At 37.1% G+C, this 144,179-nt stretch overlaps 1 protein-coding gene across 1 annotated transcript; it reads left to right on the top strand.

The window, feature by feature from the left end:
* The first annotated feature begins 6,213 nt into the window (after positions 1–6,213).
* Positions 6,214–69,551, top strand: PDGFC (platelet derived growth factor C). The gene is made up of 7 exons (XM_081813104.1): positions 6,214–6,231; positions 9,532–9,592; positions 14,880–14,934; positions 16,204–16,384; positions 54,894–55,101; positions 59,883–60,100; positions 66,761–69,551. Exons 1-7 carry the CDS (start codon positions 6,214–6,216, stop codon positions 66,875–66,877), a joined length of 858 nt encoding a protein of 285 aa, XP_081669230.1. The 3' UTR covers positions 66,878–69,551.
* Positions 69,552–144,179: the final 74,628 nt, after the last annotated feature.

Raw genomic sequence — 144,179 nt, forward strand, 5'->3', positions numbered from 1 at the left:
TCCTCAGTTACCTGAGCTTCCCATGGGATCTGAAAATGTCCCTAATTGGAGACAGATTTGAAAAAGGAACAGTAAGGGGCACCTGGGTGGCTCAGTTGGTTAAGTGGCCGACGCTGGATTTCGGCTCAGGTCATGATCTCAGGGTCCTTGGAGCCAGCCGTGCATCTGGGCTCCATGCTCAGTGGGGAGTCTGCGAGTCTGCTTGGGATTCTCTCTCCTCTGCCTCTTCCCCTACCCCCCTGCACCTGCGCGCACACTCTCTCTCTCTCTCAAATAAATAAATCTTACCAAAAAAAGGAACAGTAAGTTACATAACCCATAGAGTTAAAACACAGCACGTTGCATAACCAGTATTAAGCGAGTGTGCCAGGTATACACAGCAAATCAGAGTGTTCACCATGTAATGGTTGGCATGTGAGAATATGAAGGATAATTAACATTATAATGAATTTCTAAAAAATAGTGTCTAATTTATTACCCTGAATAAAGTCTAGTGTCTTCATTTTTTAAAAAGCCACTTGCAATTATTTTTGAGAAAACTAGTGATGCTGATTTGTGAATAGCCAGAATTTGAGAAAAAAAGGACAAAAATGTTCAAGAGTATAAAATATTAGTTATGTAGGAATATTTCAATACCACATGTGTAATCATGACTATTTGGTAGCCTACTCTGTCTGCATATATTTGTATATAAATAGGTATGTTAGGAAATTATGTATCTACAAACTCCATCCATCCATTCATCCCTCAAGAGTCATTTAGTGCCTCCTATGCATGGACCAAATACTGTGCTAAATATTATGAATAGAGAGATTATTAGATGGGCCCCTGGCTTTCAGAAAGCATTGACAAACAAGGGGGCAAGCATGTAAAAAATATAATTCAGAATAGTAATGGGTGTGGTGGTGTGGACCATGCCATGAAAACATTGCAGGACTCACAGAAAGCTTCTCTGAGGAGGTCATCCTTAGCTGAAATCTGAAGGATTAGTGAAAATTTGCCAACTGAAGTGGTGGAGATAATGTTATTGGTAGTAACAGGCGTAATCAATCAGCTTTCGAAATATTGAGCATTTTAAAACAAAGGATCGCATGCTCAGTATTTGAAAAATTGCCATTAGGCAATTTCTAAGTATATCCAATGAAATGTCCTGCCGTATGTGCTTGGAACCCATTAGTCATAACTTGGTGATATAAAGTACGTTCTTGACCTATGACAGGAATATTATTGCTGGAGTTGCTGTACTAAGAAATGTGATCACATTTACCATCTGGTGAAATAGCTGTCTCGCCCAGGTTGAGGTTCACAAATGACTAAAGCCCTGAGTAGCCCACAATTACTCAGTTGCCCAAAGGCCTACAAGTAGACTGGAAAGTTGTCTGTGTTTCATCAGATCCCTGAAGTTTGGAGTGAGGGCAGGGAGAAGAGGCATTTATTGCTTTCTCTTTTATTTTCCTTGTAGTTTGAAGTACTTCAGTTATCGTGTCAACCAAATTTAGTGGGTCAGGGTTCATGTCATAGTGTCATGACACTATGTTGGTAGACTCTGGGGACATGATGACTGGAAAGAAAGAAAGAGAGAGAGAGAGAGAGAGAGAGAGAGAGAGAGAGAGAGAAAGAAAGAAAGAAAGAAAGAAAGAAAGAAAGAAAGAAAGAAAGAAAGAAAAGAAAAGAAAAGAAAAGAAAAGAAAAAGAGGAAAAGGAAAAGGAAAGAAAAATGCAATCCCCGCCTTCAAAGGGCTTATATTCTATCTTTAGAATTGTTCTATGCTGTACAGTATTTTTAAAGGCATTTAAATGTGTATTTTCACATTTAAGTGAAAATATAAGCAGCTTTGTAATGTGAAGCCAGAGTACATAAATTGCTCTAAGTGGCTACTTGTTGGACCTCAGTTTTGCCTTGTATGTGTGATAATTAACACAGTTTTTCAGGTACATTTCTGAACGAATAAGGTTTAATTTCTCTTTGGTTCTGTTAAATTACTGAAGTGATATTAATGGGAAATTTCTCACTCTGCCAGATGATTTGGCACTTGAACTTTATTTTTACTACTTGTTTATTTGTCTATAAAATTAATAAAATTAAGAAGTGAAATGTATGATTGATTCTTGGCATTTTCAGGGAGGGAAATTGAAGTTCAGTGGAATAAATAGGTAGATAAAAATGTCTGAACATATGAATAGAAGTGATGAGATAATACCAAAAGAGAAAAGAAAAATTAAAAAAAGCAGCTATCCTACCTCTTCTGTCAAGAGTGAGAACTCTAAGAGAAAACATCTGGAGCAAAAGAGGAAATGAAGGAGTGATACGTTTGAAACTGTTAAAAACTGCTGAATTTTCTGGTAGCAAGGGAACCTATTAAAAGCTACCATAGGAATCCTGGATATTCAAGCACCTTGAAGGGGTAATTTTAACAGGATAAGGAAAGAATTAAATACAGAGCACAAGGAAAAATTTTAAAAGCGAGAAGAGGAAAATAAAACAAATCTAAGTCCAAAAAAACCCTGCCTAGGGATATTGCCCAGGAAGGTGGATTTAGCCAAGTAGGCACTAAGCCTAGTATTTCTTATTTCCCTTTTCATGCCACAAAATATGAAGTAATCGCCTTCGTAGGACTTATTACAGTGATCAAATCACCTAACAATCTGAAATGTTTCCTTTCATATGAAGATCCTGTTTTGTTTTGTTTCTTGAGTAAGGACAGTCTTTTTTTTTTTTTTCCAGTTTTTTGTTTTGTTTCGTTTTTTGCCTCAATCTATAATCAGATTCTGTGGAAAATATAATTCCAAATATCCATAAATCTTTTGTCATTGGAAATGAACGTGATGACCCTAGAAAAACATGAAAGTCAAAGAGTTTTCATACTTTTAACATGTAGTATGAATAGCATGACTTGTTTCTCTAATTCTGAAATTCTAAATTCCCCATGAAAGAGGTTAAATTATTTTTCTTTTGTCAAGATTTGAAGTCTCAGAAAATGTAATTAATATATACACGTCACTAAATTTTCATTAGTTTATTTTAGCCTCCACAGAATCTTGTTCTCTAGTGAAGATTGATTGTTTCAAAACTGCTAAGTGAATTTTCTACCAAAAAAATATTTATACCAACTATATCTAATTCTGTCTCTGGAGCCTACATATATTTTCATGTTTTAAAAGTATTTCAAGAGATTAATTGCATGTATTGATAATAAACATTGTTAAAATAAATATATACTTACTTGTGGATAGTATAAAAATGAAAGTGATATAAGTAGAATTTTACCTTTTCTAACCTTACTGTAAGTATTTATACCTTAGACACACACACGTCTGTGTGCATATGTATGTGTGTGTGCATAACCTCCATACGTGTAAATATATACACACACATATGTACATATAGTCTGTATGATGGGGAATAGATTGAAAAAGCAAACAAAATAGCAGTAAACATTCTGTTAGTTGTTTGAAACATTGTTGTAACTTAAATTAGCTCAGGTGCATAAAAAACTAGGAAGTTTAGAAATTTTAATAGAATTGATGTTAGATAACGAAAATGTATTCCATTTATTAAGCATTTTCTTTATGCCATACTCCATTCTATTGTTCCTTCTTGGCACCACTCCAACTGGTATTCTATCTGATAAGGGATAAGGGATATATTTCTTATCAGAAGAGTCAGATGGAGCCTCTGTCAAATGAATTCTGAAATGTACTTTTATGTTCTAAAGGCTGACCTTTTGAGGTGTGATTTGTGCTGTGCAGTAAATAAGAAAAAGGATTTGCCCTGTGGGACAGCAATCCTCCCTTATTTACCAGTGGGCACTTTGGAAGAGTTTTATAAAAGTGACATAATTAGGAAAAGGTATTATAACATTTCCATTGGAGGCAGTCACTTTCCTTGACGGGATTAGAGCTTCCCATGGTCATCAGAGGGCAGACCCTTGCCCAATACAGGATTCCCCTGGGTAGTGCATACCTTGCAACACTTCTATTAGTAAATGTTTTTTTCTCGTTTCATAATACGTTGGTATTTATAAGTTGGTTTCCATGGATATTGCTTGTAGACAGTTACAATATTTGGTGATAACGGTTCTGTATAGACCTTGGAAAAAAATAAAATTTTCCGGAAAATGTTGTAGTGGGTAATGTTCTATTAACATGTTCTATGTATAATTGCATATTTTTTTGAGATACTACACACACGAAAGGAAATGTGATTAGGTTCTTAAATGGGGCGGAGAAAAAGCCAAGATTTTTTTAAAATGACCTCCTATACTACCTGGTTTATTCCTTTATTTTGCTGAAGAGGAACCTGAAGTCTAGAGCCATTATATTGAACACCTATTTCCTTAAAATCATCAGTACATCAATCTGGATTGAAATGCTCTGCTCTTCTATTTGCATTTATTAATGTACAAGTCTATGGGGCGCCTGGGTGGCTCAGTCATTAAGTAACTGCCTTCGGCTCAGGTCATGATCCCGGGGTCCTGGGATCGGGCTCGCGTCAGGCTCCCTGCTCAGCGGGAAGCCTGCTTCTCCCTCTCCCACTCCCCCTGCTTGTGTTCCCTCTCTCACTGTCTCTCTCTGTCAAAAAAAAAAAAAAAAGTACAAGTCTGTGGATCTATTCTTAGATGTCAAATGTTGAATAATGAATTTTGCTGGAATGCCTAAAATTTCTTTTAAATTCTGAGAACATTTTTTCACATGCTTTGATGATAAATCATCTCATTAAAAATAAATATTCAAGGGGCATCTGGGTGGCTCAGTTGGTTGGGCATCTGTCTTCATCTCGGGTCATGATCCCAGGGTCCTGGGATCGAGCCCTGCATCGGGCTCCCTGCTTAGTGTGGAGCCTGCTTCTCCCTCTTGTTCTCGCTCTGTCTGTCTCTCTCTCTGTCAAATAAATAAAAATAAATAAAATCTTTAAAAAATAAATAAACAAATATTCAATAAGTATAAATGCTCAAAATAAATACTTGGAAGTTTTTTGTTTTTTTTAAACACTCATATTCAGGCACTGTACCTGAAATTCTCTGATACTCTAAAATTACAGATTATTTTCATCTCACTATGATATATTCTAAAACAAACTCATTTTATCACTTTCATAGACATCATCACCAAAAATTTACGGTATCTGAACATATGAGCCTAAATGCCTTATGCTGCTGATCAGCCATTTAAATATTGTCTTTTAAAATCAGGCTTGAAGTCACGATAATGCTTTGATAAGCATAACATGAATGCTGTCCAAATTTTATTATCACACTACTTAAATATTTCTCTTAGCCTTAGATAAATCCATATCTAGAGTACCTCAGTATTTGCAAGTGTAGCAATGATACAGTTTAGATAAAAACTGAAAGAACCAAGCCTATCGCAAAATCCTTTAAAGATGTCTTGATTAATGATGTCATGACCTTTTATAAATACATTTAGGCAATGAAATTCATCTATTCAAAGAACATGCAGAAGGAGCAGCCTGTAGGTGCCTTTTGGTAGTGGTTACTTGTGGAAAAAATGCCCGGAACTGTCTAGGTGTTAGGTAGATGAGAGATTATATTCATAGCCCTTCCTTCCTTCTTAAATTTTGATGCCCTTAAAGTAATTCTTTAAATGTACATTCTCATTTCAATATTCCTAAATATCTTAAGCTCAGCTGGGATGCTTTGGAGGAGGTCCTACTTTTTTTTTTTCTTCCTATTTCTACCTACCTCTAACCAGCACTCTCTCCCTTTATTCTTACCCTATTTATTGAAAGTAGAAGCGAAAATGACAAGATGAAACGCATCATAGAAAAATTTTGCTTTAGTCTAAGTACAATATTAATTTCGTTTCTTAAATTTAGTTTCTCACATTTCTTTCAATACTACAGTGGTTCAGTTGTTGACACATGGAATAAAGGTATATTGTTGATCATTCGTATGAACTGTTATTGAATTATTACTAATTTAGTAGTGACTTACTCAGTGTGTGTTTAGTAAACAGCCACACACACATTAGAGCATCACACTAGGCAGGCCTACGTGTTAATGAGATTTCTTTTTTTTTAAACTAATTACAAGATAGTAATAAAGAGTACTAGAAGTAGTCTTTAGGGTAGAGAAGAACATGAATATTATACTTTGCCTTGGGAGCAGTCTCTGAATTAACATGGATTAGCGACCTAAATCTTGGCGTTATTTCAGTAGTAGTACAAGGATATGAGGTGATGTTTCTGTAAAAATGCATAACTACCTGCAGGTAATAATCGACTGAGGGTAAGTAACCATATATTTCAATGGCTGATCAGTCTTGAAAAAAAATCTGAGCAAATAGGTGAGGGTTTGATATATTATGTCACTTAATCCCCCCAATAGTCATAACACTGATACTATTATTATGCTTTTTTGGTAGAGTATAAAATGCTAATACAAAAGTTAAGTGTTCAGTATTTTCACAATCTATTGATGAATCTGTCTCCTCTACTACAATGAAAAAAGCAACTGTTAATAATGATAGCAAATATCTAATGCTTATATCGTTTTGGCAGATTAAGTCAGGAATGTTACTTGAGTAACATGAGTCACAGTAGGGATCCATGCAACTTAGCCCTGTATGAGGAGCTGTGGGTTCTGTTCTTCCACAGGGTAGAGTCTTCCATTGTTTGCCTATATGGCTGCAATGATAGTAATTATTGAACACACACACACACACACACACTCACACACACACACTGACCACTTTTTGAGCAGCTGACTTGTTAGGCACTTTTGTGAACACTTTATATACATTCTCTCATTTGATTCTCACAACAGTCTTGAGAGTTAATGAATAGTTTCCGCATTTTAAGGAAGAGGATCTGTAGAGTTTAAATCAGAGTTCTTAACAGTGGATTCTGAATACTGACACTGAGCTGATGGTAAGTTTCTGTTGTGTCGTTTAACTGGGTAGGGACAGTAGGGTATAATGGTTAAAAATACAGGCTCTGAAGTCTAGAGCAAAGGTCCTGTTCCAATTCCATTACTCTTAGCTGTAATGGCTTTTGCTCTGTTGTATTACCTCTCTGTACCTGAGTTTCCCCATTGATAATAATGGGTATAATAATAGTAGCTATGGATAGGGTTGTGTTGGAAGATTGAATGAGTTAATATTTATAAAATATCTGGTACATAGCATGTACCACATAAAGTTTGCTTTATTGTGGTGATTTTGTTTTATACAAATATTGTAGAAGTATTGTTTCTTAAACATTAAAGTCCCGCCTTTTTGTTATTTCATATATTATGTACATTTCCTCAATTGGTGTTTATAAGTTATTATTAAATTTATTATGCGTTGTTATAATTCTGTGAAAGACATTTTCCCCTATGCAGTTTCTGGTATTTGCTGTTATAAAGAAAAATTATTGATATTTGCATATTGATCCTATATTTAGTCACTTTACTAAAGTCTCTTCTTGTTCTGAATGGTTTTTAAAAGCCAGAAACTTTGGAATCATCTTGGACACCTGTTTTTCTCATACCCTACACCAAATCATATCAAATTTACCTTCAAAGTATATACAGCACGTAACCATTCTTTACCTCTCCCTCTCCTACCATACTCTAAGCCACTCCATCCCGTACCTGATTATTTCCAAGCTTTTCCAGTATCAGTGCTTTACCCTACTGTAGTCTGTTCTCAAGGGAGTCTAGTATCAACTAAGGATCATTTTTCTCTTCTCTTTCTTTACAACATTTCTTTTCTTTTCTTTCTTAGCTAAATAGCTACACCCTCCCCTCAAAAAAAAAGAAAAAAATCTTGAAAATAGTGGTGAGAATGGCCAACCCTGTCTTTATTCTAGCTTTAATGAGAATGATTTTAATTTTATTTAATGTAAAACTTTCAGTTAGTTTCTGTTAAATAACTTTTACCATGATTTGAAAGTTTCTTGCTATTTACATTTTACTCATTTTTTTAACCTAAGTAGTTGATTTTATCATGCTGTTTCAGCATTTATTAATATGATCCTGCAGTTTTTCTCCTTTTAATATTCTAAAAGGTCAATTTTACATTCACCTTCATGTTCATGAACTAAGTCCACATTCTGTCATGAAGTATTCCATCTTTCAATCCACTGTTGGATGATATATGATGAAATTTTACTTGGTATTTTTGCATTTCCCTCGATTTTTAAGTAAAATTGGTCAAGATTTTTAATATTTGATTTTGCCATTTAAAAGAACTTTGATATAAGAGTTTTTCATTTATTAGAGATTTTTAATTTTTATTTGATTTTCCAGCTTTATTGAGATATAATTGGCATATAATACTGTGTAAGTTTAAGGTATACAATGTATTGATTTGATACACCTATATATTGCAATGTAATTACCACCACAGAGTTAGCTAACATCTTCCTCATGACACATAATTCCATTTCTTTTGTGTTGAGAACATTTAAGATCTAATCCCTTAGCAACTTTGAAGTATATAATATAGCATTGTAAATTATATCCACAAAATTTAGGCTAGTTTATTTTTTTATTAATTTAGGTAGATATCTGCCATTTTCATTTTTTAACAAGTGCTCATATAACATTGGAATTGTATGTTTTCTTTCTTTTTTTTTTTTTTAAAGATTTTATTTATTTATTTGAGAGAGAGAGCACATGAGAGCGGGGAGGGTCAGAGGGAGAAGCAGACTCCCTGCCGAGCAGGGAGCCCGATGCGGGACTCGATCCAGGGACTCCAGGATCATGACCTGAGCCGAAGGCAATTGCTTAACCAACTGAGCCACCTAGGCTCCCCGGAATTGTATGTTTTCTTAAAGTCAAATAGAACTCTCCTATAAACCCCATGCCTTTTCATCTTTTATTGACAAGTGTTTGATCATCTTTTCAGTTTCTTCTAGAGCTATTAGTTCACTTTTTCTACTTCAGTCAATTTTGATAATTTACATTTTCCTGGTAAGTCATTCATTTCATTTAGCTTTTCAGGTTTCATTGGCATAAAGTTACATAAAACATATTTACAAATTTTAAATACATTTTTATCTGTGAATGTATCTTCTTTCTCACTCCTAATTATGTAAATTCTTGATTGTATTCTCTCTGTCTCTTTCTCTCTCTCTCCCCTTCCCCTTCTCCTCACTCCCCATGTCAGTGTCTCTCCTTTTTGAGAACCAGCTTTTGGTTTTAATTCTAAATTCTAATTTTGGTTTTGAATATATCTCTTATAGTTTCTATCTTCATTAGTTTTCACCTTACACTTTGTTTCGCTTAATTTTTCTACCTTTATAGATTGAATTCATGAGTTCTATATTGAGTGTTTTTATTAATAATATAAATTTAATCATTTAATTTCCTACCATATACAATTCCACCATGTACGAATAACCACTTCTCATAAGTAGAACTATCATATTTTCATGAAAATTACTCCATTAATGTGTTGTCGGCCCTCTGAAGCATGGTTGGTGGTTTGACTTACACATTTTCTATGTAGGTTTAAAACTATCAGTAAAGAATTTAGAGCAGCTAAAAATAAATACACTAGTACCCCCCTTATCTGCTGTTTCAGTTACCTGTGGTAATTGGAGGTCTGGAAGCAGATGGTCCTCCTTCTGCTGTATCATCAGAAGGTCAGTAGTACAAGTAGTCAATAGTACAAGTCCTACCACTACTTCACAACGCCTGGGTCACTCCCCTCACTTCATTTCATCACGTAGGCGTTTTATCATCATACGTCATCACAAGACTGGTGAGTACAGTACAGTGAGGGATTTTGAGAGAGAGAGAGACAGAAGGCCCGCATTCCACATAGCTTTTACCACAGTATATTATTACAGTTGTTCTGTTTTATTATTATTTACAGTTGTGAATCTCTTACTGTGCCTAATTTATAATTAAACTTTGTCATAGGTACATATGTGTAGGGAAAAACAGTATATATGGGGTCTGGTACTGTTTGAGGTTTCAGGCATCCACTGGTGATCTTGGAACATATCCCTTGCAGATAAGGGGCACTACTGTATTACCAAATTAATTTAAACAAATATCTGTAAAATGGATATTCCCAAATTACCAAGTTGACTGATCAGTTTTAGTTGAATGGCCCTTAATGTTTCTCTAGCCGTTGAATAAAACCATTTAGCCGATTTGAACAAAGACACAGATTCTCTGCAGTTAGGCCTCAAAATAAGGCAAACATAATTATGTATGCATATTTAAAATATTTTACACAGGGCAGCTTCGAACTTAAGGGTTCTGGAGTTAGCCTGTATTCTAGAGTTCAACTGCCAATGTGGAAGACTTGGCTCTATATTTAGCTGCTATGTGACCTTGGCCAGGAACTTAGCCTTTCTGTATTTTATAATCTATAAAATGGGCACAGTAACAATATCAACTTTTTGTGATTTTTTTTTAAGGCTTAAATGAGTTAAGGTATAAAAAGCAATTGGTAAATGTAATTATTATTTTTATTACTATTAAATTATTATTATTTTCAATATGTTAAAGTATATATAAACATTTTGGTGTCCAAAATAGGAATCTAAAACTTCTGTATATGAGTGGTTTTGTGCTAAACTGAAGTATAATTCAATAAGCACTCTAGAATAATTGGCATCTTACTAATTTTATTACCTTTCCCAACAAACTTAGGCTCCAGGTGACACTTGCAGAGGTAGGTCTCATAAGAGCCACATTTATTTGTTGGCAGGATTTCACACCACCGTCAGGTTGGATAATTCATGAGGTAGATTTAATTGACAGGGTTTTCGTTAGTTTTAACTAGAAACAACCTATTTTGCAGGGTTGGTTTATTTTTGTTGAAGGAAGCTGGGTGTCTGACAATCATGTTTACCAGTGAATTTATTTCTTTGGTGTACTCCTTACAATTCTGGGGAGTAAGAAAGCAGTCCTCATGCCCTCGCAGTTTTTAAATTCCCACATGAGAATGAAAATTTTGTCTACAATACCAGACGTGTTTGTTAAACATAAAAGAACATAAATCCTCCATGGGTCCCCAGGGGTATGTTAGAGAAAGGGAGCGATCGTTATAAACCACTTAGCACTGTGTGCTCTGTATCATGTTGCCGTGAGAAAGTGATGTTTGATTGGCTCATAAAATAGGTTTAGTAAATCCTTTAAATACTGATGTGAGCAGTTGTGCATGTTGGAAATTAATACCTGAGAGTGTATTATAAGGATTACCATGTCTCCAGAACAGTCACCTGGAAATGCCTAGATTTCTGCGTGTAAGGAAGATTATGTTTTGTGATTTCACTTTTATGTGTCAAATGTTGCTTGGTTTTATCATCTCCCTTTCATTTGACTGAGGCCTGCAGACATCTTTCGTCATTGTTTTCTCTCTCTCTTTGATGTTCTGAGCAGTGCTATGGTGTATAAACCAACCAACTTCCACAACGAATTCCTTCTGCAAACATTTTATCAGAAAAAAGAAAAACTTCAGATTATTAGAGAAGGCAACTGGATTTAATGCATTCGTCTTTTTCCAACCACATTCTATATATTCTCAAACAATTTAAAGGAAACATGGAATTAAGTGTCAGTGATTTTTGTTTTTGGTTTTTCTGTTTTGAAGATTAGATAGCAATAACGAGGCATGGGAATACTTTACAGGTAGACCTTCACTGGGTCTATTTTACATGATCTTGAATATAATTTAAGTTTAAAAAATGCTATTTTTATAAACATATCCTTTAGCAAGGGGATTTACTGGTTTGAGGAAGAAGGAGAACTAAGCCTCAGTACATAATGGTGTTATTGATACTTTTCAGTTCCATAGACATCTAAACAGTTGTTGAGTATGACCATTAAAATTTGATGGTGGAATAATAGAGTGAAATTTAGAATTATATTGTTATAGGACACCACTTCTGAAAAAAAATCTTAAAAGTTTACTGTGAAAGAATTAGTAGCATATGTTAGATTCTGCTGTTTCTATGGTGAAAAACAGTACTTTTTTAGATGTCCATTTCATTTTACCTTCATGGAATGCGAAACTATGTAGATTTGCAAAGCACTGTGGTGTGTGTGCGTGCGTCAGGCTTGTATGAGGATGTAAGAATTAATTGCCGGCTGTCTAACTGCAAATCCAGAAATTGTTATAAAGATTAGTGGATTTTTGTTTAATGACATCAAGTTCAGTAGAAAATCTTCATGAAAAAAGTACTAATGTGCTTCTAACTCTTATTTGCAGGACAGTGATTTTTGTATCAGGATGTAAATAAAGCCAAGGTTAGGACTTATTTGTTCCTTAAAAAATTCTTAACGTTTATAACCCAGATATTTTGGGGTGGTTAAAAACTCCTTCTAAATACTTCCAAAGAGCTTCCGAATCAGATAAATACATAACACTGTTTATTTGTTAACAAATAAAAAGAAAAGTCTATAATAGTAAAAACACTTAATGTGAATTTTTGTAGTTCTCTTGCATATGATCTTTTCTCTTAAGATGCTTCTATTAGAAAGAGAATAGTTATTTTGAAAATGGACTGAGGTAAATTTTTGACGCTTTGTGTTCTGTCCAACCAGTTTGTTGAAATGACTTCATAATTGCCAAACCGGAGCGATGCCTTTTGGGTTTCATTGTCTTTGAGCTTTCTCTGGTATTTGGCACTGTGGGCGCTGTCGCCCACTTCTCCTTCTGGTGAGGTTTCCTTCCCTCTTTGCTCTGTTCTGTCGCATCACTCACAGTGGCTTTCCTCACATTCCCCCAACTGCTCCTTTTCAGGATGTTTTTGTTCCCGGCTCTTTTCTTTCTTCCTACACTTGTAAGGTTCTTGTTTCCCGGCATCCCTCAGATATCGATGATTCTGTTTCCTACCAGCGTTACTCCCTCACTGACACCTCCATGGCTGTCCCTCATCTGCTCTAAGGGTGGCAAACTCAGGGGACCTCTGTGGGCAGGTACTGTAAACAGATGATGATCTGAGTATTAAAACAGAAACAACAGCAACAGCATAGAAAGTCGATGAGGATCTTTAAAAACTTAGAACATGTCCCATCTCAAGCTCTTTCCACTTGGTCCCTGCCTCAGTTGTTATGAAGGAATGAAGGTCCAGTGTTCATTCCTTCAGTCACCAAATACTGATACGGCGCTTACTGTATTCCTGGCATGTAGGTGTCAGGGATAAGGCAGGAGATTGAAGATACCACCCCTCCTGGAGCTGACATCAATTCCGGAGATCTGAGGAGTCATACCAGGGCTAATGATATTTAGTATTACCAGATCTTCAAATCTAATTTTAAAAAAAAAGCCAGAAATCCAGACTTTTCTGTGAAATTCCACTTTTTAGAATGTTGACTTAAATTTTGAAAAGAAACATGGAGCCTATTAAAACTGCACCGACCTGTTTGCAACATTGGCCTACAAAAAAACATCTGACTCTGAAGTACCAAGGCCTTTCTACCTACATCTGTTTTTCCAGCTTGATCTTCATCTACTTCTTTGTTTCCCACCCTCTATTCACAGCGCACCATGCCTGGCCCCCTCTTTCTGCTGTTGCATCTTATGTATTGTACTTCTCACCACAATGCGTTTTCATTTCCCCTCTTTTTACCCCTGGTCAATCAGTACTCACTGACAGCCCAAATGTTCCTTTGTAATCTGACCCTAATCTCACTGTATAAAATTACTCCTACTCTGCCAGTATTCCACAGTATTTCCTACATACTCTCATTAGAGCACTCACCAAAGTGCTTTATGGGCCCTGAGCCCAAAGAAGCTATCGTTTCATCTTTGTATCCTAAGAACCTAGCAAAACACATTGCACCAAGTCAGCGCTTCTTAAATGTTTGCAGGATGATTGAGCAGGTCTGAAATCTGGCTCTCTTCAAACTCAGGGTGGTGGTAACCTACATTATATAGGTTTAGGAACAGACAGACACTCTGAATAAAAGCTTTGTTTCACATGCAAACAATCTTGATGTAAAAATTACCCTTTCATATAAAATGGTAGTTACCCACTTTTGTATCAAGTATATCTGAAATAACTACTTGGGTCTGTTCTGCCCAACTCCTTTGACCCCTGAGCGCACCCCTTTTCGGTCCCACCACACACATACACCGAACTCCTAAAATGGCGATACTGGAGGACTTACACATTGGTCATTGATGACCCCAGACTCGTCACATGGTATAGCAGATATTGTCTTCTTTGTATTTGAGTTTTCTTATTTATTGTTTTCAAACTCCAAAGGTTATATTAAAAGTTCATGTGGAGGTGGAGCAAGGGATGCAGGATGGAGATGAAGGACAGCTTTATTGAATGGCAGCCATGTGCCATGTTTTAGGTACTACACAGGTATCCTGTCTTGAAACATCCCCGTGAGCTAAGTAGTGTTGTCGTCAACGTAAGGCCAAGAAAATGAGGCTGAAACAGGTTAAGTTACATGTCATAAGAGAGTTCTGGATACTTCTTCAGGATGAAGATGAGTAGGTAGAATTGGCCTGTTACATACTTTGTATATAATTTTCACCAATTTTTTTCTGTAAATTCAATACTGCACAAAATGTATTATTTTTAGTTGTCTAGCATCTACTGAATTTAGATTTTTGAAAAAATCTACCAGTGATTTCTAACCACGTCAGACATACCTTTTAAGAAAAATTTTGCAGTATCCTCTTTAGTATTCTGAAGTGAGTTTATGGAAGTGATCATCTATTTATGTGCACAGTTGTTTAAAATATAAATACAATGGCATGTGTGCTACAGAAACCAGAAATAGCAAAGTAAGTTCTATGAAAGTAATGGATTTAAATACATAAGGACACATGCACAGTTACATTAGGAAAATAAAAGTGGTCAGATGCTTGCATCTTTTAAGTAGACTCATTGTGAATCTGACCGTTATAGATACAGATGAATATGTATACTTTTAATTGTTTTAATCGTGATGCAGATAGTATAAGCAGTGTTCCTGTTTGTGATATGTTTTTCCAAAATGGTAATTCTTGGTAAAGTTCCAAAACATGGAAACTTTCTTCAACTTATTTAATAGCTGAATTTCTGGAAAATTCGGTTTTAACTAAAACCGCAAAACATATTTATGTTTATAGTGAGATAATTGTTAGTTTCCAGACTCGATGTGCTATATCAGAAATGTCGCCCATATGAATGTCCAGTGAACTGTTTGAAAGGCTCGGAGAACATGGGACAAATACTAACTTCCAGGACTTTCCATTGTTGAACATCACTGGACCTTGCCCACTACATGTCATAGTGCCCTCCTCACCCCTGGCCTCAACAGAGCCGAAAATGTCCCTACAGGTCATTTCTGAAACATTTTCTTAAGAGACAGTACTGCTCTTGATGAGTACCACTGATCTAAGCTTCCCAAAACCAAAGTATATAAAAATCAATTCCTTTCTTCAAGGATTTAAGAGGCTAAGAAAATGGATCACTTGTTGGGGCTCCTGAGTGGCTCAGTTGGTTAAGCGTCTGCCTTCGGCTCAGGTCATGATCTCATGGTCCTTGGATCAAGTCCCACATCCCGCTCCCTGCTCAGTGGGGAGTCTGCTTCTCCCTCTCCCTCTGCCTCTCCTCCAGCTGGCATGCACTCTCTCTCCCTCTCTCATGCTCACTCTCTCTCTCTCTCTCAAAAGAAAAGAAAAGAAAATGGATCACTTGCATATAGAGTGAATATTGAAAATATGTGTTTATCAAAAAGAGAAAGATGGTGAGCTAAGAACACCCAGAAAGGTCTCACAGAGGCAGACTAGTACAAAGTGGGATTTGAAGGATGTGCATGTAATGATGTGGCTCTAGAAAAGCTTGCATCAGATGAAGAAAGAGAGCCAGGGAGTCTGACTAGGGCGAAAGCGTTACTGTCAGACAGTAATGGGCAATGATAATAGTGATTAAGATTAGAGTAAAACTGTCATGTCCAAATGGAAATTAAATTGAATAATTCACAAATTGAATGTCAGATATGGTTGCTGCATACAAAATACTTAAGTGTTCAAATGGCTGTTCAGTGAATTTGAAGTTCATTAACAGTTTTATGGAAGGCTTAGAATAGAAGACTTATTTCCCTTTAATGGAGAATGCATTTTCAGTTGTATCTCTTCTTTGGAATATTTTACTATATTTACCCAGTTAAATTTGGAATGGACTCCTGGCGATGGTCCCTAGATAGATTCACTGTATCCATGATCATGGAATTTGAATTGCTAAAATAGCAGATCATATGACTTTATGTCTTTTTTTGTCTTTGTGTCTTGCAGGTATGACTTTGTAGAAGTTGAGGAACCCAGTGATGGAACTATATTAGGGCGCTGGTGTGGTTCTGGTACTGTGCCAGGAAAGCAGATTTCTAAGGGAAATCAAATCAGGATAAGATTTGTATCTGATGAATATTTTCCTTCTGAACCGGGGTTCTGCATCCACTACAACATTGTCGCGCCAGTAAGTACCACTTAGAGATCCCCTTATTTAATTGGGTTAGTTATTTGTTTACTTATTTAAAAAAGGATCGGGAAAAACAAAAAACAAAAACCTTTCCCTAGCTTGATTTTTTTTTATCCATAAACATCAATGTGGTATCACAAATAACTTAAATTTCATCACTGTAGATCATTAGCCATGTTAAACACCTTCTCAGTGCAATGAGATAACTTGTTTTTTACAACATTTAGGAGATTGCGTCATACCCATTCTCCTGTAACTCACTGTCTGATATTTCAGTGTTTATGTGAAGTTACATATGTAGATAGCATTTTTTTCTTGGAAAAAAATAGGAAAAATGGTGTATTTATTACTCTTACCATTTAGATCACCATCAAAATTTGGACTGTATAATGTCTTCCTGAATTTCAAGTTTGAATTATATTAAATAATAAAATACTATTTTAGTTTTCTAGCCTTTCTGGAGACCTTTCTGATATGATACCCTTTTGCATTTTGCTAACTGTTACTCTCACTTTAAAGATGTAAATTTTGAAGCTTGACATGGGATTGTAATGGTTCTAATATTCAAATTCATTTATATATTTGGAATAAATACATTGCAGAACTAGAAAGCCAACACTATTTGACATTAACGCCATTTTAGCTAGATTCATGTCTGTAATTGCCCTAGAAGTCCATGTTCTTAATTTGATGTTTTACTGTTCCCCCCCCCAATTAAGGTGGCATCATTCCTTTGTTGTACCCACCAAAAATTTATTTTTTAAATGTGTTGTTTATGAATCCGCACATAACATTTTTCTTTTTATTGAGAAAGGTAAACTTACTATTCTTTTTAAAATCAATGTTTTAGTAAAATATATTTTAAAAAGTAGTTATCTCCATTTTCTGACTTATCCTAATACTTATCCTGCTTAAATAACATTTCTGGCTCTTTTGTTTCAAAAAAGAAGTTTTGAAATTCTCACTGGAATTTAAGAAATCTACTTCTCCTAGTTATAATTGTTACTATAATTTTAGTTATATCCTGATTGCTTGTACCCTTTATTTTATGCCAGCAGGCACACTGAGCAACCAAAAAAGGAAATTTCACCTTAACATTACAATATGAATATAATATACAAAGTTTAATATTGATTCCATATTTCCTAATTGGCTTCATGAATTGCTAGCTTGCTGTGTGCATTGTTCTTATACCCAGAAAGAGCACAGGTGTTGATATGTGTAACCCACACTATGTTATGTTCCCAGTGTGCCTGCTGGTTTGCTAAGTCTTCTGTCAAAATCATTGAAGATACCATTTTCTATGTAATTTTAAATGGTGATATTATTGATCATACTTAAAATGCGTAATAGGTGACACCTTCATATTTGTATGAGTACTTCAGAATTACTACAAGCAATGTGAGAAATATAGTAAGAGGGTTTTCAGTATTTTTGGTGTCATGCAACAAATAGATACAAAAGTTTAAAATAATACATAAATAAAGTGTATTTATCCCAAATCTGTGAGAAAAATAAACTTGGAACTGAGAAGATATTTATATTTTAAATAAACTGTTCTTTTCATGTTATATATTGATTTAAATATGTATAACTAGCAATCTACTATCATGCTACAGAATAAGACATGAAAGGTAAAATATATGTATATATGCCGAGACCGAGGGTTGTCTTTTCCTAATTTTGTGACTGCATGGGTTAGTTAGTTGTATAACCCAGGGGTCGTATGGATTAAATAAAATATGTAAAGATAAAAACACAGGAAATTTATAGTGTTGTACTCAGTTCTGGGTACATTATAGGTTCTTAATAAATAACTTGAATGCTGAGTTGATCATACCACTCACTCACTCCAGCTTAACTAACAGAAGATTCACTGACACCTGTATTTTTATCGGTGAGAGTATAGCAGGTTCCTGAGCGTTGAAATGAGATAAAACATCATAAGGGTCTGCAGTAAGTACCTCCCATCCTCTTGACTCAGAAGGGCTCTGCCACCTGGGTTTGACCTGCTTCTAGAGATTTACTGTGATTAAGATCAGAAACTGCATCTGAAAGACTTTAGAAGAAAGGTGTATCACCAGTTACATCATTAAAATTAAATTCAGTGTATTTTTCAATAGTTGCTGAAATCCTTTGATAAATTGCAAATGTGGGCTTTGGTGGGCTGTGAATTGACCTTCTCCCAGCATCTACGGAGCCACAGTTTGCATGGCACCCAAGTTGACCTGTGCTGGGCTGCAGAAAATGGAAATACGTAGAGATGCGACGTAGGAGATCTTATATTAATTTGCCTCCTGCTTAGGAAAACAGCAACCATTGGACGGCAAGAAAAAAAAAAATGTGATGACATGGTCCTACATTGCCTAAGAAGTGTTATTTGGTGATCTTAATTTTGCCAGATTGTTCTCCGGGGAGATTATTGATACATGATTTTTATAATCTCACAAGCTTCAGTTCTGTTAAATTTATTTTGGCAATTTATCTGCCTTTTCTTCACCTATCCTTTGGCTTGGGTCCATGTTTCCATCTCTTCTCCCACACAGCCACACTCCTATTCTCTCATTCCTGCGGAAAGCTGAGATTTGGTTAGTGAAAATTTGACAAGTGATTTTGCTGTTAAGCCTTCCAGAATGTTTTGAATTATCATTGTTTATTGCTAAATGACATCCCTCCCTCCATGCCTCTCCTCCCCACAATTATTACTAGCAGGGCAACAATCCATCAGTCTTATCTGTGTATCAATGAATGAAAGCCTAAGGGAAGAAAGTTTGCCTTTTCAAGAAGAGACTTAAAAGTTCTTGTGGCATTTGCTCAAGGGCACGTGCGCCTCCAACCCCTGGATCATCTCTGATGCTTTTTTTTTTTTTTGCCAAGGATGAACTTCATAATTAGCACGGCCAGCTTCCCAGAAGCATTGGTCTTATTGACTGCAAACCCACCATGGCAAAATAGAACCTTAGGGACCACTGGCCACAGTGGTTTCTTAATTTTGTCATGATAACAGTGATGCGAACCACAGGTCCTTAATGGATTATTAACTTCCTGAATTGAGGTTTCTACTGAGTGCCTAGCACAATGCCAGACACATGGCAGCTGCTCACTAGTACCTCATGGAAATGTAGCCAGTTCCCCTCAGAGTTGTCTAAACCCATGTAGAGCTACACTGACTTCTCATTCACTATTTGGTACCCTTGTTACTGTTGTATAATATTGCTGACTCATACACTAGAGCACTGACAAATCACAATAATGACACCAGCTAGTCTCCTGGTCATGATATAGTAAAACTGGTTCCTGTCTCTCCCTCTCTCTCTTCCTCTCATTTTGGTGGGGAGTGGAACATCAGGAGTAAAGACATTGGTACGTCCTTAGGACATCGTAACCATTAATGTGTTTAATCATACTTACCTGCGCTTTTATAATTAACTTAATAGTTTGCGTCTGTTCACACACCAACAGAAACTTGGAGGTTAATCAATTTTTTTCCAGAACAGTTGTGGAGAAAGTTTATTTTAATATTCTTTATAGTTTACAAGTAAGGGAGATCGCTCTGCAGCCTTCTTTGGGAGCATGAATGGATATGTTTGATTCTAGCCAACCTTTAAGGTTGATTGATTCTATACCAACCTTAGACAGTATATATCTTAGCAGTAGTAGTTTTAATACATTAGTTATAATTTTCGGAAATGGTGTTGCCATACATGTTGCCATTAAAAACCAAGTTCACCTTTATCAGATGATTTATCCACTCTTTTCCCTCTACTAATGAATGAGAGTGCACATAGGTAAAACAAGGATTACTTATTACTTTGAATAAAGTGATGTGATTTAATATTTAAAGATTTTATTTTATTTTATTTTTGAAATGTGTGCAAATATAATTTATTCAACTAAGAAAGCAAAAATGATTGCTTCCATTAGCATATATTCCACACTTCTCAAATCCTAGGAGTATGTTAGATGCATAAGAGTCCTCTTAAATTCTTTCTAATGATGTGACACATAACCATTACTCATATGAGTAAATATATGTCACATTATAAGATTTATTTATTTATTTATTTATTACAAATTCTTTTATATGTAGTTATACTGTTCCTTGTAATATTAAGATTTTAGTTTCATTTTCTTGATTCTCAGATATCTTAGAGTAAAACAAATAAAATTTATCTTTCCATTTTACTGTTTGAAGTTGATATTATAGGCTGAGTTTTACTTTAGAAAAAACTTCAGCATGAGATGTTTACCTGAAATTAAAGCTTGTTGTTTATAGCTTTAAAAAAAAGTATACTGGATTTACTATATAAATTTAAAATGTAACATTTCAATGTTATTTTCAAGAATTATTTATGGAAATAATATACTCCCCCACTATGCCCCATTAATAAATAATGAAAAATAAATCCATGCAAATCGATGCCAAACAATATATACTCAGCTTTTATGATTGTGCATAAGGAGTTAATAATGTCTTTGATTTTTTTTTTTTTCTTCATGCTTAAAAAAAAGGGCCTGGTAGATTAGCAGTGAGAGATTGTTTGGGAAGAAATGAAGCAAAACTGAAATAAAACAGTGCAAGCTTGTTTCTGTTTGGAGGCCACACACATTGAGAGCCCAGCACACATTTCAGATCTCTTACAAAGAAAAGAAAATTTCTTGTTTAATTTTGGAGTAATTTATAATAGATTATGTATGTTTTACTCTGTACTGTAGCATAAGCACCATTATTTAAAAATGTGAAAAAACCTACAAAGGCTGAAAAGCATCTTTTCTTCTATCATCACAAGACCTTATTAAAAGATTATTTGTAAAAAAAATAAGTCTTTAATATAAAAATATTGCATATTTTTATCAATTACTTCAAAAAATTTCTTCAAAAATTACTTATTTTTAAGTAAAATATACAAATCCAAATATGAATTTTTCAGTGGTTTTACTCTTTACATATAGAACTATTTCCTCTTGAATATATATTGTTTGTAATATGTATGTTTTAAAAGGTTATGAGGTTTGAGGATTTTTTTTCTCTCCAATCTGGTTAAAATTTTGAAGGATAATTAAAATACCATTGATTTCTTTTAAACGGTGTTGTTGAATATTATATTTTTTCAGGAGTTTTAATCTCAGCTTTTGATCAGAAGTAATAACATAATATTTTCAGCAATTCATTTACTCTCATTTTTCGTTTAATAAATGGATCGGTTTAGATTAAGAGAAATAGACATTATAGCTACCGTACTAATTGACTCCATATATTTTTATCTTCTTGCCTTTATTGTCTGAAAAGAGGAGTGTGGGGTGATGTATGAACTGAAGGCTCTTTTACCTCACAACAACTCATCTTTCATGTTGCTTCTGAATTTTTCCTATTATTTCTTACTGTTTTCTTTTTTTCACTGATTAGCAACAGTTGTTTGGATCTCACATTTTTTTAAATTTCTTCTTAGTAAAATCATACCGAGAGATTAAATAATGCTAGAGAATGGCATGCAAGTATTGTAACCACTTTATAATCCCAACTATGGGTTTTCCTTAATAGTGATTTTGTAAATTACTTGTCCAGAGTTAAGTCAGTGCCTGGCTAGTGTGCACTATAGAAGGGTGTATGGTTTCTGTGGGGAAGGCTTAGAAGGACACTTGATGCCTGAGGTGCCATTAAGGAATGCATGACTGATTGCCAAAGTAGTTATTAATTATGCGGGATACAGAGAACAAAGCAGCTCAGTGAATATTGAGGTTGGAGGGAGAAAGGAGGAGGGGAATATTTTTCTCGTCCCTTCTGGCATGTGCCAGTAGGTTATTTCACTGTTAATATCATGTAAAGAAAAGTCTTAACTGAAGGCCAAATTTGCTTTTATGTTCAGGTTAAGAAAAATTCCAAGTAACTCTCAAACAAGGTATCGAATTCATTTTCTTATGGAAAAAAAAAAAAAACAGCATACCTGGAATAAAAATCCTTAGAGCAATATAGTAACCCTGACCCCATAGGAAACAAATTCAGTGTTAGAATGTCAAGATTTTAAAAATTGCAAATCTTCATAACAAATTGCACTGTATTCCTATATTACTGTATTAAACCGATTTTAGTGAATGAAAAATTTAGGTTGTAAACCTTTAAAATACATTTTTATTTACCTTAAGAGAGAATTAAGAGAAAAAAATTGTTCTTTGATTTTTTTGTAGTATTTAGAGAATGAAAGAAGTTATTTCAAGTACTTCATGTCTGTACTGTAGTCTGAAACACTTTTTGAATGATTAGGTTTTTATTAAAATATACAATGTAATTGTATATTTATGCAGGGAGTCTAGAGATGACAGTATTTTATTACATCAAAGAAATTACACAATTGCTACAGAGACTAAGCTTTTACTTGGCTAAGAGCTGTTTAATGTATTTTTCTACCAAGTTCTACCTCATGGACACAGTGATCTCTTTCATGTGAAGATCATGGCTTCTCTTCCATTTCTACTGACTCTTTTTGTTCCAGTTAACTCCTAGCTATCTAAGAAAGAATTTCACAGATGGTATGATTTGTAGTGAGAAAGAAAAAGGCAGTTGGTGCGACTGCAGGAATGGTAAATGGCAGACAAACCACTTTAAGTTGAAATATAAGGGGTTATAAATAAGAATTTAGGAAAGCTTGAAGTTTGATTGACTTATATTTTATATCTAAAGCCACAAAGATTTAAAAGCTTAGAGTTAATATGGCCCTAAACCTGATGGAATTATTCTCTAGAAGTTTGTTGCAATTGAAAATGATAAAATAAATACTTGGTCTTCAGTATCCCCATCCATTTTCCTGTTAGGTCTTTCAACAGGCATTGAAGAATATTTGAGGAAATATTTTGTTGTGAGAAAATTAAAAAATGTATATGGCATTGCCCTGGGTGTCTGAGAACTTACCTTGTTTTGAGGGGAAAAAAATGTGTGCGCACACACACACACACACACACACCCCTATACACCTATATAAATACACTACATGAATAAGTGTAATATAAGTGTTCTGGAAAGATTTGAAGAAAGAGGGGCAATTGGTGAGAGCAGAGGGATATTATAACTGTTAGATTAAATGAAAAAACAATCAAACAAAAACCCTGGAAGTGACTTAGTATAGGTTTGATATCAAATATATTATTAAAAATCCCCAAAGAGTTTATTAAAAACCGTATCATCAGATGTCAGAGATTATGATTCTCTTTATCTGGAATGGTGCCCAGTTATCTGCATTTTCATCAAACATGCTTGGAGATTCTGATATAAGATGTTCTCACGTTGAATTTGTGGGTGAGAAGTTGCTCTAAACTATAAACTGAGCAGATGCAGAGACTTTTACTACAAGATGTTGGGGAATTACTTTTCATTTTCAAACAAACATGAATATTTTTTGGGAACAGATTGGAAATTCTGCATGAATATTTTCTTGCTAACATACCCACGTGTTCTGTTTTTTTTCAGGATTGCAAAAAAGTAGGCCTTTCTCATAGAATTAGATGGATAGATTTCAATTTGTTAATACTTGCATTTATTGTCCCGGTTTTTCTAAGTTATGAATTGAAGCTTATCAGTTCTGTCAACTGTCAGTATCTCTTACCCATGCAACTAGAACAGATGACACTCTGCCTTCTTTTCTAGCTCCACACTAAGCTTCTCTGATAATTCACATATGGCATAGCTCCAGCACTGAGCACAGTTCTAGACTAGATATTCATTTGTTCTGTGGTGTAAGGCACTATTATTAATAAAATAAGACAGTCCCAACCATCAGTCCCCTCATAAACTTTTTCACATGTCATTTTAATTTTTGTCTGAGTTACAGTTGCACATAGTTTTAAAAGGCAAATATTTCTCTTAGCCTTGTTACAAAAATAACAGTTGCGGGGCACCTGGCTGGCTCAGACGTTAAGCGTCTGCCTTCAGCTCAGGTCATGATCCGAGTCCTGGGATCAAGCCCCGCGTCAGGCTCCCTGCTCAGCGGGAAGCCTGCTTCTCCCTCTCCCACTCCCCCTGCTTGTATTCCCTCTCTCACTGTGTCTCTCTCTGTCAAATAAATAAATAAAATCTTAAAAAACAACAACAACAGAAATAGCAGTTGCCCCCACTTTCCTCTGTGCACACTATTTTCCTGGACCTTGGAGGCAAGCGCTTCCAGTTCTTTTAATGGATTCTTTTAGACTTGACCTCTCTACCTTCCTGTAACATGCTTTTTTTTTTTTTTTAAGGTTTTTTTATTTATCTATTTGACACAGAGAGAGATAGCGAGAGCAGGAACACAAGCAGGGGGGTGGGAGAGGGAGAAGCAGGCTTTCCGCCAAGCAGGGAGCCCGATTCAAGATTCGATCCCAGGACCCTGGGATCATGACCTGAGCCGAAGGCATACACTTAACGACTGAGCTACCCAGGCGCCTCACCTGTAACATGCTTTTGTTGCCGCTTCTTGATTCTTTGGTTTTAAGAATAATCTATGATCTTCATTTGACTTCACTCTCTGGAAGGTGAGGTGTTTACTTTCTTCCACCCTCCTGCGTTTACCACACATGCAGACAAATCCCATCACTGCCTCCTCTAGTAAATCCTGATTCTATCAAGATCCAGATCCACTGTGTACATTATGGTGACTATGGAATCATGGTTCACAGCTGAGCCATGAAGTATATACTATGACTGCATTTCCTTTCCTGCCTTGTTTTGTTTTGTTTTCCCTAAAATTGTGTTATATTTTGGTTTGTTTAGCTTTCAATTTATTTATCACTGATTCAACCCCAAACTGTGCCTCAAATTGTGTGAATCTCTTCTCAAATACAGTCAGACACATTAGTGTTTTCTAATAATTTCACCAACCAGAAGAAATCTCTGCTGAAACAATCTGGTCTACTTCAATTTAGACTGATTACAGACCTACCACCCAGCTGTCATCCTCGGGGTACCCCTCCTACCCCCACCCCATCATTACCCTGAATATTCCCTTTGCCGTTTTCTTGCATTAGATCCCTTGTTTGCAGGATCTTTTGTCTTCTCTCTTGTTTACTTCCTGTTTTGGAAGAGAGTAAACCCTCCATGAATTTACCGAGAAAAAGGAGCATCAGAGATAAAATTCTGTTGGCTCGAATAACTGAAAATTTCTTTATTTAACCCTCAACCTTAAATGAATACTTGGCTAAGTCTAGAATTCTAGTTGGCTACTTAAAAACTAACTGGACATTCTGTGCCTGTGGATGGGCTTGCTGACTATGGTCTTCACTGTATTGTGATCTGGCCGGGTCAATTCCTTGAAAGCCCCCTGATTCCCCTAATCTCTTTTCTAAGGGTATAATCCTGGTCGCCAGCTCTCTGAAATGAGAGCTGAGTGGATTAAGATGGAGAGTCTCAGCATTAAGTGTAAACACATTTCCCCAACCCCCTCTATACCCCCATATTCAGAATAATATCACTGCTCCCAACTCTGCTTGGGTTCCCCAGTCCATAAATCCTCAATTTTATTCTGTTAAGGGAACAAATTTGAGCAGGGAATAAATCCGTCTTCTGCCACTCTGGGGAAACAGATTTGGAGTGTTGAACAGCTTCATGATTTTCAACCAGTCTTCCTGTTTTTAGCTCCACTGTCCTTCCCAGTTCCATACATACGTACCTAATGCCACCAGATCCCAGAGCTTTTTGGTTGCTCTTTCATGCAAGTCAGGTTGCTTCCTGATTTTCCCCTTGCTAAATATTGGTCCACCGATTCAATGACTGCACCTCTACCTACCTTCCAGTTTCCAAAATTTTATCACTGTTGACTCCTTTCTGATTTTCTTTGGCCTCAAAGAATTATGCATTTAAAGAAATACTTTCAGAATCAATCATTTTAGGAGAGAACAGAGCTAAAATCACCATCTTATTTCCCTCTGTTCATATAGCAATGTCCTTATCAAACACTAAGTTTATATTTGATCAACAAAATACTCGGAAACTCTGTACAATATATTGGGGGCATAGTTGACTTTAAGGAACAATGCCATTATCTTTCCACGCCAGATAAAATATGTCCTCGCAGCAGTTGCTTTGCATGATTATGCTAATATCACATTTCCTTTTTTAATGTTAGGGAGGCATAGATAAGACTTGATACTGATTAACTATTTAACATATCCTGAACTCTGTTTTAATATTAGTATTATGTCCAGGAGTATCCACTAGCATACCAGTCATGGTTCATACATTTTACATGTTAGCTATAACCAAACAGTTTATCATATGATTCTTACCTTTAAGAAAAGACTATCCTCGTAAATAGTCTTCAAATATTTATGTTTGAGTAATGCTATTAATGTATTTGAATGCTTTGAACATTAAAACTAGAGCTTTAAAAATTTTACTTATCTCCTTAAGATGACATAATTGTTATTTATTTAAGATTATTTTGAAATCACATGAATATGATTTTATATACAATATAACTATCAATTTTTACATCCTGTTAGGACAAAACTAAAAGGTAAATGAGTATACTTTTGAAGAGGTTGATTTTTGAAAATGAAGTATATTGTAAGCATTTTTTGGAAAGGAAGTACTTGATGATACCAACTTGGAAATAGTTGAATTAGGCAGAAGAGAATGATGAACAAATATTGAAAGAAGTACTAGGCTTGATGGGTACTTTTATATCATCTAATCCCCATAATGGGATGTTATCGCCATTTTACAGATTAAAACTCAGAGAATGTCACATACACAGAAGTGAGGATATTAAATAGGGCTTTTCCAATTCTATATAAAGCCAGGCTGCCTATGCACTGGTTTGGGAAATACAGTAGGAAGATGACTGATGAAGGGAAAGCAAATGTAAGATTTTCTCTCACCATCTTTGCTTTCTTATTAAAACACCTAGGTAGGGGCGCCTGGGTAGCTCACTTGGTTAAGCATCCAACTCTTGGTTTTGGCTCAGGTCATGATCTCAGGGCCATGAGCTCGAGCTCTGCGTCAGGCATAGCTTTGGGCATGGAGCCTGCTTAAGATTCTCTCTCTCCCTCTGCCCCTCCCCCAACTCCCTGTGGTACGTGCTCTTTCTCTCCCTCTCTCTAAAAATTAAATAAATAAATAAATAAAATTTAAAATAATAAAATAAAAGACTTAAGTATTGTTTCTGTTGATTATGATGTCCTGGTTACTTTAGAACCTTGAGAAGTTGGTGAACTATAATAGAATTTACCTTTTTTTTTTTTTGTAAACAATAGTGGTAATGAATATTAAGTATTAAATTTTACTTTCTGCACACAGTTACCTTTAAAATGCAAACAAGACATAGCTCCCTTAAAAGTTACTTTCAAAGTAAAAACATTTTTTTTTAAAAAGGTAAAAATGCACATGCAGTCAGTATTTCGCTCATTATATTTCACTTATCAGTCAAATTTCTTCACTGTTGAAAAATGACACACTTTTGTGAGTATCCTCACAGTCTTTTAGCTCCAAAGAATTTTTCAGAATTGTGTCATTAAGGAAACTTTGAAGGCTAATATTTATACAGAGAAATAAGAAAGTAAAATTGGAAAATAAGCATAACAAGGAGAACGAGACCTAATTGGAAGCCTTCTATCAAGCACGTCCTACACGTAGTGCAGTGGAATATAGAAGACCCGGGGCATTCTGAGCTCGAAATTAGGCAGTTTGTGCAAAGTGACTGAAATACAGTAGGCATTTGATAATCTTTAAAATGAATGGAAAAGGAAATCACAGATCTTAAGGGCTAACATAGGAGGGGGATGCCCTGTGCAGCTGTTAGCAGGGGGACGCCTGTAGAGCGCCCGGAGGCCCCAGTGAACTGAGGGAGGAAATTCCTCCGGAACCAGGATGTCTTCGTGTCAGTGCCCCAGGGCAGAGGTCTTGTATCTGCCTAGGTGTTTCCAGTCTAGTGAAGTCAAGTCAGCTTTTGTTTAAGTGTGAATAAGAGCTGGTGTAGAAATACCCGCCTGGTACCTTTCCTTGTGTTTCTCCACTCCAAGTAGTTGTTCAGAAGAAGGATTAAGGCTGTCATCTGTTGCCTTAAAGGACTATATGAATTATCTTAAGTACCTCCAAAGCAGGTTTGCTTAAGAAAGCCAAGGTTTATGTTAAAAACTCCTCCCCACTTTGGAGGAATAATAGGAAAAGGCATTGATGGGACAATTATCTAAGACTCTAAAATAAAATCTGAGAAAGGAATTGGAAATAGGTGTGGAGAGCTCCAAGTCAGCCTAGGCAGTGTCTAATGCCTCCTCTGAAATTGTGCTTTTAAATTTTATAGCCCTGCTAAAGAGGAAATGCCTTTTTTCCCAGAGGAATAACATTCTGATAGGGTTAAAAAAAAAAAAACTTTCCTGCCGGGTGTAAGTTAATGAAATAGCATTAAGTGTAATTAGTTGTTTTAGGAAAAGACATGTGAAAGACGTTGAATTGTTAGAGAGACACTGCATGCCAAAACTTGACTTCTAATACCTGAGAGAGCTGGTATTAAAATATATGACACATCCTTTGGATCGGATTCTTCAGAAGTCTTCTCAGCATTCTGACACAAATATTTTCCTTTCTTTTTGGAATATGATGAGTGATGCTTTGTGGCATTCTTGACCTATTACTGATAAAAATGATAAAAAAGAACTCGCAAATCCACCCAGGCATACGGTGTTTTGTTTTAAAGACAGGGGATCCTTTTTAGACTTGGTCTTCTGCAGGGTCCTGAGTTCTCTTCTGAATTTCATGTTAACAGGCTGCTTAGTCATCTTTTGGAACTCGCAAAAGGTTTAATATTTTATGACTACATGGTGAGAGGGGTACGTTGGACTGAAGTTTGTCATTGTAGTAACACTGAATGGGAAGGTGTTTATTCCTACTGCATATTTAAATGGCTTTCCCGAATGTGGGAATCATGCTTTTCATTTATCCACAGTTTACGTTTTCTCTTCCAGTAGGATTTCTGATTACATGAAAGGGATTCACTGTTTCCTGTGGTTTGCCACAGTCTTTCTTTGGCATGAATGACAGGGCATAATTCCTTGTCACTGAGTAATTTAAGGATCTTAACTCTTGAAAAGGACATAGTCTTTTGGTAAGATCTTGGACTTTCTTCCGTGATGCCTTTGCATTTGGTTTTTACTCCTTTATGTTGCAAAGTTGGGGCAAGATGCAATTTAGCTTACATAAGGATTCAGTCATTTGACTTGGCAATTTTGTATTTTAACTGTAAGTTGTATTAAGCTGGAAAATGAAAAGCAACCTACCTAAATAAATAATAATAGAACACACCATTTCTTGAACATCTACTGTTGTATTGGGTTCTTAATATATGTCGTCTCATTTATTCAGTACGATAACTGAGAAATTATTTGCATCTTACCTAGAGGACGTATGCTCAGAGAAGGAATGCAACTTGCCTACGGTTCAGAACAAACAATTGTACAAATAATTATAGCCAAATCAAGAATTTCAAACATAGCATAGAATATCTCCTAGTCAACTTTTGTTCAGTAAGAACTTTTTTAGCATTTTATTTTGAGATCATTGTAAATTGATGTTCATTTGTAAGAAAGATCATGTATACCCTTTGCCTCATTTCCTCAATGGTAATAACATCTTGTATGACTATATGTAGTACAATATCACAACCTAGAAAGTGACATTGATACAATCCACCAACTTCAAAAAGAAATTTTGGAATAAATAAAAATACACAAGGCTGTAGGACGTGTTAAATGAAAGTTTTGTATGAAAAGATTTCATAAATAAAAATTGGAAGGATATTTGATCAGTACATAGCTTTTTTTTTTTTTTTAAGATTTTATTTTTATTTTTTGACAGAGAGGGACACAGCGAGAAAGGGAACACAAGCAGGGCGAGTGGGAGAGGGAGAAGCAGGCTCCCCGCCAAGCAGGGAGCCCGATGCGGGGCTCAATCCCAGGACCCAGGGATCATGACCTGAGCCAAAGGCAGACGCTTGACAACTGAGCCACCCACACGCCTCAGGACATAGCTTTTTAAAATGGCTTAATCAAGAATACTAAGAACATACATTTTTGTTTCATACAATGGCTTCAGCATACCAATTTGGGTCAGAAGGGAAACTTTTATTCTAAACTGGGTAATCTCATAATCTTCATTTAAAATTCTGTGTAGTGCAGAACCATTTTTGCAGCTTAGAGTAGAACATCTATCATAGATTAAAGATTACAAAATCAAAAATAATTCCACAAATCACTCTTCTTGATGTGGGATTCAAAGTGAATGTATGAAACATAAATAGTCACTATAAATAAATCCATGAATAAGGCTTTGCTGCCTCTGAGACAGAGATTAATGAAGTTTTAGGATGCTAAGAGCTCAAGATAGAATCTATAGCTTTAAACTGATGTCAAGATTGAGAATTGATTACTTAAAAGCCCTTCATTTCTCCAGAATAGATTGATGACTTTAGTGCTACTAAATCTCCTCTCATGCAAAATTTATATAATTTGGTTTCAACAGGTATGGTATGTGTGTGTAGGGGCGGATTTACATATTAAATGTAACTGTAAAAGTTAAGCTATTTCAAAAGCAAAAGATAGTAATGTGTGTGATATTTTCAAGACATTTTTAAATTTTGGAATTCAATGGAAGCCAGCTCATGGACCCATGGGAGGTGATAGCCAGCCTATTGGCTGACTAGAATGGTTCAGATGGAGAACCATGAAAATGATACACATATTCTGTAAGCATTTAATTTTAATTTCACTACTCTTCCTTTAGGGCCAAGACCTTTGCTTTATGTAAGAATATGCTGATTGGAGTCCTGTTGTATTTCTTCCCCAAATCATGGCCATCATGCCTTGATCATGACTTTCAGTTTGGGTTTCTTTAAGTAAAAATGAGAACTCAGAAATACCTTTTAAAGCAATCTAAGTGCAGAATTCCTTTAGGATTTTATGAAGTTTTCCTCTCCTATATTTTACATTTGTCTCTCTCTTACTCCTTGAACAACAACTTTTTTTCATAGTAACTCATTTCATATGCGGTCCTTCCATAGCATTCATTTACGTCTTCAAAGAAGCAACAACTCATATTTGATTGGATTCATAATATTTGAATAGGGATAATTACAAAAACAAGTACTACTGATATAAATGGCTTGGGGAACAAATACAACTGTCTCTTGGCAAGTGTAAAATTCGCCTGGGGGAAGCAGAAAGGTTGCTGATAGCATTCGGTGATCTATAGTTATCATCAATCAGCTAAACTAGGGCAGCTCAGTGACGCTCAATTAAGATAATGACTGTTATCCTTTGTTCAGTTACACTATGGATACTGCCTGATAGTGTATCACTGGAATATTGTAAATAAAAAATACGTAAGTATATAAATAATAAATATATATACATAAATATGTAATACAATTTAAAATATGCGTGGCCCTATTTGGTAACTGGTAATTGTGCCTTGGTATGGATATCAAAATGGCTAATAACATGCCGTGACCCAGTGTAGACATTTAATGCATTTTTATCCTCGTCTATAATTCTTCCTGAGGAGATTTAGCTTCATTATTTTTCAAGCTGTAGAGAATAGCGTGGCAACCTGGGGAAGTCACTTATTTGAAAGAGTGTTTTCTAGTAGTGAGATATCCTTTACATGGAATCCAGATGAAGATGTATGAAGAGATACTTTTATCTTATTGAAAAAGCAAAATGGCCTGTAGAAAATATTAGAGATTCACCAAAGTAATGGAGGAGCAATTTTCTTTTTCTGCCTTTTCTCCCTCCCTTCCTTCCTTTCTCTCCTCCTTCCTTCCTTTCTTCATTTCCTCTCTTTCTTTCTCTTTTCCTAAGTGCTCCCTTATCCTGACCTACTTCTTGACTTCTGTTGTTTTCAATGTGAGTTTCCCAGAATTTTGTCTCTACTTGACCACACTGTGTTTACTTAGGAAGATGCCATGCTTGTTTTTTGGTTTGTTTGGTTTTTTTTTTAATTTTTCTCTAAGTTAAATTGATTTCTCAGTTCAGATCGGGTATTCTACTTTCTACTAGATGGCATGTGTTTCTAATGTCGGGTACACTCGGCTTTGACCATCTCCTTATCCTAAGGAACAAGGCTGGTGGAATCTGAGCTCTAAGCAGCTATGCCGCTTCAGTTTCTCCAGCAGGTCAGCCTCCCCATGACTGTCAACAGATCAAGCTGAACAAACACAGTTTAAAGTGAGCTCTGGTTTATTTTCCTTAAAAGCCATCCTAATCCATATAAACACATGGTCAGGAATGCTTGGATATAACAATGTTTTGTGATATGAATTATATCATCAATATTAGCGGTAGTGTTTACCCCTCTGAGTTCTCGGGCATTACTTAGCACCTTGGTTACTGACCTTGACCAAGATTCTTAACTGAGGCCTTACTGCAGAGGAGTTGCATTCTTGTGACCTTGAGTGCCACAGATTTGGCTCGAATTCTCACTCTTCAACTAATCTACCTTTTTTACCTTGGGAAAGTTTTCCTACCCACAGAATGTGAATGACAGAAGTTTCTGCCTTATAGCACTGTTGTGAGGATTATTAGCTCAGTGTTTGGCATGCAGTAGTCAACAAATATGTGTTACCTTTATTTTAAAGGTCATATGTTATGACTTTAAGCCACTGTCTCCCTAAATCAGTATTTTTTAAACTTTCTGGCCAAGACCACACCATAAGAAAACATTTTAAAGTATGATCATGCATGCATGAGTGCACACACACACACATTTTAAAATATTTGTAGGGATATGTACATATTATGAAACACTTAACTTTAATACATGAAATTAGTGTTATATTTTCTTTTCCATTTTTATTTTTTTTTAAGAATCCTACTCACCATGTACTAAATTGATTTCACAACTCACTAAATATGTTACAGCTTAAATTTGAAAAATCTGATCTAGGTTGTAAAAGATGTATCTTTTATTTATAAATGATATAAATGTATCATTTGTAAATAAAAGAATATACCTTTTGGGCATTTTACTTGCCTTTTTGGAAAAATACCATATTCTACTAACATGTAAGGATTCATTCTTACAGTCCCCAAGATTGATACCAAAAAACATTTTCCAGTGTAACCTGTAAAACCTAAAATAGATTTAGAAAATCGAGATTCAGGGTCTCCCATCTATGTTGACCTATTCAAAACTTACTCCTTTTTAGGAACTTGTCCTTGATGATCACTTTTCAGAATGGTACTGATACCTTAATGATGATAGGAACTATTTATTGAAGGCCGGCTTGCATTCTCTGAAACTCAATGGACAACTGTGTTTGCAATAATACACTGTTGGTTAAATTTGTTTTCACACTTAGTTTTGAAAAACTCATCAGTCTTTTAGTGTGAGGATCAACTAATGGTTTTTGAACCAACAATCCAGAGTCTACTTGTCTACAGGAACTGTTCGCCAATGGCCATGGGCACAGGCGAAAGTGATTGCTTGCTTCATGCCCTCTGACTATCTTTCTGTTTTCAGTGAAACCAAAGAAGAGGCCGGAGCTACTATGTATGGATAGCTGTCCCGTGGTAGTACTTATGAAATGTAGGAGTGTGAAATTCGTTCTCTGTGCTCTCCATGGTATAATTGGAAACACAGATAAAAGGTTTTGGAAAGCACAGTTTTTCATAGTTTAGACAGGTCTCTAGGCTTCCTGAACTATGCACACTACATGAAATGGGGCCCTTAGTGGTATTTACTCTTTATGTATGAATGGCATTTCTGCCTGAAGATAAAGCATTTTTGGTAAAAATAACCTGTCACTCAAATTGAGACGTTTTGCTTGGGAGATACCATAGTTTCAAAACATTTGTCTGCTCATGCATGCTCCCCTGTTTCCCTGCTCTTCTTAAGCTTTCTGATCTTGACATATTTGCTTTTGTGTTTAAAAATCTGCTCTGTGATTTTTACCTTTGTATTGCATCTATGTAAAGTTACCACTACTAACATGTTTTATTACTTTAAGAACAATTTCTTAAGGATATTTGTAATGCTAATAATTGAAGCAAAATATTTCTCATGGAGTGTGACTTTTAGGTTTTAATTCAATTCCTAATTGGCTCAAGTATCCCACAAATACACTATCATTTTATTCATATTATCAATTAGTGGTATTAATACAATTATATTTTCCTTCATATATTCGGATTGTGGCTCCAATAAAATCTGTATTTTTAAAATTTTTTATCCTTTTATAAATCATACAGGTATTAATACCTGTTTAATCATTTTCCTACTCACCATCCCCAGTGCTATACTTTTGAGAACATTAAGAATTTCAGTCTGTTGTTACATTTGTTTTAAGCAGAGACAAAGACACTAGGCTTTTTCTTGACCCTTGGGATTGAGAGAAAATATTTACAGATGTTAACCGTGGTGAAACTACTTTTCATATATCCCTTTTGATCTCTATGAATAATAAACGGGAGGGTTTCATTAGCCATATCAAAGTTTCCAGGCCTTCCTAGAATAGATTTGAAAGTTGATGGCCAAATGGAGATTAGGTTTTTAAGCCCATCATAGACAGGGTGTTACATTGTTGCTACCATAGCTACATGTATTAGGCAGTGAGTCCATGTTTTTAATTTATTTTGAGACTTGCCTTTGTATTGCATTTTTGTAAGGTTACCGCTACTAACATATTTTATTACTTTTAGAACAATTTTGTTGGGGTATACATAATGCTAAATAAAGCTAAATAATTAATATGTAGAACTTTGTTTTTAAGACTTATTTAACTTCTATAAAATCTTTGTTTGCACTACTTTATGTTTAACAGATTTTTCTTCTGTTAACATGTGAATCAATTCTTTAGAATTCAAGCCTTATTTTAAATAACGCTTTTCACACTATTTTCTCTATTTTGCTTCTTGATTTCATAAAGCTGTTCCTATTATACTCTGATTAAAAAAGAAAATTGGGGGCGCCTGAGTGGCTCAGTTGGTTGAGCATCTGCCTTTGGCTCAGGTCATGATCCCAGGGTCCTGGGATTGAGCCCCCACATCAGGCTCCCTGCTCAACGAGGAGCCTGCTTCTCCCTCTCCCTCTGCCTGCCGTCCCCCCTGCTTGTGCTCTCGCTCTCTCTCTTTCTGTGTCAAATAAATAAATAAAATCTTAAAAAAACAAAAAAAGAACAGAAAATTCACAGGGGTGCCTGGCTGGCTCAGTTGGTGGAGCATGCAACTCTTGATCTCGGGGTTGTGAGTTCGAGCCCCACGTTGGCGGTAGAGATTACTTAAAAAAGGAAATTTATGTTTGAAGTCTCTTAGCTTGGATGTATTAAAGGCATGTCACACTTAATGTGATCATTTTTAAAATTTTTGGGTTCCAAAAAAATCTGCCATAAGTTGAATATAAACATTAATAATTACACTTTTTTTTTACAGGGGTGCCTGCAGTTAATGCCATTCTTTCCATGCCAGACTTTTATTGACTCTTGTATTCTCCCTTCTTAGCGGAGCACCTGGCACATAGTAAGCACTCCAAAATTTTAATGAAGTTAAAGTGAGTGAATGAGTGGTAAATAGTATCTTTTATGAGTGCTCTGGTGGCAAATGTTTCTGTGATAGCCAATAGCACAGCCATGAGTAGCACTGGCTGGAAAAATGCCTGCCTCTGGATTCTTTTGTGGTAAACCAGAGCCCCAGAGCCTGAAGCTGGGGAGCGCAGCCCCGTGCCCAATACGGATGTTAATCCTGGGAAAAGCCTTAGTGGTTTGCCTGAGAAATCATTGCCACCATCAAGATGGGAAATTGATGCCTACGTGGGAACTAAAATTTAAAAGTGAGACAGGAAAAAAGATTCAGCTTATATAAAGTAATAAGAAATGTCCCAGTTCCCACCATTAACACTGTTAATTAATTGCATTGCCCATTTCTTAGTGTAGCAGCATGATATCTATACTTAAGTTTATATCATGCCTTTCAAATCACACAGTACTTTCACATGCATTGACATGTTTATTTTAATAGGTAATTGTGATTTTTAAAAATCTCAATAAACAATTGGTGCAAATTCCTGTGTTTACTTCTTGAAGTTAATATTTTTATTTAGAAAATTTGGGGCGGGTAGGATTTGCGAAAGCACAAAGCAACAGATCCTGGTGGCCAGTGCAGGGTGAAGATTCTCTTTGTATTATTAATATTTGACTATTTGGACTCTATCCTACCAAATTCGTAGAGTTTCAAGATTGGAAGAAACCTTTAAATTAGTTTTGCTTATCTTCCATCTGATTCACAATCCCTTTGCTTCCCAAACAAAATGACTCTGTGACTTTGGCCTAAAACTCATGAATTCATCTTTTAGCTGTTGAGGCTACTCCATTTTTAACTGATACTGTTTTCAGAAATTTCTTTCTTGTATTGAGCAAAAATATTCCTTCTCTTAACTCCCTCTTACTGGTCCTTATCTTTCCTTTGAAACTGCATACAGTGATTTTAATGACTTTCTTCATTACTGGTAATGCATGACCACTTATTACCTTATAAAATATATTTATGCACATCATCTTATTAGAGCTTCAGAACAACCCAGTAAATTAGGTAGCTTATTTATTATTATCTTTGTCTTACAAGTATTCTAAAACATAGAGAAAATAAGTGATTTGCTAGTGATCAAAGCCACAAATAATAAATAATGGATCTGGGTCCATACCCAGATCTTCTGATTCAAAATTCCATGTTTTTTCCATGATACAGTGTTGTCTCAAAATATCCCTTCCAGTTTTAAGTGATGTCCCATAATTTTTTGACTACCTCAGACTATACTCCTCAGCTTCTTCAGTTTCTCAGCTTTGTCAGCCATCCCGCAAGTGGCCTAATTTTCAGTAAGAACAACATTAGTGGTTCACGACCCAGCGTGTGCCTGCACGCACGTACAGAGATGCCCATGCGGGGCTTGGAGAACATTTGTAGCCTTCTGCTGGTTATATACATAAAGTATTTTGCCATTATAGCCAGTCATTGTTCCAGCATTCCACATAGATACTTTTGGTTTATCTGAGTCTCTTGTCTTATGTAAAATTTTATAGAAATATTTTCAAAACCAAATGTGTACACCATTTAGCATTTCAGAGTGTATAGTGGTCAAGTGAAGAATTATGGGCCTCATCCTCATTTTGTACATGGCTGTTTAGTGAAATCAGAAAAATGATTCTCGGGCACTGGGGGACTCAGTCGGTTAAGCGGCTGCCTCTGACTCAGGTCATGACCCCGGGGTCCTGGGACCAAGTCCCGCATCGGGCTCCCTGCTCAGCAGGGAGCCTGCTTCTCCCTCTCCCTCTGCCCCCATCCCCGCTCTCTCTCTCTCTGTCAAATAAATAAATAAAATCTTAAAGAAAAAAGAAAAACGATTCTCTGGGCAGCTGTTAAAGATTCATAAGTTCTCCTGTCTGCACTCTGTGTTTGGTTAAAGGGAAAACCTCACATCTTCCCAGCTTCATTCACTTTGGTTAGCACAGGAAATAAATGCTTTCAGGTTGGAGCGGTGGACTCAGAAAAACACGCGTATTTCCAAAGTTCACTGAGAAGCTGCTTTACGCAGTTGGTACAGGATTATACCATGCTCTGAATATCAAAGAAAGAGGTTAGCTCAGTGTCAACAATTATATAATTCTGTACTTTAAACCCCCAAACAAAACTAACCACTTCCTAGATTGTGAACAGCAGTAGCACAAGCTGAAACCACAGTTGATCCGAGCATCTAAAAACCACAGTTTTGCTGGTACTAGTATATAATTATTTCCATATATTCTGCATAAAATCATCAGAAGCCAGAAACTATTTCCACATCAGTGAATAGGAAGGACATTTAGAAAGCTGAAATATTTTAAAGTAACCATTTGTGAGAAACAGAAAAGTGTCATCAGATTCACTGCATGAATATTCATACTCTCAGACTTAAATAAGTGTCTTTAAAACTGATTTGTCTGAAGCTACACTGCTTACGCTTAACATTGCAAGTTCCTCATGAAGTTAATACTTTTAACCAAATACTCTTCTAGGCTAATCGGTTAGAAAGATGATTAAAATTAGAATTTTAATTTTAGCATTTTTTTTCACATTGCATAAGAAATAACATATTGAATTCACTGAGATGACTAAATTACCCAAGTGCTTGATTCAAGTAGGGATTGGGGGCCTGGCTGGGTTTCTGATTAGTGTAGACTCTTGTTGAATCTCCCATAGTCAGGTTTTTACAGGGCCTCAGCAACAACATTCTGGAAGTCCTCATTAATCTCAGGACTCGTCGGAGGTTCTAGTGATTCTCTGTGGACTTTCTTCCCCAAGCTCACCATTTGTTTGTCTTCCTTTGTGTTCAGTGTTTGCTCTGGCCTTTTCTCTGCCCCCATCACCACAGTGTTTGCCTACTGTGACTCCTTCTTCGTGGGTCTCCTCACCTGAGATTTTTGGCAAGTGCACCTGATTTAAGAAACTTCTGGAAATATCCAACCACAAAGTTACACCCCCACACCATAAACGGTGTCCACGAATGAAATCCTGTTGTCATTCTAACTGAAATTACTTTTAATTTATATTCAGATGTTCAGTAGTGCTGATGGACAATCATCCTACAGTATCTCTGCCCATCTTTTCTCCCACTCTCCACAACTGCCATTTTAGAGTGTATTCTCTCTTCAGATCTCTAGCATCATCTCTCCCACTCTCCACAACTGCCATTTTAGAGTGTATTCTCTTCAGATCTCTAGCATCATCTCTCCGATCCTCACCCTCAGATGATAATTTTGCTTCCTGTTTCATAAGAATACGGGCAATCAGAAGAGGACTTTCACCAGCTCTCCCCATGCTCTTTACCCATCTCTCTCATCTGTACCTTGACACCTGGCTTTCCTGTGACCTTGGGTGAACCTTGGAGAACTGGGGTGTCTGCCTGATTGCATCCCTTCCATATCCTGTCTCCTTCTCTGCAAGGGGTGCACCTGCATGCTTCTCTCTCTCTCCCTCTCACCCTCTCTCCCTCCCCCTTTCTTTCTTTTCCGCTTGCATGCACATACGCACCAACCGTCTTATTTTTTTGATTTCCTATTGGTTCATTCCCCTCAGCATACAAACATGCTGGTCTTTATCTGGCAACTCTCCCTTCAGCTCTCCCAGAGAAAATTCTTAATCCTTACAGTGACCTACAAGGCCCTTTATTATCTGCCCCCCTGCTATCTCTAACCTCTAATCTAGCCACAGCGTCCCTTGCCTGCTGATCCTTGAATAGACCTGAGGTACTTCCTGCCTCGGATTATTTGCCCTGCTGCTCTGCATACTAGGATGATCTTCCTCAGATAGCCACGTGACTTATACTCTATCCTCCTAAGTCTCTCTTATCCCCTCCCAACTTTACTTTTTTTCTACTGTACATCTCACCATCCAATGTTCTGTTTGTTTCATATACTATATTCATGGTCTGTTTCTCTCCAGTAGAATATATGCTCCCTAAAGGCATATATATTTATTTATTTTGTTCGTTGCTGTATCCTCAGCATCTGGCATAGTGTCTGACCCATATTAGATGCTCAGTATGTCAAATAATTGAATGAATTTATATATCATGTGAATGACCCTTGGATAATTAAGAACCTATTAGTAATGGATGTACCTGTTTATCTATAGGGTAGCAGTTACAGTTTCACATGTTTTGTGAACATATCCTATATAAACCAGCTGTAACAATATCCTATATAATATCCTATATAAACCAGCTGTAACAATGAGGATTTTTAGAAAGCAAGACAGGGGTGAGGAGAATAAAGATGACTCTAGAACATCAGGCATTTAGGGCAAAGGGTGACAGAGTAGAGGGATAGGGTAAAAAGCAAGACAAAAATATATGGAAAGATACCTACAAACTGACCTTGAACTTTGTATCTCCTGAGTATTCTAGCCCTCCCAATACATGTATTAGATTCCTCATACAGAAAATGGTTATTATTTTAATAATCCATTTAGTTGATTCTGGTTGATAGAATTTTACCTTCTTTAAATATGAGCATGTTACGCTTTTTAGAATCACAGCTCAATTTCCCTTGTCCTGACAAAGCTGTCCAATAATCTCTTTACTTAATGCTGACTGCTCCCTTTCAAGACTTAGGCAGCCAGTAGGTGCCTTGCATATCAAAGTGACATCTGAAGAGTCTATTTTTAGATGTTTTTTAACCTTAAATTAGGGAACAATGAACAAGATGTTAAGCTAGTTGTTCTTCAGTCTCTTTGCACAAGGCAAATGCAAGAATGTAAATCGTTTTGTTTGCTTTATAGTTTAGCTCACAGGTAATTGTATCACTAAGCTCTTAGGGCTCATTTCTACATTGTTTCGGGGTACACTAAAACTATTAATATAATAATCATCATTGTATATACATACATACATGATAATCATTTATTTAACGATCTTCCTATTACGAACATTTAAGTTTTTACTTTATTTTTACTCTTCTCTATTAATAATGTACAATGAATATTCCTAGATTGTACCTCTGATTATTTTCTTAGGGTAAAATTCTAAATAAGAAATTATAAGATCTTAGGGCGCCTGGGTGGCTCAGTTGGTTAAGCGACTGCCTTCGGCTCAGGTCATGATCCTGGAGTCCTGGGATCGAGTCCCACATTGGGCTCCCTGCTCAGCGGGGAGCCTGCTTCTCCCTCTGACCCTCTCCCCTCTCATGCTGTTTCTCGCTCGCTCGCTTGCTCTCTAATAAATAAATTTAAAAAATCTTAAAAAAAAAAAATTATAAGATCTTAGAAAAAGGGCATTTTTAAAGCTTGTGGAAAATACTGTCAGATTATCTTTCACAAATTCTGTGACATTTTACTCTTCCACGCAGTTTATGAGGATGGTAGTCTTGCCCTATCTTTACCTGCAGTGGATATTAACCCTCCTCTGTCTTCAAATTTCTTTTCTTGTTTTCTTCATTAGGCCCCTTCTTTACTGATTTCAAATGTACACAGATTTCTCCCTTTATTATATTAAGCCTTTTTGGAATCTTCTTTCCCATAAACCTATTAATCTGTCTCCTTTCTTCTCACTGCCACGTTTAATGAAGTTAGTGTTCTGTTCGCTTTCTCCATTAATGGTCCTTTTTCCTAATTGCTCTCTTTCTTCCTTACCTACTTCAGTGAAACTTCTCTCTACCTGCAGGTATAGAAGACCACCCATTTAATAATTACCGTGGCTTATTTGTATCCCTCTTCCTTCTTGACCTTTCCATCACTTTGATGTTGCTATCCATCTGCACTTCTCAAAACTGTCCTCACCTTTGGCTGCAGAATGGCTAATGCCTCCAGGGGCTGCAGGGCCTCTCCTAGCCCCTTTGGCTGCTCTATTTCAGGCACCGGTGTCAGCTCCTGTGCCTTAGCCTGGCATCTGAATAGTGGGAATCCCAATTTCCTCTCTTTGATTATCTTCTCTTCTCATTCTGTTTGTTCTCTTATTCCGTGGCTCGAACTAACATTAAATGGGTCAATGACTGTAAATCCCTATCCCTAGCCAGTCATTAGTATTTAATGCCATGGAAGTATTTGCAGTTGTCCATCGGACATCCCCATGCCAATACTCCACAGCTCCTCTACTTAAAATAATTCAGTGGGAGCACCTGGGTGGCTCAGTTGTTAAGCATCTGCCTTCGGCTCAGGTCATGATCCCGGGGTCCTGGGATTGAGCCCCGCGTCGGGCTCCCCACTCAGAGGGAAGCCTGCTTCTCCCTCTCCCACTCCCCCTGCTTGTGTTCCCTCTCTCGCTGTGTCTCTCTCTGTCAAATAAATAAATAAAGTCTTTTTTAAAAAATGATCCAATGCAAACCTTTTCTTTCTTTCATCCTTCTCTCTTTTGTCCATGCTGGATAATTATATCACTCAGCTCGTTCTCTCAAGCTAGAAATATATAATAGCTTACCGGATTCTTCTTTACCTTACTCCCTATTCCATCAGCTAACAGTTTCTGTTGATTCTACCATAGTCACAGACTTTGACACCCTTCCCTTCATTTCTTTTCCTCAACAGTGCTCATCAGATTATAAAGCATACTTTTTAAAAAAATATATTTCATTCATATTTTTTTTCTGCCAGTTTTAAAAGCTCCTAGGGATCAGAGTTATCCAGGAGAGGTAAGAAAGTTATCATCTGCTCTGAAATACATTCTGGGCAAGCGGGAGAGAGATGTGCAATAATTTCAGTTCAGTATCCTGGGAAATGTGGAAGAGGATGAGGAAAAAAGCAACCAGCTTAGCAACAGTGGTATGGAGAGAGAAAAGCGTGGCTAGTGAAAGCCTCCTGGAGGAGTTGAATCTTTACTTATCAGTCACCATTAGCTAAATGAAGAAGGGAGAAAGGTAATTCCTGACAAAGGGAAACAGCACGGACAGAGGTTCCAATTTCCAAGCGTTGTTTATGGCTTCCATCAGAGTCTTCACACCCTTTTCCCCCAGTCTAGGACACCTCCTCACAGGGAAGAGAAGTAGAAAGCCAAAAATATAAACTTGATTGTATCCCACCTTCCTTAAAATTGCTTTGGATTCTCCAGCTGCTTGGTGATTAGATCCAAATTCCATAGCTTGGCACACACAGAGGCCTCCTAATCAATCATAGATCCTCTCTTGCCTCCGCAGCCTCCCCTCCTGACATCTGCTCGCCCCCCACCCGCTCCCAAGTGACAGTGCTTCAACCCGGCTCTTCCTCTGCCTTTTAACCCAGCACCATTCTTTCTCCCAGCTCAGGTTCTTTGTAAGTACTGGAAGTGCTTCCTTCTAAGCTGTGTGAGTCCTTTCTTATTCTCTGAGCTCTAGATTAACTTTAACCTCTTCTTTATAGCCTCCCCTAATTTTTCCAGGTGGAATGAAGTGCCCTCACGGCACTTAATCTTGAAGACCTGTGGTAGTCCTTACCCAAGGGACACTGGTTTATCCATCAAGGGATAAGAATAGCACAATGGCGATTTATCTTCATCCCTCAGTGCCAGCCAGAATACTCATAAAAGTTTGTGAGACAATTTCACTTTTATCTGCCCCCAATTTCAAAGTCATATCTTGCTTATATCAACAGAATATATCAACTTTTCTGGTGTGGTTGGGGATAACGGCAGCAACTCTTCACAAGAATATTCTATGCTCTTTTTGGCCTTGAGTGATTTCTTTTTTTTTTTTTTTTTTTGAGTGATTTCTTTAGATGTGCCCAGAATTCTGACCATGTAACACAGTTTCATTTTGGTGTAGTGACCAATGTGAAATGGCATCAAGAAAGAACATAAAACTGTTTACACTTTCCTTTTTTGGAGGTGTTCAGATTTGGGGATGAGCATTGAAGACTTTATGGCATAGTAGGAATATCACAGAGTGATTAAAAATATAAAAGCAAGTGACCTAGCATTTGATAATTGTCATCCATATTCTCCTCCATCATTGAAGTGAGCACTTTTTGCTGAATAGTCACTTTAAAGGAGTTTGTTTTAATACAATCCCACACACTGTAGTTAAGATAACGGTCACACAGTAGGCCTGACTAGTGAAATCCGGCATTTTCAGTGGGGTTTTATTTGTTTAATTTCACATAAACACTTTATAAGCAAGGAAGAAGGATCCAGAAAACTGAAATTAGAGATGTGAGCCAAGGATATTATTATATTTATTTTTTTAAAGTTCCTCAGCATAGAGCTGTTCATGGCCATAAACACACCTAGACTTGCATTTCCTGAATTTGCTGTTGTGAAATGCCTGTTTCTCTCCTGAGAAGAGCTACTGAATATAAATCTGCTTTAACAGAGAAAGAAGTTTGAACAAGGATTTCCCCTCTGGGGCAGGACAAGCTCTGATTTGCCATGTCAGTGTTATGAGAATGTTGGGTGGGGATATCAGTGAACATGGACTAAATAGGTAATGTCACTCCATACAGCACAAACCAACATAAATCATGAACTAAATTTTTAAAAATAATTGTTTATCTTGATTAAAGTTGATATAATGCAATTAATGGAATATACAATAAAAATGTGCATGGTAATTCCTAATATGTATAATGCTCAATTTTTATTAAAATTTTAAATTATACTATTTTACTTAATCCTTAAAGCAATTTTCTAAGGGAGATGATAGTGTCTCTGCTTTGAATGTTTATCCCTACAGACAAACACATAGCTAAGATGTTCACCATGTAATTTACAGAAACACCCAGTTTTCTTTGGCTGGTGGGCATGGCTGTCTTTCTCTGAGGAGAACATAATTTGCATCATCTGCAGTCTGTAGGACAATGACTGAGTGCCTTCTGACCAGATAGAATGTATTCCATGGCAGGATGAATGGCAACTTTCAGAAGGCATGAGTTAAGAGAGGTTTGTAAAATCCACACAAACTTCTTCCATCAGGTTTTACTGTTGAGTAATCAGTAGAATGTTTAAAATAAAAGCCATAATTGAAAGGTGTAAAGTTGAAAAGCAGATACATATTTCTAGAAAAAATAAAATAATAAAAATATAATGTCTCCCATTTGTGGTAGAACGTGTAAAGCTCTATTATGTAATTCAGTGACAAGGCAAAACAGGAAGGCCAGTCAAATTATTGCAGATGGTAGCTTGGATTATAAAATGGTAGCAGTGGAGGTGGCAAAAGGTGGTCAGATTCTACACATAGTCAGAAGGTAGAACCAAGATAATGTGATGTGGGATGTGGGTGTAATCAAAGGAGAGGCACAAAGGATGACTCCAGATGGTGGGGTTGCCATTTGCTGTGATAGCAAAAATGTGCAGGTTAGAAATAGGGATTTGATGATAGTCAGCATGTAAATCACACATAATGCTTTGAAACTATCTGAGATCACTGAAGGAAAGAAAGTACACAAAATAGAAGCGGTCCAAACAACGAGCCTTGGAACACTCCAGCATGTAGAGGCTAAGTGATCGAGAGGAACCAGCAAACAGAGAAGCATCTGTTGGGGGAGGAAGAAAACTTGCAAAGCTACTTATAAATTAGAATGAAGACTGAGAAAATGGACCATTGGATTCAAGCTAGTGTGTGGAGTTGGTGGGGGGCGGGGATCATTGATGACCTTTCTACTTTACATACCTGTGAACTACTTCCATTAGATTATCTTATTCCCCACCCCCCCACCACAGCCATCTCCTGAGGGATCTTTTTTATCACTATCTCCAATTTCAGCTACTTGCTCCCACTCTTCTTATCCTGTCAAGAGATTTTATTTATTTATTTTAAGATTTTATTTATTAGAGAGAACGAGCAGGAAGCGGAGGCGTGGGGAGCCACACAGGGACTGGAAGAGTAGGCAGTAGGCCTCCCCCTGAGCAGGGACCCCAACACGGGGCTCAATCCCAGGACCCTGAGATCATGACCTGAGCCGAAGGTAGACGCTTAACCCACTGAGCCACCCAGGCACCCCTGTCAAGAGATTTTAAAAAGCATAACTCTGTGCCATTGTTTATTTCTCAAGAAAGGTCTTCCACCCATACAAAATTCAAATGAAGTTGAGGGTCTTATCTGACTATGAAATTTATTGAACACATAATTGAAAATATCTACCAATATAAAGCATCATTTCTCAGCTAGATCTTCACAAAGCATCCTCAAAATTTCCCTTACTGGCTTTTGAATGATACACTGAATATTGAACTTCTAAGAGAAATTTCTGTGAGAAAGAGTCTTAAGGATTTGGGGTTGAGGTGGACATTAATTCAAGTGTTTCAGCGAAGGTGTGTTTTTCTTCTAACAGTTCTTAGATTACATTCTCTTTCATTTGGAGTTCCTTACTATTGATCGTTTCTCGAGTACTGTAACAAAGCAAATTTACAAGCATCCAATGTAATAAGATGAGGAAAAAAGTCATGTGATGCTTTGTTGTCAAACACTTGCAGCTGCTAGATGTTGTTCCAGCTTTTTATGGGCCGTCACATTTTTTGAATCAGAGGAATAATTCTTAAACTCTTAGTAGGAAAAAAAAACCCTTAATTTTGGCTTTCCACAGATACCACTGTGGAAGATGTGCTTGGGAGTATGTTATTTAGTTGTCCCATAGGATTCTAGTTTTCAATATAGATTATTACTTCTAATCCACAATTTTGCCTAGGAAGTGGAAAACTGTGTGTTGACTCTGATTCACCAGCCCACAATCAGCCTGCCTCCCGGTAAAGGGTTTGCTCCTGGGAGACCTTCCCCCCTAAGACATTGGCATCAGGGTGAAATTGTTTAATTGGGGTGCCTGCAGGCCACAAATGCTTTTGGTGAGGAGGATTTGAGGGTAAGGGTCATAGTTTGTCAATTTAGTCAGAGGGTGGTAATTCTCAAGTTTCGTGCTGATAGGAATCGGGCCAATGGCAATTATTTCATCCAATCATTTAGTAAGAAGCCATGCTTATGAACATAAACATGACTTTTCTTTAAGGCAACACTTTCGGCAAAGCTAGTCCTCTCTTTTTCTATGTTCAAGCCCTGCTACTGCTCAGGATTTGCCTGCAACCAGGAAGCCCTTGGCATTTGCAGGTCAGTTTCAGGTTTGAGCCTTGCAATCCTGCTTTTAAGTTCTGGACGACAGACATCTCTCGCTTTTCCTACTGGCCCATAACTACGATTGCTTGTATAGATATGTCAAGTTTTATTCAATTACCGTGCTCTTTCAGTTAAGAACCTCTCAATATTAAGACTGGATATGAATACAATCGGCCACCTTCCCTAGGATTTCTCACTTAAATATATAATCTGCATTACCCACAGAGTATTAAAACATCTGTTCTCCAGTAGGAATGCAAGCATTTGCTTTTCTTTGCCGGCTTAAAAATAATTTAAAAATAGCTTTTTGGATGAGTTCAGATAAGAACTAGGGGAAGGACAAAGAAGCATGTTTAAATGAATTGTTCCAAGGCATTCTTGTGTCTTTAGAGAACCTCTCGTCAGGGGTTCCTGGCAAGCACTTTTGTCTGCATGCCCTGTCTGCTTCCTAAGCTCTTTAAAAGTCAGACCTATATACATTATATCAGCTCGACGTTCTATAAATGCGATTGAGGGCACCCTGAAGAAGTGATGTACCAAGACTGAACCTTTTTTTTTTCCTTCTCTTTCAACACCTGGATTATTATTTTGTTATTTGTTTTTCATGACTGCAAGTCATAAAACCTAATCAGCTTTCCTAACCCTTCTGTTAGGTATGAATGAAGTGAAAGGCTCCTTATCAGTTTGAAATGTACTGTATGCAGTTGACTAAGAAAGCTGCAACATAAATCTTTGTAGGCCCTAGAAGTTTTGCCGTAGTTGCTATGCTACTCGAGTAAACATTTGTATGTGTGTATTTGTCCAGGGAAGATTCATTGTAAATGTTGTATTTTTAAAATTGCACTCGCCACAAAAATCCTAATAAAAATACAAGCTATGGTTTTTTAGAGATACGTAACTATTTATTGTGAAATGATAAGCAACTCGGATGGTACTATTCCAAACAGGAAGTCAGCTTTTCTTTCTCTAAAAAAGGAAAAGATGACAATAAATGCATAAAATATTTAAAGTAGCCATAATAAAATACAAAAACACTAAAATGTTGATTTTTCAAAAGTTAACACTGGAGAAGTCAAGAAGAGAACTCATTCTTGCAGCCAAACTTGCTGCGTTGAGCTGGTAACGCTGATTCTCAGATGGCCATTACTTGGTCTGAACACAGGGGCTACCAGTTATTTTTCAACAATAAAAATAGAAATACATTTGTTTTTCAGTTATTCCTTCATATTAAATTCACTTTTCATGGTCCACTGCTCACCAGGATTTGTGTGATGCTGTTTTGTCACTTCTGTGATCCACAGGAGCAAATTCTCAGTGTGGCTTTGTTTTGGCAAGGGAAAAATTACTCTTAAAATAGGGAGGGGAGAATCTCTCCTATAATAGGGAATACTTGGCTTATAAAGGTTAAACTTCACCAGGGCAAGTATTTTGGTCTGTTTTGTTTCCAGTGCCCACCTCAAAAGCTTTTGAATAAATGTGAAGTGATTTAATGGATATAGTATAAAATTAATCTTTGTTGGCTGTTCTAATAGATCAAGAGAAGTTGGTGATGACACCATGCACTAGTTCACTAGGGCTGCTCTTACAAAATACCAGAGTGGTGGCTTACACAACAGAACTTACTTTCTCAGAATTCTTGAGGCTAGAAGTTCCAGATCAAGGTGTCAGCAGGATTCGTTTCCTCTGAGGTCTTTCTCTTTGGCTTGTAGATGGCCATTTTCTCCCTGTGGTCTTCACGTGGTCTTTCTTCTGTGCATGTCTGTAAGCAAATTTCCTCCTCTTCTAAGGACCATGTTGGATTAGGCCCCACCAGTGATCTCATTTTAACTGAATTACCTCTTTAAAGGCCCCATCTCTGAACACAGTCTCGTTCTGAGGTACTAAAGGGTACCTCATTCCATAACAGGACACAATTCAGCTCACAACATGGCATGTATCTATATGTATTTGAAAACATGCCAATATCAATTCTCTAAACATGAACCTGTTTCCTTCTGATTTTTAGAACCACACAGCTTCCATTCATAAGCTAGATATGTATGCCTTTCTAGGGACATTTGGATTCTTAAAAAGCAGGGTAAACTTGTGTGCACTCTCAGGACAGGAAAAAAAAAATCGGTGTCAAATTATCTTAGTTGCAGCATAGGGCAGTGTCTCCCAGAATTTACTGACAATCTAAAGCAACAAGGAAAATTTAAAGAAGAAAAAAAAAAAAAAAAAGAAGTGGAGTTCCACTCCATCACATACTTACTAAGGAGTATGTTTTGTTTCTAAAGCTCTCCAAAATTTTGCTGAAGCCGTATTGGACTCTTTTTTTTTTTTTCTTTTCTTCTTCTTCTTTTTTTAAATCAAGATATAATTGACATATAACGTTGTGTGAATTTAAGTTGTACAATGTGTAAATTTCATACATTTATATACTGTAGTATGACTACCACTATAGCATTAGCTAACACCTCTATCATCATAACCCATGATGATTTTATTTTTGTAGTGAGAACATTTAAGATCTGTTAACATCTTTGAGGTATAGTATACAGCATTGTTGACTATAATCACAATGTTATGTATTCTCCAGCACTTATTTTGAACTGTAAGTTTGTACCCCTTCACCAACATCTTCCCAGCTCACTCATCCCACCCCCCAGCCCCTGGTAACCACCATTCTATTCTCTGTTTCTACAAGTTCAGCTTTTTTAGATTCTGCAAGTAAAATCATACAGGACTTGTCTTTCTCTATCTGACTTAGTTCACATAGTATAACGCCCTCAAGTTTCATCCATGTTGTCACAAATGTCAGAATTTCCTTTCTTTCTCATGGCTGAATATTATACCATTGTGGATATACACCACATTTTCATTTTCCGTTCATCCGTTGATGGATACTTAGGCTGTTGTTTCTATATCTTGGCTATTGTGAATAATGCTTCAGTAAACATAGGGTAAATATATTTTTGATATCCTGTTTTCATTCCTTTGGATATATATCCAGAAATGGGATTGCTGGATGATATGGTAGTTCTCTTTTTAATTTTGTACAGAACCTCCACACTGTCTTCCATAATGGCTGAACAAATTTACATTCCCACAACAGTGCCTAAGGATTTTTTGGAAATAATACCAAAAGCACAAGTAACAAAAGCCAAAATCTTCAAGCGGGACTATATCAAAATAAAAAGCTTCTGCACATCAAAGAAACAGTCAACCAAATGAAAAGGCAACCCATGGAATGGGACAGAACATTTGCAAACCATATATCAGATAAGGGGTTCATATCCACAATATATCAAGAACTCATACAACTCAATAACCAAAACCAAACAATCTGATTTAAAAAAAAAAATGGGCAGAGAATCTGAATAGGCTTTTTTTTTTTTTCCAAAGCAGACCCAAATGGCTAACAGTACATGAAAAGATGCTTAACATTACTAGTCATCAGGGAAATGCAAATCAAAACCACAATGAGATATCACCTCACACCAGTTAGAATGGCTGTCATCAAGAGGACAGGAGACGAGTGTTGGCAAGGATGTGGGGAGAATGAACCCTCTCGTTTCTGACAATTATATAGAATTCTTAAATTTAAAACCTGGAAAGAAACTTAGAGGAAACTGAGTTTAGCGGGTGTTGCTTTACAGAGGAGGAAACTGAAGCTCAGGGGCTTATCGTATCTGCCCAACTGCTCTTCCCTAAATGTGAGCGGCTCCAGGATTAGAGTCTAGACCCACTGACTCTTGGTTAGGGCTCTTCTCTCACATCATGCTGTCATTCAGAATGACTTTCACCAGGAAATTCAAAAGGCCTCATTTTGTTTAGGACCCTTCTTAGTACATGGCACTGACATTTTAGAAATGCACTGTTTGACAGGACACTCCACTGCATAGAGATTTCAGATCTCCTTCTGCCCTTTCGCCATCTATCCCTCCAAGTCACATACCTGAACATCTAGGCTGGGATACACAGTCACCAGGTTGTCACTGCTACCCTGCATGTAATGGCAGAAAAGCTTTTTTCTGGCTCACTAAGGGTGTTGATTTAGTTTACGTGAAAGAACACCAAGAAACTGTGCCTTCCATTACTGACCATTATCATCCACTAAATAGTCTTAGGGCAACCCATAACTTAGTAATAAGTATCTCTTTTCATAGTGAATAGAAGAGGAAGGAAGTGGAGAGTGTGCAGATCCAATTCAACTCAAGGCACTTAGCCCAACATAAGTATTTTTAAATACAAAAGATATTCTTAGAATTCTTTAGACACTAAATCTTGGAGAAAAGGCTATGACTTAGACTAAAAAGAGTAGTTTTTGGTTAGAGGAAAAATTAAAACTTAAAAAATCAGAGGACATTTTTTTTTCCTCTAGCTTCTTTTTTTCCATCGCTCCCCCTTTTCTCTGAGAATCCCTTTAGACAACTTAGAAAAGCAGAACTACAAAAGTGAACAACTTGGTTGTTCCCTGAACCAGTGGGTGCGGTTAAGAGTCATGAGAAAGCCCTTAAATGAAAGCACTACTTCCTCTGTTCTGTCCAAAGATTGATTCTTAGAATCCAGGGGAAGCAAGTTTTGGGGTGGGACTGCTGTGTGGTTGGTTGTGTGTGTGTGTGTGTGTGTGTGTGTGTGCTGTGTGGTTGTGTGTGTGTGTGTGTGTGTGTAAAATAAGTTATCTTAATTTAAATATTTAGAAACTTGGAAATTTATGACGTCAGCCAATATATGTATGCAGTAATGTATGCTAAGTTGTGTTCTCCCAATCTTTGTCATTTCAGGGGATTGATATTCTAATATTTCATTGAACCCAAGGTGTCCGAATTTTGTTTGTTCAATATTACAGGCTTATTTTGTTTTGCTTTCTTTTGTATAAATACTTTGAACTTTTAGCTCAGCGGTGTTGATTTCAGTTGGAACTTTTCATTGCTTCAAAAGTAATGCTCTATGCAGAGACTCTCAAATAAACGTGGAAACAAAATAAGCCAACCCATGCTTGGATTATGGTCTAATGGAAAATAGCTTAAATAACAATTTTATATCATACCTAAAATATACATCTGCACTCTGACATTTTAATGAAGAATATCTTTTTGTTTTAGCTTTCTACATTTACTTTCGGTGTGCAGATCATGACACGTTTGATTTGTTTTATATTGTCATAGTCATGAGTAATAACTCAGTTATTCTTTGAGTATTACCGACCCTTAATTTTCACTTTATATAAACATACATTTTGGCTTATCTTTTAAAAATTTGCAAAACATTTGCATTAACCTTTTCACATTATAAATTTAATCAGTAGTACCAAATTGGTTGAATTAACACTGAAAGCTTTTATTAGATAATTGTTTATTTATATCCATAATATAGTTATCAACTATAATAGTACTCTCTATCAAAGAAATTTTGCATTTCTTAGACAACTAAAAAAATACTGGGAGTAAATAGAAATGTATTACATTTGGTTTCTACTCTAAAAAGTTGGATAGAATAATTGAAAACATCTTAGTGCTAATAATATTTTAGCCAGACTCTTGATATTATTGAAATTAGATCTTTAAGAATGAAATCAGTGTTGACCCAAGACTGCCACATTCATTTCTGCTCACTATGTTGTATAAAAATGCCCCCCTTCCTGTGGGCAGAGAGGGCTCTGCACCCATAAAGCTATGAGCCCCAGCAGGGGGATATGCCTGCCCCAGAGAACAATATTTTGTTTTGTTTTGGTTTGGTTTGGTCCACTTTCTAATTTACAGAGCAGCTTCTGCTTTTCAAACCATGTGCCCAAGGGATAGCCCAGAAAGGGGATCTTTTTCAAATTGACACAATTGAGATATATGGCCAATGATGGCCCTGTTGTTAATGAAATTTTCATGGATGAATCATGTTTCAAGAAAGACCATTATAAATGGTAAAGATTTACTGTGTGGATCACAGGAGGGAGGGTTTTGCATATGGGGAAGGGGAGCAGTATTTAGCACGGGTAGAGGTACAAGGTCTGCGATGAATATGACATGTGCAGTAGTTAGTGAAGAGACTGGATTGATTGGAACAAAATGTGCATGTCTTTGATGAGTAGAGGATTAGATGGGAAAGGTGAGCAGAGGTCAAATTGTGAGGATCCTGAGTGCAGGGTAAGGAATTTGGATTTTCTCCTCTAGATGAGAAATCACTCTAGGCATTTGTCCAAATTCATCACATGATCAGTGATAACTTATTTTAGGTAGATTAACCCAGGGTTATGCAGCAGAGAATAAAGGTAATAAGGAAAGCCTGAAGGCATGTCAACAAAGTTAACCGCTGCTATAAATAGTACATTGTTTCCAGTATCTGGCCCAGGGTCCAAGTAATCAGGATGAAATGGAAGAGTTTATATGATAGTTATTAAAATTATTATAACAAATGTTATAACTTTTACTGGATCTCTAAAAGGAACCTATATTTATTGTAAAAATGTAAAAAATAGGACATGTGTGTTGTATGTATTTATGTATATTGAATCGAGGCATATTTATATAGCTTGGGGATTTTTTTGTCATTTACTACATTGTAGGCATTCCTTTTGTTAATAAAAATTCTTAGAGGGCCTAATTTTTAATGACTGTACACCATTTCAGTTTGAGTACAAGTAACTATTCCAATATTACAAGTTTAGATTTGTTATCAACTTTCTGCTATTGTAAATACTACTGTAATGAACATCAATTGACATAAATGTCTTATTCCACACTCTTCCTCTCCCCTCCTCTGCAAAATTAATAATAATAAATAGAAGTAATAAATAATGAAAAAATAAGTTGAGTACTTGTTCATGTATTTATTTTGCCTATTTTGATTTCAGTTCTGATCTACCACTCCCTGCCTTTAGTCTGCTTTTTAAAAGTCAGTGGTTGTGGGGGCTGGTTTGTCATTGAACTTTTATTGAATTATTGTCTCATTTGTTGCTTACCGTTTAAAATTATGTATTTTAATCCATTGCTCTATACCTGGGCATTTAGATTATTTTGAATTTTCCTCTATTTCAAACAACACTGTGATGTTTCCATGTGCACAAATAAAAGGATGTAAACCTCAAAAGTGAATTACAGAGACATGGATCATATAAATCTTTTATTCTAATATCCTGTGTACATCCATTAAATCAACTGAAGTGGTTGTACCAATTTATGCTCACTTCAGCAGGCAGAACAGAGAAATTCCAAGTTACCCATATCCTTGGCAATCCTTTCTTTTAAATCCTTGCCAAACTCACGTATGTGAAATAGTAGCCCCTTTTTTGTATGTAAAATAATACCTCACTTTGTTTTGCATTTCTCTGATAACTAATGAATTTTAGCATGCTTTTGTATGTCGATTGGCCATTCAAGCCTCTTGTCTGGAATTTGCCCATTCTCTATTGAGTTGTTGGGGTTTTTTGTACATTCTGGACACTCATCCTGTGACATGTCGTTCATCAGGCCGTTCTCCCAGTGTCTTTTAATCCTGTTTATCAAAAAAGGTATGGACAAATGTATCAAAGTTATTTTTTATGGTGTGGGTGTTCTCTGTCTTGACTAGCAAGTTCTTCTCCAATGTGAAAGGCTTTTCACCTATGTTTTGTTCTAATTCTTCATGAGTTAATTACTTTATATTAAGTTCTTAATTTGACACTCATTTGCATAACTACCTGGTGAGTTTCCCGACTGAGGAAAATGAAAAGTGAAAAACAAAAGAAAAATTGGGTAAACAGTATTATAGTTCCATTGTAAGTCCCTAACTGAACCTTAGAGACATTGTCCTTTTTCTTTAAGCAACAGATACCCACATCCGCCATGGTTTGTGATGATGAAGGTTAATGACTTTCTCATTGACTGCACAGAGATCTGTTGGAATTCATCTACATGAAGTCTTTGCAAAGCAATTACTTCTAATTTGGGTTGAATACAATTTCACTTCCCTTGCGTTTTCAGCCTCAGGTTACCTTACTTCATGCGTAAGTCCAGAAGAAATACGTTGTCATTTTTAAACAGTTAACGTAAGGTTCGTTTTACTTTCAGCAATTCACGGAGGCTGTGAGCCCTTCCGTGTCACCCCCTTCGGCTTTGCCACTGGATCTGCTTAATAACGCTGTCACTGCCTTTAGTACCTTGGAAGAGCTCATTCGGTATCTTGAACCAGACAGATGGCAGTTGGACTTGGAAGACCTATATAGGCCAACCTGGCAACTTCTTGGCAAGGCTTTTGTTTTTGGAAGAAAATCCAGAGGTAAGTTCTCTCTTCAGATTAGAACCAACCTCGTTTAATTTTCTTAGCAATTTTAGTGTTCCGGATTCTTCTACCATAGCTTCTAAGGAGTAGAGTTTAAAATTCTTCCGTGATATATGTAAACAACCCATTTTTGTAACATTTGAGCATATTTACACATTAAATAAGAATGCACACAAAAAGAAGCAACTGTAATTCAGGGGGTTTGGAAGATTAAAAAGAATACTTTTGCTGAAAATTCTTGCCATTTCTTCAGTTCAAAAATATCGTTTTGATGAAGTCCGCTGTTACGTTTCATGAGAATCATTGCTCATTCAAATCTAATATTTGGGGTATATTGATTTAGAGATTCAAGAGAGATTACCTCAGTGCTAAACCAGATTTGGGCCTTAGAAAAGGGAAAGAAATAAAAATCATCACCTGCCATGTCCCCGTGGGTCAGGGTTATATCAATTTCCGTCTCCTAAGCCTACAAACTTCTATAAATAATATGGAAAATAACAGGGGTTCATCATAAGATAGAATTAGGAGTTCCCAAGACAGGATTCAGAGCAAGAAAAGAATAACCAAAGGGTACCCATACCATGATAATTTTCCTCCCTATAAATTTGCCTCTGAAATGATCACTTGACCCTATGAGCGTATCTCCCTTCAAGAGTGAAAGTGTTGATAATTAAACTTAATTCCATATGATCAAGAAATTGGAAATAACATTAACCGAGTCTTCCCTAAGGTTAGCTAATTTTCCTAGTAACATTAGAATTGGAAAGTATCCATATCAGACACAAATGAAACAGTAATAGAAATAACTGGCTAACTATAATGCACTCAAAGAATCTGTTTCAGGCTCTCAGAAACAGGGTAGATCTAGAGAATGGAATGACAGTCTGGAGAATTTATATGGAAGGAACAGTATTTCGTTAGTTTGAGCAATTCACAAGGGCAGATTGCACCAGACTTGTCTTCTAAATCTTGTCAGAAAGAAACCCGATTCCTGCCCTTTCCTGAGAAGAGTTGCAACCCTACTGGATCAAGGGCTTTTTAATCTCAGTAGGTCATGTCCAGACTTGCCCAGCCATGGTATTTTGCTATGCCAATAGACGTGGTTTCCTTTCAGCAATATTTGAAATCGGTGTTCAAGTACATGGGCAGCCGAATCCTGTCCAGATGCTGAAAGCTGTTACATATTTATAAGATTTGATCTTGATGAATAACTTATGAACACTTCCCTTCCCTCCCACTTAGGAACAGGAAAATGAAGATCTGCAAGGCTAGCTGAAACACTTGTGAATAGAGCCTTTGTTAGATTTGAAGTAGATTATCATGTTGATCTGGAAAAAGCAAAGGGAGTAAACCAGGTTCTAAAGCTCAGATCTTGCTTTTGACAGCTGATCTCAGGATTCGAGCCTAAAAATCTCCCTTCTAGCCATGCCTTTATGCCTGCACCTCTCCACCTGGTGCTCAGTGAAGATTTGGCCAGAGGCTAGCTTGTATTTAAAAGCATCCAGCACTGAACCAGATCTTTCAAATATTCATTTAGCACTTTCCAAATTGAAGCCCTTTGCAGTTTGCCAAAACTATTAACTTTTTAAGCATACAGTAAGTGTGAGAAAAGCAGTGTATATTTTTGGAACTCTACATAAACTAAAATGCAGGTGTGGGATAACAGCTATGTAGACAAAACCAACTCCCCTCCCAAGAGTCTTTCTACAAAGGAACAAGGAGTAAAACATTTAAAAGCTTCTAATTAGACATCGAAATTGATTTTCCACAGAATAAACATATCACAATGTTATCACATTCATCTTAGAAAGACCACCCTCAGATTGCATTACAGTAATAGAATATCCTTGACCTGAATATCTTAAAAGAATGAGCAATTAATGAAGCAAAGTGTATCCATGATTTTTTTTTCAGTATTAGCTTTTTTAGTAAAACTTGCAATATTGGTGAATCTGAACAAGAAAATCTGCATTAGGAAAAATGACTTTAATTGCTGCCATACTCAAAATCTTCATTTTTTAGAAAGGCAAACTAATGCATGTGTTGTCTTAGGAAGTAGTTTCAGAAAGAAAATAAAGAACCCAAACACTGATTTTTTATTTTTCAAATATTTTACAGAGGGAAACCTCCATAAGACTATAGTTAAGTTATTAAAAAAAAATATATATATATATATATATGTGTGTGTGTGTGTGTGTGTGTATGTGTTGGACATGATCTTTCTCTTTTTTGATATTTTTCTTTTGTTGTTGTTGTTTTTTGTTTTTTCATTTTTCTTGCCCAGAAGTTCTGCACAATGTTTGGAGAATTTGTGACATCAAATTATAGTCACATGACATATTTTAATGAAGCTTAGATGAGCTTGAAGCCTTGGGAGTAGGAAGCTTATATTTCAAATAAGATATGCCAAATTGAAAATCCCTAATTGTATTTGTAGTGTGTACTGCATTAAGGTTTTTCAGTGTTTTTGTTTTGTGTTTTCCTTTTCTTCCTCTGGCTTAGAGTTTTCATTCATACCTTGCTACTGCAGAAAAAGAAAATACCTTATTTTCTAAGTCAAGCTTACCCAGTACTTAAAAAGGACTTTTGACTGTTGTGTCAAACATGATAAATGAGTGGAAGCTAAGTTGCAAGTGTGTTTAAATTTTCACATTGTACCAGGTATCATAACTCAGTTCACTGGGGAAATCTATCTAACCTTTTATTATGGTTAAGTAAACATTTTAAAGTGAACGTATACAGTCTCATTTTCTAGTTCCATGAAATAGTGTGTTTAAAACTGAGGTAGATGAATATCCTTTGAAAGCTGAGAGCTTCATTCACATTCTAAAGAGGTATAAATCTTAAATAAGCATTGAAAATCTTGGCAACTGGCTTTTGTATTGTATGTATGTGCATGTTTTCTACTTTCTTAACCCTTCTTGCCTAGATATTAACTTCTAGAGAAAAGATTCAGATAAACTCATATACAGCTTTAACAGTGAAAGAGCAGTACGTGCATATACTATTAGTTCAGCCGAATGAAATCAGGTGAAATACGTGACATCATTTAACTCAATTATCTCATTACTTTTATTAGAGATAAGTTGGTCTTTTATGGCACTCAAAAGAATGAACTCATTTCCTCTTAAATATTTAAAAGCTTTCCTTTCACGGGATCATTTTTCAGATGAAAGGGAAATCTTTAAATACTCAAAACAGTGATTTTCTATTTAGTTGGAAAAAAGTAATTTTTTAGCTAAATAAGATATTGAAATGAACCTCTGGAATTAGCATTTCCTTGGTGTTTCCCTATACTTGACCAAGGTTTTAGTCAACCGTATAGTTGACATGTGCTTATAATTTACAATTGCATGTGCATGATTTATCCTCTATTTCTTGAAAATACTTACAGTGGCTTCCTTTGACATTTTAGAAAAACTTGATCACATGTACAAGTAAATGAAGAATTGTAAAACAAGCAACAAGAAAACAAGCATTTGATTCTTAATCACCTTGTCATTTTAAAATTATTTTCAAATATTGACACTTAATTTTTAAAACTGGAGTACATAGTGTTTATTGTTACTTGAAACCCTCTTTAACCAGAAAATTTGTTTCTTTTTTTCAATTCTTGTTTATAATGTTTCCAATATTAGTGAAAAGTATTTAACCAGATTTATTCTATTTAGATAATATTCCAAATTTTAATAAAATCTTTCTTTTTGAAGAAAAAGTTCTGATGAATTGTATGCTATCCAAAACTCTTCAAATTTATTGGAATTGCTATTATTTGACTATTTCTAGGAAAAAGGCAAAGTTATAAAGCAGGCATTAAAATTATAGGATATGATACTTAAGTACTATTCATGTTTTATATAAATTCATATTAAGTATGACATGCTGTTTTGATATAAATTAACTGAGGCAAGTATCATTTTGTAGTTAAAAATAAAGATTCTTTGAGAATTTCCTACAACAATCTGATGAAAGGATATTTTTGTTTGGTCTTCACAATTAGGTATTCTTTTAAAGAATAAAACACTACATAGTTAACCACCTTGCTAAAAGAATAGAGATAATCGTTATAAAGTAGACATCTCTTCCCTGCTTTAGAAGGAGAAGAATAGAAATCTGAAGGAGCCTACTTAAACTGAATTTCAAACATTATGAATTACTCAGGGCACTGGAAGCAGGGCTTTCAGCAACCTCAGCCCTTTTAAAATGTATCATTTTTTTCACTCATGGTCTACTCAGCTGTCCTCAAAAATTCATTTCCTTCATGCCCTTTTTGCATTTTCTGAGTCTCATTGCCAGAAAAATTATGTAAAATCCTGGCAGCAAGTTTCTGTTAAGTTGTTCTTCATTAATTGCATGAGCTCCTAATCCCTTTAAAGATTGCATTTGTTTTTTAATCCAAGCATTCATCATTTTACATTCTATTCTTCCCTCCAATGCTCTCCTTGTTTACTTTTTTACGAGGGTTAAAAGGTGTAGCCCTCTTTTTCTCTATAAAGTTTCCTATTTATAGCTCTCAACTGTTTTGTTGGCTCTGTTCTTAATATTGCACAATGGCATCTCTTTAATGGTCAGTAAGTCATAATGAAGCTTTGTTGACTATAAAATGAAAGTCCAAACTGCGAGCTGCAGAGCCCCCCCAAAACCTCGTTAAAGTAAGAAGGGACCTTGCTGGGCATATTGGTGAAATGGATTTCTCTCTGAAAAGATCTTGATGAAATAAATTCAGGCTCAGGGCATGAGCAGGTTATTTTTTCTTTGTTTCCTTTTACGCCATGCAGTGGTGGACCTGAACCTTCTGAAGGAGGAGGTAAGAATGTACAGCTGCACGCCACGTAACTTCTCGGTGTCCATAAGGGAAGAACTAAAGAGAACCGATACCATTTTCTGGCCAGGTTGTCTCCTGGTTAAACGCTGTGGGGGAAACTGTGCCTGTTGTCTCCACAACTGCCATGAGTGTCAATGTGTCCCAAGCAAAGTCACTAAAAAATATCATGAGGTAGGTAGACCTTTTCTTCTCGGGTTCCTCTGTGTCTTAAGAAAAATAACAAAACCATGTATCTGAAATGAATTTTTGTTTGGAAAAGAGATGTAGCCTTCATGGGAAAAGAACAAATAAGGTTGACAAAATAGTTCGTGTTTTCATTTTTTTTTTTTTTTTTAATGAGGACCTTGAACTCAAAAACGCAGGCATTAAAGATTGAGGAAGCTTGTCCTCTGATCGTATGACATGGGTGGTCAGTGATGTCACGTTTTCATCTGTCGTACCAGAAAGCAAATGTGTTCTGCAAGGGGGGGAAGAATGGGTAAAACTTTTCAACTTGACACTTTTCAAAATATGAAGGGAAAATATTTTAAAGTCAGACTTGTCTCTGTTAGAGAAAGGAGATCTTCGATATTTATTTCTCCATTTGGGGCAATACGGAACATAAATCCCAAGAAGACATATTCGTAATTGTACCAATCTTCCTATTATTCCTGTTGCCCCAAATAGCACGTTAAACCTCTTACGGATTCCTTTCATCTCTTTATTTTGTGGAGTTAAGGAAAATATAAATACTAAATGTTAGTAATCACTGTTTTTCAGAAAATATAAATACTAAATGTTAGTAATTATTGACCTTGAGAACCTTAGAACTTACTCCAAATTTTCATTAGTGCTAGAATATCCCCAGTTATGCCCACCCTTTCTCCAGCAGCATCGTGTAGCATTCATACATCAGGAAGCAAAACATTCTTGATGAGGCAACCTTAATTTTTACAGAATGTTTACATTATACCAAGCCGAAATCAGCCCTTCTGACTTCATTTCGGTATAACTTCATCTCATTACTTTGTATTTTTTCCACTACCCCAAAGAATGATACAGAATAAATATCTGCTTCATCAGTAAAATGATTTTTCATGTGCATAAGGACATCAATAAAACTCTTAATCTGTTAGGTAATCTGAAGCTGCCCAGTGCATAAAATGCACTTTATATGACTTGGCTGACCCACCCTTCACTAATATTGTGTTGGCAGCTGATAAAGTGGGACAGAAGCACTGGATTCCAATAGGCAAGGAATCCATCCTAGATCTACTATTAACTTGTAACCATCAACAGGATACTTAAGCTCAGTTAAAATAAATGTAAAATAAGATAACCTCTCAGGTTTTCCCCAGCAGTGTTATTTCCCTGATAATCAGTAGATTGCCATTTTTGGACAGTCACATCCCAAACTGGCAGTCTGTGATTAAAAAAAAAGACTGTTTACCACCATTATTCATGTTCTACTTTCATTTCTGCACCCCATGCTTCTAAAGATCCTTGTGCTGGGAACAGTCTCCACTCCCCTTTCAGGAAGGAGATAATCATGAGCTTGGTGGCTCAGGTTGCTGCAGCCAGGCTGTGCTCAGAGGCTGGTCTTACCTCTACTCTGTGAACCAGGAATCTGAGAGTCAAGAAAAAACCCTTAATATGGCAGTTCCAAAAAGACTCAATAAGATGCCTTAAAATTGAGGCAGGCATTAGAAATGATTGGTGACTGTGAAAGGCTGTGATGAGAACTGGAATTAAATGAGAGTGATCTTTTCTCACCTAAAATCATCTCACTGTGGACTTTCTTTTTTTTTTTTTTTTTTTAAGATTTTATTCATTTATTTGACAGAGACACAGCGAGAGAGGGAACACAAGCAGGGGGAGTGGGAGAGGGAGAAGCAGGCTTCCCGCTGAGCAGGGAGCCCGAAGTGGGACTCTATCCCAGGACCCTGGGATCATGACCTGAGCTGAAGGCAGACGCTTAATGACTGAGCCACCCAGGCGCCCCTCACGGTGGACTTTCTAAAGCACGTCCCTATTAAATACAGTGTATCTGGGGACCTCGATTTAGCCAACAACTCTTGGATTTATAGCCACCATCCTAAGAGCTACAAAACCCAGACTAGTCATAGTAGCTTTTTTAAATAAGCTTGCCAGATGCTGAGGCTACATCTTGCTTTTAGTCAGCTAACTCAGTCCTTAGGTCAAGTGTATCCTCCTCCGTCCTATACCTGCAGATTTCTTTTCAAATAACATTGGCTTTAGGGTTGTTAAGAAAGTTGCCACAGAGTATGCGACATCTGTTTTAGTATCTCAGATAAAACTCTTGTGTGAGCAAAGACCATGGGAAGTGCTTATAAACTCAATGGCCTTCTTCCAGAACGACATCACTCCATTATTCTTTAGTCTTTGGGTGGGGTGGTTATGTGTGCATGACCTGTATGTACACACTTACAAGTAGGGGTGTTTATCTAATTGTGTGACCACCTAGTGCAAGTTTCCCACAAATATCTCTAATGCGTGTGCGTGTGGAAATATAATACTCCACATTTCTCATAAATATCTCCAGTAACAATCATGTCTTCATTTTTTATAATGCTCTGTAAGAATCATTAATTTTTCTGTGATAAGTTTTTGTTAACAAATTACCTTCTGAAAAAAAAGGGCTTACTTCTTTGGTGTCATTGATCATTTCTGAGGCCTAAATTTTTTTCAGTCTTATGTTTTGGAAGTAAGTTCTGAGTTTAGTACTACTCCTCCTAAATAAGTGAAATTATTTTGGAGCACCTGAGTGGCTCAGTCGATTAAGCGTCTGCCTTTGGCTCAGGTCATAATCCCAGGGTCCTGGGATCAAGCCCCACATCGGGCTCCCTGCTCAGCAGGGAATCTGTTTTTCCCTCTCCCTCCACCCCTCCCCGCCTGCTTGTGCTCTCTCTCTCTCTCTGTGTCAAATAAATAAATAAACTCTTAAAAAAAAATAAGTGAAATTACTTTTAAACATAATTTCAAGTAGTTCTAAAATCATTAAGTCACTGAATACCATTAATGTGGATCTAGAGATGTAACTCATTTAAAGTGAAGCCTATTTTGGGCCTTAATTACTTTTGATGACTACTATTCCAGTTTTCAGTTTGAAGATTATTCCACCTCAGGGAGAAGACTGAATTAGACATTCTAATTTTTCTCTCCTTCATCTGTCTCTATTATACCAGCTTCCCTAACTATTAAGCTGAATTATATTCCTTGTGTTACTACAAATATTACAGTTATTCCCTGTTTTGGTTCCTTTGCCATTTTCAAAGTGGGTTCAACTATTGTGCTGAAAATAAGTTTAGAAAATTAAAAGGCTCATAATATATAGGATGATGTTATTGTTACGTGTTTTGATATTATAGCATAATCTTAATACTAATAGATTCTTACTGCTTTTGTATCGATTACCAGATACTGTTTATTGGAAGCCATCTTTGCTGCCCCCCCCCAATTTCTTTAATGATTTTTCTATCTCCCAAATAGGATTTTTCAGAAAGCAAGACAGGAGCTTTACATATGTATGAACTTAGGTGTTGCCCCTTCCTTGAAACACTTCCTACTTTCCTGCCCGTCCTAGCCTAACTAGTCCATCTTCTGTGCATGTGTAGAACTTTAGAGATATCTTGATGAGAGAATTTTGGCTCTTTCATAATTATTATTCATTTCTATTTGTTTTTACCAAATTGAGAATTAAGAACAAAGAGTGCATTACAGTGTAGTACTTAAGAAAACAGACTCCAAAGCCTGGCATCCAGCGTGGACTTTGAGCAAATGACTTCATCTCCTATGCCTCCCATTTCCTCATGTGTAAAGTGAATACCTAATGCTCATACCTTATCGGGAGGATTCAAGGAGCTGACAAAACACTTAGAACCAGGTCTGGTACATTTCAAGTCCTTAGTATATGTTAGCTGTTCTCTTACTCATCTTCATCACACCCCACCCCCCGGGGCTTTGAATATGGCAAATGATCAATAAAGATTTAATGAATTTTTGCCCAGAGGTAGGACGAGTATTTTCTTTCAGGCAAAAAGATCTATAGGATACTCTGACAATAAAATTGTATTTGTTCCTTTTTTCCATCCTTAATTAGCCTAATGATTTTCACCTTGTTTATATATATATTGGTAACATGAAGTATGGTCTTACTCTTCTTGCATAGATCTGTTCTGGGTAAAAAGTATATAATTCAATAGCCTTTCTCTAGTCGTGAGTCCCACCCCCCCAAGCTTCTGTGGCACCCAAAATTTAATGGCACTTTGTTTGCCCAATGTAGGCAGTATTATACGTTCATCTATTTCTTGATGGTTCTTTCTGTACCTGATCTAATCTCTTCCACATTCTCTGATTTTAGCTTTTCCCTGGATTATTTTTTCATGGGTTTGTAATTTTAGGTTGAACCTCTCTCAAAATCGTGTGAAACGTGCTTCTGCCTTCTTTCTTTTACGGTGTCATAAACTCTGTCCTGAAAACTGTCTTCTTTCATGTTATCTGGGACCTGTTGGTCATTTGCTAAGTCTGTTTTTCTCTTCCCAAGTCAAAACAAAACTTTGGCAAGAAATTAAGAAAGAAAGCCCTAATTAAGCCCCCTCCCAGGTATTAGGATGTCTTAACTAAGATTTAGTATCACTAGAATATTATGAGATTCTTCTGCTATTTGTAAATCTCCACAAGTATCAGTGGATGAAGACTGGGGGTGGAAGTGCCATCATGGCTGGGGGTACTTTTACTGGGTGACTGCATCTTGACAGAAGCACTTCTAGAGGAGAGGACGATTGTAAGGATCGTAGCCTGGCATGGCTGCCTATTAGGACTGTATATGGTAGCTTCTCCAACCCTTACCTTTTATAGTCATTTTTTCCCCTACTCACTGGGAAAATGTATACAAGCGGAGATAGGAATTAAAGACGTTGGCTAGGCCATTATTGCAGTTTATCTGGCCTCTCGGCCTCATTCCAGAAACAGTTTTTACCAGAAGTTTGATAAGGGATAGCACCAGTATCTTAAGCGTAGTAAGTTTTGATGCCACCTCAAGTTGTTCAAAACAGCAAGTCAGGTACTGACACTTAAGATAGGATTCAGCAGTTTCATGTTAAAATAATATAGTCTTAGTAATTTTTATTCTAGAGTTGTGTATGTAATAGAAAATCTGCTTTAAAAGTTTCCTGTTTCTCATGGTTATTCCAAGACTTTGTAGTTTATCTCTCTAGGAAGAAAGTTACTAAATAAGTAGAATATATGGCTAATAATATATTCTGAGTCTTTTTTTTTTTTTAAAGATTTTATTTATTTATTTATTTGACAGAGAGAGACACAGCGAGAGAGGGAACACAAGCAGGGGGAGTGGGAGAGGGAGAAGCAGGCTTCCCGCAGAGCAGGGAGCGCGATGCGGGGCTCGATCCCAGGACCCCGGGATCATGACCTGAGCCGAAGGCAGACGCTTAACGACTGAGCCACCCAGGCGCCCCTATTCTGAGTCTTTATAAAATTATTATCTATCACTCTGACTTCAATAATTTATCTTCAGCCAAAGTACAAATACTGGCTATGTCCCTATTCTCTCTAAAGCTTCTGTTCACTCATGTGTAAAATCAGGGTAATAATTGTGAATTACTTCATAGAATTCTGGTGAGTTAAAGTATGTAGAAACATTATTACAGTGCCTGGTACCCAGTAAGCATTCAAAAAATGTTAGCTGATTAGCCTTTGATATGACCCCATACTCCAAATGTGGTATACGTTCTCTCCTTGTCTCTTTTAAATCTGCAAATGGAACAGTCATAAGACTTGACTTGTGCCTTTTTGGATTAAAGAACGTTTCCAGGAAGGGTATCTTTTCGAAGTTGCTCTATGAAGTTATCTTTGTCCTACCCAGCGAGCAGAGAGAAACTAGACGATCTCGTATTATTATGTGCTCTGGTCTTTGTTCATAATCTGAACAAACACAGTTCCTGAAACGTTATTGTTCCTATTAGAAGAGGCACAAATACACATTGGATAGGTAGTTCTTACCAAATACTTCAGATAATCTTTTACAGAATACATAGCTGTGTCCTCCTGTCACAGTGTTAAGAAGAAATATCTTTAGTATGTATTGGTGTCTATTTTGCTATGTTTTTATTAAAAAGCCAGACTGCACATTAACTTCATTTAATAGAGGCATCATCGTTATTATCGCTCAGCCTCCGTATACTGCACAGTAGGATCCAGCTGCACAAAGTTAGCTGTGACGGAGGCTGATGTCTATGAAGTACATCTAATCCAGCTCATCAAGTTTATAGACGATTTGAAGCGTAGCCAAGAAAATTAACGAGTGGCGTAATGGAGCAAACTCAGCTGTAGAGTGATCGTGTTTCCTTCCACGGCATTGCAATACTTGTATCACTTCAAGTGTAAATATTTGTTACTACATGTGTGAAAAAATGAATGAGTGAAAGAAACCAACAAACAGAAAAGAGACTAGGCAGTAGCGGTTTCAGAATACTCAATCAGGGTGAAATTCTCTGCAATATTATCAGGGGCGTAAAAGACAGAGCACGCAGTGAGACTTTCAATGTAAGGACTGTTCTGTGTGCGGAGGCAGCATCCTTCCAAGTGGCTGGTATTAAAACGTCCTTTCTTTCGTGAGAGGATGATGATCATTTAGGATTTCTCTGAGGGGTGGGGGAGTGTGTTCATGATGCCTTCACTAGGAAAAAGTCAAAATTTTGTCAGAGTCTTCGTTGGGCCCCAAGAGTCTTTCCTGAAATTTTTCTTGTCCATGAAATCAGAAGTTAACAGATGTTGGCTGATTTTAAAGATGGCTTATACATTGTTCCTTTTCAGGTCCTTCAGTTGAGACCAAAGAGTGGTGTGCGGGGATTGCATAAATCTCTCACGGACGTGGCCCTGGAGCACCACGAGGAGTGTGACTGTGTGTGCAGAGGGCACACAGGAGGATAACCGCATCCTCACACGCAGCCTCTCCCAGAGCAGTGAGGCTCCGTGGCTGATCTGTTCTAGAACTTGAGCATTATCTCCCATCCCTAATCTCAGTTGTTTGCTTCAGGGACCTTTCATCTTCAGGAGTTACAGAGTGTTCTAAAAGAGGAGACACCAAACGGAATTAGAAGTTGTGCAACAGCTCTTTTGAGAGGAGGCCCAAAAGACGGGAGAAAAGGTCTTTGGTCGTGGAAAAAAAAATGAAATGTTGCCCATCGCTAGCTAGTTACAGAGTTACCATGTCCTTACTCAGCTAGCTGTGTTGTGTATCGGCTGTCTCCATACGGCTTAGGCTAATGTCAGTACAGGAGAAAAACTGTGTGCAGATGAGCAGCTGGTTCTGTTGCCTTGCTTAACTCAAGCTCCATGTCCTGGGCCTAAAATCACAGAAATATGGAACTGTTTCCTTAGATTCACATATATAAACCAGAGTGTCCTATGTTCTACAAATTTGGTTCTTAAAAAGGAACTATGTTGCTATGAATCAAACTTGTGTCATGCTGATAGGAAAGACTGGATTTTCCATATTTCTTACTAAAATTTCTACCATTTAGAAGAAGAGAACTACATTCATGGTTTGGAAGACACAGACCTGAAAAGAAGAGTGGCCTTATCTTCACTTTACCTATAAGTTGGTTTATTTGTTTTATTGTGTACATTTTTATATTCTCCTTTTGACATTATAACTGTTTGCTTTTCTAATCTTGTTAAATATATCTATTTTTACCAAAGGTATTTAATATTCTTTTTTATGACAACCTAGATCAACTATTTTTAGCGTGGTAAATTTTTCTAAACAGAATTGTTATAGCCAGAGGAACAAAGATGATATAAAATATTGTTGCTCTGACAAAAATACATGTATTTCGTTCTCATACGGTGCTAGAGCTTAGATTAATCTGCATTTTAAAATACCGAAGTGGGAAATCAATAGAATTTGATAAGTTGCAAAGACTTTTTGAAAATAAATGATCGTATCTTCTACCCCTGTTACTGGAGATGCAAATAAAAAGCAACATATGAACGTAGGCATTCAGATCCAGTCGTGACTAAACCCTAGCCCTTTTTTGGGGAGTGTGAGCCTAGCTCAGAAGAAAAAAGCACCTTGAAAAGAGACTGGATAGCTTACTGACAAAGCGTGCTCTGCTGTCCTGTAGGAAGACATCCTATTTATTGTGATGTTCTGGTTTTATTATCTTTAAACTCTGTTCCATACCCTTGTATAAATACATGGATATTTTTATGTACAGAAGTATATCCTTTAACCAATTCACTTATTGTACTTTCCAGGCAATTGAAATGAAAATCAGTAAAATACTTTGCTTGTACAATGCTTAATGTTGTGCCTAGGTTTATGTGGTGACTATTTGAATTAAAAATGTATTGAATCACCAAATAAAAAAAAATGTGGCTATTTTCGGGAGAAACGGAGTGTGTGTGTGTGTGTGTGTGTGTGCACGCATGCATGTGCACACAAGATTTGTCTCTTGAACTCCAAGACAGTGAAAGAGATCAAGTTTCGTGTAAACCATGATTTCCATTATGCAAAGGTCTGTGTCAATTCAAAAGACAGGTAGTAAAGCACTGAGGCTTCCCTGTCTCTTGTCTCCGGTGTTTTGGAGTGGTTTTATTTTTCTCACTGATTTCTGGTAAATTAAATTGCACCCGACTTGAAAGTTTTATGTGATTTTTGAAATGCTTAGCAATCGATTATATGGCAGTACGAAACTGGAAAAAAAAAAATCTTGTAACTTCCCACTGTCTTCACTTTCAGTGGTAGATATTAAGTGGGATGAGCATAAATTGATCAGGGACACAGACTCAACGTGCCTTAGATAGCACACTTCAAAGGTGTGGCTCCTCACCTTCAGGTGCAGGTTTCCATTCAGGGCTTGTGTGTTGTCTCTGCCTTTCTACCTGGTCCAGAAGGCTAGGGCCCAGGGCCCTGCTGTCTGCAGACTCCTCCTTCTAGGTCTGGGCAGTCCCCTTTCTGGGTACTTTTCCACTCGGCAGTCCTACCCTGCGCCCAACCAAGTGGAGAATAAATAAATAAAAGGAACATACACATGCTGTCTTACTGGCTTACCTTTTCATGGTTCTGTCCAGCCCTGGAGAGGCCTGCTAGACGTAGCTTCACTGGGATCCACTGAAAATACAGCGCAGTTTACAACTCGCCTTAGCATAACAGAGACTCTACTAAATCTGACAGTAAATGACCTATGTAACCGTGTATGATCCAGCGCCTCCAACCATGAATGGAACACCTTCTTTCCCTCTTATTTTTGAATATTTATGTTTTGTTTACTTATAAAATATTAAAAGCCAAAACAAATTGCTCTATGAAGGTAGTCCCACATGCTGTTGCCAGTGAGTGGGAAGAGCACGGGAGCTAACTGCTTTATGCTTATTCACTCATAGACCTTACTGTGTATTTGACTAAAAAAAAAAAAATCAGCCCAGGTTTAATGGCACATGTGACCCTAATTTTTCAGAATCCCAGAAAAATATTGTCTGTATTGACCACCACTGTTTTATATGTGATATCTTTGATTTGTGCCCTTTGTCCCTTGAGATGGACTGTTTTGCTACTTTGTGGTTTTTATTAAAATAAAAGAACAATCCTTAATTGGCATGAGGCAGGCTTTCACGTCTACAGTTTTCATTTTCTATATCTCATTCCCTTTCTCAACTAGCAATAGGTGAATATACTTTGGAAAGGTATGAATGACAAAGTAATGAGAATTTACACGGTGAAAACACGTTGGCTTGATTTTGTTATTCTCAGTGCATCCCTCTCTCCAGGGGCATTTGCTTAAGCTTGTGATCGGGTTGAAGGAAAGGCAGAAAATATAAGTCTCACTTAACATCATATATTTAATATAATGAAATACCCTTATCTCTAAAAAGATTCTGACATTTTAATCTATTTTAATTATATATTATAAATGCGTTTAAAGTTATAAATAATCACTATCCTTTACATTCATAAGAAGGAGTAGAAATTTGAAAATACATTCGAGCTCTTGCTTTACATCCTATTTTTCCTTCATGTTTCGTATGTAATCAATCAGCAAGTCCCATTAGCTTTACCTTTCCAAAAATCTGTTGTGTTTGCGTCTCCCTCTCCATTTCTGCAGCTGCTGCCCTGATTTAGAGGCACATGGCTCACCACCATTCGGCTGCCCACTCCCCTTTCCCCAGCTTTCTGGCCCCTGATCTCACTCCCCTCTGATCCACCCTTCACACCACGAAGGTTGGGGGGGGGTCCCTCCAACAAATCTGATTATGTCACTGAGGTGGAAAATTTACAATTGAACTCTGTGAGATTAAATTGTAATTCTTTGTATGGCACTCAGAATTTATTATAATCTCATTGTTTCTGCTCATTTTGCACCATCAAGCCTTACATACAGCTCCAGTGAATGAATACACCTAACAGTTTCATGAAAATATCAGTACTTGCCCACATCTCTGTGCTGGCTCACGCTGTGCTTTCTTTGAAGCATTGTTCCTGTGCTTACCTATCTCATTAGCTTCTTCTCAAATCTCAGTTCAAATGCCACTCCTAAGCAAAGCTTTCCTTCCTTGACTCCCACTAGAATTAAGCCATTGCTCCTATGCTCCCAGGAATATTGCAATTATAAATATTGTCCTATTGATTATAATTACCTGCCCTCCTTTTGATTTCTCAGACTCCTAGTCTAACAAACAAATAATTTTTTAAAATACGGCAATGAATATGACATCAGGACCCCTGAAGATTCTAAATATCTCTTACAGATGAAGGAGTTAATACATAAGATCTGGGTACTTTTTAGTTGTAATCAATCCAGTCTACTGGTTATGTTGGAGCACCTGTCACCATGATTACAGCGTGCAGACAAGAACATTCTTTGTCACTTAAAGTGACATAATGATTTTCTTCTTTAGCAGTGCTCTGAAACTACATGTTTGGTTTTCCAGTTAATGAGTTTTCTACCAACCAGATCTTAGTTATCACTTCTATTCAAGTTAAGGACATTTAATTATTTATTTATGTATTATTCATATTTGGGAGACATTCTATAGTATAATTAATTTTTGTGAGTCAGAATTTAAGAGTCTTTAAGATGTGAAATACAGACATCAGCAATTGATGATTCATAATCTCTACCTCGTTTACCTCCTTTGACTCATTTTGCATCATCAAGCCCCATGTACAATTTTAGTGAATACTCACAGTTTCCTGTAAACACCAATATTCTTGCATATGCTAGCCCAGGCTGTGTTCTCTTTTTGAAACACTGTTCCTGCACTTACCTATTTTAATAACTCCCTCTCCTGTCTGTCAAAATGTTAATTCCATGCTTTTGTACTCTACCTCAGCATTTACACAGCCATCTACACCAAATCCAATTTCTTTCATAACTGCCAAGCCCTTACAGCGAATTTTGCTCAGTATAAGTCTAGGTAAAGCTTAAGGAAGAGATTTAGTATTTTCGCAGGAAGTTTATTTTAAGATTAATAACTATCATTTTTAAAATTTACATATGTAATCCCAATGAGCTTTTTTATAGAAATTGGAAACCTGATCCTAAAATTCATTTGGAAATGCAAGGCACCCAAAGTAGTGAAAAAAAATCTTGAAAAACAACCACATAGTTGGAGGACTCACACTTCCTGATTTTGAAATTTACTACAAAGCTATAGGAATACTGTGGTAAATTTAATAAGTTTAGATTTACAGAGCAATGAAATGGAATTGAGAGTCCAGAAATAACCCTTCACATTTATGGTAAATTGATTCTGACAAGGATGTCAAGATAATTCAGTGGTGAAAGAGTATTCTTTCCAACAAATACTCTAGGACAACTGGATATCCATGCAAAATAATGAATTTGGTCTTTACCTCACACCATATACAAAAAGTTAACTCAATGAATCAAAGATTCAAATGTCAGAGACAAAACTATGAAACTCAGACACACAGGAAAAAATTTTGATGACCTTAGATTAGGCAGTCATTTCTCAGATATGACACCAAAAAAGCACAAGCAACAAAAGAAAAAATAAAGTGAACATCATCAAAATTAAAACTTTTATGCTTCAAAGGACACAATAAAAATAAAAGATAACCTACGTATTAAGAGAAAATATTTGCAATTCATATATTTGACTAGGGCCTTTCTCTAGAATATATAGAGAACTCTTAAAACAACAATAAAAAGATAACTCAATTGAAAATGAGGAAAGGACTTGAATACACATTTCTAAAAAAAAAAGAAAAAGAAAAAGCATACAAATGGCCAATAAGCATATAAAAAGATGGCCAAAAGCCTTAGTCATTAGGGAAATGCAAATCAAAACCACAATGAAATACAGCTACCAGGATGGCTAGAATTAAAAAGATGACAATAATCAGTGTTGGTGAAGATGTGGAGAAATTAGAACATTTATAAGTTGCTGGGGGGATTATAAAATGTGGCCATGCAGGAAAAGTTATGCAGGTCTTTAAAGGGTTAAACATATAATTAACATATGAATCAGTTTATCAGGCATATACTCAAGAGAATTGAAAATCCTACACACAAAAGTACATAGGAGTATTTTTCATAATAGTCAAAAAATAGAAACCACCAACTAATAAATCGATAAACAATGTGTGGTATATTCATACAACTGAATAGTATTAGGCAATAAAATGGAATAAAGTACTGATACCTGTTATAATATGGGTGAACCCCGAAAACAATGCTAAGTAAAGGAAGCCATTCACAAAAGGTCACATAGTATATAATTCCATTTATATGAAATGTTCAGGATCGACAACCCTTAGAGAAGGATAGTATATTCGTATTTGTCAGGGGCTGGAGGAAAGGGATAAATGGGCAGTGACTACAAATGGACTCAGGTTTTCTTTTTGGAGTGATAAAAAGATTCTGAAATTAATGGTGATAGATGTGGGATTATCTAAAAACCACTGAATTATATGCTTTGAAGGGTGGATTTTTTTTGTCATCTGAATTACATCTCAAGAAAGCTGTTTTTTAAAAATTATAGATGCTGGGGCACCTGGGTTGCTCAGTCTGTTAAGCATCAACTCTTGATTTCTGCTCAGGTCATGATCTCAGTGTCATGAGATCAAGCCATGTCAGGCTCTTCACTCATTGGGGAGTTTGCTCAGGATTCTCTCTCCCTCTCCTTCTGCCCCTCCCACTGCTCACTTGTGTTCTCTCTCTCTCTCTCAAATAAATAAATCTTTAAAAAGTATAAATGCATACACTGCAATATTTTAGAAATATCCTCCAAAAAAGATAACAAACAAGGAATAATTAAAAAAAAAAACAGAAAAACAAAAAACAAGTCATCTACAATTCTATCACCGTAGTGCAAACCATTTCTATCTATGCATATAGGTATGTAGATAAATGAATGGGTGGTGTGATACATGGACTCAGTTCCATTGCCTGTAGTCATATTCAACATTGACACCTTCGCCTTGGCTTAATGGTAGTGGGAATATATTTTCCCATTTGAATTTGGTCTTTGCCATATGTCTTGCTCTAACCAACAGGATTAAAGTGCCTGTGACATGTGCTAAGGCTTCAAATGTGCTTGCATGGCTGGGTTTGCTTCTCTCTGACTCCTGCCATCACCACAAGAAGAATATGCTCCAGAGAGGTCACTGGTCCAAAAGATGCCTGGTGCAGATTTAAACCCAACTGGTGCCATGGAGTCAATTCCTGCTGAGTCCAGGCAACCCACAAGTGCCTGGGTGAGACATGAAAGATTCTTGTTGAACGGGGAGGGGGGTGGGAGGATGGTTAAAGAAGGCACGTTCTGCATGGAGCACTGGGTGTTATGCACAAACAAGGAATCATGGAACACTACATCTAAAACTAATGATGTAATGTATGGTGATTAACATAACAATAAAAAATTAAAAAAAAAAGAATATAGCCAGGAGGACCTGTCACTGAAAGCTGGGCAAAAGAGCAATCCAAAAAAGTAGACAGAAAAGAAGCAGCAGCCGGAGGGAACCCTGGGAGAGTGTGGGGTCCCAGAAGAAAAGGAGGAACATCTCACAAAAGAAAGAGAAGTCGGGTAGGGAAGACATATATATGGTTTGGAATTACCAGTTAGATTACTTCACTGTACTGAAAGCCATTCTAGAGCCCAGGAGGAGAATATGTAACCTGCCTGGGTGTTGAGTGAATGAAGTTAAGGATGAGAATCTGAAGTTAGGAAGAAAGCAAAGAAAGGACACGGATTACTTGTATGCAGAGGGGAGGTGGGTCAGAAAGTTTGGGTTTTGTTGTTTAACAAATGACTGTAACTATTTTAAAACCACAGAACAAGAGAATGTTTATGAAATAACAGGAAAAAATACATATTTTTAATCGGTTCTCAAAAAAAAAAGAAAAAAGAAAGATTCTTGTTGTAAGTCACAGTGATTTTGAGGGTGTTTGGTATGCAACATTATTTGGCAATAGTTGACTAATAATAGATATATATTATTTCATTTAAATGAGGTCATACATGCTATGTTTTAGTAAAACTATCATACATACCTTCACTTGAAACCATGGATGAAAAAACGGAAATAGAAAAAAAAATATACTTTAGAAAATGTTCCATCAACACAAAATGTTTCTTTTTTTTAAGGTTTTATTTATTTGAGAGAGAGAGCACAAGCCAGGGGGAGGGGCAGAGGGAGAAGCAGACTTCCCACTGAGCAGGGATCCTGAAGCAGGACTCAATCCCAGGACCCTGGGATCATGACCTGAGCAGAAGGCAGACGCTTAACCGACTGAACCACCCAGGCGCCCCAACACAAAATATTTCTAAACAGTTTAAAGTTGTGAAAAAAAATGTGGTTGAAAACATTAAAAGCTCGAGACCATTTGCTAAGCATTGCTTTTATTTCAATCATTATCTGCTAATATACTGTTAAGAAAGAAGAAGAAATAAGCTGACAGTTTATCCCACCTCTTCAACAATCGTGCTCATTTGTGTTAATTATATTATTTGCTTTATGTTTTAATAAACATTTAATTAATATAAAAACATTTAACAATGATGTATTATATTTATATTTTAATAAACTTTTTATATCATGAAGTACTTTGGGAAATTTTCATCTGTTTTTTAGATTATTATTCTTTCCAAACTTTGTTCCTTCTTTCTTTCTCTTTCCCCCTGCCTTCTTCTCTTACCTCCCTCCCTCCCTTCTCTTCTCCTTTCCTTCCTTCCCTCCTTTCTCTATTTTTTAAACATAAGATTATTTGCATAATTTCCATGCCTTTAACGTTTTTCTGATCATTTACATAATGTATAGCTTGTGTCCAGGCTACTATTTACTCTGATGTAGCAAGAGTAAATTCTTGATTCCGTTTTTACTTTTCTAAACCTTCTTTGCCAAACGGAACCACAGTTTGAGGATTAAATATTACATAATATTTATTTTTGTTTCTTTTGGAGGAAGGAGGTTGCAAGCACTCGGAATGTGCAACCTTTGAAGAAAGAATTCTGCTCAGCTCTCTCTCAAAGTGTCTTTTGCTGAGATTCACTCTGGCGCCAGTCTATATCCATTCTTCTTGGAGTGGGACAAGGGGACAGATAAAATAAGTTTCAGATCTTATTCATCACTCAGTGTGAAGACCTTGAGGCTACACTTTCATCCAAGGGCATCAGTCTCTACTTTTCAATTTCCATGTTTCATCTAAATCTCCCCAGAAATGATTTTCCCTTGCCCTTCTACTCACAGCAGAGAAAAGAGAACACGACCTCTTCTGACTGCTACTCTTCAAAGTTAGATGTATTCCTGATGATGCTCAGATGCAGATTTCAGAAAGAGGCATTAGAATGGGAATTACCCTAAGCCTCACCATAAAGCTGCTCTTTTATTCTTAAACTCTCATCCTCTGAAGTTTATAGCATTAAGTATGTCTCTCACTGGGTGTTGTTAGCAAATGAATTTTTTGTTGGACTTTTGTCTGCAGTCCGACTCTCTTTCACTGTTATTATCCTGACATTAGATAGTATTTCAATATGGCAAATTTGTTACGATTCCAGCAATAATTTAATTTTTCCTTAAATCTTTGCTCTTTGTTACTGAAATAAGCTATTTCCATTTTTCTACTTATTAACTAAATATTGTATGACCCCATGAAAGCTTTTCTATTTTGTATTTAAATCTTGTTACAGGTTTAGGGCACCTGGGTGGCTCAGATGGTTAAGCGTCTGCCTTCGGCTCAGGTCATGATCCCGGGGTCCTGGGATCGAGTCCCACATCGGGCTCCCGGCTCAGCGGGGAGCCTGCTTCTCCCTCTGACCCTCTCCCCTCTCATGCTGTTTCTCTCTCGCTCGCTCTCTAAAAAATAAATAAAATCTTTAAAAAAAACATCTTGTTACAGATTTAATTTAAAAAAGGTATTAACACTACTCAGTACTAGGTGGGTTGTGGATAGTCTGCCCATTTGTAGAGAAAACTGAGATTTCACTCTATTCTCTATTGTTGTGAGATAAGGTCTTCCACAAAACTCAGGGGGAAAAGTATAATTTTCTAAGCTGAATTTAGAACAGTTTTGTAGGAGTACTTCTTAATCTCCCATTTAGGAAAAAAAAATCAAATTATCATAAATTTTGTAATGATCGTAACTCCATTTAATAAGTAAATATTTTATTTTTATTCTTTTAAAGATTTTATTTATTTATTTGACAGAGAGAGACACAGTGAGAGAGGGAACACAAACAGGGGGAGTGGGAGAGGGAGAAGCAGGTTTCCTGCGGAGCAAGGAGCTCGATGCGGGGCTTGATCCCAGGACCCTGGGGGATCATGACTTGAGCCGAAGGCAGACGCTTAATGACTGAGCCACCCAGGCGCCCCAATAAGTAAATGTTTTAGTAAGAAGTACAAAATTTAGTTCTTTTAAAAGAGTTTAGGATTAAGCCCTTAAGTGACACCTCCGATATAAGTCAAATATATGACAGCTCACTAAATACTATCTGAGCTTCCTGTTAACCAAAAGAGATCTTACCCAAAATAATTATCAGTGTTAATACAGTTATTTGAGTAAGTTTCTGCTGTACTTAATGATATACGACAGGCTCCAATGACATCCCCAGATAGAAAGAGATATATAAAATATCTTTTGTACAAAATAACTTAGTTTCTTACAGAACTAAAATGTCTGTATATTTAATAATAATAATAATAAGCAATAGATAAATTTTGAGAAGAAATACCCTCCAAAATCTGTGAAATAAGACATCTTCCTATTCTTCCATATTTAACTCGAACAAGGAAGAACATTAATATCTCCTAATCCAGATGCTAATTTTTTAAAGATAGTACCTATTGGTAGTGATTATCTTCCCAATTTCCAGGCTGGCACTCTTCATTTCAGATAAGCATTCATAGATCAACAGCTACAGGTCACATATATCAGGAAGGAAGTCTATTACAAGGAGAGTAAGAATTACATGAGTAATTCATTGGCTGGAGTTTGATTTGCTTTGTTTTCAGTCCTAAAGCTGTGATCTGAGAACTTGATTTGCTAGCATTGGAACAGAAGTATCAGGGCAGATGCTGAACGTGCATCTTCCAGCTTAGTGTGTCAGTACACTGTTGCCCGGGGGCTACTGTACTTTCCCGGTGTGAGAAGAACCTGACCTTAAGCAAAAAGTAGATAATGAAAAGGCTTAAGTTGACCAATTCTATGTGGACTAGCCTTGGAAGTCTTCTGGAAAACACAATAATGTAATCAATGAATTTTGATCACCATCCTACATTTTGATAGCAGAGTGTGAATGATGTGCTCAGTGAAAATCTTACCGTGTTACAGAAGGCTTATCTAATTTGACAATACATTGTATCATCGTTGTGGACTAACAGCATACAAATTGTTAGGAAGACATAAGTCTTGTAGTCTTGACTGGCACAGTAATAAACCATAGTGATTTGTTTTTAAACTATGTTTTATCCAAAGATACTTAAATACTTTGCAATGATTACTTTTGTGGAAAGTTTTCATCTTAATTCTCGCAGCCGGAGATGGAGTCAGGAAGCGAGAATGTGACAGGATTGAGTAATCGCTCAGCATCACACACGGGCATGTAAAAACATTTGAAGAAAATCCTGAGGTACATATTTGGTTTCCATTCATGGGAAAGGCAAACTATTCTGCATGCACATGCATCTGCTTTTAAAATTAGCCTATGAATAAACAAAGCCTTCATTCTTTCTATATAGCAAGCTCCATTTTTCTTCTGGGACTGTATCAAAGGTGTTACCCAGTATCTATTCAAAAAACCTAAACCATAGGTGCCCAGCAAAATCTTGGAATCAAAGCAGGTCATGAAACCTTCTACCCTCGATCCCCAGACTATTGCTACTTCCATCAGGTCTGATGATGGGTACATAAAATCACTGATATGCCAACTCGTCACCCCACAGTTACGCTGATCAACTTTTAGTCCGAAGATACTTAAATACTTTAACAAGGAATGGCTTGAACCTTTTAGCCCAGCCCTCAAGCTTCATAGGCAGCCATCAGTCCCACACTCATCCCAGAGAAATAAATTCATCGGTAACCTCAATAACCAGCCTAACTCACATCTAGTAATTTCTCAATGAATTTTAAATACATACATGTAGAAGTCAATATCCAAATTACTTTTCTAAGATCTCTGAAGTCTTCATTTGGTCAATGAGATGATTTGTAGCTATTGAAGCATGTGTAAACTATGCTTAGGTTACCAGGACAGTGCCCTGATATTACAGATGCAAATTCTTTCTTTCTTTTTTTTTTTTTTTTTAAGATTTTTATTTATTTATTTGACAGAGAGAGAGATAGCGAGAGCAGGAACACAAGCAGGGGGAGTGGGAGAGGGAGAAGCAGACTTCCCGCCGAGCAGGGAGCCCGATGTGGGACTCGATCCCAGGACCCTGGGACCATGACCTGAGCCGAAGGCAGACGCTTAACGACTGAGCCACCCAGGCACCCTATAGATGCAAATTCTTGATAGGTCTCAGAAACCCCCAAGAAAAAAGCCACTAAATTTCCTTTCTGTTTGCTTAACAAGTTGACTATAAAACTGGTCCCTGGAATTAATAATTATATGTAATTGCTCCAGTTTATGAATGTAAAAAATATTTAGATTAAAAAAATGGCCTTTGAGGTCATCAATTCTTCAGTGCATTGACGGGTTTTACAGCGTAACCTGTGTGTTACATATAAACCTCAACCTCTTTTCTTCATCTCTTAAATCAGTGAGTAGTTTAAACCAGAGGATCTTTGAGATTTCTCCCAGCACTTACATTCAAAGCTTTGTCTGAAAACATTCACAGACAGGGAAGACACGACTCATTGGCTCAGGATTCTGTTGAGCAGTTCAAACAGCAAATCTGCCTCCCTAGAACTCCCATGCATCAGTCCAGGTTCTGACTTGTGAAACAACTAAAATGATATCCTTCAAATATTGGAAAACAACTTACAGATTTCCCTTATGTGTTACCTTCTGCAAGTAAAGCTAACCAGTGCACTTACGAAACTTCATATGACATGGCGTGATCATTGTGTTCACGACTTGTCTTCAAATGACATCGCAAATCACAAAGAGAACTGAGACTAGAAGCGCCTTTCATCTGGATGTGGTGTTCCTATGAAAGCAGCCTGTGTGTGCATTAGCCGGTCTAGCACTTTGCAATAAAGTGGAGTTCCTGGACTGCTAGGATCAGCATCACCCGGAGCTTGTTACAGATGCAGAATTTGTGGGCCCACAACACACCTACTAACTTAGAACTCGTATTTCAGCAAGCCTAACAATGATTTATATCCACCTTAAAGTCTGAGGAGCACTGACATGGTAGAGTTATATACGTGTTGGTGCACGTTGAGCTCATTGTCAGCTGCGAACCACAAGCTATTTTACAAGTCAGGACTCTGAAACCCTGGGCTGATGCAGCTGACTTCTGAAAAAGAAGGGTGTCTTGTACTGTATCGCTGCCGGTGAATCTATTGATGGTACCAGCTACCCTCTATCTTGAAACCCTTCCTTTTCTTGTTTCCCAGGATGTCCTTATTCTTGTCCATGATCTGAGCATTGCACCTCAGCATCTCCTGTGCTGATTTTTGTCTACTCACGCTTCATTCTTTATATGCTTTTCCTGACTCAACCCCCGCATTTCCATGACTTCAGTTGCCATCCATATGCTGGTCATTCTACACTCCATACCTCCAGCCTTGCTTTCCTGAGTTCCAATTCAGTTCAGGTGAACCATCCACCGGAATGTTCTACAGGTACCACTTGAATGGAATTCACCTTAACTACTCTCTCTTCTCACATTGTCTTCTATTCTTTTGTTTCTGCTAGTTAATGTTATCTACCAAGAGAGGAACTTGCAAAGCATCCTAAACCCTTCCCTCTCCAACCACACTGTTCACCTAGCAACCACCTAGCGCTGGCAAGTTCATTGTTGAATTGACCCCCCTGTACCTACTGTCATTGCTTCAGCTCAGACCACTATCATCTTTCAAGCTTTATCATCAATTTCTTAATAGATTTTTTTTCCTCTTGCCCATTGTTGCTCTGTCTGCACTACCTTTACCTCTTTTCCAGTGCCCGCTCCTGCCAAACACACAAAAAACTTTTTATTTCTCTAAAAATGCATCTGAGGGCGCCTGGGTGGCTCAGTTGGTTGAGCGACTGCCTTCGGCTCAGGTCATGATCCTGGAGTCCCTGGATCGAGTCCCGCATCGGGCTCCCTGCTCGGCGGGGAGTCTGCTTCTTCCTCTCCCACTCCCCCTGCTTGTGTTCCCTCTCTCGCTGTGTCTTTCTCTGTCAAATAAATAAATAAAATCTTTAAAAAAAATAAAAATAAAAATAAAAATGCATCTGAAACATAGATCCCTCCTTCCTCAAAAATCTCCTATGTCACATCAGGCAATAAAGTTAATACAGCTTTACGATGATTCCGGTCCTGACACTCCACGAAACCTATTCTTTCCGTTGCTTCTTTTGCCATGCATTGCCTCAGCTCGGTACCTTCATAAATGCCATTTATTCTGACTTAAATGCCTTTCTCCTTTTCTTTTATTGCAAAAACCTATTCATCCTTCTAGACCTCATTGAAATGTCACTTCCCCTGAAATGCCTTCACAGATTTGTGGTGCTTCTATTAAGTGTGTGCTTTATAGATGGCTTTATACAACAGTTCCATTGCGTTGTTTTGCAGGGGCTTTCAAGTTAACCCAGTTCTGGCACCAGCTACATGATCTTTGGCCATTTATTAATTGTTTTGATTTCCCACTTTGCTCAGATGTACCTCAGAGATCAGAGTACCAGTACTGAAAATTAGATTAGGTAAGTAAAGTGTTAAGCAAGGTGGTTGGTACACGATAGGTGTTAAGAATCATTTGTGCCTTATAAATACAATCATTTTATTTGACTTAATCTCCCCTTAGCAGATTTTGGACAACTGCAAGGAGGCACTAGTCTTGCTTGATGTATAAGCTTTGTAGCTAGCTCTGAGCCTACCATAGAATAGGCACTTAGTACATGTTTGTCAAATTAAGATCCTCTTCAAAATATTACATTTTGCCTCAGTGCCCATTTCATAATCTCCATAAGGAAAAAATTCCCAAACCCCTTAGATGACATAGTCATCTATAAGCATCATCTAGCAACATTTTTTAAAGACTTATTTATTTCTTTGAGAAAGAGAGAGAGATAGAGAGAGCATGGGGCTGGGATGGATGGAGGAAGAGGGAGAGAGAATCTCAAGCAGACTCCCCACTGGTCATGGAGCCTGACGCGGGGCTCCATCTCACAACCTTGAGATCATGACTGGAGCCAAAATCAAAAGTTGGATGCTTAACTGACTGAGCCACCCAGGTGCCCCTCCAGTCACATTTTTTAATCTTCCTTTCTTTACCCAAATATTCTCCCTTTTCTTGCTAGTTTAAACAGAGTATATCCTTGAATTTCCATGCTCATCTTATCAATGTCATTTTTGTCAGTCATAAAATCGTGTTTCTCAATTCATTACTATTTCAATCTTCATTTTATTTATTGACCATGCTCTATATTTATGTACAGATATTTTAGTCAAGAAGATATTCTTGGGGTTCCTCAGTGGCTCAGGTGGTTAAGCGTCTGCCTTAGGCTCAGGTCATGGTCCTGGGGTCCTGGGATCAAGCCCCGCATCGGGCTCCCTGCTCGGCGGGAAGCCTTCTTCTCCCTCTCCCACTCCCCCTGCTTGTATTCCCTTTCTTGCTGTCTCTCTCTCTGTCGAATAAATAAATAAATAAATCTTTAAGAAAAATAAAATTCTACTACAGAAATCTGTTTACGTATTTTAGTACTTAGAGTAAGAGCTCTTAGACCTAGGTCCAGCAAGGAACTTGAAATTACTGTGAATTTGGGACGCCTGGGTGGCTCAGTCATTAAGCATCTGCCTTTGGCTCGGGTCATGGTCCCAAGGTCCTGGGATCGAGCCCTGCATCAGGCTCCCTGCTCAGCGGGAAGCCTGCTTCTCCCTCCCCGACTCCCCCTGCTTGTGTCCCTCTCTCGCTGTGTCTCTCTCTGTCAAATAAATAAATAAATAAATCTTAAAAAAAAAAAAAGAAATTACTGTGAATTTCATGACGTTGTACGTAGACATCTTGTAAACCCATGTATTGTCACGTTTCAAACCCTGTCAAAAGAATTGATGCAAAAAAGCTTAAGAATCACTGTCATCACAGAGAGAGCTAGAGGACAAACAACATAGTAACAATTCTTTAAACTAAGAATTTCTGAAGAATAGAGGTGGGAATTAGCCTGAATTTGTGGTTAAAGTATACAGTAGACTTACTTGTTGCAAGAGGCCAGAAAGCAGGAAGTGGGATTTTGTACTTTGAGATCATCTTTTACCAGCACTACAGTTGTTAACTTGTATTTTAGTTCCAGTGAAAGCAGTCCCTACAAATCAGAGCCCGTGGGAATCCGGCTAGCAGCTTAACCACATGTAAAATGTAAAGTTCAAGGGATGCTTCAGTGTAAGGTGAGTTTGACTTACGGAACCACAGGAAGAGTCTCTTGGATTAAGTTGCCAGATGTATGTCAGTGATAATTATTGAGAAAGAAAACAGACCCCTCTTTGGCGATATCCTGGGAGAGATGACAGACAGTGCAACAGAAGCTTAAGCTTAACCTCTGGTCAATTTTGGACTCACCTCCAACATTGGGACCACCTAATTTTCACATGTTAGGACACAGAGGCCCTCTCCTCCCCAGCTGCCCCAAGCTCTAGGAAAGTAACCCTCACCATGTGCTTAGAGGAAAACCCTGTGGCTCAGTCAACATAGTCCAGGTTTAGAATAGAATCAAGCAGGAAAAGAATTCTTGCCTGGAACATGGCCTCATAGGTTTCTGACTTGTTAGTGAATCGTGTCCCCGATACGATGTCTTTAACTTAGAATTTAGTTTCATATTTGTTTCAAAAAATATACACACATCCTTCAAGCCACTCAAACACAAAATGTACATGTGATATTTCATTTTTCAACATATGAAGCATATGTGACAATGGCAAGAATAAGCTGTTGATAAAGCCTACCACGGAAATTTCAGAAGAGTGTTGATTAGATTTCTATTAATAAAATATTTTCCCTAATGTTAACTCTTGGCATCACTCTTTCCCATTTTCTCTTATAAATTTGGTTTCATAATGTTAATCCTTTCCCCCCACCCCTTTGCTGTTAATTGACAAACACCTTCCCCATGTTGTTAAAGTTTTATAATTTAATGGAATGCTTTTGTAATATTCTGGTGTGTGGATATACCGTTATTTGTATGTTCTCCTTCTGTAAAAATTTTATCTCTAACTTTTTGTTATTAGGTGCATACCTTTAAATCTACTGATAAATTGATTCCAATGATAAATATGATGGTGGTTGTCTAATATTCTAAATCCATTATGAATAAATTACAATGGAATATATAGGTGTTATTTACTGGTAGTAATGATATAAATAATGGAGGTTGTTTTTGGAGGGGAAGGTATCTCTTGTTTCATTGAGTGTTTTCTCAGTCCCAGCTATATTTTTCATGGACAGAAACCTTTTTTCAATAGCTTAAATCATGCACAATATCAAGAGAGTACCAAGGAGGCAATAAAATAAAGTTGTTTGATGCCTTTAATGGTCCTTATTGCACCAATATTCAATTTACATTGGAAGTTAATTTTTAAAAATACATTTCTAATAAGTGCATGATCCACATGTTTCTTGTATGCAGAATGTTAGTTCAGTTGAATGATTTCTTTTTTTTCTTTCAGAAATTGCTTCACTTTAAGTATGGAGCCCATTACTCTTCAGGTTTATTTATTTATTTATTTATTTACTTACTTAATTTATTTGTTTTTAAAGATTTTATTTATTTATTTGACAGAGAGAGACACAGCAAGAGAGGGAACATAAGCAGGGGGAGAGGGAGAAGCAGGCTTCCCGCCAAGCAGGGAGCCTGATGCAGCAGGGAGCCTGATGCAGGGCTTGATCCCAGGACCCTGGGATCGTGACCTGAGCCGAAGGCAGATGCCCAACGACTGAGCTACCCAGGCGCCCCCAGGTTTATTTTTTTGTCTGTTTAGCTTGATAATTTTCATTATCATTTTAATAAAATTAGGTTAATTAAATTATCTGACAATATAGATCATCTCTGCCATGTAGTTGTAATTGGATACTTGTCATCAGTACAGGAGCAAAACTATGTGTATTTTCCCTGAAGTTTATTGGTGATTTTTTTTTCCTCCTTATATGTCATGTAAGGAATTGATTCTGTATTTGTGCAGCTTTTGTAACAATGGATAGACTTAATCTAGGCAGTAATGCTAAAGACCCGCAATGTAAACTTAAAAGGGCTATCACAGCTTAACAGAGAACTGTAAAACCTCAAAGAGAATGAGAAAAATGATTGTTTAAACCACAATGAGAAACAGGTGCTGGCTGCGAAAAATTCCCTTAAAAAGTCTTGGCCATTTGGCATTCACGGGTTTTTGTTTTTTTAGTGCCGAGGTAATCTCGGTATTTTGTACAAGCAGCAGTGAGGAATAAAAACTGCTTTACGACCTTGTGGATTTACTAACATTCCATTTATAGAACTGAGCCCATGTGCGCGTGCGCACAAAGACACACACACACACACACACACACACACACACACACACAGCATGCATATCCAAGTGCACCAGATCAAAATGTGCATCATGTGAAGTTTCGAAAGAGGGGATTCCATATAGAATATTGTTTTCCAAAAGTGTTGAATAGGTTTCGGAACTATGTCTGACACTTCATGGGTACTCGATATTTGTTGTTGACTCATTGAATAAATCATTGAATTGAATAAATAAATGAAAATGCTGACATAAAACAAGACTATAACAAGAGTTTAAAATTTTATATGCCCAAAAAGTAAATAAATTCAATGCTTTAAAATATTCACATTTTAAAAAAAGAAGGAGGAAACTTCTGGAGCTGGGGGATGTGTTTATTACCTTAATTGTGGTGATGGTTACAGAGTATATGCATATATTTGAACCCATCAAATTACCATGTACATTACATATGTGTGGTTTTTTGTGTATCAATTATACTTCAAAAAAGCTGTTAAGATAAAATTTTAAATACTCAAAGTAAGTACGTTCAATGCTCTAAGAAATTCATGTTTAATGTTTCTTTGACAAAACCCTCTAGAATCTGTGTTTTATATTAAGTAACTCAGTTTTGCCTTGGATAGAACACACAGATTAGATCAAGTGTTTAAGATATGCTTTCCATAGCAGATTTATTTATCCGCCATTTTTCATGCTGTTGTGTCCCACTATACATAATTTCCTTCCCTGTGATGTGTCTAGATCTTAGCGTCAATAAAACTTGCAGCACGTTCTGATTCTAAGACCTAAAAGAGCAATTTAAACGTTTTGAACTGATTAGCTACTTTTATTTCTGTTTCCCAGTGCTATCGTATAAGGAGGGATACTTTCTAATTAGGAAAAATTGATGTTTTTTTTTTTTTCCATTATAGCAGTTCATTATTGTACATTACCATAGAGAGTTAAATTAGTAATATTGTATTTCTAAGAGAATTTCCTTTTCTCCTTTGTACCTAAATGAGAAGTGGGATTGCTTCATCTCCCCTGACAAAAATTTGGAAACCAGAAAAAGCCTCTGTTAAATAGTTTTCAACTCTGAAATCTGCATTTCATATATTAAGCTACCCTCATAAAGCACTTTCATGAACAAATTGAGTTCTCTGTCTCACTCACTTCTATCCGATGGCTAATGATTTCCGCAAAACTGATTTCTAGCATCTGCCTATACTTTACTACTATCTCATGGCTGTATTTCAGAGAATATGTTTCTTGTAGTAATTTCTGCACCCCAAGAAGATATTTCTTTTTTTAAGACTTATATTTACTTATTTTAGAGAGGAGAGAGAGAGCAAGGGGGAGGGGCAGAGGGAGAGAGAGAGAATCTCCAGCAGGCTCCTCCTCCCTGCTGAGCTCTGAGTGCCACTGAGACCCTGAGATCATGACCTGAGCCAGAACAAAGAGTTGGAGACTCAACTGACTGAGCCACCCAGGCGCCCTCCAAGAAGGTATTTCTGGTAACAGTACTTGGAGCCATTGTGAAAGGCAATAAAGCAGAATGGTTTGTAAGTAGGATTCTAGGGTCAAAGAGAACACAGTTCAAATCCCAGCAACACTAGTTATCACTCATGTTACCTTGGGGAGGTCACTGAACCTCTCTGAGAGTCCTCAACTAAAACAAGGAAAGAGAAGGCAACAATACCTACCTTTTCAGTTGTTTAAGGATTAAATGAGAAAATCCACAAGGGCCACTCAGTTTCGTGCTTAGAATGTTGTATGCACACAGTAAACATGAGCTATTTATGTTTTTATTATTAACTGGATTCAAATTTCTATATCTATTTTTGCTACCTGACTTTGTAATGATCCTTAAAATTCTGGTTTCTTGTGACTGCTTACTTAACGGCTTGCTCTCCTCACCATGAACTGCGAGCATTATTGAGCTCTTGGGTCCTGGTGTATATAATGCTGATGCCTCTTCTCTTCACCTTCTTAGAAGGGATTTCTTCTGATCACAAATGGTGAGCTACCAGCACATGCTATCTGCAATCTCTATCTGCAACTCTCCGTGGTTGATAGGATGGTGTAAGTTCGACGTAACTGAGTCATCATTTTAGGATTTTTTTAGAGGATTTTCTCTAATCTTGATGTATAATCAATTGTGTTCCAAGTAACCAAAGAGCCCTGTGGTCATGTCAGAGGAAGACAAGCCACGGGGGTGATCTGAAGGGAGAAATGAGGCCTGCTGGCTTATGAGATATAGGAATAAGCCTATTGAGAGGGGAGAAGACCATACAGGGAAGATGAGCCTTTAAGAGATCTAGGGAATAGTTTGAAGACCACTGAATGGGTAGAGGAAGTCTGTCTGTGGGCTCACAGAGGGGGAGAGGGAGGTGTGAGAGGCTACAAAACACAGAGATTAGTAATACTACCAGGCACACTAGGCCTGGCTTCCCTGGGAATCTTTATATTCTCAGAACTCATTTGAAAAATCACTGCTTTAAACATTATATCTTACTACTTTTCTGATATTAAAACAAAGAAGGTTCCTGGAACAGAGAAGTTCTTTAACTAGGATACATAAAAGAAAATGTCAAAAAGGCTTATTTCCAAAAAATAAGAAGGAATCAAACAGAAAAAAGCAGTATAAATATTTCTAGGTGATAATTATGTGTTTTAACCTACCTGATCATTCACTCTTCTATGATGCAACAGTATGTGATTTACAGGACCCCATTTTCCCTTTAACACATTCCATGGCAGTCAGTTGTTTTCAGGATGTATCCTTTATTAGATTAAAAGTTTCTTGAAAGGAATTACTAGGTCTTATTCCCAGGGTGAAGTCCCCAGTGCCTGAAACATAATAGTTAGTAAATACTGAAACAAAACAAACCCTGAAATCATACTTTGAGGTTTAGGTGGTTTTTTTTTTTTTCTCTTTTTTCCCAATAATTATATATATTTCTCAGTGCTCATCAAGCTAAGTGTATTCTTAACCCCCTTTATCTATTTCACTCATCCCCCCCAACCTCCCCTCTGGCAACCACCAGTTCTTTCTTTAACAGTCTGGGTTTTTTTGTTTGTTTTGCCTTCCTAATATCTAAAGTATTCTGAATTCAAAAAATATTGGGCTCAGAGTATTTCCAAAATGAGATTGTAGACTCGTGCCATTATAAGCTGCTAAGGTGCTACTATTTGAGCCCCATTATACCCTCAAGGTTCATCCATGTTGTTGCAAATGGCAAGATTTCATTCTTTTTACGGCTGAGTAATATTCCATTGTGTATATATACCACATCTTCTTTATCCATTCATCTGTCAATAGACATAGGTTGACTATTATAAATAATTCTGCAATAAACATAGGGGTGCACATATCTTTTCAAATTAGTGTTTTCATTTTCTTTGAGTAAATACCCAGTGGTGGAATTGCTGAATTTTATGGTATTTCTATTTTTAGTTTTTTGTGAAAACTCCATACTGTTTTCCATGATGGCTACACCAATTTGCATTCCTCCAGTGTACAAGAGTTCCTTTTCCTCCACATCTTCACCAACACTTTTGTTTTTGATTCTAGCCATTTTGGTAGGTCTCAGGTGATATCTCATTGTGGTTTTGATTTGCATTTCCCTGATGATGAGTGTTGTAGAGCATCTTTTTACATGTCTCTTGGCCATCTGTATATCTTCCTTGGGAAAATATCTATTCAAGTCCTCTGCCCATTTTAATTGGATTATTGGGGGGTTTTGGTGTTGAGTTGCATTAAGTTCTTTATATATTTTGTTACTAACCCTTTATTGGATATGTCATTTGCAAATATTTTTTCCCATTAAGTAGGTTTCCTTTTTCTTTTGTTGATAGTTTCCTTTGCTGTGCAAAAGCTTTTTATTTTGATGTAGTCCCAATAGTTTAATTTTGCCTTTGTACCCCTTGCCAGAGGAGACATATCTAGAAACATGTTTCTGTGGCTGACGTCAAAGAAATTACTACTTAATGTTTTTGTCTAGGAGTTTTAGGGTTTCAGGTCTCACATTCAGGTCTTTAATCCATTTTGAGTTCATTTTTGTGTATGGTATAAGAAACTAGCCCAGTTTTATTCTTTTCCATATAGCTCTCCAGTTTTCCCACACCATTTATTGAAGAGACTGTCTTTTCCGCATCATATATTCTCAAATCCTTTGCCATAGATTAGTTGACCATAAATCACATGGGTTTATTTCTGGACTCTCTATTCTGTTCCGTTGATCTATGTGTCTGTTTTTGTGCCAGTACCATACTGTTTTGATGACTACAGCTTTGTAATATCACTTGAAATCCAAGATTCTGATACCTCCAGTATTGTTTTTCCTCTTCAAGTCTGGGGCTCAAATAGTAGCACCTTAGCAGCTTATAATGGCACAAGTCTACAATCTCTTTTTGGAAATACTCTGAGCCCAATATTTTTTGAATTCAGAATATTTTAGATACTAGGAAAGCAAAATAGTAGAACATATTCTGATATTGCATAATATCCTCATTGGCACCTGGGGCAGCACCCCAGAATCAAGCACATTAAGATTTCAGGAGCAAAATGTATGATTAAGTATAAATGCACACATACATACATTCATACATACTACACATAATATGTCAGTTCAGGTTATGTGTGCCTACCCATTAAGCTAAGTTCAAGTCAGGTTTTATGGTCAAGTGAATTTAAAACTCCTTCTGGGTTTCAGACATCTTTGGATTTAGGAATTGGAGATAATGGTTTATAGACTTAGATTAGCTTCTTTGCATCGCTCTTTCTTGTTTTCCAAATTTTTTTTTTTTCACAATTAGTATATCTCAGTTATAGTAGATCCAGTGCTTCCTTTTGAATGTAAATAACTTAAAACATTCTCTTTATACTCCTGAAATAAAGCACAGAGCTAATACAATATATCTAAAGGAATAGGTTTTAAAGAAATTAATATAAAGTCCTAATATACAAAACAGAAAGAAAAGAAATGCGTAATAATTAATATATGTAACAACACGTAAATATGTAGAACCTAACTCACTAAGAATATAATGAAGTTGTCCAATATTTGCATGTGTGGTTAGAATCACTATGATTGTGTCAGCTGCAGAGCGTGATTTATCAACTCTGCCCATATCTAGAGTAGTGTTCCCAAGGGCATGACTTAAATGTTAAACAACCCTTGGAAAATTGTATATATATAATTTATATATTTATATATAAATTTATATTATGTTACTATATATTATATATAAATTTATAAATATGTATCATATATATATATACGCTATATGTATATAGCTATATATATGATATAGATTTATAAATTTGGTGATTACAGTTTTCCTGAAAAATATGGTATTTCATAAATCAGTTAAAAAGAACTTGGCAAGGGGCGCCTGGGTGGCTCAGTCGTTGGGCGTCTGCCTTCGGCTCGGGTCGTGGTCCCGGGGTCCTGGGATCGAGCCCCGCATCGGGCTCCCCGCTCGGCGGGAGGCCTGCTTCTCCCTCTCCCACTCCCCCTGCTTGTGTTCCCTCTCTCGCTGTCTCTCTCTCTGTCAAATAAATAAATAAAATCTTTACAAAAAAAAAAAAAAAGAACTTGGCAATTGTACGTAAAATGTAAAATGTTCTAAGGCCAGATAATTATAAGCCGGCTTTCCCTCTAAAATGAGGGGCAGGATATTGGAAGTTTTGTGGCACGTGAGCAGGGTTGCACCCTGCAGGACCGCTCTATCCTTCACACCACCAGACAGCCCTCACCCCTGGCTCTTTGCACTAATGTCAGCAGCCCTCCACTAATCATGTTGACAACAAAAGCTGCTCCCACACATTTGCCAAATGCCCTCCGCCTCCCATGAGAACCACTGACCCATCTCATCCTCGAGACCACCCAGTCAACTGATCTTATTCTCGCTTTGTAGATAAAGCCATTGAGGAACAGAGAAGCTGATCAGACGGTTATTACTGACTTTCAAAGCAGAACTCTACCTGAGAGACATACTCACTTCTAGCTCAGCTATCTCTCCCTGTACTGGCCAATACTTAGGAGTCTATAATCTTACTTGTTCCTTCTCATTTTCACATGCTTGTGAGCTAACTCTGTTGCCTGGTGCTTTCTCTCCTCTTCCTGCAAGGACTTAAGTTCTCATGTTTTTTAGGTGCAGGAGGAGTTGGTTCCTGACTGTTGGTTACAAGGAGAGAGAGAATTATTTGTATTTTTGAGGTGTCATTCTATTCTTGTAGCTCTGCTGCATTCTGTTTGAAAATAAATGACCTAGCAATTACCTTGCCACCTAAAAATGAAACGAAACGAAACAAAACAAAACAAAACAAAACAAAACAAAACAAAAAGCCAGGTCTAGCAACAGGAGACTGAGTGGTTGTATTAATTATCTATTCCAGTATGACAGATCACCCCTAACACTCAAAATGAACATTTTTTATTTCAATAAGTTTCTGGGGGTCAGGACTCAGCTGGGTAGTTCTGGCTCAGGGTGTCCTCATAAGATTTCAGTCAGGATATATGCTAGGGTTGCATCAACTCCAGTGAGCAGGCCTGGAGGATTCACTTCCAAGTTCATTCCTGTGGTTGTTGGCAAAAGCTCAGGTCCTCACCACATGGGCCTCTCTTGATTATGACATGATAGCTGGCTTCCTCAGAACAAATAATCTGAAGAGAGAGAAAGAACAAGAGAGAGATGGAATACCAGAAGTCATTTTTGCCTCTCATGCCCTCGTCTTCAAGTCACAAACCCTCACTTCTGCCTTATTGTATCTGTTAGAACAGACTCACCAATTCCAGCCCATACTCAGGTGAAAGGAATTAAAATGTATTTCTTAAAAGAAGGATTAGTGGCGATTGTGGACATATTTTTTTTTAAACCAACAGAGTGCTCATTCCAGTTTTGAGAATCTCGTCTGGTATTTTGTTTCAGTAGGGAAACCGTTCCACTCTCGATGCCCCCCCGCCCCAGAATCTCTCAGTCCTTTTCCCTCGTTTTGTGCGCCCATCTTCCAGCTTCCATTTCCCTGCTAAAGGCAAGCACTTGCCATATTTAGAGGTTTACACTTGGCCACTGAAATGCCTCACCCATATGGAAAGGCAGAAGAGCAGGTGAAGTCTCTCCATGTCCCAAGAACGAACACACACACACACACACACATACACACACACACACACAATCTGTAGCCAGTGGCCGACTGGGAAAAAGGTGACAAAGCCCAGCTGCTTTACTGTGAGGCAGAGAATAACCTCTAAGATGTATTTTCCTTTCCACCACACCCCCTGAGATCAGGTTAAATCTGGCACTTCATCTACAATAGCACTTGGCTTGGCTCTTTCCTCTTCCCCATTCTGCTTCCCTCTCTCGTGGACTACTTTCTCCTGAGAGATTGTCTTTCATAAATTACTTGCAAGGATTCAGGGTTTGCTTCTAATTCACAAACAGAGCCTATAATATTTTCTTTGCCTAGAGCTTTGCAAAATTTTTAAACTCTCTATTTGTGTTAGGGATGGTATTTTATTCAAAGCTATATTATTAGCAAAAAAAAAAAAATGGGAAAGAAACAGATTCAAGCTAGCTCAAGTGAAGAGTTATTTAGTTATATGATTTCACAGATATTTGTTGGAAGGATATTTAATATCAGCCTGGAATCACAGGGACTCAACATGGAAAAGAGACTTTCCATGTCTCAGGGGACATATGACATATGACCTCTCCCGTCACTGCCTTTCTTGGTGGAGCTATTCCACTGTTCTCTTTTCTCAAATGACTTTTCAGCTTATTTTTCTGAAATGTGCTGTGATGTAGCTGTTCTGTGCCTCTCTTCATTTTCATGAACTCTGTTCCATTACCCATCATCAGTTCCTATTTCTTGCTTTCAAATTAAGCAAAATTAAAAAAAAAAAAAATCCTGACTGAGGCTAGATACCTCTTCCTTAGCCCAAGCTGAGTGTGCTGGATCCATGGCCGGCCCCCCCTCAGCAGTCAATTGCTCGTGCATTGTCATTTCTGCAGAGGAGAGGTGGACAGGACTGACCTCTTAGAAGATCAGTTCGAGTGAGATCTCCTTGGGTGGGGAAAGAATGAAACTGTGGCCAGTAATGTTAGTAATAGGTCTGATAGAAATTGAGAAAATAGTTTTCAAAATCCAAATTATTTCTGTATTTTATTTTAGAAGTCATCACATGTATACACCAGTTAAGCCTTAAGTGAAGTTCTCTAAATCTAGGGGCTGGAGGTAGTAGTCATGCAAGATGCCCAAAGTCAACTTACACACTCATCATACTATAAGAACACCCTTGAGTTAAAGCCACATAAGTCAAAGCATGTTTTCCTGATCCAAGATGAAAAGGATCTCTAATGTAAAATAGTCTCTTTGGTGCTTTTTCCTTTAAAACACACTAATGCATATGTTTGGCCCCGTGAAAATGGAAAGCAACATGTTTGTTTAAAATACTTCATAATTCCTTTTACCCCCATTTTAAGATGGCACTCCAAGGAGTAAGTGCAGCATTCCTTCTGGTACAAAAGCCATGAACAAGACTCACTATATAAATATTTTGCTCTATGGCACCAACATTAACGTATCACGGCTATAAAAACAACACTCAATCATAGTGCCGGAGTTTGGGTGCTGTCTTGAATGCGGTAGCTGAGGTTTAAATGATTATAAACACAAAAGGATTCCCTTGCATATTGTCTGGAAAGGTAGAGCTTCAATGGATTTGGCTTCTTCATTCTCCTTACTGGGGAGAAAAAAGAGAAGCAAGTAAATGAAACACTTCCATGTGCACATCCAACGTGTTCCACATGCGTTTGGAAAAGCCAGGCCTACATCTACTCTGAGATCTCGTGGAGGCCGGGTGTCAGTCGCGGTTCTTCCTTGCAAACAACAGAATCCTTTCTGACTAGTGTAAAAAAAAAAAGACAAAAAGAATGGAAGGAACGAATATTAGGCTGTTCACTAACCCTCTGCAAGGGTTCATGTTCTATTCTCTGCTTGCTCTCCTTGCCATCTTTTCTCTCTGCGGTTAGTCTGTAGAGGGTGTTACCAATTAACAAGAAAAGTGTATTTGAGTTATTAACTATGATACTTCTTTTAATTGAATTTGAGATATTAGAGCAACTGTTGAATGCAAAATCCAAGGGAAAACTATTCAAAGTATCCTCTCTGCAAACATGAAGCTCTATTTTACTCATTTTTTGCCACATTATTTTTCATATAGTATCCAGATACCTGCTGTCTTAAACATTAAGAATTTAAGAACTGTCTTAAACAGTTAAAAATTAACTGGATTAATTTAAAACAAATATTTCCAACATACTGTAATTCTTGTTACATTTTCTTTTTTCATGAACATTTTAATGTTTCTTTTGTCTTATAAAATGAAACATAAAAATAAAAATGTGGAAAAATAAAAATAGGATTTTATCTACTTCAATCATAAGTCATCGTCAATTTTCAATTTCTTTCTTTAATCCTTTTTTCCTTCTTTCCTTCCTTCTTTCCTTCCTTCTTTCCTTCCTTCCTTCTTTCCACAGCCAATTAGTTCTGATTTAGCTTATCTTGTCTACCTTTGCATGTAAAAACACTTTTTATTTTGAAATAATTATACATTCGCAGGAAGTAGCAAAAATAGTAGAGACAAGTCCCTTATACACTTCACCCAGTTTCTCTCAATGGTTGATCTTATATCATTGTAGTTTGATATGAAACCAGAAAATTGGCATTGGCACAATGTGTGCAAGTGGTTGGATGTGATTTTATCACATGTGGAGATTTATATAACACTATTGCAGTCAAGATAGAGAACTATTCCATCACCTAATATCTCCCTCATGCTACCCTTTTACAGTAACCCTAGTACCTCCTCTCCATCATCTCTCTCACCCCTGGCAACAACAATCTGTTCTCCATCTTTGTAATTTTGACATTTGGAAGTTTATAGTATCTCAGAGTGGATTTCTTTGTATAGCTTTTTTTAGTGGTTGCTGTAGGGTTTTTTTGGCTCAACTTATCAGCAACTATTGGTATCAACATTTTACCAGTTCAAGTTAAAGGTAGAAACTTACCTGTCTTTATATCACTTTACTTCCCCCTTTTATAATAAATTTTCTTAAGTATTCCATCTACATACATTGAGAACCACATTAGATAGTGTGATAATTTTTGTTCCAGCCATGAAATATAATTTAGAAAATTCAAGAGAAGAGAAACTTCTGGTAGGTACCCATATTTTCACTTTTTCCATTGTTCTTTTTTCCTGCTGTTCCAAGATTCTTTCTTCCATCATTTTATTTCTGGTTAGAGAATTTCCTTAAGGCATTCTTTTCAGGTAGGTGTGTTGGTAATGGTTTTAGTTTTAGTCCTTAGCTTTCCTTTAACTGAGGAAGGAGCCTTCCTTCAGTGCTTAAGGATATTTTCACTGAATATAGAATTCTGCATGAATAGCTCTTTTCTTTCAGCTCTTGAAAAATACTGGGCCACTTTTCTTCTGGTTTCCATGCACTCACATGAGAAATCTGCTATCATTCAATTGTTTCTGCCCTATATGTAATGTGCCATTTCTCTCTGACCACTTTTAAGATTTTTTTCTTTGTTTTTTTTTAAAGATTTATTTATTTATTTGAGAGAGTGAGAATGAGAGAGAGTACATGAGAGGGGGGAGGGTCAGAGGGAGAAGCAGGCTCCTCGCTGAGCAGGGAGCCCAATGCGGGACTCGATCCCGGGACTCCAGGATCATGACCTGAGCCGAAGGCAGTTGCTTAACCAACTGAGCCACCCAGGCACCCTTTTTCTTTGTTTTTAAGTTTTCAGCATTTTGACTATGATGTTTCTTGACATGGATTTCTTTAAATTTATCTTGCTTAGTGTTTGCTCAGTTTCTTGAATCTGTAGGTTTACGTCTTTTGCCAAATTTGGAAAATTTTCAGCCATTTTTAATTTGAGTAACTTATAGCTCCATCCTCTTTCTCTTCTGCTTCTGGGACTCAGATGACATAAAAGATAGTTGCTTTGTTATATTCTCCCATGTCCCTGTTTGTTTGTTTATTTTCTCAATCCATTTGATTTCTTAGTTGCTCAGATTGGGTAATTTCTATTGTTTTATTGAGGGTTTTTTATTTGAGGTTTTTTATTTTTCAATTCTAAAATTTCAATCTGGTTCTTCCTTATAACTTTTATTTCTTTGTTAAAATATGCTATTTTAAAAAATCATTTTAAGTATGTTCATAATTGCTTGTGGACGTGTTTTTTAATGAAGGCTCCTGGAAATCCTTTTCTGTGCTATCTGGATATTAGTGTCTATTGATTGTTTTTTCTCATTCAGTTGAGATCTTCTTGGTTCTTGGTAAGATGAGTGGTTTTTTAGTTAAATATGGACCATTTTGGCATAATGGCATGAGACTCTGGATCTTATTTAAATCATATATTTTTGCAGACCTCTCTTGATACCTCTTTGGCAAAGGAAGCGAGCACTGCTTCATTACTGTTGGGTGGGATTGGAAGTCTAGCTTCACTACCTGGCCACCATTGACAAGGGAAGCAGGGGTTCCTTGCTACTCCTTGGTGGAGGTAGACTTCAGGCTTCCTAAAAGGCCTCCATTTATAACACTCTGGCAAGGAGAGAGAGTGCCTCATTATTGCCCTTCATATGGTCTCTTTAACACTGTGGGGGATGGTTCTATTACTTCTGAATTGTGGTGTAAGGCCCGACTTTCCACTAAGCCTCCTGTCCATTACCCTAGCAAGGATGAAGAAACGTGTGCTTTCTTCATTACTACTGCGTGGAGTGGAAGTCCGGGCGTAGACTTCTTATTTTTCTTTGGTTACAATCAACTGTGCTTATTTAGTACCCTAATTCTGTCTAAATTAGCCTTACAAATGGAGCATGCAAAATGTAGTCTTTCAAAAACTAAGCCAAGAATAAGTTGGCACTGATATGATGAGTGTGATGTTAACACTTGGACAACCAGGGTCATGAGAATTATAGAAGAAACAAACGGAAAGACTTGTAACAGTATTAACCTGTGTTTGGAGAAACTGACTTCATGATTCATTTTCAGACCATTGTTTCTAGTATTCATCTAAGCTTTTATGGAACAGATTTATACATTTGCATTTTATTTTTCCTACCAGAGTAGAGTTGTCTTTGAGGTAAGTTAGATTTTTAATTTTCTAGCAAACAGAATCTGTTTCCTTTTATTAATGTTACAGTAAGCTGTTTAACAGAGACTAAGCTCCCAGAAGATCTTCTGATAAAATGCACACATGGAAAAAGAAAGAAATATATCATATTTGGTGAGGGTAATAAAAGTGGGAGAAAATCCAGTAATTTGTTATTTTTAAGAATTTATTTATTTATTTGAGAGAGAGAGCACGAGGGAGAACAGATAGCACAAGCAGGGAGTGGGGGAGAAGGGCAGAGGGAGAGGGAGAAGTAGACTCCCCGCTGAGCAGAGAGCCCAACGGAAGGCTCAATCCCAGGACCCCGAGATCATGACCTGAGCTGAAGGCAGATGCTTAACTGACTGAGCCACCCAGGTGTCCTCCAATAATTTGTTTTTCAAAACATATTTTAATAAGAAATTTATTTTACTTGTTACAGGATTCCATTAAAATATAGTTGCCAATTCTTTAGTGAATTAGTATGAAATCCTAACTAAATATTACCGACCACTTATTTAATTAATGTATAGTGATGTCCTATATGGACAAAGTGTTATGTTATATACAGTATGGGGTAGGGACAGAGACATACAGAAAATGACCCACATTTCCTACACTGCTCTCAAAAAAAAAAAAAATGCTAAATCTGGTTCAAGGGGCAAGATATACATTCTTGAAAATATGATAAAAGAAAAATTTTAAAATGTCAAATGAATTGTAGTAGCCAAATGCTAGAACATCTACTGGATAAAATAGAAAATTCAGAGGAAACTGAATTGATTGGGAGGTCAGGGTAGCAGCGTAAATGGAAAACAACAGAAACAGTGTGAGCAACATTGAAGAAGTGGTAAAGCATAAGGCACTATGGATCCAAACACTGGGCCATGAAGAATGAAGAGTACTATTGGACAGATAATGGAAATCAAGAAGGAAGGAGTGCTTTAAACAGAGATGTTCTGTAGAGCGAGGGAAGGGAGGGAAAAGTGACTTGCTGTCAGACTTCATACTTTGAAAGCTTTGGAAATTTGCTGGAGGAGTTTCTACATTATCTTGAGGCCACAAGAAAGCCTGACAGGCTCTGATAAAAAACAAATTTTTATGATCCATGTGTTATTTTAGGAGGTTACATTCTGCAGGAGTGTTATTCTATCTACTGGGAAAGTGGAAGATGCACCAATTAAAGATTAAGATGGCAGAATCAGTTTTGAACCCAACAAGCCTAGTGATCCCAGTAGAAATAAAAGGGAAATGTGATTATGAAGGAACTCACAAAGATCTTGGTTCCTGACTGTATGCAGGCGGGAAAGGTAAAAAGGAGTAGAGGGATGGAAGGGCCAGAGATCAGGAAGAATCAAGAAGGACTCTAAGCATCATTTGTTGTTATTGTGGGACACCAATTTGTAAATTGTTTAAAATGTTTGAAGAAAAAATGGAGGTCACATTTTTAGAATACTTATCCAACATATTGTCAGAGGAAAGACGTAGAGAAATAAGGTGATCATAAGAGACAGTAAAGGTCAGTAAATCTGTTTGTTGGTCAAGTGAAGGGGGTCAAATAAAGCAGAGAATAGGAAGTTATTTAATGGGGATAATTGAACACAAGGGATAGACACTGTGGAATGAGGAGAAAATCGAGTGATATAGGAGCAACATACTCCCTGGATGGATAGGATGGGGAGCAGAGGTGGCCACTGGAAAGGAAACATGTAAACTTTCCCTCCAAGGTAGGAAAGAACAAAGAGAAGATGGGTGTGGAGACGTGTTTTGAGAAGCAGTTTGTGTAATGGTCAGTGTCACAGATTTGGGACTTGAGTTCACTCTCCTTCTGACTAGTTCTATAATGTTAGGAAACTACTTCTCTTTCTGAATTTCAGAGCTTCCCCAGATTGGAGATCCTGGTGCTACCTCTCTGGTAGGGATCTTGTAAGGAATAAGTAAGATAAGTTGTATAAAACATTAGCACAATACCTGGCACATTGCAATCTAATAAATGATAATATTGCTGTTATTTCAGATGGTGCATTTTGAGGTGGAGCTGGGCTCTTGAAACTCTTTGCTTGAAATAGTATATAGATAATTTGGCTATTTCAGCCAACTTGTTTTCCTTCGCCCTCGGGGCTCTACTCAGAAAGTTAATCCACCCAGAGAACATTTGCATTTTAATAAGGGTCTTCAGCCTAGGGGAAGAGGATGGAAGGGAAAAGGAGCTTTTCTGCTTCTCAAGTAACAGCACATAAATGAGCATATTTTTATGCCTGTCTTTGTGTAAGCTGATCCTGCTCTGAACCACGTTTGTAATAGGATTTTTGAAAAATTTTCTGGTTAGTTTCACCGAGTTAAAGACATATTTAATAATATGTTTAGCTTTAAATCATTTATAAATTCCCTTAAAGTCACATAGCGCTTGTCGGGTTGGATTTCATTACAGCATAGGATTAAACTCCTGTAATACTGGGCCACTGAACAAAGCACCTGTCACTTCTTCTGTCATCCCTGGTTTGCATTTCTGGAAGAGCGCGCTCTCAGAAGCCTGCACCTGGGGATGCACCTACGCTAAGGTGGTATAATTCTCCAGAAGATTATATCTTTTAAAGGGGGAAGATAAATCAGAGAATGATTTGTGCATTTGATTGGTGTTCTCTTGGTTTTGAATTATAAATATATAAATCGACACCAAAGATTATTTATGAGAAATAAATATTTACCAAAATTGGTAAATATGTTTGGAGCCTAAGCTTTTTTTTACAATATCCATTCATTGGCATAAGCATATATTTTATTTTATAATCATATAGGTATTTGTGTTAAGATGGCAAATACTGGAGAACATTCATGTTATACTTGGGGACTTCAAAATGTGTTTCTGATCTGTAAAATAAAGGTTTTGGATTGGATTTAGAAAACAAATTAACTTAAGTGGAAGTTGTGCTCTCCTCAGACCGGAGTGACTTAAAAGAGTTTATTTATGTCAGTACTGAGGGCATGGACGCTGAAGACAATTACTCAGAAATCTCAAGGAAAACAGTAAATATTCTGCTCTATATTGAATCAGAATTAAAAAATCTGAATTATATACATTTGTGGTTAATTTCTTTTGTGGGAGTTAAAGTTAGGAAATGGAAAATTCTATGAATTATGATATTGCATAAAAACATATTAATTTACTTCTCTGCTTCGTAGGGCAGTGTTGTGCAATTAAGGCAAGTGAAAACACAGAGAATTTGGCACAGTCACTACCAAGAACCAGGTAATGATGGTGTACTTGATGAATGAGCTCACACCTGGTTCATATCCATAGAGAGACTCACCAGTCATGACTGCTTCTGTGATCCTGCAAATGCAACAGCTTTCATATGAAACATGGGGCACATCTTAGTCCTCAGTGATAACAGATCAATTACCATCAGAGACAAGATTGGCATTTTGATGGCAATATTTCATATTCTGCTTCTCCCCGAAGTACAGAAATCCAAGTGTAGATTTAAAAAAAAAAAAAGAAAAAAAAACTGATTTGGCACCTTCCTCTTTTTTTCCTGCAATCCAATTTTTAAAGAATTCATTAATATCAAAGTTTTGTTTCCAAAAATAAAAAATCAAGCTAGATTATTCTTTTCTAAAAGAAATGTTAGCTATAACAAGATATTTCTGTATGCATTTTTCATTTTGGCTCTTATAAACTAAATTCTCTTTCCAATCAGCGGTTTCTTAAACTTGCCAAACCTATGGCTCTTTATTGATTACATAAGTTAAAATAAATAAGTCCGATTTTCTCGTTAAACTACTTCCTTTTTTGTGACTGGTTTTGAGACCAACACGAACTTTTCCAGCCGGGGTAATATTACCAGCCAATTTCTTCATTTACTAGATATTTTGGACTGGAAGAATCTTGTAGATCCGGTTCCCTGAAGTGCAGACTAAGGGATATAGATGAGCATGTAGACAGTTCATTAGGGAAACGGTTTTTGGGTTCAACCCCTATGTGGGAAGGAAAAGAAGCGTGACTGGGCTAAGGGAGATGGTGGGCTGTAGGGCAGTCTTAACTAAGGCCTCATCTCACTCTGGAAGTTAGGATGGCCCTTTAGAGTGATAGAGTAGGCAGTTAGCTAGATATGAGCAGGGAACAGGTGCTTTCCCCTGATAAAAGGGTGAAGGCCAAGTTCCAAACAGCCGGAACAGATCCCAGGGGATACCACATGTTCCCTATGACCACTGCCCAACAGTAACCTATAACTACATTATGATAGATTTACACTGTGATCTTTCCCCCCAACCCCCAGTAGAGAATGGCTGCCATGACATTTCCCACAGGGGTCATATAGAGCCAAGCCCCCTCCCCCTAATTCCTGAGATGATTGGCTGCAACCTTAGTCAGAAACTGCCCTAGCTATGACCATAACCTATCCAAACATAAAAAGAAAAGACAACTCTGACCCCGGATTCAGCTGCCACTTCTGGGCCTGCCCACTCTCCCATCTCGAGAGTGTACTTTCGCTTAAACTGCTATTAAACCTTTGCTTGCTTAAGAGTTTGGCTCTGGATTCTTTCTTGGCTGAACTCAAGAACCAAGGCTGGGGAACAGGACATGACGTTGAGAGGAGTAGTCCTAAACTGGGACACTGTAGGTACTAGGCTGATAGTCTCTTGCACTGAAAAGACATTGGATGTAGTTTGCCCCCAGAAAGTAGGCATGGCCTACCTCATCATGGGGCAATTTCTGGAGAGGGCTGACAGCTATGGGCCAGAACCTGGCTTTACTCGTAGAACTGAAGGGATAGCCCTTCACACCTGGGGGAGAGGGGGCTGCATAGGGTATCCTGGTATCCACTGTACAGAACTAGTGCCATTAAAAAATGTGTAGCCTAGAGGATTCCAGACTGTCATCATCTTAGAAAAATGAATTTAGTAAAGTTTGTGTTAAAAAAGTATAAATTGTTAAAAAACTGATAATCACTTAAATTATAATAATTGTTGAGATGATCATAAATTCTACCTCTCACACAAATTTATTGTATTAGTTGTATTCTCTACCCACCTTCCTCTAGCCTTCTTTTTTCAAAACAGTTTTTGGAAGCAAAGTTATAGAGAGAAGCAACATGGACTTTGGAGTTAGATTTGACAGTGTACACACTTAGGTTTAACTACTTACTAGATGTTCAGTCTTGGACAATAACATCTTGGAAGCTCTGTTTTCTTATTTTTACAAATGAGTACAATCATGGGATGAAAATTAAGTGAGATGACATTTTTAATAGAGTCCACCTTAATGCTTTTGACTTAGAAATAGCTTATAAAAAGAAAGAAAGAAAGGAAGGAAGAAAGAAAGAAAAAGAAAGGAAGGAAGGAAGGAAGAAAGAAAGAAAGAAATAAAGAAAGAAAGAAAGAAAGAAAGAAAAAGAAAGGAAGGAAGGAAGGAAGAAAGAAAGAAAGAAAGAAAAAGAAAAAGAAGAAAGAAAGAAAGAAAGAAAGAAAGAAAGAAAGAAAGAAAGAAAGAAAAAGGTAGCTAAGAGTTTGGTTCTTTCCCCAACTCTTACAAATCTAAACCCAATGCATTAAAAATTAATATCAATATTAGGAATTTTGTATTCTGTTGTTAACTTAGAAATCATTATTCTGTTTCTGGTAACGACATTCTTCTTCTTTGGTGAAGTTAGTGTAAACAAAAAGAAACCGCAGTCTATAGGAAGGGAGTTTAATTAATGGTGCCAAGTGTGCTGGAGACTTTCACCACATTGAAGAATTAACTTTCAAAATAGTTGGTTAGAGAACAACATTCACAGCAAAAAAAAATATGGCTGGCTCTTTTATCGATCTTTTTTATGGTCATTAACTTTTTACCTCTTCCAATTAATATGTAAATTTTCAAAGACTTCACAAAACTAAAGTGAATTTATTTCAAAATTATTTACCAAACTTAAAGTTCTCTCAGAAGAAAGATTGTTGACATTCAATTTTTAATTAGTCACACCATCCGCAAGAAGGGGTGAGATAGCTAGAAATAGTGTCACCTGAAGGAAGAATGATGGCAGTGGTGGCTTGTCTTTAGCTAGTAGATCTCCACATTTTCTTTTTCTCTTTTTTAGTTCTGAATTTAATTCCCTCTTGCTGTTCGGCAGCTTGGCAATATGATCTATCTTCCCGTTCCTCATTTGCAAAAATGTACCTTTCTTCTCTCCCTCATTCCTTCAAATTCTTTTTTGTTCAGTATGTTTTGAGATTGAATCTAACCAAACCATTGAGTTGGAAAGTGAAGAACCTATAACCAATTTAATGGGTTAATCCTTTGTAGAGAGGATATGTGCACGCTAACTCAGCATCCCTTAGAGGGAATTTGTGGGAGAATAAATCAGACCAGTGATGGAGGTTCATGAAAAGTCTTGTAGGAAGTGCTAAGGAGTTTAAGACTTTTTTCTGGTGATGGAGCCAGTAAAAAATTTTTGAGCGGAGAAATGGAATGATTAAATTATATTAAGGATAATTAAAGATATAATCACAATAGGCTTGTTTTGTTCAAAGTTCTGATATCTAAAAATTAATAAGATACAAAGATTTTCTGATCCTCAATATTGTTAGTGGACTCCCTACTCTATAAATGACCCTGATATGATCACATTGAGTTCTCCTTAATATTAGGATACACCCTTGGAAGCTAAAAGTATTTTATTTAGTTTAATACATATCGAAGATGGACTAGTCTTACTAAAATACCAACAATTTACTCTCCACTGAAGATGACAATGCTACTTCACTGAAAAAAACTTCAATGTCTTCTCATGCATTTCAGTTTCTCTTTATTTTTAACTAGTTCGACATTTTCAATATATTGCTGACCATTTCTGTATATGGTGCTGCTCATTCTCCTCTCTCAATATGATGCAAGGCAGCTCATTTCTCTGACCCCTAGCTTCACCACTTACTAACTTCTGCTGCTGCATTTCACTTCCAATCAATCAGAGAGCCCTTGATTGTCTACTTCAAAATGAATCTCAAATATTTGCCCTCCCCCCCCAATATTCGTTGTTATTACATTGGTTCAGACCCTTATCATTTTAATTCTGAACTGTTGAAATAGTCCCTTGACCCTGACTCTGTCTCTAATTTCTCATCTCTCCAATGGTCTCAGCATGCTGCTATCATAATTATCTCTCTGAAGTACAGCGTTGGTAATGTCACTTCCCTGGAGGACCTTCTGTGGTCTCACAGGAATCAAGTCTAAACTTTTTAGCATTTAAAGTCAGTCACAGTCTACCCATATTCTTTCTTCAGCAAGGGCTACCAAAAGAAACTCTGATGCATTTGGAGTGAATTTGCCGATGAAAATAAAAATTAAAAAAAAAAATTGAATGGAGGATGAAAGGATAAACTGCCCCATGGTAACGTTTTTTGACCCTTGGGCAGAAAGAAGGGATTGGTTATCTGAGTGGGGTACAAACTGGTGCTGGACAAAGGGGTCTGTTAAGATACACCAAGTTTAAGATTTAGGGAACAGTCACTCTGACATCTGAAAAATTCAGTCAAACAGAAAAGCAGGTGCTTGAAATGGTCGATGGCAAATCTATGACAGGGACATCCTTTGGGAGGTAACAGTGATGGTCAAGTGAAATAGAAAAGAAAGACTGGGGTGACTTTCCAGTGGCCAGACTCGTAGGAAAAAATAATTCTTTTGGAGACACACCTATGAATTCCCTGTCCACCAAAAAAGGGAGTGAATATTTTTTACAAATTGAAAAGAACTGAATTAGTGGGTATGCTGCAAACTAGAATTTCAGCTTATCATGGTCTGAGAGAAATATCCTTCAACATTCTGGCCTTGTCTCCCAATCACATGCTCTCCCCTCCTATAGACACACAACCTTTCCTGAGTCACGCTGGCTCACTCCTTGTTGACTTTGTATAAATCTAGACTCCTGAGTGATCGGTTTCCTCGTTGTGAAATTCCTATTCTTTCCCTGCGGATCAAAATTCCAAAGATCTGTATTGATGAATCAGTTTAAGCCACTCTGTTCTTTTTGGTAGACAGCAGTAGCCATGGGAAACTTTGAGGTGAGAGAGGGTCTAATACTCTCCCCACCTTCCACGTTCGACTTAATGAACACAAATCTCAGACCAAATGCTGTCTCTCTCTCTCTATCACACACACACACACACACAATCAGCTGTTATAAAACAGTATATATATATCATATTTTCCCAGTTCAGTGCTCCATGAATTCCTGGATAGAAGAAATCCTTGGAAATCATATAACTCTGATAAATCTTTGCTCTACCACTTAGCTCTTGAATGACCTCAGACAAGTCACTTAGCTCTTCTGATCCTCTCTTTCTTCATCTATAAATTAGGGTAATGATCCAGGCATGTGGATCTTCTATAAACAAAATATCCACTAGTGTGCTGGAGTTGTCAGGGAGCTGGAGTGGAGTGCTAGTGTGGTGGAGTCAAGTGGTAAATTTTCAGGAATTTTATAAGACAGTTGTTAACAAAGCCATATAAAAAAAATCAAATTATATAAACTTGCAGTTAAATAAGTTATATAGAAAACTAAGGCATGCAATGTTTAAAAATTATGACGTCCTAATTGTTTTACTACATCTTACTATTTTCCTATGTTCTTATGCTACTTATGTCTACAGTATAATGTGCCACTGCTTATCTCCTCTCAGTTTTGTTTTCACTGACATCGTGTAGCTTGGGAGCTGGAAATCACACATGGTGGGAGTATCATACCATGGAAATCAGCAAGCACTGAAAATCAGAGTTGGATTTATCATTTTGTTGATTGTCTCTAGACTTAAAAAGTCAGGAGAAAAACGTCAATAATGTGGATTAAACTCGAAGGTATGTCATGCTTGTGGTTTTTACGTAGCAAATAGCACAAAAAACGAAGAAATGTGTCTTTAGTTTTCACAAACTATTATCAATTCTGTAAAGTTTTTCATATCATTGACAAACTATTGAAGTTCCAACATAGGATATTTGCAATTGTGTTCATTCATTAATTGCAAACATAGGCTGTCTATAGACACAGAGGCTAGCAAAAATCAGTGAATGAATTCTGTGAGAGTCTGTCTGTACGGAAATTACAATAAAGAGTATAGTATATTTTAGGGCGCCTGGGTGGCTCAGTTGGTTAAGCGACTGCCTTCGGCTCGGGTCATGATCCTGGAGTCCCAGGATTGAGTCCCGCATTGGGCTCCCTGCTGTCAGCAGGGAGTCTGCTTCTCCCTCTGACCCTCCCCCGTCTCATGCTCTCTCTCTCTATCTCATTCTCTCTCTCAGATAAATAAATAAAATCTTAAAAAAAAAAAAGAGTATAGTATATTTTGTTATTCGTAAATTGTGTGCTACATATGTTTATATCATTACTTTTTATAATAAAATTAGGCATATATAGACCTATATACACATATATATTTTTTCAGATTGTTGTTAAGAAGTTACCAGCACTCTTTTGCATATATCCTTCTCTTGAGTTTCTGCTCAAATGTCACATTCTCCATGAAGTTTTTTTGGAACTTGCCTGAATCAGTATTAAATGTACCATCTGCTTTCTATAGAAACTTGGGACCTAATTAAAGTGCTTTTTATCCTAAAGAGTAATTAGTTGTGCGTATATCTGTTCACCTCTCTATATTTTAACCCCCTAGAAAATAAAAGAAAAAGCATTATATATCTTAATCTAGGTATGCAGTGTAGCATCTAGCATAAAACTATATAGTTAAGACTCTCAGGAAATATTTGTCAAAAATTAAGATTTTACCAGGTTTAATTTAGAAAGCATAAAATACAGTTTCCTTTTTCCAGTGGATTCTAGAATGTCTTTTCATTGTCTGCTAGGAGATTAACTGCCAATAGAGTGGATTTGAATTAAAAAAAATGAATTAATATTTTTCTTTCACCACATTAGTGACATGTACTACATTGGTAAATCTCTTAGAATTAATTAATTAATTAATTAATTTTAAGAAAACCTTCTTATTCACAAAATATTCTTACTAAATAAGAAAAATTTGGGCCAGGATAAAACTGCTAGGTGCTCAGCCAGCTTTTTCTTTCCTGTATTTTTCTTGGTCTGATGGGGAAACTGAGTACCAGAGCATTTAAATAACTGTAAAGCTAGTGAGTGACAGAGCTGGAATTTGAACTCTGGCAGTCTAGCTTCAGAGTTAAATTTGCCAAAGCAGTTTTCATATCCCAGAAAGAGACTATCTTTTGAAAAAATAATGACCTTTTTGTGTTCTAAGAAATTAAGAGCCTGAAAGAATCAGAGGATATAGTTTATCCATAAACCATAATTTTGGGAAGAATTCATGGTACTATAAGAGGCAGATTTCCCCCCATAAGGAGATAACATTTCACGGTCTGAGAGAGGAAAGGAATAAAAGAGGAAAGCTAACCACTGCAGGGTTAGATATTGGTGTGGTCTCAGAAAAGATGGTGCTGTACTGGTCAGCTCTGCCAGGTTAGTAAGGGAGAGGAGCAATATCCCCCAGATAGATTTGGGGGTGGGGTCCAAGAACAGAGAGGATCCAGGTCTTAATCCCAGGCTATAGCCTGGGGAGAAATCATCCTCCCCAGGAAGCCCATACCTGAGCTATTCCCAGCTGGGCAGAGAAATGGCAGCCAGGATGGTCTAAGGCAGAGGAGACCTAGGAGAGCTCCGTGAGACTCTGGGGTCCCTGGGATGATAGAAGAGCAATTCAACAGTTTCCCATAGCTAGAGGGGTGTGAAAGGATTGTAAGGGTCCTACTGGTCATGACGAAGCCATGCTGTTGGCAGACCTACCTCGTGTACAGGAACTGATGTTCAAACACCAGCCAGAAGGAATGATAGTCCACAGAAGCAATATGATATGGAGCACTCTCCAGATTTAAATTCAGAGCTAACTGATTTTTAACCAGGAGTTACGGAGTAATTTCTAATTTCACTGAGTTTACCTGAGGGATGATTAAATGAAGTTTTATGCATTAGAGAGAATAGGGATTTAGAGAAGGTATTAAATTGAATTACAGAAACTAAATTTAGAATTCTTGCTAACTAGAGTTAGAAACTATGAAATTCAAACTGGTTGTATACTCTCCTGAAAAGTGTATATGTCCATTTAAGAGACAATAACTGAAATATAATAGAGACTTAATGGATGTGTATTCATTTAATATATATGGGTATGTATCTGTGGATGTGTTTGTGTATAAGAAATGCATACACACACACATACACCCTTTGACAGACTGTGACTGATTTATAGATTATTTTTCCATCTGTCTGCTTATAGAACGCCATACTTCCCTGGGATGTATAGTTAACTTTTTGAAGATGTCACAGTAGTTAAGAGTGCAGGTCTGGAGGGGCTTCTGGGTGCCTCAGTCCTTTAAGCGTCTGCCTTCAACCCCCACCTCAGGCTCCCTGCTCAGTGGGGAGTCTCCTCTCCCTCTCCCTCGGCACCCCCGTCCCCACTCATGTGCGTGCTCTCGCTTTCTCAATTAAATAAACAAAATCTTTAAAAAAATAAAAAGGGTGCAGGTCTGGGGTCCAGACTCCTGGAGTTTAAGTCCTGACTGCTTCATACTATGCGTGGGACCTTGGATAAGTTATTTGACCTCTTGCAAATAGAGTTTCCTCACCTGTAAGTCTTTACAGGGTTGTTGGGAAATCAAATGTGTTAATATTCTTCACGTATAGAGAGGTGGCATGTGCCTTTTAAGTCCTCCGAAATGTTAGCCATGGTCATTCTGTGTGGCCTTCAGTCAGCATGACTGGATGTCATTATCAAACTTCTTTCCTTGTCTTCATGTTGGTGAACCAGGACGTGAGTCAGTGGTGGTGGCATGAACTCCATGCTCTTCAGGCGCCTCCGGAATCTGGAGTATCACTTGGAGAAGTTTGGACTCATCCCAGGAGCAGTTCTTCTCAGTGTGCTACAACCTACCACATCTAATTCCAACCCCTTCACTCTCTTATCTACCTTTGTATTTTTCAGTCTTTATGGGAAAAGAAAGTTGTCTTTGAAAACAGTAGAAGAGCAATTATCTCATGAATAATGGAGATCACCTTTTAAAAAGTTACTTTTAAAAAAGTGAATGTTGAAGGAAGTTATAGAATGCTTTTAGTTATAAAAACTCATGTTTCCTTTGCGTTCATTTAAACTGATACCATAAATGGGATTGTGTTTTCTGTCTTTCATCATATTCTTCAGTTTCCGTATCACAGATTGTTGCTTCTAAGGAATGATTTTGCTGCTAATGCTTTGAAGTCATGAATCCATTTTCTGATCTATTGGTTTTAGTTTTTTTTTTCTAAGAAACAGCTTTGCCCTTTTTAATTTAGATTCCTGCATGAATTTGTTGGCATTTAGTGAATATTTACTTTTACATTAAAAAACATGAGTTAGGGGCGCCTGGGTGGCTAAGTTGGTTGGGTGACTGCCTTTGGCTCAGGTCGTGATCCCAGGGTCCTGGGATCCAGTCCCACATGGGACCCCTTGCTCAGCGAGGAGCCTGCTTCTCCCTCCGCCTGCCGCTCCCCCTGCTTGTGCGTGCTTTCTCTCTCTCTGACAAATAAGTAAATAAAATCTTTAAAAAAAAACATGAGTTATCAGTACTTGGATGATTTTTTCTGCTTATCAACATGTCACTGCCTAAAGCCTCCAGTTCAGGAGTGACTTCAATAGAGAGGGCATCAAAAACATGCAATGAACTATGATTTTAAGAGAACGGGCTTACATGGTCTACTAATACTACCACCTTGAGGAGTAGCAGCAAGTAGCTCGTTTCTCTGCTTAGGTCCCATAGTTACTGAGTTATCAAAAGAATACTGATCAAAATTTGAATTTAAATTAAAGTCAAACTATGAAATAAAGAATACCAATCTGATAAGTCCCTTGAGGATGGCATACGGAGGTTGAGTTTCTGTTCTTTCAGTTGATGGAGGTTCAGAATAGTTTTGAAAGTAACTTACAGAATAATTCTAAATCTGAAGGGAAGAGTACATGAAATTAGTTTAGTGGTTTTTTTTATAATCTTGAGAAACTTTAAAAGCCAACTCAAAGACTATACACTCTGAAATATTCCAGAGAAATAAATTTTGAGGTAAACTGACATAAAATATGTTTTAAAAGAAAATTTCAGAATATAGGCTAATATTACACATTAATTTTTTCAAAGCCAAAAGAATTTCTTTGCCTTTTTTCCTTTGCAACTTTAAAGTTATTCACAGTGTTAAGGACAGAAGACTGAAACGTAGCTGAGGTTGTATATTTAATGGCATAGACTCTAATATTTTGTCCTTTAACATTTGTTTTATGTTTTTTGTCAGTGAACCATTAGGTGAAAAAAAAATGATTTCTAGGAAATAAGGCATTATTTTCCTTACTCTTTACTAAGAGTAAGTACTCCTTAGGCTGAAACTGAGTAAAATTCTGAAAATTTAAGAAAATGTGACATGGTTCCTTGGGAAGTCTGAGAAATCATTGAAAACATGATATTGTATAATTAAGTCATTTACCTTCTTGTCAAAATGTCCATTCTACGTGTTCAAAAAAGAAACCTTGAAATTGCGTATCTCACTGAGAATTATGAACCTTTTGCATAAGGCACATCTGACTTAAGACAGATCTTGGGGTCCAGCTTCTTCTTGTGTAAGAGGAAGTTTATTAGATTATTCACCTAGGTCTAATATTCTTAATTTTCATAAAACTCTAAGTGAAAAAGAAGCAAACATAATTCTAAAAGAAAATATTTATCAAAGACACTTCTAATGATTTTTCTACCTGCATTTCCATCTGAGTAATTATAGAATTAACATAAAGGAAGTCTGTAATAGCAGCTACTTAGCTTGTTGTTACCTGATTAATTTCAGGCCACTGCATTCCATGATGAAACTTCAGAGTTCTATGGCCTTTATTATACAATCCACCATCGTGCTGGTGGTGTGCACTTGAAATTTGGGAAAACACTAGGGACGAAAGTCTACCTGGAATAATCTACTAGTAGTTTCCGTGGTTTAAAAAAACAAAAAACAAAAAACAAAAAACAAAACAACCTAAATGACTTTATCAGTTTCTAATTTCCATGATGCCCTAATTGCCCTGTGTAAGAAAAATGCCACATTTTATTTCATCCACAATCTGTGGTACTTGATATCATTATTGTTTTTTGCATATGTATATTCATTTCAGGAATATCTCAGCTCTTGACATAAAGTCACATTTCTTTCCTTAATGCAGATTCTGTCAGGTTTTACTAACTCTCTAGTGCCTCTGCAAACCTGAAAAAAGTTCAGTGGGAGGAGATGATTCTCCATAAAATTCTGTAGCTGTTTCAGCAATGAAAAACATAATGCACTTCAAATAATTAAAATTGGAAGACAATGTATTTGTGAGTTCTCAGTTGTTCAGTCTCTTAGTTCCCAGCAATATATATATATTTTTTCTCCAAATGGTATTATTCTGCTTTAAACTAGAAATCTCAATGGAATTGGCTTTCTTGGATAAACTTTGTAACAATTAAATCTTCCGCAGAGTGACGTCAGCATCATTGAGAAGTTCAGTAACGTCTGTCCTTATCTAGACCAGGGCTGATGGTGGGATGTGCTGTCACAGAACTGGGCTCCTTTCCAGCAATGCTGATAATAGGATTCCTAAGTAATAAAGGCCAGGTGGCGGTGCAAGGTGTGTGTAATTATTACAATCAGTGGCAAATTTGGAGTGGCAGCCAAGAAAGCTCAACCTTCAGAGAGGTATAGAGGTGGTATTCCTATAGGCAAGAGTGAAGGGCAGTCAATAAGGGTACTTAATTTAATTTATACAACCAAGAAAAATCAAGGATGGATAAGCAGGAGATTGAAGATGGCTACCCCAATCAAAAGTCATGATTCCTTACTCAGTTTCTGTACCTGAGCCAGTTCTCAGAGCTGGAACCCATTAACTGAAGGAGAAGCCACATTCCTATGAGGAAGGATCCTGCAACAATGCAGCAAGTGTATTCAGTCGCAATTCCCTAATTTTGTTTCTAAAGTTCATTATAAACATGAACTCTTATAAGTGTGCATGGTGGGAGAGGGAATTACCCAGATCTTTAGAAGATTATTGGATGGTGAGTCCAATTGGTAGGGACCCAAAGTGCCAACATGATCCTCCTGTTAGCATGGGGATGTGTCACCACAGGTAATAAGTGGAATCCTTGCTGGGGTCCTGCCTGTAATTTGACCATTATGCCCAGAAACCTACCCTGTGGTCATTTCTCAGATGCATAATTGTAATACACATACTTGGTAGTTGACAGAACCCTCAAATGGGGGACGCCTGGGTGGCTCAGTTGGTTGAGCATCTGCCTTTGGTCATGATCCCGGAGTCCTGGGATCGAGTCCTGCGTCGGCCTCCTTGCTCCGCAGGGAGCCTGCTTCTCCCTCTGCCTGCCACCCACCCTGCTTATGCTCTCTCTCTCTCTCTCTGTCTATCTGACAAATAAATAAATAAATCTTAAAAAAAGAAGAACCCTCAAATGGTTCTTGATCTTTGGGGTATCAGCTATTGTACTGGGGAAGGCCAGCTAGAAGCCTCTGAAACTTTCTCTTTCCAAGATACCAAATCAATACTGCATCCTGGGAGTGAATGAAAGAGATTAGTGTCATGCTAACAGAATACAGGGTGGTCTCTATTATATTCCCATTAAATTTACCAATCTGGTCTTTACAGAAATATGATGGATCATTATGGATGACAGTGAAATTCCATAAAGTTAATCAATTAGTAGCCTTAATTGCAGCTGTTATGCTGGTATTTTTGCTAGTACAGATTAACAAAAATTCTGATATACACTATACTGTCATTGAGCTGATAAATGCCTTCCATCCCATCCATGCCAGGAAAGAGGATCAGAAATTGTTTGCATTTACTTAGCACAGACAGTATTATACATTTACTGTGTTGTCCCAGGTCTATGTTAAAATTTCCTACTATCTGCCATAATATAGTTAAAAAGGGGCCTGGACTGCTACTGTGTATCAGTGTATCACATCGATCTAATATAGTAAAGACATCATGCTAATAGGACCAGATGAGCATAAAGTGTGTGTGTTGTGTTGTTAAGACACATGCATTCCTAGGGTAGGAGACAAACCCTATGAAGATTCAGGAGCCTACCATATCTGGGGAATTCTAGGACATCCCTTCTGAAGTAAAGGGCAAATTCTAGCATATCTCACCTTGCACCACTAAGAAAGAAACACGATTCTTGGTATTTTTTTGTTTTGCTTTTAGATCTGGAGACAGCATATTATACATTTGGAAGTACTCTTTTAACTCATATACTGGTTATGTGAAAGGCTGCCAGCTTTGAGTGGGGCCCTAAGCAAGGAAGACGTCTGTAGCAGATCCAGGCAGCAGCAGAAAACTATGTATCATTCAGAAAGTAGCAACTAGAAGGTTATTGGTCCTTTGTAGGGACCTGACCATGGAATGTCAAGTTACCAGCCCACTGAGGTCAGAGAGGCCTTCTTTAGCAAGATTGTGCTGATCCACCAAGTCGTAAGCTCAGGCAAGCTGAGCAGTAATCCAGTATGAATGGAAGTGATTCCACAAGTTCCAGGCACAAACAGGACCAGATGGCACAAGTAAGTTATACAAGTGGGTGGTGCAAACCCTCTTACCATCTTACCTACCGCTTCTCACCCCTGGCTTTACGTGAGTGTGGAGCTGCTCCCTTACGACCATCTTATAGAGGAGGAAAAGCTTAGCTTGGTTCATTACTGAGTTTGCTTAGTGTATTGGTGACAGCCGGAGATGAACTGCTATGCTCTATCCCACTTTTTCAGGACAGCCCTGAAGAAAGTGAAATCCTTCCACTGGGCAGAGTTCTGGGTGGTGCGCTCAGTCATCTACTTTGTGTGAATAAACAAATGAAACAAAGTAAGAATATACAGGGGCTCATGGGTGTTGGTGCTGATCGAACATGGATGCAAAAAGAGAAAACTTGGAAGATCTGGCTAAGGAGGTCTTGGGAAGAGGCATGGGGATGGATCTGTAGGGATTGCTATGCAATAAGATGTTCTTGTTCTGGTACTTGTGCTGGTATCAGATGTAAACACCCACTGGAAACATGCACTTTTGAAAAGACATTAAACAAACAAGTAGACAGAATGACTTGGCCAGTAGATCTCAGTTAGGCTCTGTCATTAACTAGCTAAAGGCCGGCATACTGGTTGACCATATGGAGAGTAGTTATAGAAGTGGAGGTGGAGCCTATGAATGGGCCTGATAGCATACTCCAATATCATAGTCTGATTTAGATATCACTACTGCTGAAGGTTTAACTTGCCGGCAATAGAGACCAATACTGAGACCAACAAACCACTGGGAACGAACTGACTGTATTGGACCCTTTCTCACTGAGAGGACAGTAAGCATCTTGATTGGGATTGGCACCTGTTCTGAGTATGAGTTTGCGTCTTTTGCACTCAGCCATTGGAGAGCTTGTAGCTTCTTTGATCCACCAAGAGAAGATCCCAGATAGCACTGCATTATACTAAGGAACCTACTTTAGAGCAAAAAAAGTACACAGTGGGCATATGAACCTATCACATATTGTGCCACCTGTAAGCTACTGGCCTGACATAGATATAGAATGGTCTGCTAAAGACGCACCTGTTACCAGGTCTGGGAGAACACCTTGAGAGGATGAACATTTATATGATGCTGTGCCCCCAGAACTAGAATATATGGACCTAGGAAACAAAAGTGGAAGTAGAGGGGTGCCTGGGTGGCTCAGTCGGTTAAGCATCTGACTTCAGCTCAGGTTGTGATCCCAGAGTCCTGGGATCAAGTCCTGCATCGGGTTCCCTGCTCAGTGGGGAATCTGCTTCTTCTTCTCCCTCTGTGGCAACCCTGCTTGAGCTCTCTCTCTCTGTCAAATAAATAAATAAAATCTTTTTTAAAAAGTAGAAGTATAAATGATAACATTACTTTTAGTAACCCATTTTGTGCTTCCCATGTTCCTGATGCCCTGTGGTTATAGAGGTCCTAGTTCTCAAAAGGGGAACACTTTTACCAGGGGACACAATAAGATTCTCATTAACCTTTAAGCAAAATACGTTGACTGATCACTTAGGCTTTTCATACTAAGAGACCAGCAGGCAAGGAGATGAATTATCTTACTGGCATTGGTAATTGAACTTGATTATCAGGAGAAAATAGGGTCACTGTAGTACATTGGGGTACGGGAGACAGTTTGGTGTCAGGTAATCCATTGGAGCATCTGTTGTTTATCGTGTTCACTTTGATGGTAAATGGATAATAGAACAACCATGGCCTGAGAAGGGGCTAAGATTCCCTGGGAATGAAGGTCTGGGTCAACCTTATGGGCAAGACGACCTGAAATGCCGGTCCAGCAATGCGGGAAATTCAGAATGTGTGCTGAAATAGAGGGCTGAGGAGTAACAGCCATGACCTTGAAATCAACTGAGGATCAGGGCTACAGTTTGCTCTACTAGCCTTTTCTTCCAAGGGCCTCAGGGAGCTCTTCCCTGGTAGGACAAACTTATTCCAAGAAGCATGTAGGTCTGAGTAGTATAAGAGTGGATTGTAGGGAATACAATAGTGCTCTACTCAATCCATTATTATTATTATTATTATTATTATTATTATCATCAGCTCCACTGAAGTATCATCAACTCAGACCCATTCTTTAGGGCTAATGTACTTATTAGTACATCAGCTGCTGGTTTCTTACAACTGAGTCTCTCCTTTGAACTGCCCTAGCTCCAAACAACTGCCTCACTTCCAGTTGACTGGCTGGATGGCTGATGTGGGAGGACCTACAAAGCCTCACCCTCTTTCTTGTATTTGGGACAATTCAGAAGGACCTTTACAGTGCCACAGCTCCTAGTAGAATTATTAGAGGTCTCAATTAAAACCACTGTGTACTCAGTTTTTCCCTCTGCTAATCCTGCCCTCCTCACTTTTTTATAGGTATTTTCTCAGAGCTGTCTCTAGTAAAATTTCTATATGCCTCTCGCCAGCTCACAGTCTGTTTCCACGGAACCCAATCTAAGACAGATGGAGATAATATTCAGGTCATTCAAAAACCCAAGTAACTTGGGGAATGTTTTCAGTATTAAATTAAGAGCCACATATTTTGAATAGTGGAAAGAGCATGCTCCCCCATCTATTCTTTAACAAGTTTCTGGATAATTTGAACAAGGTATATTCTGTGTTCTGTGCTAAAGGGAATTATTGTGACTTACAAAATAGATGCTATTTCAGCAATTTCAGAGATCACTTTCTCTATTTCTAAATTTCTTCTGCTCTTAGAGGTTGGTGTAAACATTTAACATGTAAAATCATATTCTATTGTCATCTCAATTATGTAAAATTAAAGAGTGAATTTTCTTTTTTTGATATATTTTTCTCTTATTTAACCCAAACACTAAAACTTTTTTTGAAACAAATTCAAGTTAATTCAACTTCTCTAAAATGCATAGCATAATCCATATATTCTTTTTTTTTTTTTTTTTAGAGAGAGAGAATGAGAGAGAGAGAACACATGAGAGGGGATAGGGTCAGAGGACGAAGCAGACTCCCTGCCGAGCAGGGAGCCCGACGCGGGACTCGATCCAGGGACTCCAGGATCATGACCTGAGCCGAAGGCAGTTGCCTAACCGACTGAGCCACCCAGGCGCCCTCCATATATTCTTTTAACAGCCCCCCACACAAAAGAAAATATTATTATCAAGCACATATTTGTGACTTAAATTTCTGATGTAGAATTTTAGTAAATTCTTTCTGGTAATACCATATGTGTCACAAAGTAATACAGTGTTGTAATGATAATTATGTGCTATAAACGTGCTTTTGCATGGGGATCCCGAATGAGTGTGTGAGGCCATATCCTCTTTGCTACTCACATAACATCAATAGTTCCTGTTTTGTCTGACTAAATCGACTTAATGTCTTACTGTTCTTTTTTTTTAATTTGATGGTGAAAGGGAAGTCTTAGTTTTAAATTCTGAGTATCCCCTACTCAAATTGAAATAAAAGGCATTCTTTTACATTGACCAACATTTTCTATGTCTTAAAACACCAAAATGTTTGACATTCAATTTTCAAGACACTATATATCAAAGTGTAACTGAAAAAAAAATTGAAATGGAGTTTTGCTTATTTTCTAAAAAAAATTAAATAAAATCCAAATTAAAACTAAAACACACATTTCTCCCCTATACCCTCTACACATTCACACCCACCCCCTTCACACACACACACGGGACACCATCTTAGTCAGTACTTTGCACAATTGTTGTGGTTCCAAAACCTTAGATAGCTTCAGAATTGCTTGGAGAACTTAGAAAAATTACTTATGTTCCTGGAGATTCTGATTCAGTAGGGTTGACATAAGGCTTTGGCATATGAATTGTCCTCCAAAACTCTCAGTGACTCTAAGTTACACCAAGTTTGGGTCCAGTTGAAATAAAAAGAAAGCTAAATGACATACTCTAGCTGTTAATAGTTTATACACAAATCTCATATACAAATCATATATGAGAAATTTAATGTCTACTTCTGGTATTGTCAATACTCTTTATCTATTTAAAAACATTTGCTTTGATGATAAAGCCAAGGCTCTGAGATGACCTGTATGAGAATATTGTTCACTTTGATCACGATGAAATGTCACTATGAATAATTTGGTATAATATTTGGGATTTCCCAGACTATGTCTGTGTAAGAGTTTTTTTACAATAGTGAAAATACCAGCAACAGCTAATTGTGTGACCCCGCACATTCACAGATGGATTTTTTCTTATTATGTAGGTCAACTTTGAACCAGGTAATCAAGAGATACTTCCTCATACTCCTACTGGCATTCTGATTTCAAGAGTTTCTTCCTTCCAGGGAATTTTAGAACAAATTTAAAAGTTTAGCTGCCATTCTTCACTACTGAGCTGGACAATTTAAACAAAATCACTCCACTTCCTTATTTATAATTTCCTCATTTGATGAATAAAGGATGAGACTGAGGGACACTTCCTCAACTTTATGTCTATGTTATATAGTTTGGGAAAAGTGAAAGACAGGTCTTTCCCAGCAGCAACAGAAAGAAAATTATAAAAATTAGAGCTAAACTTGCTGGGGGAACGGAGGTTGGGGAGGGGGAAATCAATTATGTTTTACCTTTGGAGGCTCAACTTTTCAGGTTATTTATTATCTGCATCTGTCCTATCTGGAAACTCATCGCCTTCCTGGAACAGAGAAAATTGAGGTGGTAAATGTATTTTGCTTCCTATTCCTTAAATTTTACACAATGGATTATTTGGGAAAAATTAAAAATTCAATTGAGTTTTATAAAAACAAATGAAGATCTAAATTTATAATTTCCTCCTAATTTATTGCAGAAGGAAGGCCATTCTTTGGGCTAAAATGTTATTGCCTTGGTGTTCTTTTCTTAGTATGTATAAAGAGAGTATCTTGCCTAAGAAGACTATGAACTAAAAAAAAAATTTACCTTCAATTTTACTCCTACAAAAATCTGACATCAATAATGAAGTCCTATTCAAAAAGACTCTAATTTTATAATAGATGAGATCACCTGGAACATTCCACTTTGGTTTTCAGTATTGTATTTAAGCACTGCCTTCAGGACATTTTCTGCAGGCTGTCTATAATGGGATTCTCATTTTTCCTTAGTAGATGAATAATAATTTTTACTAGCCCATTGGCAAATTAAAGATTGATAATTTGAGCAAGTCAATAAGGACACTTTTCTTTCTTGATATAGTGTCATTCAAAAAATTTAGTGTAGGTGAAAATTTTTGAAATAGAAAAAATTAATTTAATAATATTAAAGGATAATTGCATCAGTGGAAGTGTAAACATTAAACAGATTTAGGTTTGAGGGAGAGAATCAGAGATAGCCATTTTTCCCTTTCTTTGTGGTTCAGCATTAGTTATCTGTAGCCATAGAAATGAAGAAATATAATTGCCTTATAATTCATTTTGCATTTTCTGCCCTACATAATTTTCCTAAAATGAGTGTATATCTATCTTGTCTTTGTTTTGTTTCTTCCATAATAGGATGTGAGGTCTTTCTGCATGGTTTTTAAATACATGTGCACTTTTTGGGTACTTGTAGAAACAAATAACATTTTGAATGCCCCTTTTAAAGATTTTATTGATACAGTTGATTTCTGCTTTTTTTTTTAAAGAAACTTTTTTTTTTTTTTTAAAGATTTTATTTATTCATTTGAGAGAGAGAATGGGAGAGAGAGCACGAGAGGGGTGAGGGTCGGAGGGAGAAACAGACTCCCTGCTGAGCAGGGAGCCCAATGAGGGACTCGATCCTGGGACCCCAGGATCATGACCTGAGCCGAAGGCAGTCGCTTAACCAACTGAGCCACCCAGGTGCCCGATTTCTGCTTTTTTTTGAAAGATTTTTTTTAAGACAGAAAACTTAAGAAAAATCTATAAAGACTCTTAATATAATTCTTACCACAGAGGATACCTGGCAACTTACAATGTCTAAAACTGTCATATGAAAATCAGCCCAGGTTGTGTTTTCACTAAATATGAAATGCACATTTGATATAACCTACTCCAGCAAAACTTGGTGATTTATGAAGCTGTAGTAGGAATCAGTGTCTTTGATGGGAGAAAAGAAGACTATGCTTCTCTCCTGGGTACACATTATCAGAGCTTTGGACTTACTTTCTGGCTGTCCACTGAGGCTGGAAAATTTACTCTGGCCATATAAGATAGTTGGAGCAGAATGTAAAATTCTCTTGTAGAACTTGTTAAATTACCAAAATTCAAAGCTCAAAGTTAGTAGAATGTTGCTCATCCCATAAATTTAAGCTAGGTTTATGACCTTGAAGTTTGAAGCCAGAATTTTTATCAAAAGGAACTTCATGTACATACTTTCTCTATAAGGAATATACGATACTTAAAATGAATTTTCAGACATTTAATGAAAGGTATTCATAGAATGAAGGGCAGTGTCTTTAAAACACAATGCATTGGTTCAATCAGAAAAAAGAATACATCAAGGATTTAGAAAATGACAGAGTTCAAATTGTTGGCTCATACAGTTAATAGTTTTTGAGCACTGATGGAAGTTAAGGCTCAGTACTATCTGCTCTGAGGGATTTAAAATTCATGTAAGGCATGGTCTTTAACCAATTAATTAAACAAACAAATGAAACTTCACACACACACACACACACACACATGCACAAACAAAAACTGTGGTCTAGGAATGGACTTGTCTACTATTCAAGGCATAATGTGATAAACATCCCAAATCATATAGGAGTAGTATTCTAGAACTAAAATTAAAAGATTTTGCTCTCACTGTTGATTATAGAGTTCCCAACTTTGGGTCTTGAAAAATGTGAAGGATTTAAATAAAAACCTCAGAAAGGGAATTTCAGTCACAACCAAGGGGACATGGGATTGGAAAACTGGTGGTATTTGTGTCAGAGAATAGAGAGGATGCGGCCTGATGTTGGTTCCTCTGGAATGTCACAAGCAGGTGGGGCCTATATCAATTCTAGGAATATGGGACACTCCGTATTGACATGTTGCTTTAGGAAAGGCTCCAAACACAGGTGGATAAAGAAAAATTGAAATGAGCCCTTTCTTCCAGACACTTCTGTCAAGGAAAAAAGTAAAGCAGAAATAATGGTAATAAAGTCACATGGAGGAAAGGGCACAAGGTTGTGTTGGTAAGATTAATGATCTTAGTTGGCAATGACCCATCTAACTTTTTTCTATCCCACTGAAGATCACTTATTTGTCCAAACACTATCCACAATATTTTTCTCACACTTTCTTTCAGTCTTAAACAAGTTTCATTTACTTCTGTTGAAAAAAAAACCCCTAATATTCCTGTCCAGTGCCTCATATAAATATTTTTCACTCTTACCTATTGCATGTAAGATATAAAGTTGGTGGTTTCAGGCCAGGGATCCAGGTGAAAAGTAAATTTGGTGTCATTCTGTGGATGATTGAAGAGGACTGATTTATAGAATGCATTCAATTAGGCCAGTTGACTATAAAACTGTAAAGAAGCCAACAGAACAGTGGCCCAAGATTAGTGAAGAAGTTAAGGATCTTTTTCCTAATACAACCTTTCCCCTAAAGTTTGCTTCTCAAGCTTTCATGTGCATAGGTGGATCTTGTTAAAAATGGAACTCCTGATTGAGCATCTAGGGTGGGGCCTGTGATTCTTCTTGTCTAAGAAGCTCCTGCTACTGGTTCATGAACAACACTTTGAGCAGTAAGGCTGTCCAAAAGCTTATGAAGACTGACTAGATTGAGGAGGGACAGAAGTGTCGTCTCCTTATAGGGTTATCGGATATAAATACAAATTGGGGCTTTAAAAAATCTTTCCTTGCTTTCCCACAGAAGAGTCTTAAAGTCAGTTTAAAGATGTTTGATCTGTGTTTTGAGGGCAATAGTACTCACTAAATGAAACTATCTGAACTGTGGAGCGGCACAAGAATCCTTCTTTACAATATGGCATGTGGGTTGGAAGAAGGAAAGAATGAAGGCAAGTAAGTTGGTCAGATACCACCCATATCATCTAGTTTTGAGGCCCTACAAGCCTGAACAGAAGGAATGGCAGTAGAGACATAAAGGATGAAACTGGTCTACTTTGAAGATGGAAGACAGTGAAGGAGGAATAGCAAGTAGAGGGTAAAAGGGAATTTACTAGAAAGTGCACCATAGAACCAGAAGACACTGGTCTTATGGGACATCTCTTGTACCGTCCATGGATACATTCATTCCCTTTCTATTTTACTGTCCTGTCTTTTTATCTCTGTTCTGTCACGTGGGGATGGACATAGAGTGCTTGGGGCATAGTTCACCTTCCACTTCATGCGTCATTAATTGTGAACAGTAAACAACTATGAACTACAGCTACTGGGGCAAAGACAAAAAGGCCAAAAATATGAAGGTCAAGATTTATTAGCAACAGTTAATTCTCTTTACCAAAGAGAAACAAGAAAATTGTTTTTGTTGTTGTTCCAATGGCACCTGATGGTCACAGTTTTATGCAACTACCTTTGGTATATTACCTTGAAATGTAAGAAATTCAGAAGTATAAAAAATGGGAAATGTAGTGCAGATAAACCCTGATTTCAGCTGGAAAATAAAGGGAAATTCAATACCCTGATAGGATCAGCATTGTATTTACAGCTGTTGCTGCTGCCCACATGAATAAATGCTCCCCATGGGCCCAGATCAAAGGTAGTCACGGTGTGACAGAGCATGAGTCCATACTATAATAATTTTACAGATTTAGCAGAATGTTTCAAATAAAAGTGCATATGATATAAGTTGCAGGTGTTCATAAACATGATGCAGGGTTCAAGCTGCTGTTGGCTTGGCCCTGGTCTGCTCTACTTACCACTTTATCCTGAAATTATGCCTGAGTGGATCAATCAGAACCGTGGGTGACTCCCTTTTGGAAGTGATATTTCATCTCTGTGCGTATGTATGTGTACGTGTGTATGTGTGTCTAGGTGTATGTTTGGTACATTTAAGTTATGGTATCCATTCTGGTACTGACGCTCCATTTCTAGTTGAAATTTTATCATATAGACTTCCAAATCTCAAATTGTATATCCTCTGATCTTTGTGTGTCTATTCAATTTAAATGTATAATGAACATATAATGAATGTGTGTGTGTGTGTGTGAGTGTTGTCTGAAAAGCTAGAGGGGTACATTTCTGAAATTTTGTACACTCCCAGGACTTTTAAGGCTGAGATTTTGATGGGAGTTAAGACATTAATGTTCCCCATACCGGGGTGATTGAGGGAACCAGTTTATCTTGTACTTTCCTACTTTACAAATACTTAACCACTCTGTTAATTCTCAGTCTCCTTTAATGTTGGAAAACTCTCAGTTATTTTCAATTAGATAAATAATAGTTAAACTCTAACAAATAACTGTGGCCACATAATTACTGGCTCCATCTCAAATTTAAAACTATGAATCAAGGGGGCGCCTGGGTGGCTCAGTCGGTTAAGCGACTGCCTTCGGCTCAGGTCATGATCCTGGAGTCCCGGGATCGAGTCCCGCGTCGGGCTCCCTGCTCAGCGGGGAGTCTGCTTCTCCCCCTCCCACTCCCCCCTCTTGTGCTCTCTCTCTCTCATTCTCTCTCTCAAATAAATAAATAAAATCTTTAAAGAAAAAACAAAAACAAAAACAAAAAAACCTGTGAATCAAGAAAATAACAAGTAGCCTAGAAAACAATTTGTTTCTTGTTGTCTGGTTCCAAGAAAGTCCCATTAGGAGAGTTGAGAATATTGTGGAAGACAGCTGTGTAGCACTTACGCCGTAACTTTGTTTAGAATTTTCTCTGGAAAGAATGGCAAATTTGACCATGATTGATTTAAAGTTTGACAAAGCAGATAATTTCATATTTAACAATGTTATAAATACATGTAAATAATACATGAGGAGTTTGAAGTGGCATATAAACATAATTATATGGCCATTATTAGTAGTATTTAAAGAACTGCCGTAGTCAAATATAATTTAATTTGAATATATGTGCTTATTTTAGAACAAACTACATACCATAGTCATGTTTGACATGTTTCATTGATATACATTTTCTGAAGTTAGAAACAACTAGCAATGGGAGATTTTATTCCTATAAGTATTACTAATACAATTCTTATCATTCTTACTTAAAAAAAATATTTAGAAGTAAATTACTGAAATTAATGTGCCATGTATTTTACTGGGGAATCTATCTCTGAAAGACTTAACAGAGATGTTTAAAAAAAAATAAAATATGTGCCTGGGTGACTCAGTTGGTTAAGCATCCAACTCTTGGTTTGGGCTCAGGTCATCATCTCAGGATCAAGCCCCACGTGGGCAGTCTGTTTGAGATTCCCTCTCTCCCATTGCTCCTCCCTCTGCTCATGTGCGCTCTCTCTCTCTCTTCCTCAAATAAATAAATAAATCTTTGAAAAATAAAATAATGAAAGCATATGCTATCTGGAGCATTTCTTCAGCTCCAATCAGCAGTGTGTACACATGGGATTCTGTGAGGTCCTACACAGGGGAAGTATTGTTTATCTCATTCTAGTTGCTACATTTCTGCCTGGGTCTTGAACCATGAAGTGTTCTCAGGTTTGAGACTATCCCTGGCCTATTACGTGATGCTTTTTACCATGTAGAGGATGATGCCTAGTTGTAAATATTGTGAATCTATAGACCTTTTTGCTTATATTTTTCCCAGGTGAGAAATTATTTTTGGTTCTGTAAGTCCTCTTTTTTTGGTGTGACTTATCCCAAGGTCATCTCAAGAGTGTGTGTTTTTCTGTTAATTTTTTGTTTTTGTTTTTTGGAAATCTCCATGAAACATCAGTAGTTTCTTTGAAGCAAAATTCACACTTTTCCTTTTATAACTTGATGAGGTTTCAAGTGTATGCTTCCTGAGAGCAGCTAAGAATATTTAAAATTGTAGAAATTATTGGGGCGCCTGGGTGGCTCAGTCGTTAAGCATCTGCCTTCGGCTCGGGTCATGATCCCAGGGTCCTGGGATCGAGCCCTGCATCGGGCTCCCTGCTCAGCGGAAAGCCTGTTTCTCCCTCTCCCACTCCCCCTGCTTGTGTTCCCTCTCTCGCTGTATCTGTCTCTGTCAAATAAATAAATAAAATCTTTAAAAAAAAATTGTAGAAATTAGCTTACTATGATAAAATCTGACATTCTAGGTTGTGATGGAAGAATTCTGATCTACTTAAATGGCAAAAGAAACAATAATTATATTTACTTGCTTCTATAATGAGTTATTGCACAAATGACTGCTTTCATCTAATGTGATAAAGTGAAAACCATTTCTTAATTCCAGAGCTGATAGAGTACATTTTTTTTTTTTAAATCTGGCCTAGGAAATCATTCCTACTCTGTATTTTCTACTGCATTATTAGTTAATTTAAAATGACCTAAAATGTGGGGTTTTCATTGATTCTTGGAGAAAACATTTCAAAACCTCTGAGAATTAAGAAGATGGATGTTTATTTTTTTTCCCTAATTATATCTTTTTTTAAAAAAAACTACTTAATAAAAATTTAAAAATAATCTGCATCTACCGTCTGTCATTATTGTATGTAGCCTTTTTAATTTTTTAATTCTTAATTCTTTTAAAATTTAAATTCAGTTAATTAATATATAATGTATTATAATATATATAATAATATAATTATATTACTATATTGTAAATATAGTATCTCTACAAATTATGAAGTTATTTTAAAAAACAAAACCAAAAAATCTGAAGCTACGATAAAACCTTATTCTGGCCAGTCACAATCTCTTTGAAATCACCAAAATTAATTTTGAATATCTTTTCCTTTTAAAATGTCATATGCATTCAAAGCAAACTTATTTTTTTTTAAAGATTTTATTTATTTATTTGACAGAGAGAGAGACAGCGAGAGAGGGAACACAAGCAGGGGGAGCGGGAGAGGAAGAAGCAGGCCTTCTGCGGAGCAGGGAGCCCTATTCGGGGCTTGATCCCAGGACCCTGGGATCATGACCCGAGCTGAAGGCAGATGCTTAATGACTGAGTCACCCAGGTGCCCCCTAAACTTTTATTTACTTTCACAAAAAATCTTGAAAGACACTTAAAATTTCTACTTTCTGTGATCAAACAGAATTTTACCCAAAAAGAACTACAAAGAAATTTTAACCTTTACTTTCTGACATAAATGTGTCTCAGGACTTCAAATTAAAAATGTTAATCGAATAAACTATGATACTTTCCCAAAAATACTGGCCTGAAAGCACTCTTAACAAATTCTCTGAAGATAATGGTTCTCTTTTACAAATATTTTACCTTTAGTATTTCCCTACTGCTCATTGACTAGATGTGAACTTTTCCTTGGGATATGCAAGGTCATTGCTCTTCACACCGCCCAGGCCTGATTTCACCTCTCCTGGAGACCACAGCCAGGGAAGCCATTTCTGTACTCAAAACCCTTCAAAGCCTTCCAAAACTCTGAAGAAACCCCAAAGCCCTTAGTTCCTTGTTTCCAATATATTTTTTGACCAAGCTGGCCATTAGAAAATAATTAAATGTTTTCTTAATGTATCAGAAAAAAAAGAAGAGCTACAAGAAGAGCTAATGAGTTAGGTTTGGAAACAGTCTAGGTTTGCCCTAGGGACAGAATAGCTTGGGTGTCTGAAACAAAGATCTTTCAGGCTGCTTAATTTCTGGATGATAAGCAAGTTACCGCAACACTAGGGGAGGCAAACTCAATGTGCAAAGACACTATTTTTTTCCCTGCTAGTTATATATTTTTGACCCAGGAGAGATTTGGAATTAAGTATAGAGACGTAATAAAGCCACACTCATATTTATCCTTTAGTGCTTTAGCAAAGATCTGTGTATTTTGAGTATTATAAATATCAAAGATATTTAGATATCTTATAACCAATTTTCAAATATGTACTTGAAAAATGAATTTATATTTGTGATTTCAAGTTAAAAGTAAATTAACAACTAATATGAAAAACATTTGAAAGAACTTAAGAATTACCTCATTTACAAATGCATTTATTAGATTTATAAAACTTTTTAAGTGTGTGGGAAGGTTTTGTTTATTATGACAGATCACTGCAGTATTTGTAAGGAAATGGAATATGTTAATTTTAAAAGCACATATTGAATACCTGAGAGCAGTTAATTAAGGGTTAGAAGTCTTTGTAAAATGTAATAATATTTGCAAGCTGAATTTAAAATTTCCAGGGGAACTTCACTCTTTGTAATTCTCATAAATTAAATATTAATTACTAGTACAAAATTGTCTCTGCACATCATTTGTACATATCAAAGCTAACCTCAGGGCCACCAAAAATGCTCGGCTTTTTAAGCTTAAAAAGTGGTGTGAGGATTTCAGCTGAGGGCTAATGCAATGTGACGCTAGCAGGGATGGGGAAATAGCACAGAATGGTTAAAGGGAGACTTGTCAGTGCTCTGAAATGTGAATAGTTTGATTCCAATTCAAATGATATTCTCTGAGTATGTACTCAATAGTTAGTGGAATTGGGAAGAAATCAATTTTCCATTCAAAGACATTGTTCGCACGAACAGATCCACATAGCAACCCATTTCTGCTAGAGAAGGCAGAATCCATGTTAGAAAATTTTTTTTTCAAAACATTTTCTCTTTCTCTGTAAGTGAACATCAGTTTTGTTTGTTTATTAGTTGGTGGGTATTTTTGTGCATGTGTGTGCTATTTAGCAGGGTCAACTTCTTGGGAAGCATTAAAAGGTTTAAAGTTTAGATTAAACATTTAAATCACCAGCTTCGTGTACACTACAAAATACATTATTGGCTTCCAGAATGTCACAAGACTGTCAACTGCAATTGCACATGCATACCACAAAAACACTCTGTGAAGATTGGTTGGCATTTTAATTTTCTCTCCGCGTTGTTAGCTACTCGAGAGAGCAGGATAAATTCACACTCAAGTTACATAAAGGATTATCTAACTTCCCAACCCTTAAAAAGGGCTCTGGTACAGATTTATCAATTGTTAGATACAGAAGTTACAAGACGGAAGTCAAAGAGTTCCCATTGTTTTCCATGATGTGGAAAGAGATGTGGGCAGTAACGTTGCCCTGCATGGAGACAGGGGACACTGAGGAGTATGGGAGATAATTAGTTCATTTGGGGTTGGAAATTCCAACTGGCTAGTGGCTGGAAATGTAGGACTGGAGCATAGGCCAAAAGCCAGGGTAAAAGAACATTTAAAAGTTAATTTTTTAGAGCTGATATTGAGGCCTGAGATTGCCAAGGAGAAGAGATCCCAGGAACATCTCCATTTGGTGCACCGCAGCCTGAGGAGAAGCTTGAGGCAGAAATGTGCACGTGGGACTGGGAATTGCAGAACTATGGACTAGAATCTGCCAACTTATATAGCGGTAAACACAGTGTGGGATATGTGTGTGTGTGTGTGTAATATGGGTTCAGTATGAACCTATGTTTAGTATAGGTCATTACACATAAACATATGAGTTCCCAAAAAGTCTTGAAGAATTCTCTTTATGGCATCAGTTGGTTAGCCCTGAGAAGTCACTCCCTCCGAGGTTGGGGTGTGCATGTCCCTGCTTCACCGCCATCCACACAACTCACACAATCCTGGTTTATTCACTTGCACGCCACAGCTCCATGCCTATCATTATCCACCTGTATGGTTTTGAGTTTGCAATCCGTGGTCTGCTGAATTAAAACAGAGGAAAGATTCATGTCAGTTAAGCATCTGACTCTCAGTTTCAGCTCAGGTCATGATCTCAGGGTCGTGGGATTGAGCCCCTGTCAGGCTCCGCGCTCAGCGGGGAGTCTGCTTGTCTCCCTCTCTGTCTGCCCCAGCCCCCGATCGCTTTCTCTCTCTTTCTCCATAAAGTAAATAAATAAATCTTTTAACAAAACAGAGAAAAGTTTCATGATGAGCAGTGAGTAGTGCGGTGTGAAATTTTAGATGGAACTGTTTCTATTAGATTTAATTTTTGTGAACAGTTACTTGATTTTGGATACTGTTGTGGGTTGAAATGCATCCTCCCCAAATTCTCATCTTGAAGGACCAACCCCTAGTACCTCAGAAGAGGACCATATTTGGAAATATGGTCATTACAGATGTATTTAGTAAAGATAAGGTCATACTAGAGTAGGATGGGCCCCTAATCCACCATGATTGTATCCTTATAAAAAAGGAAATTTGCACAGAGACATGTATACAGGGAGAATGCTTTGTGAAGAGGAAGACAGAGATCTAAAAGTGAAGGAACACCGAAAATTGCCAGTGAACCACCAGAAGCTGGGAGAAAGGCATAGAACAGATTTTCCCTTATGCCCCGCCAAAAGGAACCGACCCTTTCAGCACTTGGAGCTGAGACTTCCAACCTCCAGAACAGTGAGATAGTAAGTTTCTGTTATTTAAGCCCCCGAGTCTGTGGTACTTTGTGAAGGTATCCTTAACAAACTAATGCACAGGGAAAGAGTATTCTTTCTGAAGACAACTTTTTGCCACTTTTAAAGATCACAGGAAAACATCTTTTTTTTTTCCCCCCAGAGTCTATGAATTATAAAATTTGAAAAAGAAAACATGCCTAAGAATGACATTTGGCACATTTAAAAAAAGATACCCATTTAGTTAACTATGTGAACAAATCACACAGCTAAGAGACAATCAAGCCTAGGTTTGAATACTACTCCTCCCAGGACTGATGTAGATTTGGGGACATTAACTATTTTTTTTTTTTAGCCTAGGTGTCATCTTTAAATATGAATCCCAGCTGTATCTGTCTTCTAGCAGTGTTTTAAGGCATAAATGAAAAAAAAAACAATAAAAGGACTAACTTATTGTTTACACTCAACAAACTGTAGCTTATATTATAAGCACTCATCACTCTTACTATTTCATTTGAAGAATCACACATCAAAGCATCAAAGTTGTGCCCAAACTCCTGGGACTGTAAGGACCTTGACTTCATTTTTTGGAGTCCTTACTGAGTTATTATGATCTGTTTCTTTTTTTTTTTTTATTTTAAAGATTTTATTTATTTATTTGAGAGAACGAGAATGAGAGAGAGTACATGAGAGGGGGGAGGGTCAGAGGGAGAAGCAGGCTCCTCGCTGAGCAGGGAGCCCGATGCGGGACTCGATCCCGGGACTCCAGGATCATGACCTGAGCTGAAGGCAGTTGCTTAACCAACTGAGCCACCCAGGCGCCCCCTATGATCTGTTTCTTAAAAAAAGCTGTGACTTTCTTTCCTCCCCCCCAAAGCTTTTATTTATTTGAGAGAGAGAGAGAGAGCGAAAGAGAGAGAACATGAGCAGCGGGAGAGGCAGGAGAGGGACAAGCAGACTCCCTGCTGAGCAGGGAGCCTGAAGCAGGACTGGATCCCAGGACTCCAAAATCATGATCTGAGCTGAAGGCATTTGCATAACTGACTGAGCCACCCAGGCGCCCCCAGAACTGTGGCTTTCTGGTATACAAGTGTGGAGTATAAGGAAAAATGTAGACTAACCCGATTTAATTGTAGTGGAATACTCAAAGGAAGTGAGTGTGTCATCCAAAGGTGCTTGCTTTAGAGCTAGTGTGGAGTTCAAGGCCTCAGAGCCTGTGCCCACAGTGGTTGCCAACTGCACCTTACAGGGGTCTTGCCACATTCAATGTCATAACTGGTTTTTGAGTTCCTTTCTACATTGGAATGGGAACTCCTGGAAACAGAGACCTTGTTTCAGTCTTTTCTTTTGCCCTAGCTTTAAGACCCAGTGGTGTAATTAATCCTTGCTGGATACATAAACAGCAATTCTCAGTAAAGAAACCCAAAGAAGTAGCAATACTACTTAAAAGGTGGTATTATTGCTGCAGTTTCTTGGTCTAATGAAATTAAAATTATGCTGCACGAAGTGCTGGTTAAAGTTATAGATAATAGTTTCTTTTACCCTGATTTTGTTTCTCACTTTAATGAAACTATCTGTACTCTCTTAAGATTAAAAGAACTTTTTTGGGTGATTTATGTTAAAGGGTACGTTTGTCTGGGCTATTTTCCAGACCTTTTCTACAGTTACTGCAGTTACAACTTTTGGAAATGCTTGGCTAGAGTTAGGCCTGGTTAAATATATTATCCAGTCTCCAAGGCCTACAGTAGACATTTATGCATGTATTAAAGTTAAAAATTACCACTTAACATATAATTTTATTATTTCTGATCCACTTTATAAACCCCATCTTTCTAATTCACTTAAAAGGCAAGCTGTCCCTACAAAGAGATATTTGTAAATGCCCCCAGGTATGGGTGAATAGAGTGAACATAAGACATCTTTTGAAACAGAATGCTGTTTCTTGCTTAGGTTTTACTAAACTCGCTGCCATTATTCTTTTTTTTTTTTTTAAAGATTTTATTTATTTGCGAGAGAGAGAATGAGAGACAGAGAGCGTGAGAGGGAGGAGGGTCAGAGGGAGAAGCAGACTCCCTGCCGAGCAGGGAGCCCGATGCAGGACTCGATCCCGGGACTCCAGGATCATGACCTGAGCCGAAGGCAGTCGCTTAACCAACTGAGCCACCCAGGCGCCCATTGCTGCCATTATTCTTTAAAGTACAAACCAGGAATTAGACAGTCGCTGCTGGAATATAAGATCAAGAGCCAAACAATATTGCAGTCCAAATTTCACAGAAACACTTGTGCATTTTATAATCTGATAAGTGTGAACACTTTTACCTGTATATACTGAGGTAAAGTAACGTATGACTTTATTTTTAATCTGGAAAAGTATTTCCAGATTAGTGTGAACAGAGAACAAGCAGTATTTTGTTTCAAATAGTAGCAGCTTTTGCCATTTTAAATATGGTTTATAATCCTAATGATGGAAATTGGTAGCTGTTTGTATTTTGGTGTCCTGTGGAGAATGAGGTGACCTCAGTTCAGTCCTAAGGGACAGGGGACGACATTCCCAAAATGCTTAATCCATGTAGCATTTTGTTTATAAGTGAAGAACTGAACAAACAGAAAAAGCCACCTTTACTTTTATCCCTGAGGTAGTTTGGTTGACTTGGGAACAGGTAGAATACGTGTGGGTTATTATTTAATGTTTTGGTTTCAGTAGCTTTTTAACGCTGTGTAAGAAGTGTGTGTGTGAGAGAGAGAGACAGAGAGACAGGAAGAAAGAATATGAATAGGTTTTCTCAAGATGACTAGAAATCAGTCTCAATCAGGATTTTTTGAATCAAACTTCACTCAAATATCAGTTGGTAGAGGCAAGCTTCCATGCGTGCCGAGTATCCTTGTGCATACTACTTGCTTGAGTTTACCAAAAGTCTGAGGCCCTGCCTACTCTTCATCCATCTCTTAGGGCTAAGAAAGGACAAAGAGCAGACTTGCTTCCTCCTTGGATTTCCCAAGCTGTGTTTATCAGCTGTGATGCAAACCCACCGAGCATAAGACTGACCCTCTGTGTCCCCCCATGGAAGCTGGCGGGTGTGAGGAATCAGTGCAAACTCGATGCCCATGCTACTTGCTCTGCTGCTTCCTTGTCTCTGACCCCGGAGACTTGTGTCTTCCGCTAGTGTCCATGAAACATGTCCAGGAAATATGGACAGGCTGATGTACTAGCTTATAAGAAGGACAAAATCCCAGACCCAACAGTATCTCCTAACTCAAATTGGTAATTGTATGCAGTAAAAAAAAAAAAAAAAGCATGAGTTAGAGGGGCATAGAAGGTGATTTTGTTTAAGAATATAGGAAGGAGGGGCGCCTGGGTGGCTCAGTTGGTTAAGCGACTGCCTTCGGCTCAGGTCATGATCCTGGAGTCCCGGGATCGAGTCCCACATCAGGCTCCCTGCTCAGCAGGGGGTCTGCTTCTCCCTCTGACCCTCTTCCCTCTCGTGCTCTCTGTCTCTTATTCTCTCTCTCAAATAAATAAATAAAAATCTTTAAAAAAAAAAAAAAGAATATAGGAAGGGAAGGGGAGCCTGGGTGGCTCAATTGGTTAAGCGTCTGCCTTCGGCTCAGGTCATAATCCCAGGGTCCTGGGATCGAGCCCCACATCGGGCTCCCTGCTCGACAGGAAGCCTGCTTCTCCCTCTCCCAATACCCCTGCTTGTGTTCCCTCTCTCGCTGTCTCTCTCTCTCTCTGTCCATTAAATAAATAAAATCTTAAAAAAAAAAAAAAAAGAAGATAGTAGGAAGGGAAAAATGAAGGGGGCGTAAATCGGAGGGAGAGATGAACCATGAGAGACTATGGACTCTGAGAAACGAACTGAGGGTTTTGGGGAGGGGGATGGGTTAGCCTGGTGATGGGTATTAAAGAGGGCACGTACTGAATGGAGCACTGGGTATTATATGCGAGCAATGAATCATGGAAAACTACATCAAAAACTAATGATGTACTGTATGGTGATTAACATAACATAATAAAAAAAATAAATGAAAGGGCTTCAAAAAAAAAAAAAAAAGAACATCATTCAGATGATCTAAAATACAGCCAAACTCTAGCTAATATTTCTTCCAATTCACTATTTTTTGGTATATAGATCTCCAGTAGAGCCAAAATTAGTTATAAACCACATTCAACACAATTAGATATAACAAAACAAATTTTTGTATTGAGGTAAGTCCTTAAATACTAGTCTCAGCTCAGAGAAAATATTTTAGAACTACTTAAACAGTAGTTTAGAAAAATAACACACTTGGAAAGTCCTTAAAAGGAATTGACTAATAGCATATTTGAGTTACCCAACAGCAAAATAATGAAAATGTATTTGTGATTTGGTTGCTCTGAGCAGAATTTATTTGAAATTTGACCGTCTCCTTATTGGATATGGTGTGGAATAATGAAACACCTGTAATGTAATTTTAACAATCCAGTTTTTCTTTTATGAACAAATCCAGAGACAGCAAGCTTAACCTGAAAGCATTGGGTTGCAGGTACCCAGCATGGATCCTGAAGTATCTCCAAAAACTGTGATTAAAATGTGTTTATATTTGGAGATAGGAGATTCTGATTCCTTTAGTGCCCTGTTAAATTAGGTGCAAAATGATATGTTCATAGTCGAATTAAAAAAAAAAGCTGTCAGAGCTGCTTAACATCTGGCAAAATAATCTTAGTTTAGAACAGAGATCCCTGTACATTGATTGCTTTCCCTAAGATTAAACCACCACAAATACATGCTACTTCATGAAGAGGGAAAGAAAATAAGCTTTATGAAAAAGGGAATGTATAGACCCTCTATGTGTAAGTGATACTTCAAGAAAAATTTATTTATTCTTTTGGTCCCATAATTTTACATTTTTACAACACTTACTATTTGTGAGTTTTTTGGCTCAGAATTCTGAATTTGCCCTGAAAATGTGTCTAGTTGGGATCATTTCACCCAATAATGATGAGAGAGCGTCTCTTTCCATATGTATTTTCTGCTTATTCCTGTTTCCTTTTACCATGTGGTGTAATGCTTGTTGATTATTGTTAAATTTATTTACTTTCTTTTTTTCATGTGGCTTCTGGGTATTACTTTAAAAAAAATAACCCATGCATTTATAAGGAATCAGGTTGGGGACTGGCCTGTTCTTTGCAGGTAGGGAGAGATAGAGGAGTGAGGAAAAGAAGTAAATGCTTCTTTGTTACAATACACGGATGACCAACATCCTGGGGATGGAAGAGCTTGTGCATTTATGAGGAAAGCGTCTTTGGATTGTGTACTTTATTATGAAATGTTTCTTGACATTCTGCTCACTAAACAGGTTCACAAGACGGGACTGTAGCACACTTATTCCTAGTAGTAGGAGTCAAATCCATCTCCGTATTTGCAGATTTAATCTTTTGAACATATTTTTTTCTTTTTTACATTGGTTTTTGCAGTTTTTTTTTTTTTAAGATTTTATTTATTTATTTGAGACAGAGAGAATGAGAGACAGAGAGCATGAGAGGGGGGAGGGTCAGAGGGAGAAGCAGACTCCCTGCTGATCAGGGAGCCCGACGTGGGACTCGATCCCGGGACTCCAGGATCATGACCTGAGCCGAAGGCAGTCGCTTAACCAACTGAGCCACCCAGGCGCCCTCTCATATAATATTTTAATTACAAGTACCTTATTGAGATAACTAACATTTTGACAGTTTCACTGAGAATGCATGGTTACTCTTAACAATGGGGAGGAGGGAGACAGAAATGTGTAAGCAGAGAGACAAGCATGTCCATTAGAGTAGGTAGACATGGAAAAAAATAAGGCTAATTCTTTTTTTTTTTTAAGATTTTTTTTTTATTCGACAGAGAAAGACACAGCAAGAGAGGGAACACAAGCAGGGGGAGTGGGAGAGGGAGAAGCAGGCCTCCCGCCGAGCAGGGAGCCCGACGCGGGACCCAATCCCGGGACTCCAGGATCATGACCTGAGCCGAAGGCAGTCGCTTAACCAACTGAGCCACCCAGGCGCCCATGGTTTTTGCAGTTTCTGAAAATGGTCTTTTTTATAAAGCAAAAATCACTCTGCGTATTGAAATGTACCATTTCCCATCCATTCTCCGAGAAAACTCTTGAGGTGTAAGAGAAGAGAAAGACATGCAAGGCAATAGCTCCCTCTGTTCCAGCTTTCCAGAGGAAAGGGCTGCTTTCAGAGACATGGCATTTCCTACCACTAAAGATGTTGCCACTTCACCAGCAACTGTGTAACAGTAAAATGGATTTTCCTCTACTCTTTAAATAAAAAAATCTTAAAAAGATTTCTTTATTTATTTGGGGGTGGGGGAGAGGGAGAGAGTGCACAAAGCGGAGGAGGAGCAGAGGGAGAAAGAATCTCAAGCAGACTCCCTGCTGAGTGTAGAGCCCCACATGGGGTTGGATTCCAGGGCCCTGAGATCACGACCTAAGCCGAAATCCAGTTAGTCGCTTAACCGACGGAGCCACCCAGGTGCCCCTAAATAAAATTTAATGTATCTAAAAATTAAAAGAATCTAAATCTTTCTGTTACCATTCATTTCTACATTGGCTTCCGTGATGGTCTTAGAATACGCCAACTGGTTCCCTCTTGACTCCACTGATGCCTTCTCAGGGGCACTTTCCTCCATCCCCCCCATGGAAAATTGTACCCCTCACATAACCCCAATACCTCTTATCCTCCTTTCCTGCTTTATCCTTTCTGTTAGCACTCATCCTACTCTAACATCATACATACCTGTTTCTTCTTTGTCCCAGCCCTAGAAAACAAGCCTGACTAGGAGGGTTTGTTGTGTTCCATGCTATCTTCCAAATGTCCTCCATGGCGCCTGGCACAGTGCAAGGAAGTGCTCAAAAAATATTGTTCGAATGAATGATTCAGTGTTTTCCATAGTGCTGCCAGTCATTTGAGGCAAAATGACAATCTGTATTTTTTTTTTTTAAAGTAAAAATTCTGAGGCATCTGGGTGGCTGGTTGAGGACCTGACTCTTGATGTCAGCTCGGGTCTTGATCTCAGCATCATGAATTCAAGCCCTCCCCATCGGGCTCCATTCTGGATGAGGAGTCTACTAAAAAAAAAGTAAAAATTCTGATTTATAAAACTATGATAAAGGTTTTTGTTGTTGTTGGTTGTTAGTTGTTTTGTTTTTTAAGCTTAAAGATGTGATATTGCGTGCCAGATAGATTTTCTTTTTTTATTTTGATCTCAGGAAATCTTGAGTGCCCTCATTTCCCTTAAAGGATTATGTTGTTGACGCCATTATTACATATCTGTGGTGGCTGCCGGGAGACTGAGAAAGATACAAATGTGTAGGTCTTTTGGAGACGCTACCTGTGCCCTTGAATCCTGTACAGAGACTATACCTCTAAAAGGGCCTCCTTGGAATCAATCATCACCCCAGGAAAATCAACGGACATGCTGTTACGTCTGCTTAAAATGTATGTTTCTTTGCACATGGGAAAAAATTTTTTTTCTTAAACAAAGTCATTGATTTCTGCCTTTTCTCACCAAGTATTGCTAAAAATAAACACATATTTCTTCTTATCTTCCATTACATAAATCTTCCCATGCAAAAATTCCATTAACTTAAAAACAGATAGTGATCTTTTTCTTGCTAAGTTAAGGGAAAAATTATAAAAAGGCAAGGGAGTGAACCAATCATATAATTTACACCATAAAGTGACACAAAGATTTATCATTTGGAATCCATATGAGGATAATTCTTCCGCCAGGTCTCTGCTCAGCCATGTCTACAAAGGGGAATGGGATCATCTCTATCCATTCTGCAAAGAGCTACCCTGGGGTTGATGAAGAAGCACTTTAATAGGATATGTGAAGATCTTTCTTATTATTTCTTTACACATACATAAACCTGATAGTGCATATATTAAGCTTATCACCTCACAGTTTTATGGATAAGATTTAATAGACCAGAGCCATGACCACAGATCATGGCTTTTTTTTTTTTTTTTTGTATAAAGGAAAAAAGGGACAACCTAGAAAACCAGACTCTTAACTCTGGAGAACAAACAGGTGGTTACCAGAGAAGGGATGGGTGAAATAGGTGGTGGAGATTAAGGAGGGCACTGTGATGAGCACCAGGTGTTATATGGAACACTCTATTGTACACCTGAAATTAATATCACATTGTATATTAATTATACTGGAATTAAAAAAAATAAACCTTTTTTCAAAGTCTGTCATGGCAGTTTTCCTCCTATTTGTGGAATGATCTTAAGGAGAAACACTAAAATAAAAACGTGCTTGTCAAAATTTCCAAGCTAATTTTAGAAAAGCAAACCATTTATTCCTTACACACTTTCTACTAAATTCAGCAGCATATGAATCTCTTTTATTAATTAATTAATTAAATTTTATAGAGGGAGAGAGAGAGCTTGTGCCAGTTGAGGAGGGGGCAGGGCAGAGGGAGAGAGAGAGAGGGAGAGAGAAAGAATCTCAAGTAGACCCCCTACCCAGTGCAGAGCTTGTCTTGGGGGCTCGATCTCACAACCCTGGGATCATGACCTGAACAGAGATCAACAGTTAGACCATTAACCAACTGAACCACCCAGGTGCCCCGGAATCGCTTTTAAAAATGCAGCAAATTCTTTGTCCTCCATGATGTTATGTTGATGTGCTTATTGTTTTCTGTAAGCATTAATATCCAGTTTACCAATGATTGGAACTAAATTACTGTCCATTCTGTAGCCTGTGGAGCTTGTTGCGTCTGACATCTTGACACACACACATCACCACCTTTACACCTACTACACATGTCTGCATGTACACAGCACCCACATGGCTGGCTACAATATATACACACAGTTTTCATTCTAGAGGAAATAACGACATTAGATGAATTTTTATACTTTCTAATGGCAAAATGTGAAAACAATGCAACCCAATATGTTTCTCATCCTTTGATTTGCAGTCAAAAACCTTACAGTCAAATTTATTGCCCTAGTATGGTAGGTAATCTACTCAACTCAGATGTCTTAGAGCAATTATTCCAATTTCCTTCACAAAACTTTGATATATTTATCCTTAAGTGATTTCGCTCATACTGTGCTTTAGTTTGTAATCTGCTTCAAATTCTTACAGAATGTCAAATAATCAAATACAAATGATGAAAGTAAGTTTGTATTTCTGTTGTGAATAAAGATATATCTACCTTTAATTCCAACAGTGAATAAAATTTGAATTTCATTGGTTAGAGCAGTAGACAGAACATCCTGAATGCTTTCCCCCTAGGAATATATTCCCATTAAATAGACTTCTTTTGGTGGCTCCAACATTCAGAATGTCTTTTCACCTTTGAGTTCTTCATTAGGGAGTTGTTGATCTTAAAAGCCAGTTGTCTAATGTTCTATAACACATGTTTAATTTCCTATGTTTTTATTAGACCCCTATTTTTGGGGGTAAATTTACTTATTTAAAAAAAGTAACAATGACTTATATATGGAATAATCTACTTAGCAATAAACCGGCATAAACCTGCCTCTTGCATGAGTTTAATAATATTCCTGTTTTGCCACATCAACCTATAGTGCTGGTTCAACACATAAATCATCGGCATGAGGTTTTTATTTTTGTTCCCAGCCAAAACTGAGTTTCTTTGTGAACTCTATGATTTCCCATGAATCCATGAATTTGAAACTACCAAATAGCATAAGCAGTGCCCGACTCTAAGGATTAATGGGAAAACATTTGGGGTTTTCTAACTCTGACTGAAGGCTGGGTGAAATCAATTATTTAAGCACTATAAACCAAGGGCTTGGGTCTCAGACAACGATTACAAAGCAGACACACTTTAACACCCAGAACAACCATGTGGATCTTGTTGACTCCTTTACCATGGCCAAAGGGTGAATGAAATATCATTCCTGTCTGCTGATGCTGTGGAGAGTCCTTCAATCTAAGAGCAGCTGGAGGTCCCATTTACACACACACACACACACACACACACACACACACTTCTTTTTAGTTGTACAGATGTTAAATATAAAGAATTTCTACAGCTTTTATTAAAGCAATCAGAAAAGCAATTGACTTTACTGTATCTGCAGTGGTTCTCTGGGTTTCAAACACTCAATTTGTACAAAGTAATAAATGTCAGTGCTCTAAAAAGGAAAGTATACTGCTCCGGAAATATTCAAATGCTATGGAAAAATTTATTGAAGATTTGATGTGGCTTTTATAGACAGTCTGATTTTTAAATGCTTGGAAGAGATGTGCTTTCCTACCCCTGGGTGCTCAGTGGTTGTACTGCCCAATGCTTCATGTTGGAGTTAGATGAATGGTTTGTGGTCCATGGCTTTCAGATTGCTAAAACTTCTGATTCAAAGAAAACTGATGTGTATTTTAGATGGCACTGGAGAAAATGGGGAGAGAGGAAAGATTAGAGGAAGAAGGAGGTGTTCACAAACAATTGTGTTTAGAACTCTTACGTGGAAGATTAGCACCAGCTTCGTGGCTTTGAAATCTAATAATCACACAAAGCCTCCTCAAAGCAGTTGCAGCTTTTGGTGCCAGTTTTTCCTGTACAGATCAACCTGCAGCAATTTATCAAGATCAAGGTACATTTCAAAGAGAACTTCTCTAAAAACAAATCATGGTCACTGCTGATTAATCATTTGAAATCATAACTCTTGTCTGGTGAGTTGGCAGAGACCAGACATTGTCACTGAACTGAAAAAAAAAAAAAAAAGACAACTATTTTTCTATTTTTCCTCCTTTTTTATAGTGATCAATATGAGGTTTCAGCATCAGTCTCAATCGAGTATCTTCTGGTGTCTGTGATTTAGAATAGAGCACTCGCCTTCAAATTTTATTCACTGACCCTTAAAGGAATTTTGTGAAATTATGGATAACTTCATGTTTAACTGATGGTTTAAAAGGTTTTATCATAAATATAAACAATGAAACTTAAAAAAAAAACTAATATATGGTAAATGATCAGAACTAGATTAAAACTACTTCACTTTTTGAATTATATCTCATGGAATTTAAATACTATAGTGACTTGATATGAACCATCGTCTATTTTAAAAATATAGAAAATATATTTATGTTTGAATGCCTTCTACTGATCATGTTATGAAATATTTTTACATCTTCTATGTAAAAAGAAAACACATACATTATACATAATTGGGATATAAAATTTTAGAATTTCCTATGGTTGTAAATCTCTGATAAAGGACTTTTTTTTCTGAACTGGGTTTTCACTGTAGTTTTTATTATACAACATTGATAACTTTTTCTATATCCTAAAATTTTGAAAGACAATATTTAAATATAAAAGTAAGATATTTGGTAGTGCATCTCTTTATAGATCTCTTAATGGATGGAAATTTGAAATGTTAATTTATGGATCTAAATATTACTTGTTGCTAGATTTAGGCAATGTTCAAACACAATTCTAATTATATCTTTCTTATTAGCTTAGATGTACATGTTCAGAAACCTTATCACATAGATAAGCAGGTAGGAACAGAAGAGGTTTTATTACTAGAATTTGGCATAATTCTTTGCAGTCCCTCCTAGTTATCACTCCGAATCACAGATTATTAAAAACGATCTTGATAATAGATCACTACCAGTTGGGTCTTGCCTTAATTTTGTTCAAAACAAAGAATTATAAACTACTGACTTATGAAAAGATTTATTACCGGTCATTAGCTATTTCCTCTCTCAACACCAATATTAATATTTTTTACACCTCTGTTTGGCTTTCCAGAAATTTTTACACCCTGGAATAAAGGACTGCAGAATGGGCAAGTGCTATCTTGGGAGGGAAATAGGACAGGAGGTCTTGAACCTCAACTCAAAGTGTATTCTCATGAGGATCAATTTAGGACAGTGTATATGTGGGAATTTAAACACATGGAAGTTGAGAATCTGAAAGTTCTTGTCTAGATACCCCTGGAAAGACTTCACGTATACGTGGGTGTATGCAAACCAAAGTTTGAAGACAGCTGGTTTAGAGCATTTTAACTTACGATGAAGAATTTCTCTTCTTCAATTCAGATTAGGTAATTGTGTGGTCATCATCACAGGGTACATGTTTTTTATTTCTGTCATCCATGTGCATAACCATTTTTGAGGGAGGTAAGAACTAGGACAATATGAAATACTCTTGTCAGGATACTTCGGTACAATAAGGGATTAACATTTTCATAAGTAGTCTCATAACATATCTCAAAGTTCTTTGACTTTCAGAATAGCATTATGTGAAAAACATTTAAATGACTAACTTGTAGAGAAATAAACAGGATTTATTCAAAGATTTATGTATTATTCCAAGTTAAAATATAGGAGATACTGGAAATTATTTAACTTTTAATTCATCAATATATTAGTATACATTCTTCATGTGGAAAATCCAAGGAAATAAAACTCATCTATCTTTACTCTTTATTTTGACTATATGTCTTTCAGTCTTTATCTTTCTAGACTTTTTATAAACTTTTAAATAACTTTTTCTTTACCTCTACTCCCATTCAGAAATTTATCCATATTTCTGAATTTTCGTTGCTCAACATTTCCAGTCTCTTTGAAGCTTTTGTTGCATGCTAACTAAAACTCCTGAGCATAATTGTAATGAGAAACATGTTTTTGCAGTACAGTTAGTACTTTTTCTTTCCATTTAAAATACACTTTTAATAATGTAACGTTTAATGTTTTCTTTTCTTTTTTTTTTTTTCATTTTTGTTTTTTGCTGCCATGGCACATGGAAATATTTTCTCCTTGGAAGTGGCAGTAATAGTGAGTTTTTAAAATAGCGTTTTGATCAAAATCAATGACCGTTATTATTAAAATTAATAAACAACTAACACACTTATGTGTACTACGCTTTTTATACATATAATATCAAATACTCCTAACTACCCTGTTGGGAAGACATTATCTTCCATATTAAAAAATGAAGAAACTGAATTTGGGAGAAATTGCATATTTTGTTCAAGATTCTATTAGAAGGTGGTTAAGCAAAGATTAAAATCCAGCACTTTTTAAAATTAATTAATTAAATTATTTATTTATTTATTTTAAAGATTTTATTTATTTAACAGAGAGAGAGAGAGACAGCGAGAGAGGTAACATAAGCAGGGGGAGTGGGAGAGGGAGAAGCAGGCTTCCCGCTGAGCAGGAAGCCTGATGTGGGACTGGATCCCAGGACCCTGGGATCATGACCTGAGCCTAAGGCAGATGCTTAACGACTGAGCCACCCAGGCGCCCCTAAAATCCAGTCCTTTTAAAAAATTTTTTCAACTCCGAAACTGTGCTTGAGTTTGAATTATTTTCTCCCAAAAGTTACAGTTTAGAAACTGTCCTTCCGTGTTCCTGATTTTATTTTATCCACATTATATCAAAACATTGTTACTTTATTTGCAGACTGATAGACTCATATAATGAGTGAAATTTCCAGTATGTTTATTTTTTTTATTTTTTATTTTTTTTTTTAAGATTTTATTTATTTATTTGACAGAGAGAGACACAGCAAGAGAGGGAACACAAGCAGGGGGAGAAGGAGGGGAGAAGCAGGCTTCCCCGCGGAGCAGGGAGCCCGATGTGGGGCTCGATCCCAGGACACTGGGATCACGACCCGAGCCGAAGGCAGACGCTTAACGACTGAGCCACCCAGGCGCCCCAAATTTCCAGTATGTTTAAAGTCATCTCTTCACTAAAATAAAAATTATATATTTATTAATTATGTATTCTGATAGACTGGTAACTGGAATATTGTCTTGTTCCTCTGTTCCTGGGTCTTTAAAATCATAACTAATTAATGGTCAAATATCTCTAAGATTATGAACTCCACTTTCCATTTTATTTTACCCTCAGGACTCCAGTCCTTCCCCTGAGCTCCTACTGAATTACAGTCTTTACTGTTTTTGAATGTTTGTTATTTTCACTTGTATGTGGCCAAATGGTATCTGCTCCTAGGTACTCATTGTGTATTTCATTTGTCATTGGAATATCCATGTCTTCTTTACTATTTACTATTGATCTCTGCGTATTCCTGAAATTGCTTGTTCTACCTGTCCAGCTTCCTGTTAGCACTCATAGTTAATTTTCTCTTGCTTTTTAGTATCTGTGTTACCCAATTATCATTTATTATTTCGGTTTGTAGTGGTTGGATAGGTAATATGTCAGAGTTTGTGAAAAGAATAGAGAAGAAAATAAATGCACAAAAGCTTTCAATAAAGAAGTAGCAGAATAGATAACTAGGTATCTTGAAAGAGGCACATAAAAAGAACGAAAGAGATTCAAATTCAGGTGGCATCTGTTTGGGCATTAGAATGTCTAAATTTTACTTTAAATACTTCAGCATAGATGGTATAGTATTACCTGATTCATATTATGATGAAGTTAAAACTCAGTTATTGAATTCTGAATTCGAATAGGGAATTCAAACTCCAGGTGTCATCAGCTAGAATTCTGATGAGAAAGCCCATGTTCTAGTTACTATATATGCTCATGTCTCCATCTTGGTTAGCACGTGAGGCTTTTCTAATCACATAGTGATTAGAAATGGTTTTAATTTATGAGTTAGATATTTTCTAATTACCACAGTTAGTGTTAAACTGTGTGCCCATTGGTGAAATTAAAAATATTCAAGATATGTGGATTAGTGTGTTTCCTATACATATTTATCCTTTTGAGAATAGTGTATAAGAATCCAGCAAGGCATAGTCTTTATCCTTAGAGATGATGACCTAGCTCGGGAGTATATAATCACCTTAGTCTCAGAATCCATTTACCTCATGGGGCTCTTGGGTGGCTCAGTCATTTAAGCGTCTGCCTTCGGCTCAGGTCATGATCCCAGGGTCCTGGGATCGAGCCCTGCATCAGGCTCCCTACACAGTGGGGAGCCTGCTCCTCCCTCTCCCTCTCCTGCTCCCCCTACTTGTTCTCTCTCTCTGTCAAATAAAGAAATGAATTTTTTTTAAAAAGAGAAACCATGTACCTCTTAAAATTTATTGAAAATCCCATAAGAATGTATATTATGAAATTGAAAAGAAAAAATTAA

Source organism: Leptonychotes weddellii, chromosome 2 (assembly GCF_054177405.1).
Source record: "Leptonychotes weddellii isolate Sample4059 chromosome 2, ASM5417740v2, whole genome shotgun sequence".
Lineage (NCBI taxonomy): Eukaryota > Metazoa > Chordata > Mammalia > Carnivora > Phocidae > Leptonychotes > Leptonychotes weddellii.

Bases quoted from the DNA above. Each gene is read 5' to 3' on its own strand.
- PDGFC (XM_081813104.1), top strand. The intron at 16,385-54,893 runs GTAAGTACCACT...TTTTACTTTCAG, and splicing joins ACTACAACATTGTCGCGCCA to CAATTCACGGAGGCTGTGAG. The intron at 60,101-66,760 runs GTAGGTAGACCT...GTTCCTTTTCAG, and splicing joins TCACTAAAAAATATCATGAG to GTCCTTCAGTTGAGACCAAA.